General features: G+C 44.2%; 4 protein-coding genes across 4 annotated transcripts; 1 reads left to right on the top strand and 3 right to left on the bottom strand.

The window, feature by feature from the left end:
- The first annotated feature begins 9,649 nt into the window (after positions 1–9,649).
- On the top strand, positions 9,650–85,138 carry LOC108939506 (uncharacterized). Its single transcript, XM_018760898.1, has 7 exons — positions 9,650–9,689; positions 54,321–54,534; positions 55,777–55,877; positions 56,187–56,329; positions 56,902–57,130; positions 58,094–58,314; positions 83,616–85,138. The coding sequence occupies exons 1-7, from the start codon at positions 9,650–9,652 to the stop codon at positions 83,781–83,783; spliced, it is 1,116 nt and encodes a 371-aa protein (XP_018616414.1). The 3' UTR covers positions 83,784–85,138.
- A 23,993-nt stretch (positions 85,139–109,131) lies between these two features.
- On the bottom strand, positions 109,132–115,321 carry bub3 (BUB3 mitotic checkpoint protein). The gene is made up of 8 exons (XM_018761004.2): positions 115,190–115,321; positions 114,387–114,581; positions 113,985–114,054; positions 113,654–113,805; positions 112,173–112,331; positions 111,736–111,913; positions 110,788–111,004; positions 109,132–109,620 (listed from the first exon to the last, which is right to left on the bottom strand). The coding sequence occupies exons 2-8, from the start codon at positions 114,579–114,581 to the stop codon at positions 109,611–109,613; spliced, it is 981 nt and encodes a 326-aa protein (XP_018616520.1). The 5' UTR covers positions 115,190–115,321; the 3' UTR covers positions 109,132–109,610.
- A 1,619-nt stretch (positions 115,322–116,940) lies between these two features.
- LOC114909442 (homeobox protein HMX2-like) lies at positions 116,941–117,460 on the bottom strand. The gene has a single exon (XM_029248921.1). The coding sequence runs from the start codon at positions 117,385–117,387 to the stop codon at positions 116,947–116,949; it is 441 nt and encodes a 146-aa protein (XP_029104754.1). The 5' UTR covers positions 117,388–117,460; the 3' UTR covers positions 116,941–116,946.
- Positions 117,461–125,687: 8,227 nt separating this feature from the next.
- Positions 125,688–127,944, bottom strand: LOC108939507 (homeobox protein HMX3-like). The gene is made up of 2 exons (XM_029248894.1): positions 127,422–127,944; positions 125,688–126,352 (listed from the first exon to the last, which is right to left on the bottom strand). Exons 1-2 carry the CDS (start codon positions 127,708–127,710, stop codon positions 125,715–125,717), a joined length of 927 nt encoding a protein of 308 aa, XP_029104727.1. The 5' UTR covers positions 127,711–127,944; the 3' UTR covers positions 125,688–125,714.
- Positions 127,945–130,869: the final 2,925 nt, after the last annotated feature.

The following is a 130,869-nucleotide window of genomic DNA, read 5'->3' on the forward strand; positions in this document are numbered from 1 at the left end:
ATTAAATTTGCTGCCTCTAGTCCACTTTAGACTCCCTGAGAAATGGATGCTGAATTTCTCCTGAGAACAAATCACAAAAAAAAAGAAAAACTATAAGCATAAATTTGTGCGACATAAGGACTTTATTGTAATTTATGGTGAATGTGTAGTAGTTGGGAGGGTACATGAGTGTATGAGATATTCTTGTCTTGGAAGGAAGCCAATACAAATGGAATCTCCTACTCCCCTTACTTATCAGAAGGTATCACATAGATCAGCTAACATCACAATGCATTATTTATCTGCTCAGACAGCCTGGGGATCCAGGGCAGCCATGCGACTTCAGCACCACACACTGGTACGCAGTACAGTACATGCAAAATACTCTCACATGTGCCTTACTTGAAGTCTGGGTGTATGGATGAGTGACCCAGTGTAAGTAGTGTATCCAGCAGTGTAAGTCAGCTTGGAGAATAAGGTGTGTGGGCTGATAACACTACATAGAGTTCATTGGAAGTCACTGTGGAGAAAAGCATCTGCTAAATAAATAAATGTAAATGTAAGTCGGTACAAAATGTGCAATTTAATATTCAAGCTCATATTTTCTACAGTCGTTGAAACCTCAGTGGCACAGGTCGGTCTAAAAGCAAAATAACTACCCATTAAGCAGTTTTTTTTGTTTTTTGTAATCATTATAGCTGGTCTGTCCTTTAGTAGTATGTGAGGGTTCTCTCAATTGTTGCCACGCAAAATCATAACTGTTGCAATTTCAGAGGTTTAAACAAAAATATCGAAATCCTTGCACCAACACGTGGTTTTCAGGTTTTAACCGAACTCTAGCATAGCAGTGGAGGGTTTAAGAATTCAAACGTTGTTGTGCAAAACGGGTCCTGCCAAAGGCAAACGTTCTGAGAGATGATATCTGAGCCCTTCAATATCAGCCCCATAATCGCACATACTTGTTGGACCCTTTTACAAAACACTGTGCATAAGAGGAATCCTGGTTCATTACGCTGACTGACCAAACTTTGCGATAGACCCTTCATAGGCAAAAGATAAATTACCATTTGCTGGTATATCTACTCACAATAAGCAGGCTGTCAAGTGTCTTCTTTAATTATGCCAGGTTTCAGGTGATATTATGTTCGATATCTAAATCAGTTCAATGCCTTTCAATATCCTTGCACTTATGTTATATTAATGACATACTGGAAATTGACTAGTGATTAGTCTTGTCGTTAGAAGTATTTTCTCATTTGGTTTTCGTATTATGTTTTGCTTTTCTAACATCATATTCCTTCCCAAAAAGGCTGCATAAATGTCCTCCTGTTCGAGGTCCGGCACTGAGGGGATTTGAGAGCGTGCCACGTGAGGCTGTGGTGCGAGGAAGACGGCGTGGGCGGGTGCGTGCGTGGGCCGGTAGAGTGCAATTGACAGTAAACCAACTGCCGCCGCAGACGACGCGTGAAAGCAGCAGCCGTGGGGTTTAGATAGAAATGTGGTTAAAATTTGAAAGCCCTCGGTGGGGCCTTGGGGTTGTGTACCTGCTTGCTGAGCGATTACTGGGGATGTTACTGAAGACAACAACAAATAGGCTCCCTGTATCCATACACGCGCTCTCAAACACTCCTGAATACTAAATAAAAATAATTAAAATTCTGGGTGAGGAGCTCACGGGGTTCTTCAGATATTCTTTGGATACAGAGGCAGCACAGTGGCATGGTGAGTAGCGCTGCTGTCTCACAGCGCCTGGGTGGTGCGAGGGGACGTGGGTTTGATCCCTGCTCACTCTGTGTGGAGCTTGCATGTTCTCCCTCTATCTGTGTGGGTTTCCTCTGGGTGCTCTGGTTTCCTCCCACACTCCAAAGACATGCTGTTCAGGTTCCCCCGTAGTGTGTGAGTGACAGAGAGAGAGAGCGTGTGTGTTCCACTGATGTATGGATGAGTGACCCAGTGTAAGTTGTGTATCTAGCAGTGTAAGTCACCGCGGTGAATAAGGTGTGTGGGCTGATAACACTACATAGAGTTCACTGGAAGTCACTTTGTTTAAAAAAAAAAAACAGTAAGGTCCAAAGGCCAGCTATCATAATTTTGAAAAATAAGTATTGATTGTAAGTGCTGTTGAAAGCATTGACCCGTCCTAATGTGGAAGTATCAGTAGCAGTTTAAAGGTACGCTTTAAAAATCTGGACATATACACCACGTATTTATTTATTTAAGTAGTGAATCATTCTTCAGCAGCACTGAGGTGCTTTTGTCATAAGGCCCTGTAATGGGATAACAATGGACAGAGCATCTTGCAGATGAATTTGTCAGGAAATTTACAGTCAGCCATCGCCTGTGCCGTGCCGGAGAGGGTGAGCTCCGGAGCGAGAGGACAGATGGGTTCGACAGATGCTGTACAGCTCCATCGCACCCCCCCAAGGGTGATTCCTCCCAAGGCTTCTCTGAGTCTGTGAAGGATTCCCAAAGGGACCCCCTTGCGGCTGCTGCTTTTCCACATTATAATGCTGAGCTTGAAGCAGCATTTGCCCTGCAGAGAAACCTCCAGCACGAGCCGTCATGTGAGGGTACGCACAGTTCAGCTCAAACAACCAGGCACAGATGATCTCTCCCTGGGCAGGACCCTTCGGCTGCATGTTCCTCCTGTAAATGTCAGTCAGGCCGGATCAGATCATGGTTTGACTGCTAATGTTTTCGCAGTATGATACGAGCAGCTCTTTGGAGATGATTCTGAAGATGTTGGGGGTGCCGGAGATGATCTGAACGGCTCAGCACCTGGACAAATCGAACACGGCGTAAACGTGGTGTAAACGTGGTGTAAACGCAAAATGTAGCAGAAAGCCGTACCACGGAAACTCGGTGCTGAGTTCAGTTTAACCTTGTAAAGCAAGAAAAGAATAATAATATATAAGATAATGTACATATTCACTACAATGTGTAAGGTGACAGCGAATTGGCTGTTGTGATGTTGGGAGAAAACTCCCTTTGGTATCCAAACCTTATTAAATTATATGAAATTATATGAAATAGAAACTCTTTGTCTACATCAGAATGGCTGATTGAAACTTTGAGGTCAGATGCAGAAGTGTTGGCACAACTTCCAAGAGCAGGAGGAGCCTTGGGATGGCTGTAGCTGGACCTTAAACCCACCAGATCCTAGGGTACATCACAGCAGTCATTTCAAGTCTTTGCATCAGTCTTCCATAATTAAACATTTTGCAACATCGCAACTCGCCTCTTAACAAGACGGAACTCGTCGTGACCATTCTTGTGTCCGGGGAGGAATAAAATGGAATTATGAACCGGCTGTGTTCGATAATGCCAGCATTTAGGGTATACGCTCAACAATCCACTAATGCTCTGGGCAAGAAGGAGGTCTAAAAAAAAAAAAAGCAAAGAACCACTTAGCATCTCTCTTACATTTCTCCTGCAGTTATGAGTGCTTGCTTAATGTGAAGCACCTCCCTAACAAACAATCGTCCATTCCATTTATGTCCTTAAAATGATAAAAATACTGAGCACCCAACTCCGGAAATCACAAGGTAACATTGCCGCTGATGTATAATCACAAGAGTTTTGGGAGCGACCATAAAACCCCCCGTGAAATGTTCTCTCCCGCATACTTTGGATTCATCTAACACTTGTGAGGAAGGTTTCCTGCACTCAAACTAGTTGAGTTGTTGTGCTTGTTGCTTCCTCTTAATGCAGAAACATCTAAACTATTCATGATGATCATAAGAAGTATGGCTGACAGTGCTCCCCAGCTGCTCCACCAGGGACTGCCGCTCCGAAAAGGGGTCGGACCGTGAAGGCAGCACCACGAGCGTCAAAATTGCCGGTCCGGTTTTGGGCTCAATTCAATTCAATTCAATATCATTTTTAGAGCGCTCATTTCACCAGGCGGTGGCACGGTGAGTTTAACTGGGTCCTGCTCTCTGGTGGGTCTAGGGTTTGAGTCCTGCTTGGGATGCCTTGCCATGGACTGGTGTCCCATCCTGGGTGTGTCCCCTCCCCCTCCAGCCTTACGCCCCGTATTGCCAGGTTAGGCTCCGGCTCCCGGTGGGACGAGCGGTTTCAGACAGGGTGTGTGTCTTTTCACCAGAGGGTCACAGAGCTGAACAAGGTTCTTGAAAATGATTACATGTATAACACATAGAAATTACAACAAGGTAAGTCAGCTGGCAACAGTGGAGAGGAAAACAAACAAAAAAAACTTCTAATTACAAACAAAGGTAGAAAAATAAACCTCTGGTGGTCCAAGCACCAGTGCCTTCCCACCCTTCCTGGGCATTTTACTATGGTGAAAGATCCTGCTCCTGGATGCCCCACAGTGGAATCTATTAGGCAGGTTTCAGTTTTTCATTCTATGACTTGCACGCTGAATGTATGTGTTTACTGTAATAAAGTATTCATCTTGTTTATTCAAAAGTAAGAAACGAACGCATCGTGAGATGTGCAGCACGCTAGTATTCATACCACCAGTGTGATGTAAATCGAAATATATAAAGCAGCTTCCCGAACAATTGTAGGTTAGCTAGAAAAATTTACAGTAGAAATTTTCTATCCTTCTTTATTTGCATGTAAAAATCGTCCATGTCCACAGCGACGAACTTCAGTAGGATCCACATGGGCGATCGGTGTGCAGCAATGTCGCGCGGAGAGCACTTTAGGAGGCCTCTTAGTGTACTATGTCGCCGAGGTGATCTCGTGGCTCGGAAGTTACACTTTGAAGATAACGCCTCCTGTCAGGGGATTTCGGCGCTTCGGGACTCGACTGCGCTGGATGGCGTTTCGAGCGGAAGCCCACGGCAGTCCTCCGTTTCTCGCTGTGACAGTTTGGGTTAAAATTATGTGCCAGGTCCTCCCCCACCCCCACCCACCCCAGATGTGCATTTCGCACAACCCTGGTTAGTTCTTAACATGTACAAAACTTATTTTGCAGATATTAGAGAAATTCCCGTTTCCTTAATTTCATCTTTCAGCTGGTTCGTGGCTTTATTGCCGCCCATGATCCCTGTGAGTCGTTTAGAGAGACGGTAAAATTATAGTAGCATGGCGAAGGCAAGGTCATGGCAGCCCTGGGGTGTGACTGTCACATCTGAGGACACCAACTGTATGGACAACAAATCTGAAGCAGCGACTAGTATTCCCTCAATATGGGGTCATAATTATAATCCATATACATTTCCAACAAAGTGCAGTGAGCTCAATAAACAAACAAACGTTTACACATCCAATATCCAAAACGGACAGCACATGGCTTTTGTTTATCTCCAGCATTCTATCCTATTTCTACGGTCGACCTCTCTTGCGCTGCCGTTCCCGCAAATTGAAGCATATCCTTCACGAGATAAAACAATAATTACGAATAAAAGCGGGTGGCAGTAAACGTCAGTTCTCGGGGACAATGACTGGCCAAGCTGCAGATTACGGTTTGCTTCACACCGAAAACACAATTTGGGGAGGACAAAAAAAAAAAAAAAAAAAAAAAGATCCTAAGTAGCGCAACACAGTGTGTTTAAATTTGACATCACAGCTGGGAACCCTAACAAAGTCAAACATTCATTTTGCCGGATAAAAAGTTCACTAATATAATTGGTTTTCCTGCCTACGGGCTTTTGGAAAGCATCTTCTATAATGATGTAGCAATCAGTCAGTCACTTTTCATATTTAGGTACAATCTTGTGGTGACACTTTATCGCATGTGCATCATCTCAGACTGCTGTTCAGTATATATAGTATTCTAGTTTCATGTACCCTCATATCAGTTTTGGACCTTTTCTATTTTGGCTAATATGGATGCGGTCGCACAATGAGTCCTCCTCTCCAGTGGGTCTGGGGTTCGAGTCCCGCTTGGGGTGCCTTGCGATGGATTGGCGTCCCGTCCTGGCTGTGTCCCCTCCCCTTCCAACCTTACGCCCTGTGTTGCCGGGTTAGGCTCTGGCTCCCCGTGACCCCGTATGGGACAAGTCGTTTCAGACAACGTGTGTGTGTGTGTGTGTGTATTTCGGCTAACTGTTTTACACTTTCTGTATTTCCACCTCTATTTCCAGGTTGTCAGTCAAGGCAGCTCATTTAAATGTCCTCCAATCATGCCAAGTTGTCCAGTTCCAACTGATTAATTTCCACTCTCTTTTTATCAACTGGGCCAAAAGACTGTTATTCATAATGTATATCCATTACTTGTCTAATTCTTGGTAATCCTTCCCAGGGCCCGCTTTATACTGCACAGATCAAGCTCCTCGAATGAACTACACAGTAAAAAGAATTAGTTTATTTTATAGATGCAATACATTAACATGACGGACTTGGTTTAATTTGCCGGCGATACATCTGTCATGTGCAAAGGTTTACTCCTCCCCGGTCAAACTGAAGATTTTAGACATTTTCTAAGTGAGAAGAAGTTAACAGAACCTCTCCAGGGAATGAACTTAAACATTACACATTTCTGCAATTTTTAAAGCACAATTACCATGTATTCGTAGAATTTAACAGGGGAAAAAATGAAAAGGAAAAATTAATTAATAAAATGAGCAAAATGTAATTTGACCAGAAGTCCCCAGACTTTTGCATACTATAGTTTACTATATTTGGGTGATGCTTGTCACCTTCGTACAACAGGCCTTCAGATCCCTTACATTGTACTCTGCATATGAAAATAAACCATATGATAGCACAGTGGGTAAATTAGAAATAGTTTTGGCAGTGACTTTTGTCCAGGTGCAAACATAAATAATACTTTGCATTATTCGACACAGCTCCCCATATTTCACTTTGCCTCCTTTCTAATTTTCCTTGGGGAGTTTGTAGCCTCACTTTGTGACCAGGTTTAACTACTGGACTCCATCTGACCCAGACCTATAAAATTCCTTTACCACCTCCGTCCGTCCGTCCGTCCGTCCGTCTGTCCATCCATCCATCCATCCATCCTACCAGCTATTTATTTTCAAAAACCACTTGTCCAGTGCAGGGTTGTGGCGATTTGAATCCTATTCCAGAGTTATAGAGTGCAAATCGGGTTATACCTTCAACAGAACACCAGTCTAACACAGCACCACACACAAACCACTTTCATTCATTCATTCATTCATTCATTCATCCATCCATCCATCCATCCATCCATGTTCCTAAACATAGCCTAACTGCCTCCCTTTTGTCTCTGAATGTATTTCTTTAAACATACACTTGGTACGGCATTGTTATGTCACCACAGCATGTGGCTGCTCAAAATCAGAAGAGCTGCTCTTGCTATTTTTGCGCCCTCGTCTGCGTAGAATTCCAGCTGAAGACATCGCGCATGAGAAACACCAACAACATGACTCACGGCGGTTACGTCCCATCTCTAGCTACTGCATGCTACTGAATCTACATTTGCGGTTTATTTCTGGATGAAGCCGATGCACTGCCAGGGTTCCTTTGTTGCATCCCGGTTTCTCTCCCGGATGCAGAGAGTCATGCTTTTCCTCAAAGTCAGATTTTTCACGGCATCCTCGGCGCGGCAAACTAAAAGAAAAAAGTCACGTATAAGCAGACGTGAGCATCACGCTCTCCAGCTGCGAAGACCTTCAAACAGAGACTGAAAACCTATGATTTTTAAAAAGGTGGATGAGCTCATTCACTCTTTGTTATCTGTTATAGGTATAAACCTTCACGGTACCTGTAGCCAGGAGCGAAGTTTGTCTGCGGCTGGTGATTAATTCAGCCCAGACACGAGTCAGGTAAGAAAGACGGTGAATCAGATGCTGGATTATGACTCATGACCCCTCACAATGGCAGACAAAAACCCATTGACACCCCCTCTGAAGGCACCAGTGAAACAATCTGGGACACAAATTATACTCCTACTTCATATTGTACCGTGGAAAACTGATTACCACAGTATAGTACCGCATTCTGGTGCTACACTGATACACACTTCTACAGTCAAACGTCTGCAATAAGTAGCAGTGCCGTCATCGTGGGTTACCATTTTCGGAGTCACGTGTGGATCTCAGAGGAAGACAGCGTTATGCTTTTTCAGGCCTTGAAATGGGAAAGACCCAAGAAAAATAAGTGTTTAAATGAAAAACTTGTGCCGAATCATTAAAACCACAGCCTGGCGAGGCACTATTTAAAGGATCGATATAATCCCTTTCATTTGCATTTGAAAGCGAACTTGTGCACCTCGGTGCCTTTGAATCAAAAAGCATCCAGCTCCTTTGAAACAAGATTTTTAAATGGGCGCATGTAGTTAATGATTTAGAAGCTTGAGCCCCTTTTTGGAGTTTAATGGCCTTAATTAAAAAAGTCGTCCATCCTGCCGGATCGTGTTCTTCAGTATTTTTTTCTACCAGTCGTTTCTCGGGAGGAAATGGCAATGAAGGGTTGCCCCAAAAATGACGATGGTCATGGCCATGGTGGTGCTGGTGGTGATAAAGATGGTGATGATGATCATTTCCATGCTCATCCATTAAAACGGTCATAATGGGGGGAGACGTGTAGTAGGTGTTCAACGTACATTTGGATGACACAGCGCAACAAAATCTTTCAAAGTTCGATTCTTGCGTTGATTATGATTAAAATTTACTGATTTTGAAAACACCACTAGTTCTAGAGAGTCACAGAATCTTGCTTTCACTATTTTTATGAAATTTTTGAGAATTTTTGCTCACACACTTAAGGAACACTGTAGGAGAGATTTTAAACGCTATTTTTAACAAAAAAGTACATAGATATTCTGCGCTAGAAAAAGACCGAAACATAGCCGCCATCAGAAAATTCTAGAAGGCACCAGAGCATTCTACAAAGTACCAAAACATTCTAGAAAGCATGGGATCCTAAAAGGCACTGGAATATTCAGTGCTTGGATCCCGGTGCCAAAATTAGCAAAAATGTAGAATATTTTTTTTTTAAGAAACTGACATATAGTACGAACTAATGTCAAAAGTATGATTAATCTAACAAAACCGAACCGAGAATGCAAAAAAATTGACAACACACACACACACACACACACACACACACACAGGTCATCAAGCAGATATCTGAAAACTCAGACATGTTAAATAAGTATTCAGAAAAATAATGAACAGATACTATGGTTATCCGGCCTGACCAGTTTTACACTTGAATTATTCATGCAAACTGAACGGCAAACTCACAACACAAACCTTCTCTCATCAACACAAAAATGTTACTGACCAAACCATTCAACAGTTCCAGTAAATACGCTAAATAAGAAAAAAAAATCCTGAAACGTCAAACCTACTTTGAAGGAACAAATTTATTTCTCACAGCCCTTTGGGATTTTAAGATGCATCAATGAATCTGATAATGAAATGAGAATAAAATCTAGTTGGATTCAGTCTAAGTGGCACTAACAACAGTTCTGTCTGTCTCAGGGTGTCTAGAAAACTTTGTTGCTGGTTGTTCGTCACCTTTTCAGCATTATTGCCGTGTTCTGTATCGGAAAGGAGCTGTCGGAGACAACTGCGGAACGAAATGCTCTTTATTGTGGGGAATGCACGAGGAATGTAGTCAGGGAGAGGCGATAGTCTTCGACTGGCAAACGTCGTACACAGGGTGATCCGGAAAGCGTGGTCGAAGGACAGGCAAAAGGTCAGAACACGAGAAGACTGGAACTTGGAGCAAGGAAGGGGAAGGGACAAGGACAAGGACAAGGGTAAGGATGAGGATAAGGATAAGGAAACCGAAGGCTGACTCTCGAGGTGAGTGAGCATTAGGCAAACAAGGTTCCGCGTCCACCGTCGCTCCGCCTCCGTCGAGCCCCACGTGTACCCTGTCGCGCCGGTGGTGTGGGCGTGGTAATTATTGCCTAAAATATGCCCTAAATATATTGTTTCTCAATATATAGAAAACTTTGAAGTGTCTTTTTCAAGTGAAAAGAGCTAAATGTTTTTTTTTTTCTTCATTTCACATACAGGGTAGCAGATAAACAGCAAACATACATACGTTAGATAGTTCTGTAACTGTGCTGTACTATTATTTTACGTACAGTAGTTGTCACCAGAGGGGGGTGCGGTGGCACAGTGGGTTTGGCCGGGTCCTGCTCTCTGGTGGGTTTGGGGTTCGAGTCCTGCTTAGGGTGTCTTGTGATGGACCGGCGTCCCGTCTTGGGTGTGTATGCTGCACCCTGTGTTGCCGGGTTAGGCTCCGGCTCACCGCGACCCCACTTGGGACAAGTGGTTCAGAGTGTGTGTGTGTGTGTGTGTGTGTGTGTGTGTGTGTGTGTGTACTTGTCATCAGCATCTTTATATCTCGCAAAACTTTGCCATAAGTCCTTCAGATGCTCTTCAGTGTCCTTCCCAGTGCCGCATGATTGAAAGCGTGTAACTCCCGGCTGCAAGAAAGCTGTTGTTTCTGCATCTGTCACCAGAGGAACACTGTCTGGTGTTAATCGATTTAAAAGGAATGGAGGATCGTCGCAGGAATAGCTGTCTGAAACATATCACGTTCGACCAATGTTTCACATGATTTCGCAGTGAAACCTCGCCCTGCTAATGTAGATGCAGACACAGCCATGATAATAACCATTACAATAATTAGATGCTGACAGTGACCTTCAGTTCTCGGAATGACAATGAGAACCATATGAGTTTGCATGTGGTGGAATTTTCCGTTGTGGATTTAGCGACCAAGAGCGACCAACAAAAATAAGTTTGGTCAGACTTTACCCAAACTGACACATATATGTGATACAGAAACATATTATACCACGTCACACTCGTTCTTCTTCCTTAACTGGAAGAAATAAGAGTATGGGGAAAGAACGTGAGATTCCTTTGCTACAGCTGTCGCTGTGCTGTAGGTCTGTAATGTCTGGCGATGATACAGAAAGGCTATAACAGTAATATCAGCTAAAGAAACACATATAATACACTTGTCTCACCCCTCTCCTGCTGTCTGACTCACTGGAGAGGGGATGGCTGACGGAGGACCAGGCGGACCCTCCTCCCCCCCTTGCTCGGTTCACCCACCGATGCACAATCGGAGGTCCTGTCTGTTCGCATCAGTCCTGACGTGTGCTGCAAAGCCTTCACCTTGCTTCCCCACCTCACCCCACCCCACCCCAAACAATACCAACCTGCCACCAACCTGCTCTGCGCTCCCAGGAAAACCCGTACCGTAGTACCAAAGCGACGCGGCCTTAAGCTTTATTTTATTTTCAGTCACCTACTGATGCGATGTTACTTCCCAAACACCCTGGTAACACCATCCAAATAGTCCCAGAGGGAGTCCCGCGGTGCATGCAAATGAGGCCCGAGCCTGTTAATTTACCTGCGGCGTGTAAGTGAGGGCGCCGGTCTTTCCTTCATTACGGCAACGCAGCGTGATGATAATAACTTGTAATAAACTGCCGCCGTGACGTTCATTAAAACCCGGGGTGTCCGTGCGCAGCGGGCGATGCCGCTTGTTCGGAGACCCCGCGCGGCCTTTCGCCCGCGTCTTAGTTATTGCTTCGAATCGGCCTCCTGATTATCTGTCGCGGGCCGTGACAGAGCCCCCCCCCCGGCGAAGTCACACAATTACACAGCTGCCGCGAAAAGGCTCCCTGCTAAGTCGCCAGGATCCCCATTAAGTCGCACAGCCAAAATGAGACGCCGCCAATTCCGCCCACGAGCCAGGGCGCCGGACATCTGCTTGCTTACGGCTTGGGCGGAAGCAAAATAAGTCTGGGAATTGAAATTGTTTCTTATTGTGTCGTCGGGGAAAGACTGTCGTACGCCTCAATTATTCCGCGAGTGACATTCTGCCAATGAGCATGCACGCGGTAACGGGAAAATTCAGTTGCCCCTATTTAGACATACTAGTGCACAATAGATAGAAACATATAAAGCTCTTTGCACATTTCTTTACAGTATTTATGCCAACGCTGTGAAAACAATGAAGCTTAACAGCATAGCTAATCTAATGGGATGGGAGCAAGGATGATTCGCCCAAAGTGTTAATTTGCACGGACTATGTCGGTCCTGCATGCGGACGGGGACGTTTAAAGATGTCGGGGGGGAAAAAAAAAAATGTGTTAATTTGTCGAGGGTAACGCCGAGATGCTTTTCTCCCCGGGAAAAATTGAGCAGTTGCATAAATGCGCGGTGGGTGGTGTTTTTATTCAGGAGGTGGACCGTTGACTTGCTTTTGGCTTCAGGAAATTAATACAGTTGTGTGGTTTCCTTGGTCAAGGGATTGAATCTTGGATGCTTCTGAAGACTATTATAGTTTAGTGCAGGACAAAACCCCCCAGGATAAATAATTAACAAGGTTTTTTATTCATCTGATAGTTTGGAGTTTATGAACACTTGTCTGAGTTGTAAAATACTACATTTTTTATATAATGAGACTGCAATAAAGAAGGCATTATAAGCAATGTATTGTAGCATACATCAATACTTGCATTATAAATTTGCAGCTCACTGTTTTACAACGTAAAATTCTATGTACGATCATAAAAAAGCATAATTAAAAGAACATCATACCTTTGAATAATAAAAAAGCAATATTAAAAACATCATTGAGTGTTAAGGTTTACATAAATTTCATTTACTACCACCTGATGCCGTCTCCTAGGCCATTCAGAAATGAACCAACACAGAGAAAGATCGTAATATTTTCAGCATTAAATTACTTCATTTATATTTATTCTTCCAATTGTAATGGTATTAAATGGTATTAAAGTGCAGAAACAGAAAAAAACAGGGGCTTTTGTCTTTTTTAATTTAATCAAGAAGGTTTTTTTCCCCACTTTGTGTGCAGTTTGCATGTTCTCCCTGTGTTTATGTGGGTTTCCTCTGGGTGCTCTGGTTTCCTCCCACAGTCCAAAGACATGCTGTTCTGGTTCCCCCATAGTGTGTGAGTGACAGAGAGAGCGTGTGTGTTCCACTGATTTATGGATGAGTGACTGAGTGTGTAAGTCACAGCGGTGAATAAGGTGCGTGGGCTGATAACACTACATAGAGTTCATTGGAAGTCGCTTTGGAGAAAAGCATCAGCTAAGTAAATAAATATAAATGTAATGTAAAAGGGGGGGTTTTGTCCTAAAGGGTTTGTCTGGACCCCATTAAAGTTAAGCCATATGTGTCGTGCTGTACAAAAGTGCCCTACAAGCCACCCGTGAATAAATTATAATGATAATAATAACAACATGGGCACACATTTTCGAGGTTAATTTTTAAAGGAATGGACCCCAGCTTCGGGAGCAGCGAGACATCCATGCCTTGCCAGTTTTCGTGTCTCCACGGTCCGTAGCAATGGCCACTGCGCGTCCCGGCCACTGCGTACACAAAACTACAATGACTGATCCTCATCCTCCCGGGGGGTCCTTTCCACGCTGATATGCGGATTCCCCTGCCCCGAGGGAGGAGTGGGTCAAAGGCAATGTAAGCAGCTAGCGGCCCACCCAGTAGTGCTTCATTCCATGTCCTACATAGGTCAGATTTAATTACCTAAAGCTCCCGTAAAGATCACGCAGATCCAGGAGGCTCCTGACGCAGCGGGCGTACAGTACGGGCAAGAACACACCTTCGGATAGTGCTGGGAAACACACGGCGAAGTGCAGGCGTCTTCGTGCCACTGCAGCGCCACGGGCTTCTCTGTTTTACCAGTAGGAATAAAAATGCCATCATTTTAATGTGGCCTGACACTGCTGCGTCTGCCTTTTTCGGGCTCATTTCTGCATGCTGGTATTTTCTCTTTTCTCATCACGACGGGTTTCGGATGCTGTTCTTTTTCTGAAATGAAATGCCGTTTGTTGTCGTGTCTTTTTTTTCATTTTTTTAATAATCTTTTCAACTAACAAACATTATTTAGGCACAAATATTATTTACTTATTCATTTATTTAGGTGCAAATATTATTTCATTTATTTATTTGGGTACAAGTATGATTTAGGTACATGAACTCTGTGTTATTTATCCATGACGGAAAGGACCGAAAGCCAGCACGTATAGCTAATAAATTTATTACATCAGTATATGTTTTTAAAATTTTTTTGCGCGATACAGGAAGTTGAGAATCATGTGGCTCTCCTCAGTTTAATGGGCTGAACTATGTTGTCGTTGCTCAGATAACCGTCGGAATGACCACGCACAACGTTAGTCCCCCTCTCCAACGTCACGCACGGGTGCCATCCAGAAAACTCTCCATGAACACACCGCACCGAGGGCCCGTCCGCAGTCAAGGTGGAGCGCGGTGAAATACGTTTCAACACAATTGAGGTTGAAAGAGAGGGTTTAATCACTGCAGGACAATCTAGGAATGGATCACAAAAGAGCTGGCAGGAGGCCGTGGCAGTCATAAGGCAGTCGTATGTATCCGTGGCTGGGGTGACCATTCGGCTGCTTTTATAGACAGTTATTCATAATGACGGCCATTCGCTTACAACCTCTGCATCTTTATCGGTTTCCCTGATATACGGCAGTAGGCTGATGGAGATGAAGGAGAGCATTACCAGATGTTTCTTTGCATCGGGGTTATCTGCCCATGTTACACTTGCTCTCAGTTTTATTGCCCCCGATTTCCGAATGTCCCCTCACTCCTGGCGAGTGAAAATGTGCTTATTTTCCAGCGCTAAAACACCTTACGGCATGAGCCAGGTTTCTCAGAAATGTAATAATAGCTCATTTTAACTGAAAGCCTTTTCTTTGACTTGATTAGATTACATTTAGGTGTATAGATTATGACACTAACACACACACATTGTCTGAACTGCTTGTCCCGTACGGGGTCGCGGGGAGCCGGAGCCGGGGAGGGGACACACCCAGGACGGGACGCCAGGCCATCACAAGGCACCCCAAGCGGGATTCGAACCCCAGACCCACCGGAGAGCAGGACTCGGTCCAACCCACCCGCCACCGCCCCCAATGACGCTAACAATTTGCACTAAAGAGGGTGACTGGTACTAAAATGTGTGTTTATTGCACGGTGAAAGTGACTTGTATTCACCTGCTGAACCAACACACGGTAGTAAAGTGAGTGACAGTAGAACAGGAGTGTGGGCTGCCTAATTCAGCTCCTTTCCAAGGTGTTTACAACTCATGTCTGGTGTTTAGTGGTGTTGGCGATCAATAGCAAGATGACAGACGTCGCACACATTTGCTTTAATTCTAATGCGCCTCCTCTAAAATTTGTTCTAATATTTATATTATCGCATGGTTCACGTTATTGATCATAAAAATGTTTCCACCTGCCTCGTGTTTATGCTCAGTTTTCCGTAACAGCTGAAACAGAAGTGAGAATTTCTGCCTGTAAATGATAAAGTAACAGCTGCCGCAAGCAAAAAAATGGCAAATTCAATCAGTGCTTCATGCTTGATAGTATTAATGAGTCTTTGGATTCTTGCAATTGTTTATCAACAGCCCCCCCACGCAGCCCTCCAAACAGAGACGCAAGATAAAAGAGAGGCAAGTCTGGCCAAAAGGTGCTAAAAATCGACGTATCGGACGGCAGTTGCTTATAATGGACTGCATTTCGTTTGGCGTTTTTGCAAAGTTCTCACATCCCACTCTCTTTGTGCGATCTGTCAACTGGAAATTAAGTCGAGAAATCAAGTTGTTTGTCTAGGCTGCGGAGGTGGATTCTAATTATGCTGTCCCTGGTAGATTGCTCTCCAATTAGTCAATGCCAAGAGGAACCTCTTTTCACCCCCCAGTGGCAGCTACACATTCCGGGGGTTCTGCCCTTCATTTATCTAATTCGTTATCTATTTGTTTACTCGCTAACTGACATGTTAATTTGTTTACTCATTCCCCGAACTGCTTAATTCGAAATGACTTATTTAGGCCATTAAAGGTGCAACAATCACGAACAGCAGCTGTGAATAACAGGCAGACAGAAAATTATTTTTATATCAAAGTATGTACGTGATAATAATTTGAACGTTTGTGCCGTAGGTGAGAACCACGGGACGAGGGATGAGCTGAGAATTAGTCCAGTGGAAATGTTTTTATAATCTTCATAATTAGATCCATAGGCAAGCGCTTCATTTTACATTGAATTCTGAACCATAATAATAAGTGGACACGTTGGCTTAAGAAAGTAATTGCCCGTCTCCCATGACGGCAATTAAATCTCACTCTGTTCACCTCACCTCTGATTCTTGCCAACTACAGCATATAATAAAAGAAGTTTCTTGTTGCCCCCCCTTAATACTGGATGGATTACCATGAATATTTTAGTTCCCAAAAGTGAGAGGGCACATTGTATGTGTTTGCCCAGAATAGAATGAGAAGTAAGGCAGTGTTCAAGGCAATATTCAGTATGGAAGCACCCCCCCCCCCCCGAGTAGGAATAGAACTCAGCATCTATTACCTTCTTTTCATTACATTACATTTATTCATTTAGCTGATGCTTTTCTCCAAGTGACTTAAATGTTAAGTTGCTTACCACGATTGACCATGTGTACAGCTGGGTCGTTTTCACTGGAGCAATTTTAGGGTAAGTACCTTGCTCAAGGGTACTACGGCTGGAGGTGGGATTTAAGCCTGTACCCGTGGCGTCCAAAGGCAGCAGCTCTAACCCTAACGCTGTCAGCAGCCCCCGTGTGACATTGTACCGCTTCAAAAACAGACAAAGGGGGAAATGCTAGTAATCTGTAATTATTGTAGCACAGCTGCTGCAGCTGTATCTCAGACCTTTTACGACGGAGAAGATAGACGAACACACGTACAGTCAGTCCTCATGCTCCTTCCTAGGGACGCGCGGTCCATTACTTGTCCTGTCCTGTTCTGTTTCTTGGTGGCGAATTGAGCGGGGGGGTGCGCGCGTGAGCAGGCCCATGTCCACATCGTGGAGAGGCAGAGGAATACGGAGGACAGATAAAGAGAGTGACAGCACAAGAGTGGCAGCAGTAATAGAATTCTCCTTCTCGCAGAGCCCAGCACCCCCACACCGCCTGCACCGCCAACAAAGAGTGCCATTCATCACTGTCACTTAGCAGATGGTCCTGAGGATGGCCTGATGGGCCCGAGGTTCAAGACCTCTGGTGGCAAACTTTGGAGGATGCGGGGATGGTTGCCATCCATACCGACCTCACATTTCTAAAAGTGGGAGGGCAGGGTGGTGCAGCGGGTAGCACTGCTACCTCACGGCTCCCGGGCTATGGGTTTGAATCCAGCCGAGTCCGTGTTTCTAGCTGCGTTTGGGGTGAACTGCTCCGTGTGTGTGTGTGTGAGAGACAGAGAAAGAGAGACTGCACTGTGATGGACTGTAGCCCCATCCAGGGTGTGCCCTATTTTTCTGAGAGAGGCTCCAGAGCATTGCAATCTCAATTTGGTCAACTGGTAATTAACACACACACACACACACACACACATTTTCGGAACCGCTTGTCCCATATGGGGTCGCGGGGAACCGGAGCCTACCCGGTAACACAGGGCATAAGGCCAGAGGGGGAGGGGACACACTCAGGACGGGACTCCAGTCCGCCACAAGGCACCCCAAGCGGGACTCGAACCCCAGACCCACCGGAGAGCAGGACCCGGTCCAACCCACTGCGCCACCGTGCCCCCCATTGGTAATTAATAATGAATGAATTAGTTTATTAGTTTATAAATATTGTAACTGAGTGATTTTTTTTTTTTTTTTATTTCATGCTTTTATTTTTCAGTCTGAGCAAAATGTTTATTTCCCTAAAACAGGGCCCAACACTGTGGGGGGTGTTACGTACTCAGTGTATATCATTCACTCGGCTTTCACTCGGCATCACTCCCAGGGGCCTTTGGGTTGCGCCGAGGGCAGGGTTCACAGCAGATGGATAATGCTGCCTTTTGTTATTTAATTGCGACAGTGATTTTAATGACAATATATGATGAGTCGATGCACGGAACTGTTATTTTTGTAGCAAATGACTGAAAAGGGTGAATTTAATAGTGAATGACTGAATATTACAACCTCCTGCTAACGTGGGTTTTAACTTTCAACACTCTTCTATGAGTCAGCCTGGGCAGGGATGAGTAAGGGTACAAGTAGGGCATGATGCTTGTTATTTGTTGAGCTCAGATTAAGTGGCCATTTGGTCATGAAGATTTGTTAAGAAAAGATAGAATGTATAGTACAAATATATACTTGTAAAGGAAAGTGGTCCTTCTGGCATTCTTCCATGTTAAAATGCTGTACCGGTGAAGTAAAATTGCAAATGAACGTGTCATCATGAAACTGAGGATTTTTCTGTGGTTCGAATTTAGTGAAACAACAGGAGCTCCTGGTGGAGAAGGATGGTATTGCAGTCTCAGGGCTCTGCGGCCTTTGGTCAGTGTGGTCATTGGTCACTGTGGCCACTGGTCACTGTCATTGTTTTGAGGGTCATAGGTGCAGGAAAGCCTCAGGTGGAAGTCAGCATGGACATGGTGATGGATGGATGGATGGATGGATGGATGGATGAATGGATGGATGGATGGATGGATGGATGGATGGATGGATGAATGAACATGGTGGTGTCATTAGACTCAAGAACGTAGTTGCTGGACGCGTGAAGATCAACAGCGTTTTTGACGATCTATAACGTCACCTGCTCCCTATGTGTTTGTCCAGTCCAGGTTGGTGTGCCTGCATCCATTTATTGCGAATGGGAATGACTTTCCCAGCTCTGCCGTCAGCGCTTCGCACTGGAGCACTGTACTATCGGTGCCTTTTTAATGTACAGTTCTCCTTCGTAAATATGAGCCATACAAATATGAAAAATTAGTTTGCGTAATGCGAACACAACTTTGCAATATTTAAGCCGCATGCAACTTTTTTTTGTGATATTTAATGAATGAATATACTCTAAATGGCATTATGTGGTAAAAACTAAATTTGACCATACAGATTTTCATACGAAAAGTCAAAAATATGACATTTTGCAATTGTTTGTTTATTGCTTTGTTTAAACAACAAATTAACTCAAGAAGCGTGAGTCCATATAATAAGCCAAAAGTATAACTAATCAACCGACAGAATATGGAAAGGAGCACCGAAAACTGAAAACTCCGATAAAGAACTGCACAACGAATCTTTCGCTTTATGCTTGGAATACATTTTATTTGACCACATAATTTAATTTTGAATAGAATAAAGTTAAGATCATTATATGAGCTAGAGTCTATAGTTCAGCATGAAAAAGAGGCATTTTGAATTATTAATATTATTTTAATCATTCAACACCACCGTCCAAGGCAACATACAATGTCAGGTTTATACACTAGGACGCTTATAGTTATTAATCCATTTATACAGAATATCGTGTTTGCTGCAGCAGTACCGGGTGAGTACAGTACCTTGCATAAGGGTATTACCGCTGGAGGAGGGATTCAGCCCCAGGTGATTCAATTTAAAGGCAATGGTTCTAACCACTATGCCACCTGTTGGAGGAAGATAGGAATGACCACAGGCTATAAGGGTTCACCTCGGTTGAAATGCGGGTTGAGGTGTAGGACGAGATCTCAAGACTGGCCTCCACTTAAACTGGTTTCCCGTAAGAGCACCAGCGCATGTGCGCCGACTGAACCACTTCACTTCTGTTGAAATTCATGGCCACGCACTCCGGACCGTGAGAGAGAGAGGGAGAAGTAAGTGCTCTTCATTCTCACCACAGGGCCGTCTGGAGTGGCCCGGCCAGGAATGGGATTAATAATTGTGCCACTTTCCAAATTACACATATTTAGAGAACATATGAAAAATATGTGTTGTAATTGCGGTGGTTACTGTTACCGCCGCCGCTGGCAGCCGTGTGAGAGGAGAGGTTTTAAAGTACAACGCCGCTGAACAAACTTCGGGAGCACGAATAAATTCAAGAAGACCAACTTATTGCTGTAGAATGTTCCAGAATAGCATGGATATCTCAACATGTTACCGACTGCACTTGTCATAACTTCAGAGTGTGTGAAGGATGTACGAACAAACGTAAATTTATGTGATTCATACATGATTATAACATATATAAGAACATTGTAAGGCACCTGGGATATAAGCGTCAGCTAAAAAAGGATAACAGTAAATGGATTAGTGGTGTCAAAATGAATTCAAAGCAGAGGAGGGTACAGAAGTGCTTTGCCACGGTCTTCTTCCAAACGTACCTTCGGACCGTGGGAGGACACTCAGACAAACGCGGAAGGAATGAGCAAACTCCGCTGAGAGGCAGATTCAAACCCATGTCCAAACCCACAGCCCAGGAAGGCACTGATTGGCAATTATTAGGCAATGCTGTGATTTTACAGAGAGTCAACAGGGTGTGCTCTTGGTCTCCCGATCAGCCACACATCGCCTCCGCTCCCCAGTCCGTCAGCAGTCATTTCAATCCCTACTCAATGCATCTTCTACGGTTTATAATTAGTGCATAAATTAGCTGTTGCGTCTCCTGTCCGAGCTCATTTCAGGCTGATACAAATGACTTGACAGCCTGGTGTTAGCAGCTGCGCTTGGTTTAGTTATTACACCTAAGAAATGGATTTTGATTATTATGCAGGGTTGTGAAAAAATATAGAAATATTTGCTCCTTTTTTAATTTTCTCTGTTCTTGCAACTGATTTACATTGAATCTGACGCATTAAATTCGATGCATTAAATTTGATCAGATCTTTTAGTGAGTTGTAATAGTATATGAATGGAATTCAAGAAAGGAAAAAGTGACATCAGTATTGACCTTTTTGTTTCCTTTTTGTGGATGAAAATTAAAGGTGCAATCATAGGTGTATGAAAGGTATAAAAAAGTAATTGCACCTTGACAGTGAATAACTGGCTGTGCCACCTTTAGGTGCATGGTTACAACTAAACACTTCTTGTAGCTGTTGACCAGGGGCTCCCATTGATGCGCAGAAATTGTGTCCCACTCCAAAATGCAGAACTGAGTTAGCACAGCAACATTTGCAGGTATTCTTGCATGATCAGTTCTTTCCTGGTCTCTGCACATCTTGATCAGATTCACGTCCAGACTGACCATGCCCTTTCGTGACTTCGGTTTAGATTTGGTCGGCCATTCTGACGTTAAAGCGGTTGTATGTTTGGGACCGTCGTCTTGCTGCATGACACAGCTATGTTTCAGCTTTAAATCACAGACTGATGGTCTGATATTTTCATTTAGAATCTTCTGATACAAACCATCATGATAACGTTTCAATGACAGCAAAGTGCTCAGGACCTGTGGCAGCAAAACATCCGCAGACCATCACATTGCCGCCACCATCCTTAACAGCCGGCACAAGAATTTTACACTGAAATTTGGTATTTGGTTTTTTTACAGGTGTAACCAGGAAAAACAATCTATGTCATCAAAAGTTCTGCTTTTGATTAATCACTCCACAGAACACAAAGTTTGAAAGACATCCAGGTCCTTTATGGTAAAACTGTAGACAATCTTTCACGTTCTTTTTAGTGAGCAGTGGTTACCACCTCGCCACTCTCTCATGCATATCCCATTTTTGACTCAGTGTCTGTCTTATTGCGGATTCACGAACACTGACTTGAGATGAATTAAGAGAGCTGTGCAGTTCCCTGGATGTTGTTCTAGGCTTCTTTTGAGGTCATTAATAATTTTACGCCTTGTTTGTGGAGAGATTTTGACAGGACGGACACTCCGAGCTAGATTCGCCACTGCTGCAGAGTTCCTGAACTTCAATTCAATTCAATTTATTTTTATACAGCGCTCTTCTCAGCGTATGAGTCAGGCTCTGACTGCGGCTCGATCATAGAAATAGCTCCTTGACCCTGTCCAGACTGAGAGGCTTCAACAACTTTTCTCCGGAGGTCTTCAGAAATTTCCTCTGAATGTGAATCTGTTTTGCCGACTTGACTTCTCCCGGTAAGGGTTTAAGTAGTGGAAAATTATATTGTTAGGGCTGCCCAAAATTAGCTCTGATCGCATTCAAACAAGTGGCTCCAATTACCGTCTTAATTAGGCTGATTAATGTTCGGGGGAATTACTTTTTCGCACATTTCGTCATCTTCGACGCCAAGGAAATGGACATACAAAAAAGCGGTAAAAATAGACAAAAACTAGAAATACTTTCTGGCAGCACTCAGAGGAGTAGTGTGTCAATAGCAGCAAATCAAATTTAACAAATATAATCATATTAGGGATGTTTCTGTATGATTCTCTCACTCTTAGTTTTCAGCTCATCCTTTCCCTCCGCAAAGGTACCACATTATTGCATTCCTTCACATGTTTTAATATTTATTCCCTACCAGGCTGTGAACACCGAGAACATGTTTTAAATAAATGCGTCGATGAAAAATCCGCCACGAAAAAGATGTAACCGAAGGCATTGCTGTGAACTGGCAGCACTTTCAGGAATGAACCGTTGTCTTACTTTACGGTTCGAGCCGTTTAACCGAATCACACACTAGCGGCTCTGATGTCACCAACACCCCGTGACATTTACAGAGCGTGTGTCAAAGACATTAAATTGCTAAGGAATTTTTGGGGGTTAAATGAACAATGGCTCAAATTGTCCCCTGTTATTAAAGGTCTTATATTCCATCCTTTGTTTCTGGAATACTGCCGCTGGCTTGGAAGAGATAGCTGGGTGTATGAAACCCCCTGCCCCTCCTACACCTGCCTCACCTGGGCATATTGGCCAGTAATGCCGCTAAAGAGGATTAGGGATTAACAGGGCGAATGACGGAAGGTTTGCGAATTAAAGGTGGACGGATGGATGCTGTCAGTCGATCCGTTTCTGCTCCTAGGGACCTTCATCCAAATTCAGTTTTCCTAAAAAAAGTGACGATTTTTCACGTTCATCTTTTTTCCACACGTACTGCTGTAGTGATACCATCAAACAAAGTGAACACACGGCGGGAACTCAAACCCCAAGTGTGAAGACACTGATACGGTGTTTTTGGCCTTGAATCGGGGGCCAGCAGGTAGCACAGTGCAGCATAAAGAACTGCAGTCATGCCCTTGAGGGACTGTGGTTCATATCCCCGAGCAGGGTGCTTACCCTGGAATACCACAGTAAATGCTACCCGCATGTATAAAGTGGTAAAATTGATCTGCGTCACATTGGAGAAAAGCATAATCTAAACTAATAACTGTAAACAAGTTAGCGAAATCTCACCTGTTTCTTTTTTGAAAATTCATTACCTATTTCTTGTGATGAAACTCAGAAGAAAAAAAGCAGTGTAAATGTAGGTAGCCTTGGCTGTTTACCATGCAGCCAATGAAGGAACATGTTACTTTACTGTAACTGACCTCTATGACTGACAACATGCATCATCTGGTCACTTCGACGTGTTTATGTGCGCTTATTCTTACGCAGGAATGGATTTGGTTTCCTGTGAGTGCTCTGGTTTCCTTTCACAGTCCAAAGACACGTGTTTCATGTGAACTGGTCACTCCAAGTTACCCACAGTGTGTGAATGTATGTAGGTACCCTGCAATGCACTGGTATCCTACCCAGGGTATACCCTGCCTAGCCTGGTGCCTCATACCTCTGGGATGGACTCTGGAACACCGCAGCCCTGCACTGGACAGGTGGTTATCAATAGCGCTTGAGAGTAAACGAGGAATAGTGTGTGTCCTCTTTAAAAGCAATGGTCAGCACTTTTTATTTATACCCCATAAAATTTGCACCATTTTTTCCCTGTATTTTTTTTTTTTTTTGTAAAAGTGCATCAACTGAAATTTATCTGTTGCTTAAATAAAGCTGCTTGATGTTGCTTCTATTTTTTTAATTAATTCTTAGAATAAAAGTGTCAGGCAGCTCTTGGAGAAGTTTGATCTGGTACCTTTGCTGTATATAAACGGCTTTTGCACCAGATAGTGAATAATGCCCGGTTCTTGCAGTTGAGCATCACCATACATGTGCACTAATTTATGCAGTGAATGTGTTACGGAAGTATACTTTATTGTCTTCCTATCCTACCAAGGTTTCTGTGGATTTTGTGCAAACTTAATTTCCTACTGGGCAGCATGATGGTGCAGCAGGTTATGCCGCTGAATCACATTGCCTGGGCTGTTCAGATCTGGCTTAATCTGTGTAGATTTTGTTCTCCCAGTGTTCATCTGGGTTTCCTCTGGATGCTCTGGTTTCCTTGCACAGTTCAAAGCTTATATGTTTCAGGTGAATTGGTGACACTGTGCTGGCCATAGTGTGTGACTGTGTGTGAATGTGTACATGGCTGGCTACCATGTGACAGACTGGCATCCCGCCCAGGGTGTACCCTGCCTAGCGTGGCACCATCTGCTTCTAGGATTGCATCCAGATCACCATGACACTGACTCAGAGGAGCGGTTACTGAAAGTAAGCAAATGAGTTGGCAGCACAGTGGGACAGCGAGTAGTGCTGCTGTCTCACAGCGCCTGGGTGGTACGAGAGGGCATGAGTTTGATCCCTGCTCAGTCTGTGTGGAGTTTGCATGTTCTCCCTGTATCTGTGTGGGTTTCCTCTGGGTGCTCTGGTTTCCTCCCACACTCCGAAGACATGCTGTTCAGGTTCCCCTATAGTGTGTGAGTGTGTGAGTGACAGAGAGAGAGTGTGTGTGTTCCACTGATGTATGGATGAGTGACTCAGTGTAAGTAGTGTATCTAGCAGTGTAAGTCACCGCGGTGAATAAGGTGTGTGGGCTGATAACACTACTTAGAGTTTGTTGGAAGTTGTTTTGGAGGGAAGCATCATCATACATAAATATATGTAAATGAGTATTAATTTCCTACCATATCAAAACACAATGCAGCCAAACTGTTAAACTAAAACATTGTCTCATCAGAACGCCTATTTTCCAAGTTCAGAGGGGAAGCGTGACAAACTGCATTTATGCAATTCCAAATATTATCACAGTTTCCCCACAAGAAAATCATTTTTAATGTATAGATTCAGATGCAGCACGGTCCTTAACGAGTCACTTCAGCAGTATTGATGTCCAGCACTATCCCTGGGCAAGAGTCGGCTCAGAACGAACCCATACTTATTAAAATGACAGTATTTTTTTTTTTTAAACTAAAAAAGGGGATTATCGTCAAATCTGTTTAAGTCATCAGAAGAGTTCAATATAATGTGGACTTCAAACACACTTAGATAGTTTTCATTCCTGCCGCAGTAATGAACGGGCTTGTTTCTGGCAGCTGAACAAAAGCTCTACAGTTTCTTTACGGACCCTGTGGGAGTGTTGATATGGACCCACCCCCCGCCCCCACCTGCTTCCCCCCCGGGATCCAGGCTCAACAGTCCAAGGAGCCCCATCGCCCCAAATAGAAGAAGTGCAGTCGTTGTTACTGTGTGTCTGTTGCCTTTCAAACCATATTTACCCCACACGTGGTAACCCTGTGTGTTTGACTGAAATTAAATGGCATACAAGACATTTTACCACAAAACAAAATAGGGTTACCTTAACCATCCACGTTGTCATGTTTTACAGGTCTGCATGATGTTCTTGACACGGAAAGTCGGAAGGCAAAGCACGGGCCGTTCGGAGAGGCTTAAGCGCTCGAGCGAAATTGAATTAGAGCCCCTCGTCACTGGAGGGTGACCTTCCGCAGATCCCCGCACGCACGTCGAGGCGACGAGCGTCGCCCTTCTTGGCCGAGCCTGGAACCCAAGAGAGAGCAGCCGCGGGGCCGTCGCCTGCAATCAGAATGTCATCATTTAATTACAACATTCAGAAAATTAACCCCCGTGGGGGTGGAGGGGCTTGTGTGTGTGTGTGTGTGTGTGTGTGTGTGTGTGGGGGGGGGGGGGAGGCTGTCCCATGGGGATGACAGCTCCTGAAACCTGAGCACCACATAGCCGTCTGAAAGGCAGGCAATCTGATTGCACGGGCAGCCTCAATTCATAATTAATATATTTATCAAATTAATTACCAAAAAATGGCCTTTCGGCTGCCGCCTGCTGCAGAACAGTGGCTAAATTCATCGGTCACCGGCTTTACTTGCTGCTCATATCAGCGCTGTCAATTTAATGGGGCCCTGGGCAGACCGCGTGTCCCACAGCTATGACAGACAAATTGCTGCCCTGCGCAAAATGATACAGAAAATTCGGGAGCAGAAAAGAAATATGTCGTTGTTGCACGACAGCCACAAATGAGGCCTTGTTTCAGAAGCTCAGCGTGTACATGAAAGGGAGGTTTTCCGGGGTCCCGTCGATGGAGCAGCTGCTAAAAAAAATTCTCATCATACGCTGGTCGCTGAGACACTTGGATGCTTTTAATCCTGCCTTCGAATATAAAAGCGCTTTAAAATGTTGCCATAGCTCTGGCAAAATTCTTCATCATCGCTGAGAAGGTAACTTGTTGCCCTCACTATACTTTACTAAGTAATCAAACAAATGATTTGCAAGTGCATGAGGACTTTACATTTACATTTATTTATTTATCAGACACTTTTCACCAAAGCAACTTCCAATGAACTCTATGTAGTGTTACCAGCCCACACACCTTATTCACCGTGGTGACTTACACTGCTAGATACACTACTTACACTGGGTCACTCATCCATACATCAGTGGAACACACTCTCTCTGTCACTCACTCACACACTATGGGGGAACCTGAACAGCATTTCTTTGGAGTGTGGGAGGAAACCAGAGCACCCGAAGGAAATACACGCAGACATGAGAGCAACATACAAATTCCACACAGATTTTTTATGCCATCATGGTTAGAGTATGGCCTGGAACTGATCCACAAGCAGGTTTTAGACTTAATTCCTAGAGGAACATGAATAGAAAGGGGTCCTCCAGCCCTCTTTGCAGAACTGGCCCAAATGATGAGAGATCTGTTGAGTCTGTGCTCCGGTTCCACCGGCTGAGAATGCCTGGAAGGTCCAGACTGTGCCAACATGGACATCCTGAGTCCAGAGCATAGAATTAGCTGGCCATCCTGCCCATGTCCTCTTCATCCACCCCCAGAAGCTACCGATCCTCCACGTGACCTTTGACCCCCAAGCAGTTTTTAACATCGTCGATGAAACTGCCAACAGTTGACACTGCCTGCTCTCGATGATGGAGAGCGGACAGAGTTCTGCGATGAATGTTGAACTTTGCACACAGTTTGCCTGCCGGCACTGTGCAGTTATACCACGTGCCGACTGTAATAATGAAAAACTGTGATTTTAGTGTATATGACCCTGCCTGTCTTTGCTCTTAATTCCTTTCCAGGTGTTGACGCTCTCACATGAACCTGTTTGTGTTTAAATGCAGCTGAGTGCTTTGAGCACCGTGTCATTTTAATAGACGTACAGCGCTGCTTGAAAGTGTGTGAAGCCCTTGTGTCCCTTACTTTTACCACGAAATGGTTGTTGAATGAGAATCAGTGTTTCTCATAATAAGTGTGTGATGACCAATTCCATATGTTGCTTTAGAGGAAATCGTGTGTGTAGTAGAAACACACAAGTAGTGCAGATGCAAAAATAAGAGAAGCCCAAGTTACAGTGGTTAAACCAAGTAAAATCAGGAGTGTAATTTGTAACCGATATTTAATTTTGTAAGTTTATTTAATAATTTCCCTTGTGGGATCAATAAAGTATATCTATCTATCTATCTATCTATTTTAACATTAAAACTTTGGATTTTACACGTTTACTATTTCTTACAGGAATAATGACCGTCCCTTAAGGGTTCACGTACTTTTGAGCAGCTCTCTATGCAGCGATGAGGAAACAGGTGGAATAGCGGTAAAGATTCGTGTCGTGAACAGTGTATTCCGGGGTTCTCTTTTCGTGTGAATATTCAGTACTCAATTACAAGCTACTTACCATAATTGACAGCTGGTGAAACAGGCCAACTGGGTGCTCTGCCCCCGGGGCTTTGGGGGTGGGGGGAAGGGGGAAGAAGGGTGGATGGCAGGGTCCTATTTGACAGCCTATTTAAAAACAGGAAGGGGATCTGGATTGTAAAGGTAACACAATAGGGTGCGAGCAGAATCACAGGAAGATCAGTTTCAAGGCCCCATGCCTAGGAGACTTGAGATTAAGGTTACTGCGCTTTTGCTGCGTGCCTTTCGCAATAAAACACCCAAAGCTACATTAACTAGGAACTCTTCTACCACTTTTTCGAGCGTGCCGACCGCCGCGTGCTTTGCGGCAGACGCGCGGTTTCATGTCCGATTCATTTATTCTGCAGTTATCCGTTCAGCGGGCACTTTTCTCCGAAGCGACGTACATCCCATAGAAATAGAAATTAAATAGAATTAATGGAAATAGAATTTATTTCAGGTTGTTAGCATTGTGATTACATTGACTGGCACTGATTACTGTTGCATTTATGAAGTTCGAAATGTGAAGTGTCAGGGTTTCCCAGACGAAGAAAGGTTTTACCAACAAAGGAAATGGTTCGATAAAGGAGCCACACAAAGGAAATTGTTCAATTAAGAAACCAGTGGGGCAAATTAGTGGATTGACAGCAAATAAATAAGCATTTTGTTCCTCCTTCTTCCCAGCTCAGTGAGACCATGCGTACCTTCGCTCTCTTCATTTCCCGTCTTCACACAGCGGTCTCATGGCTGTTAGTTGATCTTAAGGGTCAGTGTTGACCTTTGACTCTTACACTTGACCTTCGACCTCCGCGAGGAAGCCGCCGGCTGTGAAGCCTGCTCGGGCTGCGACCCGCGTTTCCCCATGACTGGTCTCAGGTAGACTCCGGCAGGTGGAAAGGAGATGAGTCACTCTTCATTTGCCATTTTCGCCTCATCCTCAGACAGAAACTGACCTTCATGAGCTATTAGATCTACATGGAAGTTATTCACAGGGAACTGAATTTCCGTTACTTTGATTTTCCTTGCAAGGTTCCAGCACAAAACAGAAGCAAGCGGAGGAAATGTGGAAAGATGAAATTGCAGGGATTTGATCTGGGGTCTTGTATGATACCCATCCATCTACCTATTATCTGTAACTGCTGGCTCAACGCTGGGTTGAAGTGGCCCCAGAGCCCATCCTGGAAGTATGAGGAGTAAGGTAAGGCTACTGGCACCATGGTAAGGGCGCAAAGCCATCGAAAGGCACTCTTATATGATATGTTCATCTATTTTGTCGCGTTGCTGAAATTCAAGGTATGAAGAGTGTCTCATGGCAGGATAGACCCCGTGCCCCCTGACCCCTCACATGTCAGGATCAAAGGTGGGCGTAGACATCTAACGCGGAACGCTCCCTGAGCATTGCACCCGGCTGACTAGGCGTCCCCAAGGTGCTCGTGTGGCTTTTCGTGAGAACCCTCATCGAAATGCACCCCCCGTGCCCTCCCCAAAGGAAACGCGCTGCCCTTGTCCTGTCCTCACACAGAGGGACAAGCGATCCCAACAAGCCCCCTTTCAAGCCCGGGGAAAGAAAGGTGGGCTGGCCCTCGTCTCGCTCCCTGAGCTTCGACAAGACCCCCATTCATGCCCCAACACTCCCCACAGCTGAGCAGTTCCTACCTGGGCAGGAATGATGGACCTTTAATCTAACAGGCCGTGGCAGCACCTGAACTGCTTAACTGGCCTGCTTGTTCGGGGGGGGTAAGATAACAGCGGTGAACAAAAAGTGCAAACCCTATCCATCCTGGGATGAGTGCATTTCCTTTGTGTTGCTCCACCACACAAAGCAACCCAGGCACATACACTCTCTGATATCGCAGCAATTTGTTTCCATTAAACAGGTCAGTGCTGCGCCTTTTTTACCATGTTCTCGACTTTTGCCCCACACCAGCCCGGACCAAGGCGGCAGTCGCAGTCTTGACACTGAAGTTTCCTGGAATGTGGTCTTAGAAGGATGGCTGGGGGGCTGCTGAGAGCGCGAAACAAGGGGGTCTCCCCCAAGGGACGGGGAAAAAATGCATGACACCGTCGTTCTCAGGGCGGTACAAAGAGCCAACCTGAATCTGAGTTCTGTGAGGCTGCACCTGGTGGAAAATTCGTTACCCCCCCCCAACGCAGCGGGTCACACCGGCTTGCTTCTGCCTGGCCGACCATGATCAGGACCCCTCCGATTCACACAGGACCCTGTGGAGTAGAAATATAATGCCAGATCATTATATTTCAAACGTCAAGCCTTCCTGTATACATGTGGGAACAGTGAAAAAGAGGTTACAATTAAATCCATTTCTGCTAGCAAAGGGGCCTTTTATAATATATTCAGGAATTTTACAAATGTGACCTTTCTTCTGACCTACTCTCTAGTCTAACCATTCTAAACTAAGATTTTGTTCAAACCATACAGAAATTATATACTATGAATTATCCAGCAATTACATACCATACACATTAAATGTGGAGTGTGTTACCTGCACATCAAAATCTGTGTAAATATGTCAGCAGAGATCGAATATATAAATTATGATACATGTTATGTGTTATGATGTACATTGAAATATGGTGCGGCAAAAGAAAGCGTAGGACAAAGTGTGAAACGTTCAGTCTTAACAGTCTTGAATCAAGGAATTCATGCCATGTGTCCAAGGTGTCATAGCAGACTGGAGGTGTATCTGACATCCTGACTCTGGTTAAGCGGAGCTCTATTAACCCTCAAACTTCTGACCCCGGTTCCCTCTAGTTAATGTGTCTTTGGTCTTTGTAACGTCTGAACTGAGGAATATAATCACACCACTCCTAGACGAAAAATCAGGAAAAAATCATGTAGATTTTTTTTTCCTTTGGTATAATTCTATTACAGCTCGAGGATTACTTAAATTACTTATGTAATTTATCTTATGGTGGTTTTGAAAATCAAAGCATGGTCATGTATGTTGTGAGGTTTTTGGTTCTTAACCCTCATATAATAACATAAAACAAAAAAAAAAAAACGCTCAAACAGCTTATTACAATGTGTACTCTTTTGAAACACGATTTTGCATGCAGCATTATGTTTGTTATGTGATCGTTTTGCCTCTGCGATGGATAGAAAACGAGTTGATATAAATACACCTTTGCTGCCACGTTATTTGCGCCAGTGGGAGATGCTGAAAGAAAAAATTGAGTCGCGGTGCAATGCAGTTGCTGCATGACGTTCAGGTTGCCTTGCACGCTGGTATAGTATAGTGCGGTTCGGTGAGAGAAATATAAAAATCAGAATCAGGCACTCGTAAAAAGTGTGAACACTGAGTGTGTTTGCACCACTTTGTTCAGCTCACAAACACCTATAATATCGTGGGCTCAAAAACTCAGTTGAAAGCAAGTAAAAGGGATCATTTATAACGGGCAAATCTCCTCTTCAATAAGAAAACCGCAGTTTGAAACACAAACCAGCAATATGTCAAAACAAGAACTATCTTCAAAATACAGCAATATTTAAATTAGATAAAAATATAAAAATACACGAGACTCTAAGACACTGATTTCTTCCCCCGTCGGCATTCAAGCAATAATGAGAATATCGGAAAAATATGCACACTGGGCAAGTGGTTATTGATAACGAATGAATAAATATAACCTTTAGCAATGAGCCTAGAAATATTTTGTGTCATAGCCTAAAAGCAAGATTTTTTTCAGCGTAAAAAGTGTTGCTCTCATCGCTGTAATTCGTATGTCTTTTATTGCTGCGCCTCAATTTATTTAGGCAACATATTTGTCTTTGAAGCATTTTTTTTTTCCAGTAAGAAATAATTAACCCCTGCATGACTGTAATTTGCCTAATAGGGTCATTTCAGGGAAGAAACTGACGCAGCCTTTTCCTAATGAAGCTATTGAATGCACCCAAAGGGTGGCATGATGGGCACATGGGTCTCACCACCATACGGGTAACTGGTGGCATCGTGATTAGAGCTGCTCCCTTTAGACCCAAAGGTTGCTGGTTTGAATCCCCCCTCTGGCTCTAGCCTTCTTAAGGAAGGAACCTGCCCTCAATTGTTCCAGTAAAGCTACCTAGCTGTAGAAATGAATCAGTAATTATAGGTGTATCAACAGTGAAAGGTGTTTTGGAAAAAAGTCTCAATAAATGAGCAGAATCGAATGTTGCTCCGAAGCTGCAGGATTGCAGGTCTCCGGTCCGAACGCGACGAGGCTTTTACGGCTCACTTCTGAGTGACTGGCGTCCCTCCCAGGCCCTGCTCTGGATAACTGAGTACCTCCAATCACAAGTGCTCTGCATAAATTCCTAGTGACACCTGTTAATGCTGCAAGTTTGAAATCCTTGATTTACCATGGGGGGGGGGTGAAGGCAAGAAAGGAAAACGCAAGTGATCATGTGAATTTCTAGACTGAATATGTCCGTGACTGAAAGGATACCACCCCTTGAGTGACAGCTTCTGTTCCCACCGCGTCAAACAGACCCGGCCTCCTTACCCACCCCCTTCCACAGAGCTAATTGTGGCCTGGACATCTCCGGTTCAATTCATTTAGCTAACAAGTGCCGTGGAACATTGGAGGCCAAAAAAAAAAAAAAAAAAAAAAGGTAAAATAGAAGACCCTCCCTTTGTGTTCTTGCTGTGCTACCCCATCTGGGCTATTCAGAGGCGTGAAATCCATGGCAATTATTGGCCATGATGACGGACCATCAGAAACTGATCCCAGAGCTGTAATTACATGATAAATGTCTGCGTAACACATGGCCCTCTATTTTAGCAGCACCCTGGAGACGCTAGATAACGGACGGCAAACAAGGACAGGGGAGAGGCCTTTCCATACAGCTTGGGTTATTGTGCCCACACCAAGAAACTGCACCCCCACCCCCATCCCCACCCCCACTCCAAAATCCCTTAACCACAAACGGGATCAAATCCAATGGCAACTTGCGGTAGCCAGGAATCACGTCTGTCTCTGGACTCAATTCACTACGGAGCTCATTCTTACACAAGACAGATGTGTTTATTTTGAGATCCCTTTCAGAGCCTCCAACTGTTCTCCCCGTTCAAGAAGATCCAGCAAAAACACGCTCGGAAAGACGATACTTGTTGTTTTTCCTATGAAAGGCCTCTCATGACCCAGAGCACAGGGCGTTCATAAGCAAGCTGTCCCACCATGCTCTGGTTTCCTCCCACCGTCCAACAACATAAACCAGTGACTCTAAATTATGACTAGTTCATGAGTGAATCAGTGTATGGGTGTGATCGCCCTGCGGTGGACTTGCGATAACAAATATTGATAATTTCTGAGACGGATGGAGAAAATTAAACTTTCTGCACTTGACGAGCCTTGTGACTTCAACGGTCACACTGGAAATATTTTTTCGTACTAAACCACGCGCACGGTAGCATACTTTTTTGTTTCATGTCATTTTATAGTTTTGTCCCACCCTTTCTGCCACAGTCACAGACGATGAAGGGCAAAGACGCATTTTCGGGACCTTTCAGCGTGCGACACAAGATCTGCAACAGCCGATTCCGCAGCTCGACGGCCAGCTAATCGTTTGTATGATCAACAACTTGTTTTCGCACAGCAATTAAGGGACAGAGCCGTGGGGCTTTATTATGCTAATAAACTCTCTGAATTGAGCATGGCTTAATAAGTCCAATTATCCAAGGCATCTTTTCCACTGGCAGAAATTCGTCAAGGGTTTCGCACCTCAGTGCAGCACAGCCTTCAGCATGTGACTTAAAAACATATTATTTGGAAAGACAATCATTTAAACTCCTTCAAGCAAGTGTGGGGTTGGATTGCGTGGTGTCTTTATAAGGTGCAATTTCTAGAAAGGGAGCACACAGGCATTTTTAATTTTTGATAAGTTAAGTCTGTAGCATGAATTGATTTCGTTTGAAAAGGAATGTCTTGAAAAGTCTTAGTTGCTTTTCAAAAGTGTGACCTGTTTCGAGGGGTTTTATACCACAGCCAGCCTCTGGATGGCAACAGTGACTGATGTTTGACTGCGCTGTGACACCGGTCGGTGTATCTGCACCAGGTGGTCCAGCAGGGTCACACTCGGTCCGTTGAGGTGTGTTGGATTCCGCTTCAATTTTTCAACAATAGCACTATAAGTCACAGCGAGCTGTTTAATCTGTCCATTTTTTCGACATAAACGACAAGGATAAACGCAATCGATGCGCTGCGGTTAATATTTTTAGAAATGTACAAAAGTGGTCTAAAATAAATATTTTCATGGCCTTAAAATGAACTAATTGGACCGATTAAGACATGTATATTGATTAGAGCAAAAACCAGCATACTCAGTAGTCCTGTGTGGGATGTGCTTCATAACAGTTCCATCCCAGCTTTAGATGCCTCTACAGCAGTGGTTCAGACACACACACACACACACACACACACACACACAAGTGAAGCAAACAGCATTGAATGCTGCAGCTGTGATCTGCTGTCTCTTCTAGGTGTTCAGCATTTTTTCACTATAAAAAGGAGTCTCATGGCAAAAAAAAAAAAAAAAAAAAACCAAAAAACGGATGACCTGGGTTGGCATGACATGACCAAAGGTTGTTTGGTCATACCTTGAAAAAAAACCAGTGATGCTTCACCAAATCATTGCGCTTTATAAACTGATAATTCACTCTGTGTGGTGGTTGGCATGCATCACCCTTTAATATACAGTACATAAATTATATTTTTTATTTTGTTGAAATATTTCCAAAATTCTAAAAATTAACTATATTAAGGTGTGTGCGCAGTTCGCGTGTTCTCTCCGTGCGTTTCCTCCATGCGCTTTGGCTTCTTCCCACAGTCCAAAGGCATGTTTTTGCTGAACTGATTTATCTAAATTGCCCTTATTGTACATTTGTAGCTCCCCTGCGATGGAGTGGCATCCCATTCGGGGTGTACCCTGTTTAACCTTACTCCAGACCACCGCAACCCTGACTTGGACAACTGGTTTATGAACTGAGTAGGTATGTTAAAACAATCTTAAACTTATTTGTGATGGATTGCGTTAAACTTTTTTTTACTAATTAATGTAATCGTGACCTACTGAGCAATTTAAGTTTACATACAGTACTACTGCACTGCTCAAGGGTTCTGCACTTTGAGTTGTGACAGCCTTCGTTATGTATATATGTGTGTGTGTATATATATATATATATATATATATATGGTAACAATAAGAAATTAATGTTAAGGAAAAAAGGGTGCAGCATTCCCACATTCCTGTGTACGGTCCATTTCAGCACTTTTACATAGTATGTTACTATCCCACACTTTATTTTACGTGATTATATAAGAAATATATGGAAATACGTAAAATTGCTGTTGTTCGGTGAGTAGCAGGGGAGTGTAGAAACAGGAATGTCCGGAAATAAAACTGATCAGAAGGTGTAAAAACAAAAAGTGAAGCAATTAGCCGCCCCAGTGAAGCTCCCTGTTTTGCTGGTAAATGTCAGGAATTCTCTAATTGATATCGGGGACGGAGCGAATCACTGGATGTTGGCCGTGCGAGAAAGTCTCGTGCGCCTCTTTCCTATGACATCCTTTCATGCCCGGGACAGACGGTTTTCTGCGTCGGCCGCGGTACGTCACTGAGAATGCCATTTATTAGCGCGGCGCGGCCCGGTGGGGAATGCGCATCCGAGGAGGTATTCGCCCCAGGCACAATTCCCTTCAATACGCTTCGCAAGTCCAGGTTTAATTAGGAAGAACAATTTCCAAGCCCAGGCACTAACACAACAGCATTCCTTTCCTCTGCAAAAGCAACACGCTGGAACAACGTCGCCCCAGATTTTTAAAGAACAGTCAAATCCAATTTGATTAAAAAAAAAAAAAAAGCACCTGTTACTGTAATGATGTTTTATGAGCAAAATGTTAGTGGTACATCTAGCATCATCAAAATGTCTTTGTTGCCGCACACAGCGAATTCAATAAATTATTTATAACTTGCCTTTCAACATGTGTTATTTTTACCGTAAGTTACAGCAAGGGCATCTCTGGAGTGAGACTGTATAAGGTACATGAGCTGGATGTGTGCTTTGAGCAAACTAGTATCCTGAGCTTTTCCGATTATATAAGTGAAATACAGCAATAAGGAGAATCCAGCTTGATTCACATGGATCACATGAACACATTATGGTAATAAAAATTAATTTTGTTGGCTACCCATAGGAGGCGCGGTGACACGGTGGTGCAGCGGGTTTGGCCAGGTCCTGCTCTCTGGTGGGTCTAGGGTTCAAGTCCTCCTTGGGGTGCCTTGCGACGGACTGGTTTCCAGTCCTGGGTGTGTCCCCTTCCCTTCCCGCCTTACGTCCTGTGTTGCCGGGTTAGGCTCCGGTTCACTGCGACCCCAGCTTGGGACAAGCAGTTTCAGACAGTGTGTGTGTGTGATTATCCAGACACTGCATGAAATGTTTTATATATAGAAAAAAAAATATATATATATATATACACACACACACACACACACACACACACACACACACACTTTCAAAGCCGCTTGTCCCATATGGGGTCACGGGGAACGGGAGCCTACCCGGCAACACAGGGCGTAAGGCCGGAGGGAGAGGGGACACACCCAGGACAGGACGCCAGTCCGCCACAAGGCACCCCAAGCAGGACTTGAACCCCAGACCCACCAGAGAGCAGGACCCGGTCCAACCCACTGCACCACCGCGCCCCCCTTTGAAATGTTATATATCTTAAAGTTATTTCAGTTATATGCTTGCATAGTGTTAAAGGGTAATAAATAAAATCATTGAATTCCAGAGCTGGATAGTTAAATTTATGCATTAAGTAATTAAATTTGTGGATAAATTGCACTTTTCAAATTAGTTTTTGGCAAGGCTACTTTTTCTCAATTATATGTGCATAGAGAGACAGATACTTTTGCTAATTTACATATCTGTCACTCTCTTATAGGCGCTCTTCAGTTGTTCATATTTAACGTTTGAATGTCCTCTTTTTAAGACTAATCGTCACTTTTACTTCATATAAAAGCAAAACCATCCTCACTGTCTGCTGACTTCTGTGGGTTTCAGGGTTAATATGTTTTCTTTGCACTGAGGCCAGGAAGAGGTTAGTGATCTATGAGTTTGCTCCTGACCAATCACAGTCCATTGCTGAGATTGTCCAGCCCTGAAAGACGACCTACTTCATTCCCAGGCAGAGGGAGCGATGGTGAAACTCTGCGGAAAATGTGAATTTTAATCATTTTAATAATAAAGTCCTGATGTTCTTGCCATTTTCACCTTTTTTTATCTCCACTTTCACTCCATAATAACAAGACACCTCTTACGGCCCTGTTAGAATCAACAACACTCATATATAGAGACAAACTGTAAATAGTGTGGAATCGAGCTGAATTAGTGTGGTTTTATATTCACTATGTCTAGGTAACTTCTATTGGCACCTGTCTACTCAGTAAGTAAAAGCAAGTTTTTTCCCTTCTGTTGCAGAAACCTGAAGAAAATATGCACATTTTTTAAAAAAAAAAAAAAAAAGTTTCTATCTTCAAAAATTTGTAACAGTTTTAGGAGCAAGTATGCTTTCAAAGTATTATTGGTCTGAGGTATTTAATTTTGCTTATGAATGCTACTGGAGAGTTGTAATGAAACATCTGCTTGTACAAATGAGTTTTAGAAAGTTTATGTCCATTAATATATTCATTTATGTCCGTTGATTTAAGATTAATTTTGCACAGGCGAACTACAGGCGTAATTCTTCAGGCAACTTGGATGCTGAGTGAGGTGTTTTGTAAAATGATAGGCAATCAGAAATTTACCTTTGCAAAATCAGTTTTGGGATGCTGTGTGTGTGTGTGTGTGTGTTGCTTTCTGTTGGTTTTTCATATGCCCATAAACCATCATGCTGTGAGCATAAACCATATAGAGAATGACCTGCACACCCCAACCCACCCCCCCCTTTTACTGCGTGGCATCAGTAGATGATTGATGTCATTTTTCTTGATGAATACAAGCCAGGCAGACCTCTGCTGGGATGAAATGACCCATAATTTACCACTAAAAACTGCTTCAGGCCTGGTAATGAAAGCTTTTCATCTGGCCAGCACACACCATGAAACAACTTAGTAAAAGGGTCCTCTGTCTAATTGCTTGCCATTACAAATAACATGCGGCAGAAGGGGGATCAACATTGTTTTCATACATTGTGAAACTGCACCGCTGCCCCCTCGCCAACTCCATAATAATTGAACAATTAAACTTTATCAGCCTAATTACCACTCCAGCACACTCTGCTACACTGTAAATCAGAGTGATGCTACTGTAGCTTGCAAATGAAGTCCATAGGTGCTTATCTGATATGGGGAGGCTCACTATATACGGTTTCATCAGTATGTACATATTTAATAATTATTGTCCAACCCTCCATCAATTAGCTATTGGAAGCGATGACTGATGCCTATAGAAGCGCTTCCAAAATATTTTATTTACCAAAATCACAAACAGAATTTCGTTTCGTCATATACTTTCCAGTGATGGAAAGAGCCTAAGAAATTGCATTTGATTATTTCTGAGTAACCCTAAAAGAAGCCACCACTAGAAAATTGTAATGTTAAATGTTTGTAACCCTTACATAACATTCTGAGGAAATGTCAGCTGACGCCAAGTTAGATTCTTTCACCATCACAAAGGCACTGGGGTGACATTAATCACCTCCCCATCTCACATTGTCAAAGCAGCAGGTGTGTGTGTGTTTCACTTTTTTTCTTCATATATGAAGGATAAAGCTCACTTGGTGCTACAGGGACCTCCCCACAAATAATCAAGGAAAACAGAAGATGAATCATTCTTTCAACACAATGCAAGTGTAAGATAGAGGGGATCTGATTAATAAATACCCTTGTTTTTGTTTATTCAATACATATGCTTCAAGCCTGGCATTTTTTTTTGCAGCTTACTTCGTTTTCAAGTGTACCGTAGATGCTATATTTGAATTGCTGGCAGAAAATATTAAGGCCGATAGGGATGCATCGGTTTTCACATTTAGTTTTTCTGATTTATATTTCATTTTTTATATATAGTATATTTATATATACAGGTAGGTATATTTAATTTTTTACGTTAATGTTTAAAATTGTTCATAAAATTGACTTCTAGCATGACAGCACATACATTTTAAATTATGTGGCACAGACTAAAACACGTTCTACATTAGCAGGCAAGGATTTTTTGTCAATTATATTTAAAATGTTTGACAGCAATGTGATCTGAAGTGACAGTGCCAACATTCAGGAACACACACATTTACATAATTTTGCACGTCAGCTTTTATTTTACAGCCTCTGAACACTAGATGGTACCCCATATCTTTCAGAATTGAGAATAATTGTCATCACTGGCATTATTTTCATATTTATAATTATGCTGAATTAATTACTAGGAGAGGGGGGCAGGTGGTGCAATGGGTTGGACCAGGTCCTGCTCTCCAGTGGGTCTGGGGTTCGAATCCTGCTGGGGGTGCCTTGCAATGGACTGGTGTCCCGTCCTGGGTGTGTCCCCTCCCCCTCCAGCCTTATGCCCTGTGTTGCCGGGTTAGGCTCCAGCTCCGGCTCCCCGCAACCCCGTATGGGACAAGCAGTTCAGACAGTGTGTGTGTGTGTGTGTGTGTAATTACTAGGATTATACATGTAACACAGAAGGGACTTAGAATATTTACTGTATCTCTTACTCATATATTTTTAAATAAACTGAACTCATACTAAATCTTTGTATTTTCAAATGCTCACAGTATGAAGATGCTTAAAGCGGTTTGCATATTAAGGTTTAACGTTAACGCAAACCGTTTACTGCTACGTACTACAATACACGTCCATGTACCACGTAGCTTGACTATTGCTACCGGATTTGCACCTTTAACCGAGAGCCCCTTAAGTTACGTGATCTTTTTCGGATTTCGTTCGACATCCATCATCACAGTGCGATGTAAGAGGAACAAATGATAGCTGATTAAGGTAATTCAGGTCCATAAGCATTAATGCAAGCCTCCCGCTTTGGTTTGGGCAGCAGCTGCTACCGTAATTACAGGAGCCGATTTCCTGTTGATTAAATAAATGCCCCCTTCGGAAACGAGAAGTTAAGCTACTTATACTCTTCAAGAAATAGCCATTTTGTTTGGAATAAATGTACGTTGCTCTTCTCGGGACATATGGTATATTTCTGCCTTATTAAAAATTTAACTTAACTGAGCAAAAATGAGTGCAGTCGGTTACTGCACCCGCTTCGCAGACGTGGCGTAAATGGTGCTATTAAGGCCGACATTAGAAACAAGGCCATAAGAGAGATTGGTTCTGTTTGCGAACAGATCAGCAATTTTATATTTCACCAATTTTATATTTCACTTTGGCAACGCATATAATGTCTGAGAAATGGAATTCATCGCTTTTCTTGCTTCGTTGCCTGGGTTTTATTCATGATGATATATCCACAATTTTTCTCCCAAAGTATAATTAAAGGTAAATGCTTTTCTTCAAATACAGCACTACCCTGCTGCTTCGAATCCATACACGCTAAAGGGTGGTGTGATAATCGGAGCCCTTGGGTGGGATTCTTTGTTGTAAGTACCGCAGAATAGCAGCGTGCATAGAAAGCCAAAAGAGACCCTTTCCAGACAAATCCACAGTATCTAACGGACCATTTCCCTCTCAGGCCACGAACTTTGTAGGCATAGAGGTTTGCAAATTATATCATGCAGGTACTTGATGAAAGTGACATTTGTTAATGGGAAAACCCTGCTGTGTGTGGTCGAACCCAGCTCAAGATGAACCACAGGGTGGCGTTTCTTCTCAGACTCCAGGACGTCCATGGATGTCCTGCGTGACCCTTACCACACTGTTTTGACGACCTCCCACAAGCAGTAATCCTTCCCACTCCTCAGGCGTTATATTCTTCCCCGCTCCCTCCTCCTGAATTCAGAATCAGATGGCGGTTGAATGAGGGGCAGCGTGAATGAGAAAACCCCTACTTTTCGGCTCCCTTTGGCTTAAGTGCCATGTCGAATGAGGACGTTCGGGTCTCTGCAGAGCCGTTAGCTCCTGAACATCATTAAGCCCTGAGAGGGTGGTGCCAGGCCCAGGGCTGCATGGCACCTGCAACTCAAGGGTCCTCTCCTAGCCAGAGCATGAGGAGACGACCCAAGGAGCACAAAAAGCAAATTGCATTCTTGCAGACGTCAAGGTGCCACAGATAGAGGTAAAAGAGAAGGGAACATTAATTTCCAGCACAATACAAGCCTCTAATGGCAGGATAGCAAGTAGACCCATCGCTACCGTAGGCTGTGGATCAGGTCTTCTAGTGATAGAGCAAAGTTCTAGTCCCAAATCCACAGAGGCACAGCCCTTGACTGCCCTGTGTCTGAAATTTAAGAATGATGACACCACCCGCTCTCACGCCACATTTTGCCTCATGGAAATGATGCCCCGCTTATACCTGGAGCAGCTGTGCTCCAGAAGGACACACGGACTGCCGACTTAGTTCAAACACCGAAACCGTTCGCGTTCGTGCCGTCAGGATCATGTGTTCTTCGACACTGCTAAGCCGTGACTTCCAGCAAGTGTTTCCCTTTCGATGAGCGCTTGTACAAGTTCTTGGCGATTACACTGTTCAATTTCAGTTGAAAATGGCAATGTTAGCGGTACTTTCCTTTAAATTCCCGTGAACAAATGTTGCAGGCGAATGCGAATCAGAAATTGAAATTTTACGAGCATCTTAACTCTGGGAGTCATTCTTCATGCTTGGATGCATTTTAATAAATGAATCATTAACCGGTGTCCATTCTGTGACAGATTAGAGCTGCTGACTTCGGACCCAAAGTTTGTAGGTTTGATTCCCACTTCTGGCTGTAGTACTCTTGAGCAAGGTATTTATCCTAAATTGCTCCAGTTGAATTACCCAGCTGTACCAATTGGTCAATAATTGTAAGTTGCTTTGGAAAAAAGTATCAGCTGAATGAATAAATGTAAATATGTATCTCACATTCTAAGATATTATTATCACCATATGACATCCTGCATCCTATCCTAGAAGTATAGGGTATGAAGGAGGCTACACTGGGCAGGAGGGCAGTCAATCACAAGGTAGTCAGCCACACACACATAAACACACAAAGGGTAATTTAGTGCCACCCATTTATATAATATGCATTACATATAAATACTATACGGTATTGTGGGGAAGATCTGTGCAATATTTACCCTGAATTACACCAGCTCCATTCGGTGCTTCATTTTGAATCCTTTAACCATTTTTGCGGTAATGTAGACTAAAGAAAGATAGGAAACACAAACTTGTCCATAATGTCGAGTGCAGGCATTTTTATTAAAGATGTGCATCTGTGGTGCAAAAAAATGTGCCAGAACTGGAAGATATTGTGTTAGGTAATGAATCGGAGGGGTGTAAGTAAACCAAGAGGTCAGGAATGTCACTTTTTCCCTTTATCTTCTGTTCTGTAGGTAGCGCTATTATCACTGGTAATAGGGGGCGCGTCCAGCGATAACAACCCAAGGGGGACTAGTCAATCACGGCTAAGCAGGACTGAAACCCAAATCCAAAAAAAATAGTAAGACACTTGCCGTTTTAGATTAGAGCGGACGTTTTTCCGTCGGAGATGGTACTAAATTAGAAAACGAGTGAGACTTCAATTTCCAGAATATAAATCACAAAGTGTAACACTCCTCCTTACACCTCAAGGCAAATTGCATTATCATAAGTGATATTTTATCTTGAGCCTGGCAAGTGATAACATGATGAGGGGAAGATCACACAAATCCCATTTGTTCTGGTAGCAGGAGATACATCTTTCGCCAAGAACCAGACATTAAATATGAGCATCATTTCCTGTACTAAAGCTTGTTTTACATGAAATTTGATATAATTTCTTGGATTAATAAACACATGACAATATTACCTTTGTTTCCCTTCCAGAAAAACCAATCCCATCCATGATCAAGACAGAGATTGGAGACTTGCGTTCCATCTGACCATCTTTCACAGAAAAATTTCGCGAATGTTGGGATATATTAAGCGTTTGGTCTTGATTTATGTTGAGATTTACTCAGCTGACACCGTGGCAAAGGTACACTGGGGGGATTAACAAGCCACTTGGCTCGAGTGGTGAGCAGACAATGTTTGGGCAAATTAGTTCATACCAGGTGTGCAAAAGAAGGAGTTTAAAGATTTACTCCACTGTGTTAAACTAGCACAGGGCATGCCCTGACTTAGGGGTGGGGGGGCCGTGGTGGCACAGTGGGTTTGACCGGCACCTCGCTGGCCGGAGGGTATGGGGCTTGAGCCTTGCTCAGGGTGCACGGCGGCCCCACATTTCTTCCTGCGTGTGCCTCCCCCGACATACAGAAGACGGCACTGGCAGCCCCCCCGTTCCTCCTTTGCTATGAAAACCATACGGGTGGCCGCTGTGGGTCAGTTTTGACTCGATGGTATCAACAGCAACCTAACAGAGTAATTACTTGTCTCAAGGGTACCACCGCAGGAGGTGGGGTTTGAAGCGTGGTCCTTCAGGGGGCAAAGTGGCAGCGCTAAGCACCAACTACATAATGTCACATATTCTGAATGCCATCTTAAAACCAGCAGGCGATATAGCTTCATGTTAAAAATATTTAATGTTGAAAAGTTTCAGCCTATGGGCGTGCCATGTTATTGTACTTAAGCTGAACTGTTCTTAAATTGAACTGCCACCCAACAGGCGGAATGTGGGCAAAAATGTAAATTGCTTTTGGATACTTGTGAATAAATAAGACTGGCATGACAAATGAATGGATGTTCTCTGCTGAGTGAGAATGGCTTTTTAAACTCACATTAAATTGGAGTTGTCATCTAGGCCACTGCATGTCACTAAGTATAAGAGGAGAAGTTATGATTTGCAATTCAGCTTTTTAAGTGCAATATTTTTCTGCTTGACTTCGGGTCCATGCAGTAAGTAGCTGGCAGTATCATTTTGCTTTCCTTTGTCATCAAAAGAACATGAGCATAAATGAGCTTAGAACAGTATATATGTTTTATAGTAGAGTATGTGTTAGTGTATATTAAGAGTATAAAACATACAGCAACACAATAACTTAGCAGCATTTAAAAAAAAAATTATATTGGAAAAATAGGTAATTTGTAGGGTAATATATGATAAAAATTAAAATATAGTTACAATTAAAATATAATATGTTTAGCTGACACTTTTCTCCAAAGAAACTTACAATTAGTTACCTATTTATACAGCTGGGTAATTTTACAGTAAGTACCTTGCTCAAGGGTGCTACAGCCAGAGGTAGGAATTAAACGTGCGACCTTGGGATCCAAAGGTGGTAACTCTAACCATTACACTACCAGCTGTCCCAAAACTAGATGTAATATTAAAATTATATTATGTAAATAATAAAAAACTATGTATTTTTAATGAAGTAAAAAGTACGTAGACATGTGGTATTGCCTCATGTTTTATACTCTTGAGGAAAAGAAGGTGCTGCTTTGACGTTCAGAAAGAGAAATGAGTACAAATTTACTCATCTTACTAACTACTTATCTAGCAAAACTCGGCAAGTTGGGGATCCTGGGGATAGCGCCACCAGCTGGACCCAAACCCAGTCCTAGTGAAGAGGCCTCCCCTGATCTCAGCTGGTACACGGAGCTTATTAAATATGAATAACCCTCCTTTAGACGCAAACTCTGTGCGAGACCCAGCTAGGGGAGATTGCTACGTGCGATAAAAGTTATTTGGACTGACGATGATCGGATGCATTATTGTGCGGTGATTGGAGACAATATTAAATCCCGCCAAAAGCCTTTGTCCCTTAATTTATGTTACGGTTCAAGAAATACCGCTCCTGCTTAATTTGATTTCTATTTATTTTTCCCCATTGTGGTGGTTTTATTGAGGTTGCGCTTGTTTTATCAAACAAATCTGCACTTGAAATAAAGGTCTGCAAAGCCCCAGTCTCCTCCCAGCTTCCCTTTATTGGCTTTCAGTGAACCGATATGAACTGATTTGGGTATCTGCCTTCTGCATTAAACTCTTTCACTCCATTTTTCTGGAAATGATCTTTATCGCTATATTAAAATACTCCTTGGACCAGTTGAATTTAATGTTCTTTGTGGCTGCTTTAATATAATATCCTGCGTTGTTGATTTGTATGTGTGCATGGGTGTGTATCTGCAAAGGGGGCCAGATAAACTGGTTTGTATTTTCAGCGAAACAATGTTTTGACTGCTCTCACATAAAAAGCAATAAATCCGCACAGTGCTTTTCTGGTTCACGGGAGAGCGCTGAATAGATAAGATTTGCTCCATATCCCCTGTTCTGCAGGAAGTTTGCAGGGATGCGTCGCTTTATGAGCCGAAGTCCCTTTCGATACAAGCGCTTGAAACTCCAAAATGGAAAATCAGGGCGTTTGGCGAGTTTTCAGACCAAGGTTAAAAACTTAAATTCCCACGACCGATACACTCATTACACCGTATAGATATTAACACTTTGGGCCAAATTTGAGTGCAATTACGGAGCCATTTTTACCTTCCGATCCAAAAAAGCACTCATTATACAGGCCTATCAGTTGCCAGGCCTTTCCATCTGTTCCATGCCAGGGGGAGTGGGACGATAATAGCACTCCTAAGAATGGGACGCCACAGGCCACTGAGATGATATGCAGTCATCCAAGCCCACATTAGTATCAATATTAATATGTAAAAAGCAATGGATCTGAAGCTAAATGGATCTGAACATCTGCCTGCCATAGGCCTACCGGGCTCTACGTCAATTCAGATTTTTCACACAGCAACGCAGCCGCCGAGAAGCAATCCCAACGTACATTTCTTGGATATAAAGATGTCAAGACGGCTGTTGCGTAAACGTTTTTTTTTTTTTTTTTTTTAAAGCCCGCACGAGGCCGGGTAACGCAGCAAAGGTATGCGGACAAGCGTGTGGCGAGAAGCAACGGGCGGAAATGACGGAGGCCTGAATGGCTGAAATGTGTGAATATGCAGCATTTATTTCATCCTGACCTTCTAAGCGATGGTTTGCAGTTTCAGGCAGAACGCAGACTTGAGATCCTCACGGGGGGAAATCTGATGATGTTCTTACTACCCGCCAAACTACCTATCGGGCAAATTTCAGGAAGCACTCTTTGCAGATCACCTTTGCGCTTCCCTTCCACCAGATTTGCTGGCAGCGGGAAATCGGCTTTGTGCTCTAAACGGCTTTGTTGAAGTAACGGTTTGGATATTAAGTCATTTTTTTGGATAGGAAGCCAGCTTCACGTTGTGTTCTAGCCGTTGATCGGACATTAACAAAATCTGCTCGCTAAAACCTGCAGCTCTGCGATGCGAAGACAAAAGTTTACCATTTTTTAGAATACTGTACTGCTCGTGTTGGACTGGTAGTGAAGTGGCTAAAGTTGCTGCCTTTGGACCTGAAGGTTGCAGGTTTGAATCCCACCTCTGCCTGTAGTACCCTTGAGCAAGGTCTGTCTCTCTGAACCGCTTGCCCCGTATGGGGCATGGGGAACCGAAGCCTAACCCGGCACACAGGGCGTAAGGGCGGAGGGGGAGGGGACACACCCAGGATGGGATGCCAGTCTGTTGCAAGGCACCCTGAGCAGGACCTGGACCAACCCACTGTGCCACCGCAACCCCCTCCCTGAGCAAGGTACTTACGCTAAATTACTCTGATGGAATTACCCTGCTAGAGAAATAGGCAAATAATTGAAATTTGCTTTGGAGAAAAACATCAGCTAAATTTAATGCATTGCCATGTGTGGGAAGTTGCAGATATTGTCTGGTGATGTGCAGCAGCTTCATAGTTTGGGTTTCCGGTGCATCTCGGTAAACTGTTCTCGGTCTTACTGCTATGGAGGTGAAATACGGTGATAATCCTGTCCTTCCCTGTTTCGTCCCACACAACAGTGATGCACGTCCCACATAATGCTGCTTCTACCCCCTTCTCATAAGCAGAACCAAGAGTGCAGTCTTGAGGAGAGCGCCACATGGGTCTTTTTTCCTGAGCTCCGAGATGATTACCACCCCGTCTCTCTGAGAAATCCCCATGAAGTCGCAGAAAAACACAGTGCTCTCCATCCGCTGCTTTCAAAAAATATGCCTCAAGTGAAGGAAAATATAAATAACTGTCTTTGTAGACCCGAAAGCTCGAAAAAAAAAAAGAAAAAAAAAGAAAACAGCGTCCCTGCAAGAATGGCAAAGTTACTAATATTTCAGTGCTGGTGTGGCTCACTTCCCCAGTAATAACAAATGGCCGGCAAAGTGATGGAAATCTGTCAGAATCGTATTGCATTTTATAATAACATCCCCAAGCAGAAATATGGCCCTGTAAGTAAATAGTGCTTCATCACCCTTGCCATTCCCCTCTAAATAGTGAGATCACTGCACTGCGCACCTATTCCCTCGCTGCTCCAATAAGTGACAGCGTGGGCCTGGGCTCTGACACTGACAAATATTTGCAGAGACAAGGCCACAAATCACGATGGGACGTGTTTAAAACTCAATATTCGCCAAATGTACATCTAGTATATTCTTGTTATAACTCTAATATGATACTCTTTGCCCTCCGCATTCCTTTATTATTAAGGTATTGACAGGAGCTATAATAAAGTTAGGGGCCAAAGACACCGAAAACTGGGGAAAAATAGAAATCTTTGCCAATGATATATTCAGGTGGAACACAAAATTCTTCGTTGGTCTGACAACATTTTGTGGCAAGTAATGCAAACAAATTATATTTTTATTAATTTAATTTCATTTTTGACCATTTAAGGCCTCTGTCTGCCTCTGCTGTCTTTTTGAGCTGTACTTAAGTTTACTTTAATTTTTTCTACACTGCTTCGATAAACTTACGAATTAATCATGGTATTTTCATAGCTTCCAGAATTTTAATTTAACCCCCCGCGTTATGGCGCTTTGCAACAGGTTATGTTTCTGCCTTGTACTCGTAGTTGTATTGAATATTGTCAAGACTGGGCTTTGATTATTGCTGTTTAATTTCACCCTCTGCTTTAAGCCTTATTGGCTACATTTAGTTTAATATGGGCATGATATGGTTGAGTAAGAATGCTTTAGGCACATTGTTAACATAAGGGCAAATCTGTAATGTGGCGCGGACAATTAAGTGCACAATTTTCGTATAAATGCAAAATCCCTCACTGTGAATTATTTAGCTCGGCTGCCGCAGTTCATTTAATAGGGCTCCGACGGCAGCGGTTTCAGTCACAGAAAACTAATTTCATTCCGCGCTTTGATTTAATTAGATTTTATGATGTATGGAGCGCCTGATTCAGTGGTCCTCTGCCCGGCTTCCAGGGTCCCTCCCGTACGCTGGCAGCGGGCTGTCGGCCTCCCATTTTTTACAGCTCTGAAAAATTCACACTTTATTATTGCCCACTCACTCACTCACTCTCTCATATCAGCAGGGAAAGTAATGAGCTTTGGTGTTACGCGAAGTGCCGGTGAGGGTCCAGGTGGGGTTGGGGGAGGATTTAGGGTGAGGGTGAGGGGGGGCATTTCAGGTGCCCTGACTGCTCTGGGCATCAAGCGGCATTAGCAGCCTGATTCATGAGTTAAGTTTCCCGCTTTGCCCGCGGGCATCAGCTATCAGCCTCTCCAGCCGTCGTTTCGTTAGCGAGAGCCTTCAGTTAATGTGCTGTTTTAATGAGGCCGTGGCTGTTGGACTAATATATTTGTCTGTATGAAAGGTCACAACAGGACGCAAAACAGATCGAGGGGCTCGGAGGACGGCGGGGGGGGAGGGGGGGCTACGGCATCGATGGTGCCGTCGGGGGTGACGGGGGTGAGGGGCGGTGAAGGGATGCTGGTTGGCTGCAGGACGCCCGCCAAACAGCCAGCAGTAATGGGCTCCAGAACTGATGGGCTCCCGATTGCGGCGATGTAGGTGCGCCATCCATCACGGGGGGCAACCCAGGGGAACGGAGTCGATCCGGAGGGGCAGTCGCGAAGAGGAGACGTGAGTTTCATTACCCATACAATCACCCGTGTGATTGCAAGACAAGTAATGGAGAGTCGCCTCAGCTGAGCCCCTCGCCATCTAACTGCAGGACAGGCTCAAAATTTAAAGCAGTTTAATGGCCACTGAGCACTGGCAACAGACAGAAGGTGTCTGGGTAGACGGAGCAATCTCTGTCGAGTTTTTTCCAAGCTAATACGGTCATGCATTACCAACAATATTTGTCATTACATAAAGTTTCATCAGTGGGCGGGCCATGTGGCAAACGTTTGGGAAACGTTTTATTGTATTTAATTGTCCGCAAGAGCGTTAAACTGTCATTATTGCATTATGAAATCAAGTCATTCAAACAGATGAGACAGACATCGCGATGCAGAGTGATGATACATTCTAAATTTACACGTTCCTGTCTGAGCTCCAGCTCGGTTTGAAGTTTAGAGTTTTAGGGGGTTTTCTGGGGGTTTCAGAGCCTCTGAAAATCCCCAAATCTTATGCAACATGGAATTTTTCGTATTTTTTCTATTTATTTTGCCATGAAGGCATGCTTGCACTTGCCCTATGAATGTTCATTACTGAAAAAAGACTAGAAAAGGATCGCCGAGGAAGGCGAAATCCTCAAAAAGGATTAGACGAGACGCATCGTAAGTGAAACATAAAGCATCTGAATTCGCCGCAAAGCTGAAAGCAGCTGGATTCGTTGCTCGTAAGAGTCACTTTTCGAGGTCAGAGGGGTTTGTGGTACACAAGCGTGGTGTGCAAAGGTGGTACGAAGCGCGATGCCTTATGAGGGCCACAGTAGGTTGTCCCACATTTTCCGTTGGCTGCTGCCAGCTGCTGATATTATTGAAACGTTCGTGAAAGAAAGCTGTGCGACTTTTTCAAAGTTTGTTTAAATCAGCATGTATGACAAATCAAAATCGATAAACTCGTAATACGATAACGTTCATCTACCCACGAGTTTGTATACGCTGTTAGTTATGTTTGGTTATGTCTAAAATGGGTTCAGCAATTTAAAACTTTATAATAATGTGCAATAAAGGCCAAATTAAATAAATAAAATACTAATGACTTCAAACACTAACTTCTTAAATTTAGCATCATAACTAATTGAACTAATTAATAATAAATTACCGATAAAGTCGCCGTGTTTCAATATTCACATTGTATCAGTTAAATACAAAAAATAGTGATTTTTGGGCCGGCTTTAAACCATTCTTCAATTCACATTCCACCATCCTCCAGAAGATTTTTAAATTATCTTTTTTTTTGCATTATAATTCGGCACAAGAAAATTCATTGTGTGAGACATGATTTATTTCTGCCCAAAAATATTAAACAGTATTACCTTTATAAGACACAATTGTTTTTTTAGCAGGCAGAGAAATAACAAATGTGTTTTTCTCATAATAATGGTTTTTTTGTGTTGATGCACACTGGAATTCGTTCTCCAGTCTGTGTTATATTTACATGTAACATGTATTATTTACCATTCATTTATCACAGTGCAGCATTAGCTTGAGTTCCAATTGTTTTTTCTCACCAGCAAGTCACCATACCAGACTGAGTCTATTAACATGTGTCACATTTATTTAACTACACGTGTTCCTACAGTTCATGTGTCACCAGCAGGGTCCCTCAAAAACTAAGGTGATTCCCTGTGTGCTTGGGGTTTCCCGTTATCCATAAACAACTAGCAAATTTAGCCATTTAAAAGAACTGAACTAAAGTATTGCATCAAAACATTTACATTTATTCATGTAGCAGACGCTTTTCTCCAGAGCAACATGCATCTCATAGAAAATAGAATGAGTTCATTATATTAGCAGAAGCATGTTTCTAAAGCACAGCTCATGTGTTATTTTCCACCACGTGAACTAAAGTAAATCACACGAGTAGCTGCATAAAGGTTTGGCTGTTATTCAACAGTTAAAATCACAAAGTTATTGAGCAAAAACATTTACACGTTGACATGCACTTAAGACATGATAGGAGAAGTGAGTCCGGAAGAGGTGAGTTTTAAGACCCTTCTTAAACGAAGAGAAAGGATCAGCAGCTCTGAGTGAGAGGGGGAGGTCATTCCACCATATTGGAGCCAGAACCGAAAGCCTCCTTTTGATTTTGGACCTTTTGTGAGCTGGACCATCAAGCGGGCAGAGGTGGAAGAGCATAGCATTCTGGTTGGGATGTAGTGGATGATCAGGTCTTGTAGATACTGGGGAGCAGTTGCACTGATGCTTTTGTAGGCCATAACCCACACCCACAGGCTGAACCTGCTTGTCCCAAGCAGGGTTGTGGCCAACCAGAGCCTAACCCAGCAACACGGGGCGTAAGGCTGGAGGGGGAGGGGACACACCCAGGACGGGATGCCAGTCCATCACAAGGCACCCCAAGTGGGACTCGAACCCCACCAGAGAGCAAGACCTGGTCAAACCCACTGTGCCACTACACCCCCTGGACCCTAACCAGAGTCTTCAATTTGATCCGGGCAGCTATAGGAAGCCAATGCGGAGAGACAAGGAACGGAGATACATAGGAATGCCTCAGCAGGTCAAACACAACTCGGGCAGTAGCTTTCTGCATCAGCTGTAGAGTTTTGATCTCAGAAGCCAGAAGACCAGACAGGAGAGCGCTGCAGTAGTCCAAACGGGATGTCACCATGGCCTGGGCCAAGAGCTGTGTAGAGTCTTTTGTTAAAGAGGAACAGATCCTGCAAATGTTATGCAGGATGTATCTGCAGCTCCGACTGGTGGCTTTGACGTGCTGAGAGAAAGACAGACTTGAGTAAATCATCACTCCCAGACTCTTAGCCAAGGAGGCAGGAAAAATGAGTGAGTTGTCCAGTTTCATAGAGATGTTGTAACGTAAGAATGTTAATGTTTTATGTATGTTGTATGTAGGAACCCTAATGTAAGGTATAATAATTACAACACATAGCATAGAAATTAGAGTTCGGTGGTGCAGTACTACAACACAAATAATTTTTGAGAGTGTCATGGTGATAGCGAGGGTTGCAGCAAAGCTTCAGTGTCATTATCAACTATGCGCACAGTGTGGATTTGAGGACTCTGCTTACAAGGGCCTGGAGCCATTATAAAGCAGTCACACATAATGACATATAACCCCCCCTTTCGAAGCAAATGTGCTAGGACATGTAATACAGGCAAAATTATTCTCAGTACTTGACTTAGTAAGTAGTTATTAGCAGATAAATGCAGAGCCATAGTAAAAATGGAAGTATGCATTTCTGGGACGTTTGGTATGTTTAACTTTTACAGAATTACATTTGGGTTTCACACATTCCCGGACAGTTCTTTTTACTGAGAGATTGGACATTAATGCATTCTTAGGATAACTATCTATTTATATACCTAAGTACTTACAATCTATTTTACTTTTACATTCTAAACTATACTAGGCAGCAGGGTGGCACAGCAGGTAGCACTGGCACCTCACAGGGCCTGGGCTGTGTAGCTGAACCTAATTCAAATCTGGTTCTTGGTGTGTGGAGTTTGCATGTTCTCCCCATGTCTGCGTGGGCTTCCTCCGGGTGCTCTGGTTTCCTCCCACAGTCCAAAGGAGAGTGTTTCAGGTGGATTTCTGACTCTAGATTGCTGATAGTGTGTGTGAGGGAATGAGTGAGTGTGTATGATAGCCTGGGATGGACTGGTGTCCCATCCAAGGTGTATCCCACCTCATACTCTGTGTTTCCGGGATTGACTCTGGAAAACCGCAGTCCTGTGCTAGACAAAGTGTTGCTGGAAATGGAAAAAATGTTCAAACCATTCATCCAAGCTCCAGATTTGTGTTTGTAAGCAATGTAAGTTTTTTTCACAGGAGTTAAATCAGACCAGTCTCATCAGGGGTTCCGAGTTAGTTCAGTGGCCCCCTTAGTTAGGGAAGAAAAGTGACATTTGGCCTAAGTCTCTGTTGTTGGTGAGCATCATTTCAAAAATCTGCTTTAATTCTCTCAAATCCTAACTTTATTCTTAATTTCATAGAAGGCTACAGCATGTTCTTCATTTGTGGAATAAAATTTAGTTGAATCCCCTGAAGACCTTAGTTGCCTCTCAGTAGGGATTATGCACGTTTTTCATTTTAACTTCAGTTTTTATAGGAATGGTAACCTGCAAAGAAAAGCCAGTGCAGTCAGGGACTGTGCAAAGTGTTAGCGAGCCGGAGCCTAACCTGGCAACGCAGGGCGTGAGGGAACACACCCAGGACGGGACGCCAGTCCATCACAGGGCACCCCAAGCGGGACTCGAACCTTAGACCCACCAGAGAGCAGGCACAGGCTGAACCCGCCTGCGCTCCCGTGCCCCCCTGTTTCCCCACACACTGATAAATAATTAAGATTAAAAAGAATCAAACCGCTGAAAATATTTTCTCCCTGCAAATTTAGACCATGCTTCCCAAACTTCAATTTTCATCGATTTCATGTTCATTTTTCTTCATAATTTCTGCCATAAAAGTCAACGGTGCAGTTTTTTTCTCGGCATATTAGCACTACTTCTAACCACTAAAAATGGTCTTCATTAGGACGGGACAGAATGAGACTAATCACTTCGAGCTCTGCAGCATGGAAAATATAGATTTAATGAGCAATAACTATCGAATACATTCGTACATGGGGGTAGCTTGATGGTGTTCGCATTGCTAAAACTTGATAATTAACAGATAATGGAGACAAAGTGTTAGCTCCTCTGCCTGGATCCTGATGCCTCGTGCTGAATTACCACTTCACTTTGACCTTAATTAATTTGATATGCAGAGGGAGCGGGAGAGCGAGGGAGAGCGGCGACGAGAGCACATGCCGTTCCTCCTGGAAGCGCGTTTGGCCGGGCCTTGACTGAGCACGCCCGCGATGGGATGCCTCGACAGAAGAGGCCGAGCTCATGCCTGGGGATATTCAACGGATGTCATGGAAAATGCCCCTCATATCCCATCATACCCCTGTATAGGCCACCAACACCAGAGACGCTCACGTTCAGCCAAGAATGGCATAATCTAGCGATTACAATGTTACTTCGCAAGTAACGCGACATTGCAGGAATGTCGCTAATAATCCGATAACCCTTCCCCCACCTTCCTGTTCAGACTGCTTTGTCGGCATTTTAGGTTCGCCACGCCAATGACATAAGGAGCTCACAGACGTGTGTGCATTAATAAATGCACGTCCATCTGTTACAGGAATCCAGCGCAGTAACAGATCTGAACTCGATTACAGGTGCTTTGCACCATTCGGGGCCTTGAAACATCTCCAGTTTCCAAAAGTAACTAATGCAGCGCTACATATTACCTCAGCGCAACTATTTAATTTTGCTGAAGTGCATTTCTAAACTTGCATTGGTACCTGTTTCAAAATGGAACGCTATACTTGTTATATTACGGTGTGTTAAACGTCATTAGAGATTAATTGTCATTTTTGTGAAGATGTATTGAATGAACTGATTTTTAAAACAGCATCGGCACATGTGTGTTATTCTTGCCACGGTTCATTGACAGCTATAACATTATTATTATTATTATTATTATTATTATTATTATTATTCTTTTGTTTTTTAATCGGTTTCCGCCGCTTTCACGAACACACAACGGGTAACGGAAGCCGCAGTGCAGCCGTCGCGGCGCGTTTCGACACCGTCGCGTGACTCCTGGCGTCGTGACGTCACCCTCGCTTCGCAGGGGCGGCGCCAGAGTCTCCACGTGGCCTGTTGTTTACATCGCCCAGAAAAGCTCGGGTGACTCGGGGGAAAAGCGAGATTGTGAAAGCGCTGAGCGCGACCGGGTGGCGCGCGGAGTCCTCGCGACGGCGACGAAGCGGACGGCGGCACGCGTGGCATCGCTGGTCACTCGAACCTGTTTCCATCGCCCTTTTTCCGCTCCATCTGCGGAGGAGGTGAGTGTGTCTGTCTGTGTGTGTGTGTGTGTTTCACCCTTTTGTTCGCCAGAATCATCGTCGTGCGTGTGTGTGTGCGCGTGTGTGCGTGCGCGCGCGTCCCACTGAACGGGTGTTTTCCAGGCGACTCGTCGTGTTCTTCTTGTTTACACAGCTCCCAAGTTCTGGAGAAAATAAAACACATTTTACACACTATAACTGAATCGTGAGCATACTGTAATACTATTTAGCCTTTAAGCATACACACATACACTCAGTACATATATAAAATAATATATATGTTTATATATATTAATTTCTATGTTTAGACGATGAAAGGATATATAAATAATTATATAATGAAAAATTAGTGTTTTAAAATGTCTAGCATTTTCATTTACACAATTTTGCCTTCTTATTTTGGTAGAAAAAAATTTTACGTATGTTGTATTTTTTCATGTATGTTTAAATTATGTTTCAGCCTGTTTGCCTTTTTTAATTTTTTCTTGTTTTTGGGTTCTGTTATGTTTATTCTTTTTCTACTGCCAGCATGTCTGTTTTTGCATGCTGCTTAATCAAGTATGGATACTTCAGCTTGGTGTTTGTTTTGCACTTTTTTATTATTTCAGATTTAATTTCAGAAAATGTTTCAGCTGGGAAGCCGGCTGGTCCACTTTCAGTTTGCTTCTGGTACTGCTCAGTGCAGTGGCAAAAATGGAAGTGTGGACCAGCCATCGGAAGAACCATCATCCCATTCATCAGCTCAACCATCAGCCCCACCATCAGCTCCACCATCAGCCCAATCATCTGTAAAACTCCCATCATGTCAACCTTCACTTGCATCGTCAGTCCAAACTTCAGTCCAACCCTCCAGCAGTCCACCACCCCAATCATCTATCCAACCATCACTTAGTGTTAGCGACTTAATTATGAAACTCAGGTATCAAACATAAATTTTCTGTTGCAGCTCTTGATGAACAGTGCAAAAATTGTACAATTTTATTAGCTGTTAATACCCCATGTGTGAGAACTAACCTTGATGTCATTATGAACATTCAAGACTGTTCATTTTGTAGTTAATTGTTTAAAAAATAACAAAACACTTTTAAGTTACAGACAAATGAATGGCTTATTGGTCTTTAAATGTTTCACTGGAACTTCTTGTTTGTTGATGTGAAATTTCGTCTTGATGTGGATCCAAGAAAAAGCTGATTTGTTTTTTTCTTCTTTTTTTTTCTCCTTTATAATGAATTTCGTTACTAGGACTATTGGTGGACTGAAAAAAGACGACATTTTTTGCAACTTGAGGATTCCCAATCAATTTCAGACTGCAAAGGAGGAAGTCAGCCTGCTGATTGTGACAGGTACTTTCATCCTTCTAAGGACAAATAGCCTCCAAGAGTCACCGTTGATGGTCCACCACATGGAAACAAATGATGTAATGGATGCTGAAGTAAATTTACCAACACACTGGCCATGAAGACACTCCAAAAACTGGTGTTGATGAGACCTGCCTCTGCCAAATTCTCTTTATCTGGTTCTCTTTATGTTTGTGAAGTTCCGTTATTCCTCATAATTTCCCACTGCAGAGCTTTGCTGGTCTTAAATAAGGTCTTAGTGTGTGTTACGGGGCTGCTGGTCTTCTACAGTGAGTATTTTACCGTGTTTTGCAGGTCGTGGAATCTTCTGCATTGATGTCAAGGACTGGAGAGGTGAAGTGTCAGTGCAGAAGCAGAACTGGCAGCTGAAACTGAAACAAGAAGGCCAAAACATCACAAATATCCGCCAGGTTCCCGACCCCATACAAGCCATCACGGTAAAATTGCATTCGGCAGTTCTTCGTAGCACGAGGGTCCTCTGTGATTCGTCGTGTCGAATTTTCACATTTTAAGAGTGTGGAGATCCTGCACAGACCAGTAGTTCCACTAATGTTGCAGTCCCAAGAATAAAAAAATGGACTGAAAACCTCCTTGAACTAAAGGGGTAGAGATGCTCTGGAACAGACTGTGAATAACATAGCTGAAGAAAAGGTGAAGCTGAAGAATTGCAAACTGGGCCTGTGTCAGATCCCCTTATTAAGGAAAAGAAAAGAGAGAAAATCACGTAAAACCGCTGTACTTTGGAGAAGAGCTGTGGCGTCAGCTTCAGGGCGGTTGCGTGCAGCACTCATGAACTTATCGAGTCTGAATGCTCCTTAATTTCAGCAGCCTGTTGTTGAATTTGGTAGGAGAATCAGCATTGGCACGGCCTGTATCCCAAAATATCCCAGTGCCCCCCTTAGTGCAAGGGCCTGGCTTTACTGTGACTCTCTGAGACTCTGGATCTCCAATGGGACTGAAGCACCTAAGGATGCAAAAGCAATGACACCTCCTACTTTGTCTTTTGCAGACCAAGGCCGACCATCTGTGGAATCATGTCAAACGCAGCGGAGCGTCTGTACGGAGGTCCCTCTTCCTGCCCAGAGTGCTCTTCCTTTCCGCAAACTGCCAGCTGGACGGAGAGCTGAGGCAGAGGAGGGAGCTGGTATCTCACGGCAGCTTGGACGCCTTCGTGTGCTCCCTCAAAGAAGGCTACGTGGCCTGGATGTCAGATGCTCTGACTCCTTCCTGGCTCTCTGGTGAGTGCGGTCACTTTGTTGTGACAGTTGATTATTACCGCTTAATGGGCTGACTGTCGGGGGACAGCTGGAAGCGTCGCGGTTGGAGCTGCTACCTTTGGATCCTAAGCTTAGAGGTTCAAATCCCACCACAAACTGTAGTACCCTCGAGCAAGGTACTTACCCTAAATTACTCCAGTAAAAGAACCTAGCAGTGTAACTGTATCCATTATGCAATTTGCTAAATAATGGGTAAACACAGTTGGTCGTGTGATTTACACTGGTTCATACTGTGGTATGTGACAAATTGACTCTACTCTAGAATCACACATCAGCATCCAGTTAGAATCTTTCCTTCTCCTTTTCTCTGAGATGTTCATCTCTGTGGAGAAAAACATCAGCTAAATGAATAAATGTAAATGTCAATAATTGTAACTTAATGTAAGTTGCCTTGGAGAAAAATGTCAGATAAATGCAAAGGTGGAGTCAGAAAGTGACCGGTTCAGCATCCAGGAATCCTACTGCATATCTAGTTTTTGAGCCAGAAAGTGAAGGTTTAAAAATGGATGGTTTTTTTATTTTTAATTTTTCACTCAGGACAGATGTAACTGCAGGTCATGCTAGTTTTTGTTACAGCACGGCTCACGTAACGTAATATCTCAGAATTTTAATTGGCAAAGTTCAACTCATGGGGGGTGCAGTGGCGCAGTGGATTGGACCAAATCCTGCTCTCCAATGGGTCTGGGGTTCGAGTCCCACTTGGGGTGCCTTGTGATGGACTGGCGTCCCGTCCTGGGTGTGTCCCCTCCCTCCAGCCTTGCGCCCTGTGTTGCCGGGTTAGGCTCCGGTTCACCATGACCCTGCTTGGGACAAGCGGTTTTGGACTGTGTGTGTGTGTGTGTGAGGGAGAGTTCAAATCATGTCAACCTACACGCACCATCAAGAAGTTTTTCTCCTGATTTGTATGACTGAATAAAATTACAGGTCACCTCTCATACAGACAGTTGAGGGGTGTGAGGGAGACGCTCCGGAGGACGGGCACCTGGGACTTGGTCCGGCTGTGCGGCGGCGAGCAGCTCAAGGGAGATTACCAGGGCTGCCAGTACATTGCGTTGGACCGCCAAGAGACGGAGGAGCTGGAGTTCTCCGGGGACCGGGCCCTGTGGATGGGCTCGCTTTGGACGCTGCTGGGGCACTCTCCGCAGGTGAGCGGGCCACACAGGTGTGCGCATGAGGAGAAGTACACACACAGGGCAGCTGGGGTTCATAACAAAGCAGCACAGTGATTAGCACTGCTCCCTTTGGATCTGAAGGTCATGGGCTTGAGTCCCTCCAACTGCTGTAGTGTCATGGAGCAAGGTACGTACCCTGAATTGCTCCAGTAAACAATCCTCAGCTGTATAAACAGGTAAAGAACTGTAGGTAACTGAACATTGTAAGTTGCTTTGGAGGAAAGCATCGGCGAAATGAATAAATATGAGAAACCTGATAGGGTGTAAGGGGAGCACGGTGGCGCAGTGGGTTTGGCCGGGTCCTGCTCTCCGTTGGGTCTGGGGTTCGAGTCCCGCTTGGGGTGCCTTGTGACAGACTGGCATCTTGTCGTGGGTGTGTCCCCTCCCCCTCCAACCTTATGCCCTGTGTTGCCGGGTTAGGCTCCGGTTCACTGCGACCCCTGCTTGAGATAAGCGGTTTTAGTCGGTGTGTGTGATACAGTGTGAAGTGATTACACGTGCTCTCGTTTGTGAGTCGATCCGGTTTCTCATGAGACTTTAGCCAGAGTGCTTAAGAAGCGATCTCAAAATATGTTCAGGTGCTGCAGGGAGAAATATACACAAGTACAAGAATGTAACGCCGAGGCCGGGCTGCAACAGCGGTGCGCGGAGGCGGAAATATGAGCCGGAGCTTCGTCGTTCGCTCCGGCCCGTCCCGCATGGTGTCCAATAATCTGAGGATGAAGCCTTGAGTGAATTTGTAACAAAGTCTCGATGATAATAATGTCTATAACAGCGGAATGGGGTAAATCTGCTGTACTAAGTTTACGGGGCGGCGGGGGGCGTCGGGAACCCCTGGCCTGCGCTTCTGCTCCGAAGGCTCCGATCAGCCTCAGTTACACAGCCGCTCCCCAGGGGCGTGACGCCGGTCAGTCCCACGCCATAGGCGAAGCCGGTTCTTCCCATCGAACCCCTGACCGGCGCTAATAAATTACCTGCAAGTCCTGCAGAACAATAAGAGAAAAGTGGGGGCCATCCATTTCAGCGCCATTTACAAGGAATCAATATCAATACTTAATGCAATACCGGTGAAAAATGATACCACGGGCACGGGGAAGCGCAGACGAAAGACCTCGCGGCGCTCCGAGCTCCGCGTATCGGCGTTTGCCCGTGCGTGTCCGTGTGCATTGCGTGCAAACTGAAAACAGCATTCGCGCGACGCGTTGCCCGTTTACCCTTCCGCCTTTGGCTCCGGAACGAGCCGGCGCCGGTATGCAAAGCACATCCGGAAACATTCCGATCTTGCGACTGGTGCGGCGTCGAGAGTGTGACGCATTAATCCGGCGTGTTTTAGGGAGCCGGCGTAGTATCGTTCCGCGGAGCAGCCGACGAGGCGCGGCCCGGCTCCCGCTTTCTCACGCAGGCCGCGCGGGCTGGGAGGTCCGGGTCCGACGGCCCCGGCCAGCAGATGGCACTGCGACCAAGTCTGAGGGAGTCCGGGGATCGGACCGCGGAAGCTCCGGGTCTCTTCCCTCCGGAGTGCAGCGGAGGGCGAGGGTGTCGATGACGCCGGAGCTCGCCGTCGGTCCCCGGCTACGCACGTAGCCCTTTCCCCACCGTGGCCGTCAGATCCGACGCTCCTTCCCGGACGCTCCCGTCGGGTGGCAAACGGGCGCATCTTTTCCCCACCTCTTCATCACATTTCGGGGCCCTGCGAATACGCTTATGATTTTAAAAGCCCTTTTCTGAATAATCTCAAGGTTAATACCACCAATTAGTCCGTAAAGGGTGGAGTGTTTCTGTACTGATGGCCGGGGTGTCAGATTCCGGGGCGTGACTTGCGGAGGGAGGTCTGCGGAGGGGTGATGAGTGTTTATGAGACTGGATAGAGAGCTCCGGATAAAGCCCGGCGATATTGTTACTGACGCGCATAGTCGTGTCGCAAATCCCTCGGGAGCCGTCGCAGGCGCTGTGAGAGAATGTTGGCGGCTATTCGGCGTCGCGCCTTTGAATCCGCTGGCCCAGTTGCATTGTGTTTTCGCAACTGGGAACGGGCGGCAGGGCAAGTTTTACCGGCACGATACCTCGGGCCGAGGCGGAGTCGCCGGCCTCGAAGCTGGCGCGCGTTCCAGCGGCCCTTATTGGGAGAAGCCGTGCGCTGACCTACATAGAGGAAAGGCTCCACGTGACGTTCCCCTTGTCCGGAGCGTCCGTTCGGCTTCGCTTCTGCTTGCTGGCGGCCGGGGATGTTTTTCGAGGTTGAGGTGTTGCGTGAATCGCCGCCCGTACCACCGAGCATCGTTTGCAAAGCAATTTCTTTGGCCTTGGCGATAGAAAACACACCAGTTTAATTCTGCTCTCCATCTCAACGTGGGTGGATTCTGCTTTCCGGACCCTACGTTCTTTAGGATGGTGTTAACCGCCGACAGCAGTAGTTAACTTGGGGTTTGAAAATCCGAATGAAAAAACGTGGAGATCGAAGGTGGTTTGGCTACACGGTTTGCTCTGGGGAAAGAGATTAAATATAAGATGGTTAGAGTCACAGATTTATCCCCCGGCAAGATCCACTGTGGGCATTTCTGTCAACCTGATGCAAACATGAGACGCGTGTCATAAATAGGCTGGAATGAATAATGTTCCCGTGCATCAGTTTTTTTCACGCCCGGGTGAACTGTATGAAAAAGAATATTATTCTTTAATAAGCATGAAGAGATTTCTTTAATTAAGATATAGGGCACATTTCTTCAAACGGCGCAGGGCAGGGTGAGAGTGCATCTTTGAGTTCCTATGCTTTCGGACGTAGCAGACGTAAAACAGATATAATAATATATGATAATAATATATAATAAATTGTCCTGGCCCAAGAGAGAAAAATCTCCGCAGCGGGACACCCAGCGCACAATTCTCACAAAGCTCTCAGTTTCCGAAGAGGAACAAATAAACCCAAGAGAACAGCAGCGTCCATTCATTTATTCATTTGTTATAAGTAACCGCTCGTCCGCTGCAGAGTGGTGTTCGTCCAGAGCCTATCCCGGAAACTCAGGACGCAAGGTAGGGTGCGCCTTGGACTGTATGCTACTCCGTCGCAGTGCGATCGTGCAGACGCACCCAAAAACACGTCTGCTGCCTAATCCGGAGTCCTGACGTACCGCCCTGCGAATAAATATGCTCTGACTAGAAGTTGTTAAAGGCACCTGTTAAAGAGCTGCATCCTGAGGTTTGCTGGTTCGACTCCCAGTCCAGGTACGTATGTATGTGCCGTTGTAACCTTAAGGGAGGTGCTTGATCGCTGTTGTTTCAGCAAGATGTGTGGAGTGTAGTAGAACTAATAGTAACCTGCAGGAATAATACTAATGGTAATCTGGGTGATCATCCTCAGAATATGCGTGAATCTGATGCAATTAATGATTGACTGCATATGACAGCAAAGCCTTGGGATTCATTCATTCTCTCCTTCAAAATGATACAAATTCAGTGTGCGTCAAATATTTTCTCTTTAGACCGATTTGGATTTTTTTCTTCACCGTTTCAAACTGGCCCCTTTTCTTTTTTTTCTTTTTTTTTTTTCCGGTTTGAAAAGGTGGTTAGTCGTCCTTTCAATTCCGCTAATGTTCGACACCGGCTGGGCTGTATTTCCATGGCAACGGCGTACTCGTCACAATTAGGTGTAACGCGCCGAATGACGGCTACTACAAAACGCGGAAGAAGACCCTTACGTACGAAAAGACTGTCTGCCCACTTAGACGAGGGATAAATATCCCGGGAAATGTAGTAGTGGGCTGAAATCTTACGTGCCGAGTTCCAGCCACGGGATGCGAATGTGGAATATGTGATTCGGATGGCGTGCGGTAGCGATCAGAGAGACGCTGAAGTGTCAGAATATTGTTTTCAGACTCGGGCTTTCAGAGCGCTTGCCAGGGCAGGCCCATAAATTGCCAGCCCCCAGCCCCCTCACCTGCCTCCCCTCCCTTGTTCCTCTCCGCCGAATTGATGAGTTTTCAGGTTTTCAGATCACTTCCATTAACATTAGCATGCCAAGCGCTAATTACTCGCTCGGCACTCGTGGGGCGGCCCGGTGCACCGGCGCCGCACGCTTGCAAGGCGCCCGCTAACCGAACGTGGTTAATTACATAAGAAGATAATTACACGTGAACGCGCTGGTATCCAAAGGCAGCTATCCGGCCCGCTCGCTGTTTTAATTGGCCCCTGGCTGGGGTTTCGGTGTGTTTATTTTAGAGGGAGCCTATTAATTGATTTAACTAATGAAGTAAATATGCCGGATATTCTTTCCAGGCAGAGTGGAAGCAGGCCAGCCTGGATACTGTTCATGTGAACCCAGATGTCCCAGTGGCCTTTTTTGTATGATCTCCCAGTCGTTTTGCACAGATGCTAACCACACGCTGAAATTTACGCTGTTTGTTGAACGCATTTGACTCGATGCTCTCTCCTGCCTTCGTTCTGCGGGAGCTAGGAGGGAAAAATCTGTGAAAAAAAGTCGGTCTGGCAAAATTTTCTTCGTAGTCTAGTTGATCACTTTTTAACGCGGGTGCAGGCGGATTGTGGACGTTCTCGCGAGATGCGTGCGTTCATTATGAAGATTGCGAAGAACAGTGGATTGACACGTTTTTGCCCTATAAAAGCAACGTGCACTGTATATAATTGAGTACCGCGCATTTATTTTATACGGTCGGGCCTGAAATCACCCATTGAACAGGGTATCTCCTCCTCAATCCAACCTATACACAATCACTTTCTTATCACCCCCATAAAAATCATAGCGGCCAGATTCATTTATCAATATTTCATGCTCTGTGGCAAATGACCCAGCTTAAATTTGAGTTTAATATAGAGCAGCTGTCAAACCAAAGGATACTTAGTGTGTTTCTGAGTGGCTGAAGTCAAGGGGAAGGGCAGGCAGAGGTCAGAGGTCAGTGGTCCCTTAGGGATGCCCCGTTACACGTAGCCGAACGTGCACGGTGAAAAAGGGTATGGGAGGGCGGTCTTTGGAACAGCAGAACGGTTGGTCCCTGTGGGGCCATGCAGCTGGTGGGGGATGGGGTTAGAGCCCACGAGACCCCCGGCATACAGTCCTCCAGATGCCGTGTGCTCAATAACGGGTCCTGGTGGACAGGAGCCCGGGATACGGTTGAGTCCCATTTTGACCCACAGGGATCCGCTGTGTTAAAACATGATATGTTATTTTCTGGAAAATATTTGTAAATGGAGGCAATATGGCTCGCCATTACGCGCCATCTTTTCCTTGATCTTTCAGAGGGAAACGTGACACCGGTTTCGTGTTTTAAGAGGCCCCAGGTGTGTCTCTTGCGTAACGCGCCTGTCACATTGGACCACACTGATGCCGCGTTCTCCCCATCTCCAGTTATGAAAACCTTAAATCACCCTGTATTTTGAAATTAACCTTTGTCGCGTTGATGTATTAAATATTTAAAAAAAAATGGGCGTGCTGCTCTTTCGTGTAAGTTAAGTTTTAAAATGCAAAATGCGATAGAAATGGTTATGAAATCTCTTCCCAAAGGCAAGAACACAGGTAGAAAACGAGACATGTTCCTGTTCGAGTGGAAATGCAGCTGTTAAATTTCCTGGAAAGGGGAATAAATATTAAACATGTGGTGTTTCTGGGACAAGCACTTTTAGATAATAAATTGATGTTTCGATTAGATGGTCTTCTTGCACAGCCACTCGGGAAACTAATCTGCCACACGAAACCAAATATTACAAAGGCGTGCATGAAAAAACGGGTTCATTGATTCCCCCCCCCCCCCCCCCCCCCCCTTTTCTTTGTAATAGTGCATAAAAGTGAGCCATTATGATCCATGCATTTGCACAGGACACGAGATCAAACGCAAAGTGACAAGAGTGACCCTCCATCTAAAGCAGCATGTACCGTAGTGGTGGCCCTGCTGTTGTACCTTTGAGAGCGGTACATTTCCAGAATTGCTGTAGTGAAATATATTCAGTTATGTGAATGAGGGGAAGGGTCGTCAAAAGTTGCTTTCGTCGAAAGTTTCACTAACAGACTAATACTGTTAACTCTTATTTAGCTGACACGTTTGTCATTTGCAATGTTAAGGTTTGTACGTTGAGCTGATTATCCATTAATGCAACTGGGTGTTTTTACTGGAGTATTTCATGGTAAGTACCTTGGTCAAGGGAACTGCAGCAGGAGCAGAGATTTGAACCCGACTTGTTTCATTGCAACCTGTCAGCTCTGACCATTTACGCAACCTGCTGCCCCGAGATAAAGTTGAAATTTTAAAATTTGTAAAATGACATCTGAGTCGAGCGGCACGGTGGCACAGCGAGTAGCGCTGCTGTCTCACGGCATCTTGGTGGTGTGAAAGGACGTGGGTTCGATCCCCGCTCAGTCTGCGTGGGTTTCCTCCAGATGCTCTGGTTTCCTCCCACACTCCAATGACATGCTGTTCAGGTTCACCCATAGTGTGTGTGTGTTCCACTGATGTATGGATGAGTGACCCAGTGGAAGTAGTGTATCTAGCAGTGTAAAGCTTCCAGTGCTCTGGTTTCCTCCCACACTCCAATGACATGCTGTTCAGGTTCCTCCATAGTGTGTGAGTGACAGAGAGAGAGCGTGTGTGTTCCGCTGATGTATGGATGAATGACCCAGTGTAAGTAGTGTATCTAGCAGCTTAAGTCACCTTGGTGAATAAGGTGTGTGGGCTAGTAACACTACATAGAGTTCATTGGAAGTCGCTTTGGAGAAAAGCATCTTCTAAATAAATAAATGTAAATGAGTCGACTGGAACGTTCTGGAGAATTTTGTATGTGGATCCACAGATTAGACAGCACACACAAAAAAACTGCTGTTTTACTCCATTCAGCCTGACTTTGGTGCCTTGTGTATGGAGACAAGGGCTCCAGCTCCTTAAAGAAAAGCCACTAATAGCCACATCGGTGCTGCTGGCCAGAACACGCCTTTACTGTTTGTTTTGGGAGGACGAGCAACTGTAACATTCTCAGACCTGCACTAAGGGTGAAGTACCGAAAATAAGGAGTGTTGCGGCACTTAATTATGCAGCATGTTTGGCGTGTTCATTTTGCAAATACACGGGACTGAGGCTGTAAGTAGCAGCTGCTCGGGGAGGTTTGAGTGTGCCGGGGAAATCCGATAGCCCCCCCGGGCGCGCTTCAAGCCCGTGAATGAGATGCATCTTTGATTCGTAACTCCTGAACGGACAGAGGGGCGAGGAGGTCGGCTCGCCCCGGGTGGGGCCGGACCTGTCGCTGGGACCTCACGCGAGATGGATTTCCATGTAACGTGTGAGTTGCCGCTGCCTCTGCGCTGTTGTGTTTCCACTTCTGAAGTTGCGTCGGGAGGTCATTTCTCTGAAGGCAATGCAGCTGAGTTCTGTGGTCAGGAGCTCATGACGGCCTACTTTGAGATAGGCAGCCGTGGGTCCGGATACCGACCCTAGCCTCCGCTGCGTCTCAGACTTGCCAGTATTTTGTTCTTGACATTCCCACACAGGTCCCCTGTAATAGTAGAATGCCCAGGACATGTGGTACTGGGATTGCCAGTGATTTATTTTTCTCCCCTTCTTTCCAATGGGAGCCTTTTGTTTTCCTCTCCTCAGGTGCCAGATGCCTTATCCCAATAGTTAGCAATAACTGCTGCTACTCTGTGCTGTATGCTTACCATCTTTTTTGTTGTATTGTGGAGTTTGTTCAGCACTGTCAGTCAGCTTTGTGAGAAGTCTATAAAAAGAAATTGAATTAAAAACAATTTAATTCTCTTTGAAGACCGGTAAATTCAACGGCAGCCTTTGGAAGAAGAAGTTCTGTAACAACTGCTTTGCTTTGTAATTTGCTTCGCCGTTGGCTGGGCTCAGGGAGTTGCAATTAATGTCACCCAACCCCAAAATTGTGAATGAAACACGCTATGGAACCAAATCAGGCTATGATTAATTAATCGTGGGTTTTTATTCTCGGAGCGTTGCATTTGCATTTATTATCAATGGGACGAGAAGTAATCAGCAATGAGGGCTGGCGGGGCGTTCCCAGACATGCATCCCTGAGCCAGACATTGGTCCTGTGCGGCCCGTGTGCGTGTGGTATGTAAGACCGCTTTGCCTGACAACCGCGAGGCCCACCCATGACGGCTCAGTTATATTAAATGCTGGTGAATGAAACTAGGCACCAGAAAATAGCCGTATCAAAGCCGAACTCTCTCAGGTTGGGCCCGGTTTCATCCTAGCTGCCCGACCGTAGGTGACTGTCGTTGAGTTGGTCCGAGTCATGGTTGAGATTCGGGTGGTCGTTGATTCATTTGTTGCAAAGGCTATCCGGCTGTCTCGGATCCTTCTGCCGATTTCATTGACGCTCGACTCTGTTGTCACCTAACAGCGTAGTGGTTTCAGCTGCTACTGTTGGATGCAAATGTTACGGGTTCAGATCCAACCTCCACCTGCACTACCCTTGAGCAAGGTACTCACCCGATCTTCTGAACCGCCTGTCCCATACGGGGTCACGGGGAACCGAAGCCTACCCGGCAACACAGGGCGTAAGGCCAGAGGGGGAGGGGACACACCCAGGACGGGACGCCAGTCCGTCGCAAGGCACCCCAAGTGGGACTCGAACCCCAGACCCACTGGAAAGTAGGACCCAGTCCAACCCACTGCGCCACCGCACCCCCTCCCCTTGAGCAAGGTATTTGCTGTAAAATTACCCAGCTGTATAAATGGATAAATAATTATACGTAGCTTAACAGTAAGTTGCTTTGGAGAAAAGTGTCGGCTACCTGACTAATGTAGTTTTCTTGAGACGCCCAGATACCGTCCCTCCATCTCCATTACTCCCCCTTTGGCATTTTACTTTGATGAGCCTCAAGTGGCTGACAAGAACAGAGTCCGTTATCCAAATCTGGGCGCTGGAGAGTCGGGAGGTCACGCTGCTTCCCCTCTCCGATCTCGGAGGATGCCGGGGTGGGATACGGCAGCTCCAGCAGTGTACCCGTAGGAGGCGCCGTTTCCTACTTCCGTGTCTCGATGAACTATAAAGTACGTGACACTCGTGAACTGGACTCGAGCTGGCTTAAGCCAGTTGGGGAAGAAGAAAAGCCGTCTGGTCGTGAATGTTCAAATAGAAGCGCCGAAGAAGTCTGGTCTGCGGAGAGATGGTTGGGGCTTCCCAGTCGGGCCGTTCGCCGCGTCTGTCTTCCATGACCTTGTCTTTGTCTTTGAGCACCGAGAAGGACAGTGATGAGTCAGGCGGGCCTCCCTCCGGAGCGGCCAGCGCGCCGGTAGACTGTCTGCCTCCAGTCTGCGAACCTGAATCGGCGCTGCGGGTTCGAGTGGCTGGAGAGAGACGGAGGGAGAGAGAGCGGCCCGGCACGCCGGCGCTGGTCCGGTGTCACGTCTGTCTGTCGGCTGACAATTAAATGTGGCACCTCAAGCAGATCAATTTAATTTCACTAGAGGATTTCTTTTCTTCCTTTCGTCCTCCTCCCCCCTTCTGCTCTGACTGAGAGCAGGCCACATCCCCTCGCTCCGGGGAGACGGAGAGGATCGCGGTGTCTTTCCTTCGTCCCCGGATCATTACCGCTCCCGGAGGAAGACTCTGGACACCCGCAAAGACGCTGCACAGAAATTAAACACCGTAATAAAATGGTACTTGAAATATCAACATCCTGGGCCTAATCAGAGCAGCCTAATGGGCCATAATTGCACGTCTTAAATGTGCCGCTCAGGTTCCTTCTGCTGTAACTTGACTACGCATCTCTTTGTGCTGATACAAGGGGAACAGTGCAGTAAAGTAAAATGTGGTTAATTTGCTATAAGATCTATAAGACATATAATACAGAGAGTTACTTGCATCTGGCAGACAAGTTGCAGTTCACCTCAGGGGCAGCAGGTGGCGCGGTAGTTAAAGGTGCTGTTTTGCCATCAAATTACAGCAGATTTGAATCCGGATTCAAATTTGATGTGTAATTCGATGGCAAAACAGCACCTTTCATGTTTCCGAATATGAAATTACCCAGCTGTTTAAATGAGTCCCAAGCAGCTTAGCGCACGAAATTTGTTTGGGTACTTACAACACGTGCGACCTTCCACGACCGTCCCATCAACCTTACTATATTATTTTCGACTCCCGAAATTCTACGACGTCCGCTCCGCCCGCTGTGCGATACCATCGGCCCGTTGCGCTGCCACGAGACACCCGAATTTCTTATCGACTGTGCGTCTGTCAGATTCCATTTAATTTGCTTTTTATTTTGAACAACTAGAAAGTGAAAAAATGAGTGTTCTGGTGGTGCTGAAAAGGAAAGGCAAAAGAAAACAGATTCGGAAATGAAAATTAAAATAATACTGCAGCATGAAAATCTATAATATTTTATTTATATTACTGTTGTTATTCTATTTTAATGCCGTTTTAACATAGGATGCTTAGCTCAGGTGCTCAGCTTGCGGTGCTAACGATGCCAAGGTTGCTGGTTCGAACCCTGCAGGAGCTAATGTGTTACGGGCTGCCTGATTGTGTAGTGGTTAAAGCTGCTGCATTTGGACCCAACGGTTGAGGTTTCAAACTCCCCCTCCTGCTGTAGTACCCTTGAGTAAGGTACTTACCCTAAGCTGCTCCACTGAAATTACCCTGCTGTGTAAAAGGGTAAATAATCGTAGGTACCTTAACTTCATAAGTTGCTTTCAGATAAATGTAACGTGCATAATGTGCGAAATTACTGAAAAAATACAAATTCTAGTTATGCAACATACCAATAATACTTCTTAACTGTTTATGTATTCCGATGCTTTATATAATAATACAGCATAAAGGGATTTACGACATACGATGCGATGGAATCACGACGAGGTCTTTGGATCGAAACCCAGTCGTAATGTGAGGACTACCTGTACTGTAAGTTACGGGAGAAAAGCCCCGGCTATAAATTTGAGTTTTCACAAAACTAAACATTGGCAGGGAACTATCGACAGCTGTCAGCTGCGATCCGTCTACATTAACCTTCACGCACAGGCGTACGATGTGTTCTGGAACCCCCACCACCACCACCACCGGTCTTTTGTCCAAAAGTGTCCCAACTGGGGGAGTCATCAAATGCAAACGCTCCAGTGGACCTTATGCCCAGCCGGAAAGTCTAGTACTTTCAACTATTGAATAATAATAATAATAATAATGATATCTGATTCTGTCCAGATTTCATGCAGCCCCATCTAGTTTGTTTTATTTACTGCCACCACGACTCAGTCTACTACCCTCCTTCAGGGGTGGTTCAAGACTAGAAATGGGCTCGGTGAGCTGTGGCGTGCTTGGAATTGAGAGGAAAAGGGTCCTGGGCAAGTTACATTAACTGCCTTTGCTTTTAATTCATCTAATTGCACACGACGGGGTGGCCTGTGTTGGGGGGGCACCATTTTCTGGCTGCGCGTCGCAGGCTTCGCGGAGATGATGCCTGGGCTTTTATACGTATTTTTTTATGTCCTTTCGTCGGTTCTTTTATTCAGGAGGGAGGAAAAAAAAAAAAAAAAAAAAAAAGGTTAGAGCCATTTGCAGCAGCGAGTGAGGAAAATAATTCTCAGCAAGAACACAATGTACTTGTTTGAATTACCTTTTCCCCCATGTGGAAAACCATTAAAGGGGGTGCTAATCTGATCCGAAATGTAAAAATAAAAAATCCCTCAGCTTCTCTTTATAGTGGTTTACCCCTCGTAACAGTTTTTCATAGGACGGAGCGGTATTATTCCATTAGACGCTGATATTTATTTAGTGGGTTGAAAGCACCGGAGGGGGAAGCTACAATATTTAAACTAATGTGCTTTCACTCTCAATGCAGTCGGCATTTAGCCGTTTAGCAGGCATGCCGAAGAATATGATTTTAATCACGGCCTTAATAACTTGCTAGTTGACTGGATTTAAAAAATAGATAAATAGTGTATAAATAGGGCTGCCCGGCTTATTTTGTCTGTGGTTTTCTTCACTTCTTCCAGGCTTCCTGAGTTAAATAGTCTCCCGGCGTCCGAAAAAGCAATTTCTGCGCGACGCTGGAATACTTGTCATCTCTGCGACTCTCGAGAAAGGGTTACACGTTGTTCGGTGTGCGCGCCGCCCTCGAGAGCAGGCGGATTTGTAGATTTCGAGTCTTTGCGAGCGCGGGATCCGTCGTTACACCTTCGAGAACGTCGTCGCCGCGTCAGAGCGGTACGAATACGCGCGTCGTGTCGCGTTCTGCGTGCGCTCGCGCGCACACTTCAGGGTGGAATGACGGAAAGGCCTCTCGCGTGGAATATGGTCGCAGAAGTTAACGTGAACAGAATGAGACATACATATTAACATAATGTTTTATTGATCATCGTGTTTTTTCCTAATGACATTTTAAGCAAATAGGGGACTGCTAGTTTTTTAGGTCTTCTTTCCATTTAGCCTGTTCATTCCTGGGCCGACAACCTGTCCAGTTTTAAACATCCCTGGGACGGCTGGTAGCGTGGTGGTTAGCGCTACTGCCTTTGGACCCAAAGGTTGCAGGTTTGAGCCTTAGCTCTGGCTGTAGTACCCTTGAGCAAGGTACTTATCTTAAAATTGCTCTAGTAGAATTACCCCATAAATGGGTTAATAATTGTAACCTTAAGATTGTAAGTTGCTTTGGAGAAAAGCCTCAACTAAAATGAATCAATGTGAACAGTTTGGAGTTGCAATAGATGAATATGGTACAGGCAGTAAATCAGTGCTGTCTGAAAATATGTGAACCCTATAGAGATGGTCATTATTCTTCTATAAAATATTTTTATTTACACACCTGACTCTACTTACCTACTTGGTTTAACCAATACAACTTGGGCTTCACTTATTTTTACACCTGTACTAGTTGTGTGTTTCTACTACGCACGATTTCCTCTAAAGCAACATAAGTAATTGCTCATTACACACCTGTTATGTCCCATGAGGAGCAGTGATTCTTATTAAATTACCATTGTGTGGTAAAAATGAAGGGACACAAGGGCCCTCACATACTTTCAAGCAGCACCGTATATTTTGTGTTGGGCAGAAACGAAGAAAAACTCTTTTGATGCATCTGAAGTTTTAAGGGTGTAATAAAATGATGTCTTGATGACATTTGGACTGTTAGTCATCATCTGGCTGCCCTGTTATAGGATTTAAGAGTACCCGCATTTAAAAGTACTTTATAAATATTCTTCCAAATGAGTCACAACTGCTGTCGCCTAGAAACCATCTTCGGCATTAACTCTGAATTCATAGTGATGTTAAAACACAGCGTAATGAAATGCACGTCATCTCATAGTGTTCAAGAGCGTATCACGCAGCTGTGTACAGACCCGCTGCGACTGGCTAATCGTAAGCTCTCCCTCGAACCCGTGGCTCGCCCGTGCACGTCTCCCCGGCCGATGCTCTTTCCGATTGCCCCCCTTTTACGCAGAGAGGGCTGCGGCGTGCAAGAGCGGGGCCGTTCGCTTCATCCGGGCACCCCGGGCCCCTGGACGCCACGGCCGGGCGGCCGATGGAAATAAAAGGGAAATCGATGGGGGATCATTAAAACGGCGGGCGGCGGTGGCGACAGCAAAGCTTAATTACCGTTTCAGAGGCGTTTGCTTTAATTGGAAAGAATAAAGGGAGGGAAGTGGAATGAATGATGGAATTAGCATATCTATCAGTGAGCAGGATCGCCCCCCGGCCTCTCCAGCATCCGCTGGCTCTGGGGAGCACTTTCCACTTTGGGCAGGGTGGGAAGGGGGGGGGGGGGGCGGCAGCGCTCCAAAAGTATTGGGTGGCACAACATTTGGTCAGAATGACTAATGTGCGGCTCTGGGTAATTCGGGTGGCACCTTGGGTGACCCTGGTGAGCCACGTAACACAACTGTATTGAAGACATAATGATCGTGAACTTTTCTTCCGAAGACCTGTGGGTGACGAGGTGCGACGCCTGGTCCGACACCCGCCTTCACGGGGAGAATCGATTTATTAATCGGCCGCGTCTCGGAGACGGACGCTCTAACATGCGCCGGTGTTCCGGCACCGCGGTTTTAAGGGCCTCTGCACTGCTTCTCGAAGGCACGAGTCGAGATTGCAATTACGGCCCGAAAGTTTTCCCGGACGTCTTTGTTCACGGGGGGGCTTCGCTCAGGACCCCGTGAGCAGTGGCACACTGAAAAGGGGGCTGATTTATAATCTGTACCATAACCATCTGTTGTAGTTACATGGAATTACAGATAAACCAGTTAGTAAACACTTTACCCCATTGTCTCTTGTTTTGATAATCACCCATAATAACATCCCGCATCAATATGGTCTTTAAACCCGATTTTGGAGTTAATGGAATAAGAGGCAGGCAGTCCGCGTGTGCACCGGGGTAATGTCATTAGGAATGTTTGTGAAGGACAAATTAAATCAGTGGTAAATTGTGCTCTCAAGTCAGCCAGAAAACCAGCCTCATTCAAGAGACGGGGAGTCATTTTTTAACCTCTCACAGAAAATGCACTTAAACAGATTAAAATAAAGTAGGGCCTGTGTGGATGGATGTAAATGGTAATTGCCGCTGCTCTAATGGCTTCCTGTTAGCCGCGCCGGGCGGCAGGCAGAGCTATTTTAAAGTTAACTAGTGATCGAGGTCATAGCTTTGAGCAAACCGGTGATTTAACTGAATTGTGCATGTCACGGAAAAAAGCGGGTTGGGGGCCGCGGCGGTCCCGCGCGCGAGGCGCGAGGGCATTTCGGCGCCAGCGTCCGTGCCGCGAAACGGCACTTCACGCGCTGAGATGTGTTGGAGTCCGTCGAGGCGAGAGGGCCCACCCCCACCCCGGGACCGATGCTGTGCTTCTGATTGGCCGTGTGCGGACACGGTCACCCTCTAGAAAGTCCTTACTGGACTCGTGGAAGGGTAGTTTCATCAGACGACAGCGGATGCTCAAAACGTGGGGGGCTGTGTGATGGACTGCGACTGTGGGGGGAATAATGCAGGTAAATCTGGAGCATTACCTCGTTTTGCATCACGTGCGCGGTGTATACACTGGTACGGTACTAGTGAGGAGTGCGAGTATCTCTGGGCAATGCCTGTGTGGGACAAGCTGGACAGAAGAGTGAGAGCAAAGCAATACACAGGTGTCCTGCATCTCAGGGACATGCTGCAGGAGAGCTGGGAGGACATAGAGCCCCATTTCCTGACCACACTCACATTTATTCATTAAGCTGATGTGTTTCTCCAAAGCAGCTTGTAATGTTAAGGTCTTTAACCGCTTATGCAGCTGGGTAATTTTACTGGAGCATTTTAGGGTAAGTACCTTGCAGAAAGGTACTGCAGCCAGAGGGGGGGGAATCAAACTTGTGACCTTCGGGTCCAAAGGCAGCAGCTCTAACCGCCACACTCCTAACGCTCCCTCGGTGGGGTTAACGCAAGTTATCCAAATGCCTCAGGGAAATAATCCGTCCTGACACGCGTACTCAAACTTTTGACTTTGCCCTGCTTTCGCTCACAAACACAAGGAAAGGACCCGAAACACTGACCTGTGACTGAACTTACCGCAAGCTGGCTGATCGTAATGAAATTGTCTACTTGTCGTACCACTGGGATATTTCAGTCATAATATAATTCTAGGCTTTAGTGCTCCTTACATTTCCCTCTCGCTCTAGTGTTCCGTATTGCAGCTGACGTTTCTGGAACATCCTTTGTGCTGTTTTCTTCACCCTCCGGTGACGGGCTTCGAACCCGGCCCTGCCCGCCTGCCGCCCAAGGTTGTTTCTGTCAAATGATTTTTTTTTTTCAGAAAAGCCAGCAAGCTATGTGTATGAATATTACATTAGCATTTATGATCTCTCTGACCTGCTATGAAACAGGAGAACAGAAAACAGATTGTTGGACGTATCGTGAAGTAATAATAATAATAATAATAATAATAACATAAATCATGGAAATAAATTTTCCATCAATTTTTAAATCACTCGTTACATCACGTTTATTCATTCTGCTGTTGCCTTTTTCCAAAGCGACTTACAGTGTTAAGTTACTTACAGTTATTTACCCATTTATACAGCTGGGTAGTTTTATCGGAGCAAATGAGGATAAATACCTTGCTCAAGGGTACTGCAGCTGGAGGTGAGACTCAAACCTGCAATATTTTGGGTCCCAAAGAAGCAGCTCTAACCACCATGCTACCAGCTGCCACACATGTTTGATTAACTGAGAGCTGCATGTGGCAATTTTACCATAATGAAATACATTTATTTATTTAACTGCACGGCAGTAGCTAGGGTGGCACAGTGAGTAGTGCTGCTGTCTTACAGCATCTGGGTGGTCCGAGTGGACGTGGGTTCAGCCCTCGCTCGGGCTGTGAGGAGTTTGTATGTTCTCCCCGTGTCTGCAGGGGTTTCCTTTGGGTGCTCTGGTTTCTTCCCACACTCCAAAGACATGCTGTTCAGGTTCCCCTGATGTATGGATGAGTGACCCAGTGTAAGTAGTGTATCTAGCAGTGTAAGTCACTGCGGTGAACAAGGTGTGTGGGCTGATAACACTACGTAGTATCTCTTGAAAGTTGCTTTGGAGAAAAGCATCTGCTAAGTAAATGTAAGCCGGTGCTTTTCTACATCTTATTTACCATGTTAAGCTACTTTCAACGTTTCACCCAGTAATTGCCGCTTCATAAATTTCACTGTCAGTTCCTGGTGAGTACCTTGATCAAGGGTACAGCAACAGGAGGTGGGATTCCAACTTGGCTGTAGCCACTACACCATCTGCAGATGCCCCAAAATCAAAAAGCATCAGCATTAGTGCATATTAAGTGTACCGACATAATATGTTCCTGCGGTACCACGGAGATCGTTAATTTCGGTGGTTTATTTACGTGCTGTCCTCTGTGTGATGATGGATGTGTTGAAAAGGAGGCGCTCCACCCCCCCCCCCCCCCCCACCCCCCAGCCTTGTATCATCGTGAGCTTTCATTCGATCCGTCCCCTGAAACATGGCACCTTTGGCTCTTGGTGAAGGCCACCTTGCACAGGTATCCCCTCATTGTGTGAGTTCACAGGACAGCGGGCTTCACCTATTGAATGGCGAACATGCGGGTGATGACACGTCTCCTCGGGTGCAAAGTGCGCTCCATTAGTCACAGAGCAGCTCTGCTGGGCTGCCAACTTGTCACCTGCGTCACCAGTTAGGGAGATAGAGCCTCGGGGGGGGAGGCTATCTGATGACATCACAGGGCAATATGAAGTCATATTTCACCTCTATGAGAGATTCGTCTCATAATAAAGTGTAAATATGTCACAATAAGTAAAAAATTGAGTCGTAGGTCTTCATTAAAGGTGTTGTTTATGTGCCCAGACTCCCCATTTTCAACTGTTCACTCCGCTGCTATGGAACGTAAAGCGAATAGAGGGATTGACATTGAAGTACAGTTCTAAAGTCACTGCGTTTGACTGTATGTCTCAACTTTATTCTAATTTTTCCACATTTGCATACAACGGCATTTTTTTTAGCCGATCCCCTGTTAATGCCTGATTAATTTGAACGTGGTTTTCGAAGTGAATAAGGTGACAGTTTCACATGATCTCAGCTGGGTGACAGGAAGGACAAAGAGCGGATTTATAGCCTTCGAGTTAAATCATGTAGACGTTAAAGGAAGGAAGCGCAGTGTGAGTATTGATGTCACTAAGGAATTCCACCAAGGTACAGTGACAGTGTCTCTGTCTGGTGGTGATGATAGGGTTCCGTCGCTGTGGGTAGAGGTGGATGCCGTTCAACACCCTGCACAGCCCAGCTGATAGGATCGTGCTGTCGTCACCTCATAAAGAGGCTCAAAGCTATGGACAGGTGCCCCAGAAAGGTTGGCAGCAATAATACTACTACTACTGCTACCAATAATAATAATAATAATAATAATAATAATAATCTGTAACTGCATGCCCGCTGTAGGGTTCTGATGGTCTCTACATGCAAACTCCACAATGACTGAGCTGGATTGAGACCTACACCCAAAAAGCCCAGGCACCGTGAGCCTTTGGTGTGACCTGCTGCACCACCATGCAGACTGATATATACTTCATTACATATTTTATGGGTATTTTAACGGTACGTTAACGCCTGATGTATCAGTAAAAAGAACTGACTGGGGATTTGGGAAACGCAAAGGTTGTAAAGGTCCGAATAAGGGCCGAATTTGGATCTTGCGTGCCTTCTGACAGGTGAGCGCTCCCTCGCTAATCACGGCCTCCGTTCGGATCATCTGAACATGTCAGCTTGGTCGGCGAGTGCAAATTCATTTGCATTTGTTGTCTCTTTGTTAGATTTTTTTTACAACAAGGGTTGAATGAAAACAAAACCATTGAGTATCATATGTATCATAAGATAAGATGATACTTTATTGTCACTGTATGCAATTATAATGCCCCCCATAGCGCTACTGAAGACTGGGTCCAGAATCAGGCGTCTTCAGAACTGCTCTCTATTAGCACTCTTTTTTTTTTAACCATTGTAATGAAAGGTATTTATGGGGGTGCGGTGGGTTCAGTTGATACCCACTGTGTAGCATGCCTGGGGTTCAAGCCCTGCTTGGGGTGCATTGCGACACACTGGCATCCCATCCTGGGTGTGTCCCTGCGCCCTGTGTTTCCGGGATAGGCTCCGGCTCGCGGTGACCCCGCTCGGGACGAGCGGTTGTTGACGATTGAAGGATGTACTAACGGTAATTATGTCTTCGGTTTATGAAAATGCATCTTTCAAAGGGATTTTCGGGAACGCGTTCCTTTTTTAATGCAGGGTGAAGGTTGTGCTGAGAATAATTTCGGATTCGTTAGATGTCCTAATATATTTGCTTCGTGGAGGTCGGCTTAATATGTCCTTATGTGTCACTGCTTTATAGTAACAACGGGCCCGATTGAAACCCGGGTCGCTTCAGTCTAAAAGGCAGCAGACACAGATTCTTGAACAGGATCTGAGTATGAATTGCTTCAGCACGCTTCAAAGTGGGTATGGGAAAATTTTAAATTGTAATGTGCGTTGTTTTGTTGAGATGAAAGTGTCTCCACCGTAAATAAATGAGGCGATGCGATGCGGTCTGCAGTTTCCATAAACAGTTATACTTGGCAGGAATGTGTCATTTTTGCGTAAGGACATTTTTTACATAATGTTTGGAAAGAGCACGTCACCAGCGTCCTCGGCATTAACTGGGAGTCTGCGATCCACCTCCCGTTCTCCACCTGCCCGGAGATCCCCTGGGAGACAAAGCTTGCTTCGAGGGCCAGTTGCATTATGGTGCAGAAGCACGTTCGGCTTTCGCGTCATGTTGGGCTGTGTTTGGCGATGTGGTTTCGTACATAGTACGTGACAGCTGGGGGGTGGTGTCGCGGCCCGGCATCCAGAGCCCGAGCTGTTTTAACACGCGCCGTCCCCCGCGTTCCCCGCCGCACTCCCGCGCGCACCTGGTCGCAGACTCTTCCAGCCCGTCGTCTCTCGTGTAACGACACACCGGGAGAGCCCCGTCCGACACCCGATAGCTCGGTGTCGTGGAAGCCGCCGCGTCCGCGGCCTTGAGATGAGCGGGGATGATTGCGATGAGCGCCCCGCAGGCGGGCGTGATGGAAACCGCACCAGAACTCCCCTGCATTCCTGGCACGGTTTATCACCCAAGTCATGGATCAAACCCATGGCTCGCGTTTGGGTTTCTGCAAGTCCTTGCCCTCGACTCTCATCCTCTCTTGGCGGCTTCGAGGGTGTAGCGGAATGGGAGGACGGAGGAAATTCCCCGTGGGGCTCACGGAGCTGGGGGAAGTTTAGGGAAGTCAACCGATATGTTTTCCTTAAAATATCAAGGTAGATTAGTTGAATAGCAGCCATAAACAAAGGTGCAGTAACCTCGTATAAAACGTATATTGACACGGTGTTCCTTTCCAGAGCCGTTTATCCGCTGAAAATTACTGTATAGCCCTTGCCTGGTTTCCTGGGTAAATGTGTGACTTTCTTGTATTTTTTTTTTTGGGGGGGGGGGGCTTACACTTCCATTTTAAATCACATTATTTTTAGCTTCATTGTGGCTTCGTTACTGTAAAGGGGGACCATGCATGTATTTTGGCACAAAATAAGTTTTTTTTTTTTTTTTTTTTTTTTTTTTTTTTTTACACCAATTTGTATTTAAATGCTTGCTTCTCTATTCTTGTTTACAGACAGACATAAGTAAAAATGAGTCTGAGTATTAAGTAATAAATCAGAATAGTCTGGCTTCATAGCTCTAGGCGTTATGTGTAAATGAATAACATGGTGCTGTAAAAACTGCGTGCGATACTCTCCTTTGTAGATAACATCTGGTGTCTTCACACACACCTGAAACTGAGAATGCGTCGGATAAACATTTTTCTTCAAGAGCAGAGGCTTGCTGCCGGTCCGGGTTATCGGAAGGTCCCGGCGGTATCGCGATCGCATAAGAGGGCAAGCAGGCTTAGACGTGCCGCGCCCAATACCTCGTCCAAGTCCCCACCCGGGAGACGAAGTTACCGGGTTCTCGCTCCATCCTCAGTTTACATGGGGAAAAATACCGCCGGCGAGTCCATGACGGGGGGGGGGGGGGGGAGGATTCACATGGCGCACAGCTCCCCATATCAACTCTGAGAGACGGCATTCCGCCGCATTCGCGCCGACCTGTTGACGAGACGCGAGGGCCTTTCGTGGTAAAGAAAAGAGCGGCTCGGTCCTCCGACGGCCGCTGTCTGACACAGACGCGGCTTTAATAGATGTTCCACACTCTTCCGGCACCGTTCATTCATTATATTGCTATTTGCTATTCAGATGAGCACATAAATACTCCAGTGATGTCTGGTGTTGTGAGCTGCTCTCTAATTGGCTTTTCGGGACCTTTATTTGCTGTAATGCCCAACACTGACATACAGCAATAAAACCTGGCACACGCGCTTTGAAAAACCTTGACTGATTTCTTCCCGCTTGAGTCGTGTGTATTGAAATTACATAAGATTGTGTTGTGTGACAGGGGGCGCGGTGGCGTAGTGATGCAGTGGGTTGGACCGGGTCCCGCTCTCTGGTGGGTCTGCGGTTCGAGTCCTGTTTGGGGTGCCTTGCGATGGACTGGCGTCCCGTCCTGGGTGCGTCCCCTCCCCGCAACCCCAAATGGGACGAGCGGTTTCAGACAGCGTGTGTGTGTGTTGTGTGATTAACACCCTCTAAAATATGAGTAAAGCCAAGCTGCAGCTCCGGTTTTATGATATCCTGTATTTTATCTTACGTTCTCAGAAATTGACCACAGTTTCTCACGTGGCTCTTGGTTGGAAAAATAGATATTTAGTTTGTGTCCTCAGAGATCGCGGGGGTCTTCCGTATTCCCGCTCGCTTTTCATTTCCTCCTTCGCTAACCCGAAGCAGCACGTGCCACCCACCTCCCGATCCGCAGCGACATACGAGTGTAGGAAATAAAACATGTGAGCACCACGGGCTCTTTCGGAATGTACTTTTTTGGAATTCTATTTATTTAGCGATGACAGCGGACCCTCGGGCCAGAACCTTGTTTTCTTTCTCGGAAAGCAGGCTGCTTTTCCTCCTCTCGAAACTAGCACTGCAGAGATGTGGAACAGTAGGAACTGGTTTCCTTGTACCCCGAAGGCCTGTGATTTAATAGTGTGGCGTGGAGTGTGATTTATGTTGGTCACACTGAGCTACCCATACTGTTGTGCCGTTCTTTTTAAGACTTCTTTCACGGCCAGTTCATCAATAAAAGTCCCATTTCAAAATGGTTTTGACGATGCCTTTTGGGTTGTTTCACATTATTACGTTGCAGACAAACTACTGCGGGTTCGCTCATTTCCCAAGTCCTATGGCAGCTAACAATGCAAGTTAAGGGGAAGAAAAAAAATAACCTGGTTTATATATCATTGAGTATCAAATAAAGGCGAAGGAATGCGAAGAGTAAAATCCGTCATTCTGCGGCGTACGCGCTGATGCGTACTGAAAAGCACAGATTTTTAGAGGGTTTTTCTCGGGTATCGACATATGTCTGCCGCCTTGATGAACTCCTCGATAAGACGTCGGAGTGACAGTTGGGATATTGCAGGGATTTTTCAGCTTAATAAAACTGGCGTCGCGCTGAAATTAGCACTCGCGGTGCTCGGTTGTCACATGTTGGGTAATATGTTGGTTTTTTTTTTCCTCAGTGCCATTAAAAATGTTTCATGTGTCAGCTATTGGCGTGTGTGTGCGCTTGCCTGCTCGGAGGCCAAAGCCACAAAGCAGCTCCGAACTGCTCTACCGCTCTTCTTCCCCAAGCCCCCATCCGAAAGAAAATGATGCAGCGAAAAGGCAGCCTGGGAATTTTGCTTGTGTTTCTTGCACATGATTAGGTGAGCAGATAGAACGTGTGGGTGGGAACACTGTGTCCGTACCTCCGCAGCCCCCCCCCCCCCCCCCCGCCCTCACCTCCCGGTTGGGTGCGGTCGTTCCCGTTCCATCGACCTCGGCGCCTCGCCACCCCTTCGACACAAAATTGATCACGTACAATTATGGACAGAGTGAAAGGGAGAGAAAACCCTTACGGAAAAAAGTAGTTTTCCCCACCTCTCATGCTTATCTTGCTTTTGATGTTTTGTTAGGTAATAAAGGTCTCTCGGGAATGCGCAGCGACCCACACAATGGACCAGGCTCGCCACCGCAGGCTCTGCCTGTGGCCGCTGTTAACTAAAAGGCCCTGACAATTTATCGAATGCTGGAGATGAAAGAACAGAACAAATAATTCAAAAATTGACCTCTTCTTAAAATGGAGAAAATAGAACCGCAAAAAGGCACGGTAATACACTTTAATCCCCTCCCCCCGAAGGTAACAAAAAATAAGAAATGCCATTAAATGGCCCTTTGAAATGGATGCAGCCCAATTACTCCGGTGTCCAAATCTCATTAACGAACCTATTGTTGAGCCAAATAACTGGGAAAAGGTGCATCGCAGGACTGGTAAATGTACCATACAGGCTCTCTTAAGAGATGAAAGGACCACCCAGAATTCACGCTAAATCCACAGAACTGTGAGAGTAGGGAAGTGTGACCAGTGGCAGGTGTGTGAAGGAGAAATTGTGATTCCGCCAGCAGCACAAGGCCCCCAATTCTTACTTTTTTTTTTTTCTCTTTTTTTTAATGCCAGCATTCAAGTTGACAGTGAGATTTTAATTTTAATTTTTATTATACGTCCATTCTTCGTTCAGCGGAGTTCATTCATTGCTTGAAATCGCTCTGTTAGGGAGATCGCTGTTGTGAGGAAATGTAATTAACATTATTTCTTATGGGGAAAAAATAATTGGTTCCTGGATGAGAAACTTGTTACCTAAAATTAATTAGAGAACCAAGTTAAATGGTACTGTTACATATGACAATGGCATCACCAACATGTATTTGTAGCTTTGTCTTTTCATTTTATACATTCTGCAAAGCATACTGTGCTGTTAGACATGATGTGTAGCCCTGCAAACAAGTATTTGGTACTAGGAGGTCTTCGGTTGCTCTCGAGATTAAGGTATAGTTTACACTGGTGTAAGGGTACCCATGTTATTAAAGCTGGCCGTACGATTGCGGTGTGCACCTCCATATCCGCACGCGGTTGTGGCGGCATGACTCTAGGAGCGAGGAGGGACAACGTTCCCATCACCGTTTATTTAAACATTTCCCGGCAACTGGGGGGGCACCCAACCCTGGGAAAGACACCAAAGGGTGCCGGATAAACGCCGCTTCCCAGATCTTCCCCATGTCAGTATCCTCCCTCTTATTCCTCACCAGTCGCCATTTCAGCAAATACCATAAATGAAACACAAGTTTCACACAGACTTTGAGTTAGTTCTCAACCATGCTCCCTGATCGAATGCAATCGTCCAAATGATTGCAGCTACCGAGTAAATAGGGAGTTATTTCTATAAGGACTTAAATGACCCAAGTTTTTTTTTTTTTTTTTGCCCCACCTCCTGCTGTAGTACTCTTGATCAAGGCACTTACCCTGAAATAATACATTAAAATTACCCAGCTGTATAAATGGGTAAATAGCTGTAAGTAGCTTAACATCATACATCATTTTGGAGAAAAGCATCAGCTAAGTGAAATAATGACAATTATAATGTTGGTGTAATAGGATGTTGTTCTGCCTGACACTAGGCTTCGTTAAATGAATTTATTGTAAGATCATCATTTTCTTTAATGTCCCTGGCTGTTTGTTTTATTTTTACATCGTTGCTGTTGTGTTGTGTAATTGCTGTGAAACATTAACCGGGGTTGAGAGTTGTGTGGTTGGAATCACCCGTGTAGGGTAGAGTACAGGTTTGTTTGGGTGTACTGCCTCTTTGGTCTTTGGTAGGATCACACAAGGCACATTTATTGAAGTAAAACCACCACACGATATGCAAAAATGCTGTTGTAAAGATTTTAGCCAATTCTATGAAAATTGGGTATATATTTTCACAAGCTGTCACAGCAATTTTTCATTGTGTGGGACCCAACTGTGCAAGGGGTGAGTATTGTTAAACACCACGTACAGTTATTACAGACTAGGGATTTGGAATCGTGTTAAGTACATTCAGATTACAGGATTAGTTTTAATAGGACTATTTTGTTATTGTTTATTATTTTAATAAAGAACACTCAACTTCAAGTGAACAATTTCAAGTGAAGCTATATATAGAGAAAATAACGAGAAAAATTATGTGCACTTCCCTCATTTCATTTCATATTTGTTTCCAGTTTAAATGGGTGAATAGTTATGGACGTGCACGTTTTATGATGTTACGCTGAAGACGTGCAGAATGTAGGAACATCTTGCTGAAGCCTGTATGGGTCTTGCAATGATCAGAGCCTAATTGAACGGCAACGCACCAAGCAGGGTTGAAAGCAACAGCTTGTACGGCGGAGGGGAAAGGTTAAGGCCATGGATTCGTCAGAGGTCTAGACACAGGTCAGGGGTCTCAGTCAGTGTCATGACCTCACTGACCTCTCTGAGTCCACAGTTGGTGCTTCACCTTCACCTAGACACAGGGCCAGGGAGGGCCTCTCAGGGATACTGAGGAAGCCACAGCCACAAGGAGGGTTCAGCATTTCACCATATGGGAGCTTTTTCAGTGGGGTATCATTACCGGTAGGTGTGCAAGGAGTGCTCTGGTCGTTTTGGTTACAAGAAGAATGGTCTTACTGTTGAGTGACTTTCAAAAAAGCCACTTCTGATGTGACGTTGGACTAAGAAAAGTTTCTTTTTTGCAGCTGTGCCTGGAGTGCTGTCCACAGAGGACTTGGTGACTGTTGTTTAGACCTCTCACTGCATCCTTCTATTCCTGTGCAGGTGACGGTTAAGATGTACAAAAGAGGCGGCGGAGGCTGGCTGTGCCGGACCTTGAGCGGCTCAGCCACTATTCCCAGCAGTGCCCAAGTGGTCTTCCGGATCAGCGGTGACGGTGCCGATGCCCGCATCCCTGCCAGCTGTATCCACAGCATCTCCCTCAGCATCTGAACTAGACCACTCTATCTGCCTTGACAATACCCCAAGGAGATGGTAGTTGGACACTTCTAGCTGCACCTGGTAACTGTGTCCTATTCGGGCACTCGCTGGCATCCAACAGATGTATTAGAGCCCGGATCTGTTGTTCCCTCGAACAGGTCTCCAAATCACACGCCACCAAGGTTCATTTTCTTTGTTACTAAATATTTTCACGTTCACACTAATGAAGCGTTGGTCTTGCGGTATTTTTGATGCGATGCTGATGGATGTCTTTTCCTCATCGTCAGCCTCGGCCCACAGGGAATCTACACTTTGCCTCCCGTAAAACATCTTCCTCTACAGTCGTACATATCACAGGTCCTTTTGCGATCGGCATTTACGATTACGATGAGCAATAAATCCAGGCTGACGTTTATAGCGTCAGCCTGCAACACTAAATACTTTGTTATTTAACGAATTTATAGATGAACGTGTATAAAAATAGGCAAAATCCCCAAAGGACCGTACAACTCACTGACTGCTCACAGCTCACCTAGCAATGGGCTCCAATCCTCACTGCCAGTAGTATGTTAATTAAAAATGTTCTCTATAATTAGCATGATTAAATTCCCCTTGTTTGGCACAGCAGTTCCAGTACCTGCCAGCACTTTAAAGCAGTCATTAATTACCGATTAAATCAGCCGACTTGTTTGCTCTGGTACAGCTTGATATTGCGGTATTTAATGTTCTTATTGGAGTGATTAAAATAATTTATGGCCTTTAACATTGGTGTACATGTTTGAAAAAGTAGAATTGGGTGCTGGTTAAATGGTTTTGGGATTTGTTTGCCATTTTCGGGACTTGATAAACGTGTTCCGCAGCAGCGTTTGGGAGACGCTAACTTATTTACGAGTTTGCGTGCGTTTGTGGAGTGGCATGCATTTATGGTATTCGTGTTATATTCTCCGTCTGCACCGCGCGGCAGCCACCGAAGCGGCTGCATTAGCGGCTCGCTGCTCCATTTGCGAGGCCTGAGATGGACTCAAATGAAGTTATTCCCATCTGAACATCAGTGCCTTAAGCTAGGTAGGAGGAGAAAAAAAAGGCCTTTTTTTTAAAATCCCCTGATCTGATCTCCTTGAACAGAATCTCTACCTGAAACCAAATTACATTGCGCTCAAGCTCTTTCTTATGAATGTCTGTTTACAAATTTGCCTCAGAAATGACTGTCGGTGGAGAGGTTTGATGGCAGCATTAGCGGGGACGGTCTACTCCAGAAGCTCTCTGCAAAGTTCTTGGTGAAAACAGCCCAGGGCCTTGGGGCACCTCAACCTTTTGAGCTTCTTCCATGTTTTTTTTTTTTTTTTTGTTCATTTTCCAAACACTTATTCGTGACTAGTAGCTCGGTACTGAAATACGGTGTGCGCTAAGCTACCTCAGTGCGCTAAGAGCTACGTCTAGAGATGAATGCAGAGATACTGCCCTGCCGGTACATGGACTGTGTATTCAATTATTCTGTCCAAATACTCTTTTATAATGTATTATGCAGGTACATATCCAATACTGATAGCTCACTCAGCTATTATACGTACATTATGAATTAACCTGATGATCTAGTGATGAGTAAGCTAAATTTTGGGGTACTGTTGACCTCTTTCAGGTACATAAATGTATGGCTGTTAATCTTTTAGGGTTGGATATTGTGCAGAAAGGGTTTTTGCCTTTGAATGATCTATTAGACAGCGCATTGTGGATGTCGCCGAATGTTCCTCAAACTCAGGACGTCTTAACTGTAAACATGGAGGATGTAGTGCTGTGTACTTGCTGTGATGTGATGTTTCCTGTTGGTTTAGGATGCTCTGGATGGTGCTGAGCAGCAGTGCTGTGCTTGGGATAAAATGCAATGAAAACTGTTAGACTGAGTCATCCTCTAACGTGCTGTCAGCTCAGGATAAATTGTTCCCACATGAAGTCATGCCAGGTTGGTTTTGTTTGCTAAGGTTTTATGAATACAGGAAAAATGAAGATTCTCATTGGAAACGTTGGTGAAGAGAGCAATCTGACAGCCTTTGTCTGGAGTGGAGTCAAGAATTAGGAAAACAAAGTGTTGTAGGAAAACTGAGGATGAAATTCACGTGTGGCTTTAACCTGCTGTCTGGTTCAGGTATTCTGATCTTAGCCTTGGCAAATGTATCACATCTTCTGACAATGTTCATGTTATGAATTTTAACCCTTTTGGTGTTTTTCATGTATGCGTTTTAGGTAAATCACTTTGAGAGACACTGAAGCACCGAGATGAACCGTCACTTTGTCTTGCTCTAGGGTCTTGCCGGTTTTATTTTCTCAATTGCAATTTATATGTAAATGGAGCCATGCGCTATTCTGTTTGTTTACTTGCATGTTTGTATTCAGTGGTGTTTCAATAAAAGACTGATGAAAACAGCCATTAAAATGTGCTTGGGAACTTTTTGTTGATCGTGTCAGAAGTAAGTCCACTTTAAGAGAATGACGGGGACATTCAAGGGGTGGCTTTGCACCACAAATGGTCTTAGCAAAGTAGCGTGGTGGGAGCTAACGCTCTGCCTAGGACAAAAAAATTCAACTTAATTTGATCTCAATTTCATTACGTGGCACTCAGATTTTTGCACCAGCGTGAATAAATTACTATATAATTTTCAACTCCTTACCAACTGAAGAACCTTAGTAGGAAACTGAGCTGAAACCATACCTGAAAACTCACGGGCGTGCGGACCTTATGTCGGTGTTGTCGTAACAGTTCTTTATGTCGGATCATATTTATGATCTCTGCCAGGCCATTTAAAATAATGCAAAACCTCACGGTTTAAACATGGAGAGTCTTTCAAAAAAATCTCCCCGTTTGCACGTCTTCATCCTTCCAAAGTTGTGCTAAAGCGAGTATGATCCTTCAGAGGGGTGAATGTGCAACAGGATAAACGGAGCCCTTGACAGACAGGTTGGGGGCAGGGGCGAGAGGGGAGCACACATAGCAACTAAGTAACAAGTAACTCGATCCATGCTTCATTCAACAGCCATGCCAGCAGATCAATGGGGCTTCTTTGCCAGGTTTACTAGCAAGATGTTGAAAGAAAATTGGTCTCTTCTCCTTTATGATGCACACGTTAGTTCTTAATGCAAATATAGTCCGTTTTGGTCAGCTACAAAAATATGGCCCTACTCATGGCAATGCTGTGACGTTACATTTACTCATTTAACTGAAACGTAGCTTTTCGATTCGAAGATGGCAGCTCTAACCGCTGTGCTACATTCAGATGTTGCATGGCACAATTAACACATCTGATAGCAGTCTCATGCAGCCATTACTGCAAAACCTCTTGCTTATGAATATCATGTTTTCAAGTTTGCTGCATTTGAAGAACATATGAAGCAATCACATCAGTAAAACATATTTCCAGGAGCAATTTTGCTAGTTTCGGCAAAGTCAATAGCGTAGAGGTAAGGCATAATAACTTGTAGCTTGAAGGCTGTTGCTTCAAATCCAGCTCCATTGCTGTGTTGACTATAAATACCATGAAGTATAAAACTGTAGAGGAGTTGTAACTCACTTTGAATATCGGTGTCAGTGGAACCATAACTGTAGGTGTCATGGTGGTTCAGTGGGTAGTAGTGTTACTGTACAGTACCTGGACCGTGTGCTTAGGTACAGGTTTGAGTCTGGATCAGTCTGTGCACAAATTTAAAGTTCACCCTGTATTCGTGTTTCCTCCCACATTCCGAAGACGTGTTTCGCATCCATTGCTGACAAAAAATTGGCTGTTGTTTGTCCAAGCAGACTGGTGGCACAACATGTTTGGCCAGTCCCTGCTGGGTGGTGGGTCTGGGGTTCAAGCCCTGCTTGGGGTTTGTTGGGGTGCCTTGGGGTGACCTGCTATCCTGTCCAGGTTGTGTCCCCTCTCCCTTTGACCTTGTGCCAGCTAGGTGACCTTGCTTGGGACAAGCTGTTGTAGACATTGGTTGGTTGTCTAGACAGTTCATCTCTTTCTAGAGAATAAGCAGTTGCTGAAAAGGGGGGAAAAAAGTTTGTGTGTTCTTCATGTCTGCTGCTTGCCACTCCAAAAGCATTGGAAGTAAGGAAAGTTGGTCTCCACCACACCAATCTTCCTCCAGACAGGTCAGACTAGTGCTCAGCTTTGACTTAGCCATTACTGTCTTTTCAAGCTCTATCTGAAACTGATCATTAAAGGAATAAAGCAAACCCTTGCCCAAGAGGCGAAATGGACGAGGTTGGGTCTGTGACATCTCTAAAATATAGGCTGATAGTCTGTGGGCAGTGGCTTTCAGCAAATGTCAAAATCGCAAGTAAAATAATGCCATCTATTTGTTTTGTGTATCGGGAGCCCTCTTTATTGTTACGCTTCAAAGTCCACTGCTATTAACAGGCCATTAGTGGGCTCTGCAGGCTAAAAACACCATTCAGTTTGCACCGTGTTGTTCATAACTCATAAAAGTGCATCCAGGCTCTTTCCTAAAGAAGAGGACAAAGAAAATGTCTTTTTTGTACCCTGCCATTTGAATGGAATTTTTTGTCAAGGGACTTAAGTACTCGCATTAAACAGTCCCTGGTTTTAATTAGCTTGCCTAAATTGCTGGTTCTTTTGTATTTGTAATGTAAATTGCCTCACTAACTCATTGTCACAACACTTGAATTAGGAAGCTCAATGGTGTTCGCATTGAGGCCGCATGTTCTTGTTCTTCACAAGCAAAGGCACACAATGCTTTTTCCCGCTACCTGAATGTATAAAAGCCTCCAATTCCTGTGTCCCTTTTCGCCTTTTTTTTTTTTTTTTTTTTTTTTTTCTGGCATGGTAATCGTATCTCCATCTCAGGAATAACACACAGCAAAATAACAGGAAAGCTTGGCTCTCTCAGCTCCCGACGTAACGAGTGGGAATGTAATAAGCCACTGAAGTATAATCACACACTCACACATAAAAGCCGTCTATTCACATTGCTGTTTTGTGGTTCATAGGTAAATAAGTGCAGACACTGGCACTTTCTGCTGGCTCACTTTGAGCGGGTCCCCGCCAAGGGTAATGGGTCGTGGAATGAAAGCCTTGATACATCCCCACCCCCAAAACACACACACACACACACACACACACACACACACACACACCGCAATACAGAAGGATGGGCCTTGACCAGGCTGTGACACCAGGTGCCTAACCCTGACCTTTGGAATGGCTTTCAGTAGAAGTCCCCAGAGTGGGGTGTCTAGGGTGCTGACACGACCATGGGGGAGGGATGAGGTCTGCCACGGAAGGGAGAGACCCCGGTCCGAGCACAGGGCTGTGTGTGCCATATGGGAAAGACCAGTGACCACTGGTCACTCTGTCACTCATTGTGGCACAAAGGCCACAGGAGCTGGACAGCGGGCCCAGACAGATGTCACCAGCAGATATCAATATACATGCAATTTTAGTGAACAAATGGAGCAAACAATGCTTGCAACAGGTGTCCCAGACCCAGAACCTGTAATAAGACCAGAGGCAGGACAGGGATCAGAGGAGATACTAAATATGGTTCTGAAAAAGTCAGGGCTCCAAGCCTGGCATTTGATTCCACTAAATAGAGAAAAAAACACAGCAGTCTTCAAAAACCTGGGGATAAAATGGCATAAAGCAAAAAAAAAAAGTAAATAACAGTGAACCACAGAGGAATTGCTATTGTAACTACTTGGGCTGCAGCTGTCTACAGCAACGGAAAAAGACCAACAACCATGGCTTGAAATGATGTTGAATGCTAAATAACCTCATCGCTTTTCTTTCGGTGGAGTTTTATTATTTGAGCTGCTATTACAAAACTTCAGTTTGCTCTGAGAGAGAGAACATGAATATGGTGAAAAGTGTTTGTTTATTATTTGGATATGCTGGAGTCCAGGATCCCACACCATACCGCAGTAAGAATAAAGATATCTGTACTATGGGTGTATTCTTTCTGCTTTAGACTTTCTGTTGAAGTCAGAAGGTTGACGCATGTTAACCATGGCCATGTTTGATGTGTGTGATGTTTTTCTAGAAATTCCAAGCTTATTTTCCCGTGTAGGAGCTTACACACAAATTTTTGTAACTCTGGTAATCTAACCCCCAAAGCAAGCTTGACAGTCGTCGTAAGAAGGATTCAGGGATGTGAGTTTTCGTGAGCTGTAGAGGGTATTTTCCTCCACCGTGAACGCACTAGGGCCTTCAATATATTCTGTACGGTCGTAAAACGTGCCTGAAGTCAACGGAATCGGCAACAGCGCTGTGTCCCATATGCGTTAAACGCAGGTTCAAACACCCCCTGTGCTCCGAACCGACGTTGTAGTTCAGGTACCGGCAGGGGTGATGAGGACATCGGAGAAGGAGTCTATTGTCTTTAATCTCATTAACCTTTTCATTAGTGGTATTACACGTTAAACATCAGTCGTGTTCCTTTATACACTCAAGAGCATTTTTGAAAATCTCAGGTCTGAAGTGGTTAATCACACACATAATGCTTTTCTGAGAATCTTTCAAAAAGTCCCAGATTTAAACAATAATGTTTACCTGTGCATTCGTTCAGACCTTTTCAAGCTTCACTTTTTACCATTTAGCCTGTACTGGATATTGAATTTATTCCAGACAACTCTAAATTATAATGCAGAAATCCCCCAAGATACACCCATTCTAGTATTCTAATTTGACTTTAGGAGGAGCTTCATTTAATACCCTTTCTGTGGCTTAAGTCCGTGTTTATGAGGTCCGAATATCTGGATTTTACAGCGTCTCCCAACAGCTGAGCAGCACAAGACGTTTACATTTATTCATTTACAAGAAGCTTTTGCCAAAAGCCACTAACACTGATTAAGAAGTTTTTGCTGACACCTTTGTCCAAAGTGACGTAGTGTTACACACACATACACACACACAAACTCTGGGAGGAATCAGGGCACCCGATGGAAACACATTTACATTTAAATTTACATTTATTCACTTAGCAGACGCTTTTGTCCAAAGCGACTTACAACGGATACTATGTGGTGTTACCAGCCCACACACCTTATTCACCGCGGTGACTTACACTGCTAGATACACTACTTACAAGGGGTTACTCATCCATGCATCAGTGAAACACACTCACTCCGTGACACTCACACACTAAAACACACACTTTAGTAAGCGTACCGCTACGAAACAACTGCAGGAACACAGGTAGACAGCTGTTGTATACAGTATTAGAGCACAATTAATGAAGAGAAACTGCCTTGTTATGTTTTGTGACAATAACTGATGTTAACTACTGAAGTAATTGCATCAATTTTAATGGGATTTGCTGATATTTTAGCATAAATGTTTGCCAGTTTGGGGTCCTGCTCTCTGGTAGGTCTGGGGTTCGAGTCCTGCTTGGGGTGCCCTGTGATAGACTGGCGTCCCGTCCTGGGTGTTTCCTCTCCCCCCTCCAGCCTTGCACCCTGTGTTACCGGGTTAGGCTCCGGCTTGCCACAACCCCGCTCGGGGTAAGCGGTTTTAGTCAATGTGTGTGTGTTTGCCAGTTTTGGGGCTGAGGACCACATTACCTTCCTTCCTTCAACACAATGTAGATAATAAATACAAGATATATATCAATGCCTGCATGTAAGAACTGCAAATATTATGTAGAATAAACATATGTATTAAATTCACCCTCAGGCCATCGGTTTAATCAGACAGGTAAACGTAACTATGAGCTGTAAGTACTCCTTGACAATGGTATTAATCAAAAATCTAATTCGTCTGAAGGTTAAGAGTAGTCATGAGGAGAGCAGAGTATTATCCAAATCGTTTTCAAAATGAAGTATGTTTTTATAATTTTTTTCTTGGTAATGAAAGCATCATTCTATGAAAATGTTGCAATTTTGTACACATATTTTGTTCTCCTCCTGCTAAAAGATGACAAGCATTCAGTGATAGCCAAGACTGCATCGTAGGTGATTAAAGCTAGGAATTTTAAAGAACAACCCTCCCCCGCTAAAAAATTACCAAGAACTGAGCCGAATAGAAAGGAATTGGACTTGAAGAGGAGATGGATCCGGAACGCACGGACTGAGGGATTCAGGCGACGGTCACCACTCAAGCTTCTATTAAATGCGCTGCGCCTGTTAAATTGGTGAAAAGACAGGAAATCAGTGAAATGAAGCTTCTTCGCCAATTACTGGAGAGAAAGCGTTCGCCTCCAGGTCTCTTTGTGGCCGACAGCGGCGGCCCTCCTCTCTTTTGCGGCGCCTATTGAGCGAGCCGCATTAGCGATCGGTCACGGAGAAGAGGAGCCTCATCGCAAAGCGTGGGCGGGCTGCTTCGGCCATCGCGGTTGGCACCCCCTTTCGCTGCTCACTCTCACCCGTCAGCCCGGGCAACGGCGTGCGACTCCGCCGCCACTGTTTACATCAGACACTTGACTTTCCTCCCCTCCATAATCATGTTTCTCTCTTTCCTTCTCTGTATTGTTGGAAAATCAGAAGGGGACCGATTTGAGCCAACAGCGTTCAACAGCTTGACTTTTGGCTGGTTCGGCCATTTAATCCTGCCATGACCAACACCGGCGACTACCAACCAGACTGGTCTTGGGTTGGTATCACTGCCAAGAGTCACGTAACAACACCTCATTCGGTAGCGGCTTCGGAGAAACGGCCTCCTCTCAACAAGACCACACCTCGACATGTAACGTCAAGGACGGAAGACATCCTCGATCGCACACGGCATGGCGGCGAGTCAACGGCGAGGGTGCTTTCATACTGATGAGATGATGCAGCTGTCAAACCAAGTGTGTCCTGATAGACCAGCAGCTCTGAATACACTGCAGCGACATGCGGCGCACACACCGGAGCAACAGAACACACACAGTAACACGGACGACCGCTCCCAGCTCACGCAGGCCACCCTGTCGCAGAAGTACACCTCCATGAATAATAGAAGAGCATAATGGGAATAAATCCCAGACTGGTCGTCCCAGAGCACCGGGTGAGCTACAGGGGCACGAGCAGGCTCCGCCGTAGAGACGATGGATGCACTCTGTCATGGCTTCCCTCACCACCAGCCTCTCCAGGGCCCTGTAACCACGGAAAGACCCAACCATCTATCCTCTCCCACGGACCGTGCTCCTAAATTACCACAGCAATGCGGGGAACGCGCACCTGCCGAGCGGCTGTGGCTTTCCACCCTGCGCTCGCGCCATTCTTCGGGTTTTTATGCAGGTCTCTATTCATGTGACCCGTGCGGAAAACGGCTTTAACTAAATCAGAGATTTCAGGCGATGGGCTGCACAATAAGATTGTTTCGGCTATAAATAGCTGCTCTACGCGTTCTGCCATATAAAGTGTCATAGAATAGTAAATTTTATTGCACTATATAGAGCAGTGTATCGCGTACAGTAAGTCGTAAAGAATCCGGGTCTGCCGTCAGGAGCAGTTCTTCGTTTTACGGTAATAGATGTTGAAGATGGAGAGCGCAGGTGGAGAACAGGTCCTTCCTGCGCATGCTGTCCTGCTGTTTTTCCATCACCTAGTTTCCGTTCTACAGATCCTTAGTTGCGCGCAGCCATCATGGCAATGCGGCAAAAAAGAGCACAGAGATTTGAGTTTGGATTTTGGGGCTTCTAACAGGAGAGATTCTGCAGGTTTAACACTTCCATAAATCAGACCGCACGAAGGAGCAGCTTTGAATTTCAGCTGCCTCCCCACTGTAGTCAGTTCATGACGGATGTTTGTCTGTCTGGAAGGTGCGATGATGCCTAGAGAGCGGGTATTACCTCACTTTGTCTGCCCTATTCAACGGCCAGTGTTGCAAGAGAAACATTTTCTCACTAGCAGAAACTTTTCTCCAAAGCAGCTTACAATGTTGAGCTGCCTACAATTATATCCTCATTTATACAGCTGGGAAATTTTTGCCGGAGCAAAACTTGCCCAAGGGTGCGACAGCAGGCGCTGGGATCGAAACCTGCAAGCCCAAAAGCAGCAGCTCTGACGCGCCGCCGCCTCCTGGGAGAACAGCTTCGTAAGAAATTGCTCAGCTTTTGGATCCAGTTCGCCAACCAGACCCTACTATCATTAAACATATTACATCATGTTTAGCCATATAGGTCAAATATTTCAACTCTCAGATGATTTGGCAAGAACTACACTGCGGTCAGGGGGGCGCGGTCTCGCTCTATGGTGGGTCTGGGGTTGAAGTCTTTCTTAGGATGCCTTGCGTCGGGCCGGTGTCCCATCCTGTGTGTGTCCCCTCTCCCTCCAGCCTTGCCCCCTGTGTTGCCAGGTTAGGTCCTGTTTTGCAGCGACCCCACTCGGGACAAGAGGTTTGAAACACTGTGGTCATAATAAATATGCGTGTTTCTGCCTGTGGTACATTTTCACGGTGCTGTACTTAGATACTTTCTATAAAACACAAAGCCCATGAAATCTGGGACTCTAACAGCTGACATCATTTGTGACTGGATTTCCATTCAACTGCTGCGTCTGCTGCGTCACCCCCTCCACCCCCATCATGGAGTGAGACCACAGCTGCCATTTGCAGAGGTTCTTTTGCCAGAAGACAGAATCCATCTTTCAAAAAGGTTCATTAGCCCCATGGCCCCACCTTCTGTGGCATAAGGCGGTCAGGTAGCATGGATGTCAGATTATCAGCAGCGAGGCGATCCATAAATATGTTGCAGTGGACCCGTGGCACACTCGTGGCAGGGAGCCCTGCACCAGAAAAAGCCAGCCAGTACATCACTGGGCTGGCCATCATCTGTCTCTAACATGTTAAAAATGAACAGGCTGCAGGCGAGAAATATCAATAATGACGGGTCCTGTGGGTAATAATGAACCGCCTAACCTTTTATGTGGTCCATCGCGATGCGTATGGCCCACAAATGAACGGGCACCGGACAAACATGCTGGACCATTAGTAAAACAAATCCTCGGTGGACCCTGACCTCCAGCTGTGCTGACAATGTCAGAGAGAAAAATAACAGAGAACCTGAGCAATGGCAGTCATCACCAACAATCCCACCTGTTCGGCAGCCCTCTGCTCTTTCTGTCCTCCCTGTGATCTACTGCCTAATCACAGGGATGAAAAACACTGAGCTTTTGGGGAACCGTTAAATGCTCATAGCAAAACTGAAATATTTAGTTCATCGCACAAAATAGTTGTCAACATGTGGTTAAGGATCTGGGAATAGATCAAGAAGGTGGCATCAGAAATGGTTTAAAAGTATCCCTCTCTAGCCAGTTTGCTTTGAGTCTCTTATGTCAGTTCTTATGACTGAAGGCATTTCACAGAATCATATTTTTCATATTGTCACTTATGCTTATGAGTCTAGAGGCCATGAATTATGATTATTATTTGTTGCTTGTGACTGGATTTTTAAAATAACTAACTGAAACTGCAATGAAAAGAAAATATAAAACAGCGGAATTGTGTTACTTGCGTTGCTGACTGCATTTCATGTGTACATACGGTGCACTTAACTAAGATTTGATGAACGAACCCTCGGTCTTCATTGATACTATACAGCAAAATAATGCTTAAATGCTGAATATATTCCAGGGGAAACACTGAAATCATGGATTTTACGTGGTTTTACTCACTGCTACCTGATTCTTCAGAGTTTTCCGCGTTAACTGTCAAACTTCTCACCTTGAAGAAACAAATTATTTAGTGGCTGTTAGACCCATTTTTCGTTTTGTTCAGGACCAAGAATCAATGTGTTTAGCAGCATTAGGGAGTCCGTTGTGAGTGGGGAAAACACCACCCAGCACATGAGTTATGGAGATTGCCACTACCCTCACCCCCACGCAGCAGGTCTGCAGCCACATGCTGATGATGAGTGCTAATGGTAGACTCCATGTCCCAGCAACTCCATCACTGATATCGTGAAGCATTCAGGTCTGTACAGCTTGTTCTTCACTTGGCAATCACAGAAACAAGCTTTCGCTCCCCCTTTTGTGCCTCACAATGAACCACAGAGTAGTTAAAAGCTTTTTGAGCTTCACACATTGATCAAGTTTGCGTCGTGCATTCAACTCAATCCACGACTGATTAACGTGTCCGTGATGCTACACGACCCTCAAAAGAGTTGTCAAACAAGGGCACCATGGGCCGTTGTCAACGAAAAGCCTCTCTCACAGATGAAGAGAACGAAATGCAGCAACAGGCCACCTCTCAACAAGGCCTAAATAAAGAATGAACGTTCCCGAAATGACTAGACATAGCTCAACCTGCATGGGATGTAAATGTGACTGTTAGTGAACTGCAAGGTTTCGAGGCGTCTTGTTCCAAAGCACTCGGCGCATTTTTCGCTGAATTCAAAATCACTTTCGGACATCTAACGTTTCAGGTGACCCATTGTCGTGCAATTAAATAGTACACATTACAAAAGTTTTTTTATTAGTCAGTAGTTGGTGACTTTTGGTGAGAAACTCACACCAACATTACACATAAACTATCATTTGAAAAGTAGAAACAATTTCCAATAATTATGTTCTATACAGTTCATCTGCGCTGCGAGTGCTGATACAATATTTTGAGACCCATTATTTTCTAGGAGCAACTCTAAATATTGCTTATGTTTTTTTATGATAATTACGGTAATTTTCATATTCAGTGGACTGGTGTTCCATCTAGAGTTTATGGATGTGTGGTGTATGCTTTCTGAGATAACTTGGACCACTGCAGCCATGAATTAAACAAGCGAATGCTGACGACTTGATGGATGGATGGATGGATGGATGGATATGATTTTGTAAAAGTAGATGTAACCCAAGGGGGGGATGTGGTGGCATGGTGGGTTCAAGCTCTGCTGGGGTGCCTTACGATGGACTGGCGTGTCCCATCCAGGGTGTGTCACCTCCTCCTTCGGTCTTGCGCCCTGCGCTGCCGGGTAGGCTCCAGCTCGCCGTAACCCTGCTCAGGGCAAGCAGTTGCAGATGTTGGTTGGTTAGATGTAGCCCATTACACATGATCCACACAGATTCAGTCAGTTTTTGTTCCAGTCACTCAGCAGCAAAAAGGGGATCCGGAAGGGGAAATTTTGTCTCACAGAAGATGCTACATTGCTGAAATATAACTTAGATTTTTCACCATCATCATCATCATCATCATCATCATTATTATTATTGTTGTTGTTATTGCATACAATATAATTACGTAAAAAAGCTCATGATCTCCGAGAATTCCAATTTGCTTAAAACTGACATAAACATGCTTTGAAAACATGCGGTTGTAAACAATCAAAAGAATTACCCGGAAAATCTGGACTCTGTAACTAATCTACAAGCTTGCCAAGGCTTCCAAATTACCCATTTTTAGTATCATGTCATCAGCCGTGCATAAACGATAGGCCACAATACTGGAAACGTATTGCCATAAAGTCATCGAAAAGAGAGGCAGTGTCCTGCGGATGGCAGTTTGCACATGCCAAATTTTCACTGAAAGCGCTATTTCCCCCCCCCCCCCGAATCGTTTCATGTTTGGAGTTTAATGGAATAGTGCATTAACGTCCAATGGCGTCCGCCTTGGGAAGATGCACTTTTTAATTAAAACTATTCAGCGTGGAAGCGAGAGCATTGCCATGCTTTTGGCAAAAATGCCTCTTCTGAACCTCTTGATCAGTCCCCGCCTCCTAAGTACATCCCCGTCTCATAAATAGAAGGTGTGCTGACAGAGACTTCAAAGAAAAGGGGACCTGATAATTCAAAAATGGAGAAGTATGGAGTGGTCCTGGTGGAGAGGCTATAAAAGCGGCCCCGCTCTCCACACATCCCCTCTCGGCTGCAAAACAGCCAGTTAGAGTAATAGCCGAGGAAAAAAGCATAATTACATGTAATCATTGGCCGGGAAAGAGCTAGGGATTATTACGGCGTAGCAGATTTTACCGTCCATCGTTGACAAACGTAGTGCTGGGTAACAGTGGGTAAATTATCCCGTAACCTTAAACCTCTTCCAGTCACCGTATCTTTCTTCCTGTCCGTCTGCTTTTGAGAGACCCCAAGTAAAAACTACATTTTCTTTGATTAAGCTTCTCCTCGACTCTTACTGCTTTTTAGTAGGCCTGCGAGCCTGCCTCCCGTGGCCTTTTCCGTGCAATCTTGTGTGCTCATCCTTTCCCCTTGTGATTCTGACAATAGGTGTATCAACACCTGGCGAAGGGGCTTTTCAGGAGGGGATTTCAAGGGGAGAGGAAGAGAAATTCAGATTTTTTTGGGTGGTGTTTTATTTGGCTTAAAAAGAAAAAGTGAATGTAAATATCTGGATTAAATCGTGCATCTCATGCAGTCCTTTCCCCCTTTTTTTTAAACAGTTCAGATGTTTTTAGTCTAAAAATGAACCGCGCGGCACAGCGGGTTTTGATAACAAAAAACATTTTTTTTCTTTCAAATTATTTCAGTGACAGTTTGTGCCACGTTATGTGTTACATTATCGACTTCCTGCAAAAAAAAAAAAAAAAAAAAAAAAATTCCTTTTCAGAAAATAGGCAAAACTACATTCATTAAATATAAGTGATTTAAACTGGGTAGAGAAAATTCAATTTGACCTTCAGCAGAATTACACTATCTGCTACTGTAATTATTTCTCCTGGCCAAATGTTACATTTCTGGTCTTCGGAGGTTAGTTTTTTAGGAAACACGCTTGCCCCATACAAGGGTGTGGTGTAGATACACATTTTATAGTGCCATCATTTTTTGTGATTTACTGAGCTAATGCTTCATGAGGAAGGACTGGTGGCTTTTTCCAAAGGCCTTCGTGTGAGACCGACAATACAGAGAAAGGCTGTAGGTTGTGTTTTTTCCTTCAGGGGATGACGGGGATACCCACATCAGCTGCAGACGTTAGATGGGTTTTGCTTTAAAAATCCTTCTGCCCCTTTTCTTGTGACTCTGATGCAGAAAGTCATCAGACGTGTTGGCACCTCTTCTCAGGAGAGTCTCATCCTTTCCATGGATCCTCATCCATGTTCTCAGCATGTCAGGTCGGCATGTATATTAACTTTGAAGATGTCGGGTTGCCATGACTTTACCATGCTAATTTCAGCCACCATGGAAGCCTTGCGTCGACTGGCTGTCTCGGTGTGTTAACGCCGAAAGCACACTCGATAGGGCTCGTTCCGTCTGAGTTTTCTGCTAGACGCAACCCCGCTTCCCGTTGTTCACCGATAGGGCCTTTGGGCACAGGAGGATCTGACCTTTTGTTCACAATCTCGCAAAAGGAGAAAAAATCCATTTGCGCTCAAAGAACACACACTTTGCTCATGTTCATAGGCACTTTTTTTTACTTGATCTACTGTACGTGGAGTTCTGTCACGTAGATTTAGTTTAGCCCTAGCAGTAGAAACATCATGTTAACTATGGCTGTGAAAAAAAATCATTTTTGGTGCACCACTTGCTCTCTGGCAAACCCAACACACTTCTTTGGAAATTGTCAATGGCGAGTGGGTAACAGATGTTGTGACTCATCAGCATCTCAACAGCTAGGGACTATCACTGTCCACTTTACTCTGCGTGTAAGAGATGACAATAGAGGTGTGTCCATAGCCAGCTATACAAAGACAAAATCACTAATGGAGGAGAGCGATTCAAAAGCCCTCCACAAAGTGCTTTTTTCAGATAATTAATTACGCTCCGCTAAGTAACTTGCCTTCAACAAGATTGTGTGGGAAGAGTGAATTTTGTTTTTTGTCACTAATTTTGTTTTTATGGAATTTTCATTGTGATAATAAAAAGGAGACGAGATTCATTTCCTCTGAGCCTTCATTACAAATGCCTCAGAGGTTTTATTATGGAAATTTAATTGTACAGAGCATAAGGTAGGTCCATAATTTTTTGGGTTAAATTACAAAGCTGCTTTGTGTAAAACATCTCCATTTTGCGGAAGCAGGACTGTGACGAGATCGGCTGTGCGCAGTAGTGAAGATGCAGAGAAGATGAATCTATGTATATTTCCAAAAGAAATTACGTTTGAACATCTCAACCATTCCAGCCATTCCACTGAACAAAATTAACAATTAACAGTTATTAATGATTTTATTAAATGAACAAGAATAGTAGTAACATTATAGTAACATTAAAATCTTACAGACGTGTCTTTGGTTTGCCATTTTATCTATTTAATATAAAAAAAATTAATAAAACAAGATTTTCTGCACCCCAATTTTTCAATGGAATCTACCAGGTAGTTTTTAAAGAACTCCATTTCCCATAATTCCTTTATTGCTACATCATCATGCTGATCATACAGCCATTTTTACTGCAGGAAAGTGGGTCTATTTTAACATAACAACAATAAACATGTTTAGCAGTCATGGCATGAAGATTTGTGACCCTTTTGAAAGACCCCATGATCTCATACCATCTAAAACCACACCATTACAGAACAGTAAATTAGGCCTTTCTGCTAATTCCCAGAGTTAAAACCTGTGTACTTCTGCAAATTTCTGTCATTTCAAAAATATTACTGTATCTCCGATCACAACATCAAGTAAATATCTAGATTTTCGTGTGAAGCTTTTACCAGTTGTGTCCTGAAAAGCCCTTAAACGAAAAACCTCTAATTTGGGCTTTATTTTCAGCCGTATCGACGTGCCTAATAATTGTAGAAGTTTTGCTCTTATTTTGAAAGGCAGTGGTGTAGTCGAACCTACTATTTGCCTGTTTTTATGTACTCACAAGTTTTGGTGAATAAAACACGGACATGGATGTAAAATCAGATATGCAGGACCCCTTTGGTGGAGCAGTTTTCGGACTTGATCAGCCATTGTACCGCTGCAACAAAATAAATCGCCATTTCTCGGCTGTCACAATTCGGCTCACCGAGCTTCTACTGCCGTATTTCACCAAAATTTGGCTAAAAGTTGCTGTTCTGTACGAAACCTTGGTTTGAGACTGACTGTTTTGTTTTGTTTTATTAGTTCTCAGTTTTTGCCCACATTTTATCTGGCAGGTGGCTTTTCTTGTGGCCCCGTGAGCTTGGTACTCTATATGTCATATATTTTCCAAACCCCCAAACTGGTCTGGCAAATGGGCTGGTAAATGGGCCATATTAACCTGCAGTGTTTTCAGTAACCATTGCGAAGCAAACTACTCTGTGCAACATCTAGCAGTCTGCAGCTTGCTGTTTTATCTTGTACAACAATATTTCCACACGGAGCTCCGAGAATTTTAACAAGAAGTTTTTGAGAGTACTGAGCGGAGGAGTGAGGGTATGGATGAAGAAGTGTCATAATTTCCTCATCCTCCGTTGCGCACGCTGTGGCTGAATGATGTTTTCACTCGTGTTGTTCAAAAAGGAATGACCAAGAACAGAGCAGAGTATGTGTTTCTAATGGATATTTGAGTTTGTCATCTTCCCTCCAGCTGTTTTGGGGGCAGGAATCTAAGCCTCAAAGATGCATAGTATTAGCTGTGCTCAGATAACTGTGAATACTAATTGCAGGAAGAACAACCTGTGCCCTTTGGCCCTTGGCCATGAACACATTAAGTAACAAATGCACTTTCACAGCCACGCAGGGTAACACAAAAGAACCACTCCTGAAAGGATAGCAACATCATTTTTTCTTACATGAGATGAACACTGGAAGTTTTGTCATTACACCTGTTTACATAGCAGACACTTTTCTCCAAAGCAACTTCCAATGAACTCTATGTAGTGTTATCAGCCCACACACCTTATTCACCAAGGTAACTTACACTGGGTCACTCATCCATACATCAGTGGAACACACTCTCTCTCTCTGTTACTCACACACTATGGGTGAACCTGAACAGCATCTCTTTGGAGTGTGGGAGGAAACCAGAGCACCTGGGGGAAACCCACACAGACACTGGGAGAACATACAAACACCACACAGACTGAGCAGGGATCAAACCCCCAACCTACCACACCACCCAGGAACTGTGGGACAGCAGCACTACTCGCTGTGCTACCATCGCATTCCCTCTTGTGCACTCTCCCCTCCAACATGTGATGACAATGCATAGAAATTGCCTGTCACCAGCGTCTTGACACAACTAACCCACACAATGCAACAAGTTCAATAGTTTTCTGCTGGAATTTTAATTTTGCTATTATTGTACTTCAGTGAGAACAGAGGTTTATTCAGGGGTTCTCAAGTTACTTGACTGTTGACTCCCATTACGATATTTTATTATACTAGATTATTGGCACAAAGATATTTTGAAATGCAGGGCTAAGTATGTATACCTTCTGTTTTCTTTTTTTTTTTTTTTGCCTTCAGGAGAAACAGTCCGTGTTTAGTCCATAGCAACGGCTATCAAGGTATTCGTTAGACTCATCAAATTTGGCTTTTAACGCCGATCGTAATCTCTCGTTCAGCTTTCTCAAACGAGTAGGCTTTTACCCTCACACCAGACTCGCAATTCTGCTCCCAAGCAGGCATAACAGTCGATCTCCAGAAGGAAGATGGTGTGATTGTAGAAATTTCTGAGCTTGCGAGGAAACGAGAGAAAACTAGAAAGCTACGTAAGGAAGTATCAAAGAAACTTTTCAGACTGATCTTGGGATGGATCTCACAGCTTGGTGTCCTGCTCAAGGGCTAAAGGGTCATCCAAGTACCTCCAGCAGCTCTTAATTAGACCTTAATCTTTCTGTGCACGACCTTTGCGAATGCAGCGAAAACCTTTTGGTCAGTGGTCCGTGCACCTGTAGAAACCCCTCTGGCTGATGCATGGGCTCTTCGGTGCACTGTGCACTTTGCTCTTTGGCCAACACAAATTAATTGTGATGAAAAGATTCCTTTACAAGGGAAGATATCATTGTTTCATGAGGTTCGCTGCCTTCCCAGGGGGCCACCTTTGATCCCTGCCCTTTGACCTGCGGGGTTTGAACCTCGAGCAAATGGCCCTAATTCGATAGCCCGCTTCCTAATTTGTCGGCTGCTCCCTGTTGTGTTTCTGGCCTCGCAGCACCGATTTGACATATGTACGTTTCTCTGTTAGCCCCTCCCCCGCGGCAGTTACCTGGCTCTCGCCACCTCTTTGAGTAACTCAAGAGGATTTCTTTTCACCTGCGCTGGTACTGGAGATTCAGACAAGCGCATTCTTCAGAACGCAAAGCTCAAAGGTGAGAGACAGCAGTTCTGAGGAGAAGAGGGCAAGAGACTACAGTTTATTTATTTGTCAAATGTCTTGTCAGTGGGGATGATGCTGAGAAGCAGCTGATGAAACTGGGCGGGTAAATCCGCAGACTGGGTGAACAAAAGGGCCCAAGTTCACATTGCCTTAATCGCTCCAGTCCAGAAGAAAGAGTTCGGCCTGAATGGACACGCACTGATCCGTGTTTCTCTGAAGAGACTGACAGCAGCAGACATCGATGGCCTGCTCAGAGAAACTGAACTCATCATTTGTACAAGTGCCCCTGCTCAAAGTTAGGGCGTAAGGACTTCCGCTCTACTCGATCTATTTTTTATAGCTTTTACCCTAGCCTTTTCTTCGGTCAATCTGATGACCCCTGAAACGTCCCGTCGATATACACACATCATCTGAAACCGCTTGTGCCATGTGGGTCGCGGGGAGCCAAAACCTGAACTGGTAGCACAAGGTGTAAGGCTGGAGGGGGAGTTGACACACCCAGGATAGGACACCAGTCCCTCGCAAGGCACCCCAAGCAGGACTTGAACCCAAGACCCACCAGAGAGCAGGACCCAATGAAACCCACTGAGCCCCCCCCCGATACATATGTGTTAAAATACATACTTAAATGACACAGCAAGCAGTGCTGGTAACTTACAGCTCCCAGACTGTAGGATCGAACAAGTGTTTATATCTACAGTAACTGTGTGAAGTTTTCATGTTCTCCTCGCGCTCATGTGCTGTTTCCACCCACCGTTCAAAGACATATTTGAGCTGAATAAAGTCCAGTGATGGTCCAAAAGGAAGAGTAATGAAATATATATTTCAAACCCCAATAATGCTTGAAAATTATCTGACACAGAGATCCTGATTGATCCAGGAACTGGACACACTCACTGCGTAAAATACACGATGGTCCTCCTGTCAGATTCGTGCTGCTGACAGCTCTCTCTTGAGTACACATCATTTGGTGCTCACCTCTTACTCTTGAGAAATACTCTCAAGAGGAAGGGATTGACAGCCACTTGGGGCAGATCAAGTGGTGGGAAACCCTCTCAGGTTGTGTCACTGACTGGCTGTGTGTGCTGGGTCAGGGTTGCTGGAATAATGACCCTTTGTGAGCAGTCATTATAAGAGACTTTGGAAGGAATACAGCCAATGACGTAAAGATTCGACAAGGGCCCAAATGGTTACTCATGCATTTTTTTACACGTTGTATGTATTAATACAGATGGTTGTCATGAGATGGATGCAACACATTGCTCCAGTGAGTCAAGGACTACACAAGACTGACAGTTCGATCTTACGCCCGTAAAATATCCAGCTGGGCTCGAATGGGATCGCTTGAAGGACACCGTTGAACGTCTTGTTGTCTCGATCGACTCTGCCTCCATGAAATGACTCGCTGTTGACAGACCTCCCCGGAACCCTTCACTCACATTGCGGCGTAAAGAAGCTGCTCTCCCAGCGAGCTCTGACACTCAAATACGAAAAGCGGAAGAACGACGTAAACAACGAAAGTGAATAAATATTTGTATTTTCATTTACAAACGCACGAATGCACGTAAGCTGGCATTTGCTGCCGATCCTGCTAAGCAGTAGAAGGTTTCCTAAGCCTTGGATCTGCATGGCCTTGAGGTCTTACTGTAAATAAAGAACACAGCGTTGATAAAAAGACCCGTACACATGCTAGCGGCACAGTTCTCTGTGGTCATTAGTCACCGGCGAACCCCCCCCGTGTCCTGCTGTGGGGACCCGCAGTCCTGCCCACATGACCCGGTGTCAATGCCGCCACTGCTTACACTCCCAGAGTCCCCTGACTTATTTACCCAGGTGTGTCCGTGAAACTCGCAGGCCAGCCCGGCCAGGAGACGGATCGCACGGGGTGTGAAATATGGCAGGAGAGTCATGGCCTGGAGCCCCGCCGGCTAATTGCTTTCTAATGTAACAATTCTTTTGAAGAGATGTTGTCTCTCTGGCCAGATTTCTTCGGAAACATCCCTGGGGCCGGGCTAAGGTGGCGTGGGGTGCGATGGCGATCCTGGCCAGGGCTGGAGTAAGAGGGGAGGCTAAGGTTACCACTAGCCAGCAGAATAGGCAGCGTTCTGAGCACCACAGCCCTACCTCCGCAGCTCCCCCACACACACACACACACACACACAGAGTGCTACAGGGCAAACTCTGACACCATCAGCAAGTCCACTCAAGTGCATGAAACACTACACTCAACTAATGGTTACAAATGTGTTTTCAAAGACAGTACTGATTCCTCCACTCACACACACTTAATTACAAACACACACACACACACACACACACACACACACACACACACACACAGAAGCTGGTGAAGAGGAAGTGAAGCAGAATGTATCTTTTGAGATTACTGAAGAGTCTAAAAAAAATTCGCAATTTTTTTTTTTTGTGCATGTAAATTCCGCAGTTTTATCCATGCTGGCTTTAATTGTGCTGTCCCTATTGCTTGGTTATTTACAGTAAAATGTTTCACCAGTTTGAGCTATGTGTTGTTTTCCCTAGATGTCAAGAACTCTGAATGTGCTAAAGTCATCTTACATTTCTCTTCATAGAAAATGTAGCATATATACATGGATATCAAAATAGCCCAAGTGTCAGAATAAAAGGAAATAAAAATCAAATTTAAAGAGTGCCAGACAGGGTCAAATTTAGGAATTTCGGCGATCAACCTGACTGCAGTTTATTGCAACAAATCAGACTTTGTTATTTCTATTCCGATACATGGCAGTGCATTTCAGTCAATGATAAACAAATAAAGCGACTACTTTTCCACTGCGACTAGAAAGGCAAAAGTTATTTTAATGGAAAAAAGGTCTTGCGGTGCAGCCACAGCGGGGGATTTGGTGAGAAAGAAGCTTTAGTCTTGTTTGTCAGAAAGACAAAGCATTTGCAAGTGAACCGTCAGTCATTCTCATCGCTAGACAAACAGCTTGAGGGTGCGTGACTGTCAAACGTCCTTTTACTCCTCGAGATGGTCCTGCTGAGACTCCAGTCCTGAAAGATTAATATTTGCTCACTTCAGACTTAATCTTTGCTGTTTAAGATCACCTTATCAGTAGTTTAGCTCAAATCACCAAAAAAAAAAAAAAATTTATTGTATCTGATACATCTGCCATATTTCCAATACATTGGTGACACTTTAACTGTGAAAATCTAAGCTTCTCTCCTGGTTACACACATACACACACTGGTTCTTTCTACCTTCTCCTTAGATACTGAGCGGAAGTAATTGTGCAGTCTGCCCCAGCCTTAAATGTGAGTTTTACCCCAGAACCAGGAGTAAATGCCCCATTGGTATATGCTCACTCTCTGCAAGTCCTTTCTTCCTGGGTCTCTGTGTGTCTGTGTGTGTGTGTGCTGCTTTTTGTTGTATATAATGTGTCCGTTTTCATTGTCTTACTGTGCGGGTGATCGAACACGTTACGTAATTCAAATATCGGATGGAACGCACTGGACGCTCCCCCCCGAAATTAAATCAGTGTTGACATAAATCGTAAGTGCAGTGACGCTGTGAGTTAAGTCGGTGTCTCAGCTTCTAAGCAGTTTGGTGGGTGTGGAGTTCGAGTCCTACTCAAGGTGTGCAGTTTGCGTGTTTTTCCCTCTCTTCACACCCCCCGGGCGCGTATGGAAGACGGTCCTGTCCAACCACTTGGGTTCCTCCCTTGCCTTGAAAACCTTATGAGCCGGAGGTGACTCCATGGCACGTCCATCATCGCAAATACGAGGAACACCCGCGTTAATGAAAAGATCAACAAAGAAAGGCCCTAATTTTCCCTTTTAAGATTAATAATACGAGGTCAGTATTTCAAAGTTGTTACAAAAATTTGAACGGTTTTCAACATTTGACTGTCGAATCCAAAGTGAGATTCGTGAACGTATTCGGTTTCGCTCGAGATTCCACGCACGACACGTGTGTGACGTTTCGCCGGTACGCCTGTAAAGCTTTGAAAAAAAAACCAATCTGTTTTACAGTCCTGAAAAAGCATACGCTGCCCTCTGTTTTTCTGTTTAATACGGTGTCACTGCTTTCATTCATTCAATCAAGGGGTCAGTAGAACATCCTGGCCAAAAAAAAAAAAACTGCTGCTTCAAAACAGGTGATCGATCCCGGATCTCCTACATTTTCATTGTCTCAACTTTCAGGTGGCAATTCCTGAAGGGTTAAGGTTGGCCACCACTACCGCATGACCCCCGCACATCCTTCGAGTAAAATGAAACCATTTAAGACAAACACCTAATAATAGTTGTTTGTTATGGCCAGAGAAGCAGCAACACCTTGAAGAAACCGCTGGCATCACTTTGGGCATCCTAATAATACGCGGGGTGTAATTCAAAACGTGGAGCATCGATGTGAGGCATACTTGAAAAAAAATCCTACACGGAGAACTTAACGATCTTTTCATACATTTTGACATCAGTATATTACAGTAAACTCTGGCGTTTCGGTTTGATCCCCGGAACCTGACCTGAAGCCATGTGCAGAAACCATCTAAAACTGAGAAAGGCGCGAGAGGTCGGCCGCCCATTGGCCAGGGCTGTTACTTTATCTAGGAGGTTCCTATATGCCAATAATATTGGGGCTAACATTTCTAGAGTGCTATCAATATTTTCTGAAATGTCATGTGATTTCCCCTTTTCTACATGGATTATGTTGAGCAGTCGCATCAGCTTGTGATAATATTAGAAGCCGTACTTTCGCGGCCGAGGGCCCTTTTGAAGGTCACCCGTGCATTCGCGCGTAAACATAAGACCCTTTTTGTGGTTAGGGTAAATGTACCAGACGACCTGCAGATGCGCTCCTCCACCCCTTTTTAATTGTCACGTAACGGTCTCGGGCCGAGCCGAGCTGTCTGCCACGCTCGGGCGCCGAGAAAACGAAACCCTCTCCGCGGCTGCGGTCGCAGCACCGCCGGGCACCGAGAGCGGCGTGAGGCGGCCTTCCCGCTCGGCGTGCGATGCTCCGGCTGTGCCGCGACGCAGAGCATGCGCCCTTGCTGTTGTCGATGCACGAACATACCGGAATGCGTACAAACGCAGGCGCCATACTGAAACGTAAAAATTTTTAACAACCTGGCTGCAGCGCATCCGATGTGCAAATGAGCAGTTTTACCACTATGTCCCCTTTTCATCCACACTGTTGACATTTATTCAATTACATCAAAAGCAATCCTCAACCATACCCATTATATATGTTGTTAGAAGGCAGAATTAAGATGCAAACAGCCCTTGCCATTTAAAAGACACCCAATGCTCATCTGAGAAACTTAATTTTCCAATTTGGTGGAAGTAAAGATGGCAGGAAACAGGGCAAGCTGCCATATTCCACATAACAACCCCCGCCTCCCTGCACCGTTTATGAGTGGTAATTATCCTAAAAAGAATGCCATTTTATATTAAGCTGAAGTCACGTCAGAATGAGAAAGGCAGCCTCATTACAAGTAATCACGAGGGAATTAGAAACATCATTTAACCAAACGAGCAAATAATGTCCAGGATATTGAAGATGCTGCCTGCACTTCTGCAGACCACTGGAAGTCCATTTACAAAAATCGGACCTCTTAAATAGAATAATTGCAATCTTCATCCTCTCGGCATCTTAGTCGAGGGTTATAGACAGCAGGGGGGGGGCAGGTTCCAAATACCCTAAACAACTGTTGCGGAGGGCACTCGGGCATCGGCGAGCGCTGCCTCTTTCATGACAAAAAGCACAGAGGAGTGCGGCAAAATCAAAAGGAATTAATTACCCCTTCACACATCCACACCGGGCTGTCATTAAAGGTCAGTGCATTAGTACATATTTGTAAGATTAGAATTAGCCATTTTGAAATCAATTATCCACTAATGTGCAGATTTTATGTGGTCTTATTTTGCAGTGATTTAATTAGCCCCCCAATGATAGCTAAATGCTAAAATGCAGCATTGTGAAGAAAGCAAATTTCAAAAAAAATCCACCCGGTCGCAGGTCCACAGGCACCTGCTGGTTGTCATTAGAAACACACGACGACCACTTAGCCATTAGAAGTCAAACATCCGTCTGTATTAAAACACAATGAGCTCTTTCACACTTCCACATAACTCCCTCCACTAATTTCATTTATCGTACATAAAATAACCGATCAGTAATGAAGCTGCAGGACTGTGACATGACAGCAAATTTTCCCATATAGGGAAATTTCTTAGAATGATGTAAAGTACACTCAAAGAAGGCAGTCATTTTGTTAAAAATGTTTATTTTATGTTGATAAAACTTGTTTGCTGCACTTTTTGGATCCATACAAACAATGAATCAGTAGTTCTCCATGCAACAAGTTTCTCTATTTACAAGGAAAAACTTAACTGAAAAAACTGCTAGTTTTACATGCCTTTTGCTTTATGTATGGCCATTTAAACAGCAAAGTTTAATCCTGTAGTTGGTTTTTAATACGTTATGTACAACATACGTACGTCAAATTACCTTAAAAATAACTCATTTAAAATGTGAAAATAAAATGGGGCAGAAAAGTGTAGCTTCATCTTCTGAAACATGAAATTTTAACTATATACAGAAGTATTAAAAGAATGAGGAAAAAAGCTCACTTGATGTTTGTAAAAGATAGAATTAAGGAATACAAACTTCACAACAAAGAAAACAATATGATAATTCAAAGACCATCATCCTTCAGGTTCAGCTGGATGACAGAAGAATTCCTAGAACGTTTCGGGAGATTTGAGGATTCGTGAAGTTATTAGGTAGACCTGTGGAGCACAAAACAGCACATTAACATGGATGCACTATCCATCTATCCATTTTAACTCGCATTCAATCTCTACTTTTGCATTTATGTGGTATATCACAGAAAATTTGTTCAAATATAAACTTTACAACCAACTTCCTGAAAACAGTCAATGTGTTTTATGTGGACTAGTTTATGCCAGAGTGGAGAAACATTCATTTTAAAAACAAGCTGCAAGGCTGTACAAGTTACATGTATGAATTTGTATGCATAACTTTCCAACATTCACTTAAAGATATGATCCCGAAGAGCAGCATGACACAGGGTGTTGCAGCAGCTTTAGAAGTATTGTCCAAAGCAGGTTCACAGCTCTGCGTTTCATCACTGTTACCTATGCTCCGCACACCCAGCGCTCTGGGATCAATCGTTTCCTAACAGATGACTTCTGGATTCTGTTAACTGTGTCAGTATTGACTGTTAAGGCCTGTACTGTAGCTTACAAATCTAATTGAAGTGCTTGGTTTCCCGGCAGCGGGAGCCAAACCTGTCCAACTGCATCTGAGAGACTTCTTGTACTGAACTAAGCAAAATTGGGGATATGATTGCAGGAGGAGAAAAAAAAAAAAAGATACCTTTGCATATAGATTACACAGAGCAGGCCAATTGTTTTACACATGATGCATGCAGTTTATTTAAAAAAAAAAAAAAAAAAAGGCAGTACACATAAGGGAAGAGAACATGAACACAATCATGTTTGCATATCACAGTATCTAAGGGCATCAGAAAGAGCAAGGATCTACTCTCCATTCAAAGACCTTATCCTTGAGCAGTGAAACAGTTGGACGAAGTGTGTCTGACAAACGTAGCGAAAGAGCAGGATACAGGTGCTTACAAACTACAAAAGTGCCCCACACTAAAATCAGGACACAAATGCAGTATTTGACATCTCTTGTGGCAGAAAATAATGATACAATACAGTCTTTTTCCTTCTTGTTTATTTCATTTGTCAGACGTCTATCAACTGACGGATATTGCAAGCCTCAGGAGAGCAAGATAAACATCAGCCAAGGACTGCAGCTGCTTGCCGCAGCCATCAATAATGCCATTCATGGAATTATAGAAATTAATTAGCAGACAAATAAGAGGGACAGGGGGTAGGGAGGAAGCAGGCCCAGCAGTGGGGACTTACTTGGGCTTCGTCTCAGCATCCGTGACCTGGCGAATGAAGATGGCGTCTTCAGGGTGGCTGATGTCACCCTGCTCCTGCATGTACGAAGAGGCGATGGCTAGCGTAGAGCCGTCGTTGCTGAAGGCCAGAGAGGCAATGCTGGTGGGGTAGCGATGGAACTGACACAATCGTTTCTTGTTGAAAGGGTCCCAGATGTTCACAAATCCATCTGAGCCTCCTACACAGCGCAATCAAAGAGAGCCAAGGTCAGAGCAAAAAGGTGCAGCTTACAAGAGGTACATATTTTGCATATTTGTGAATAGATCGCTGTTAATTTACAGACCCAGTAGAAATGAAAAGCAACTATGAAACAACTAATCTTTCATTTCTGCATTTATAGACAATTTAGAAGAAAGGCTGAAAATAAAATTGTTCTTACCTCTATTCCGAATATAGACTAAGAGCAGATTACTGAGGAAGCTTTTTTTATACATAGGCCTGTTTGCTACTAAACTAGTATGCACGTGATTCAAGAGCTTTGCAGCCACGATAAAATCAATTTTTAAAAAAAAAATTATTTTCAAAGAATACACCATGAAAAAGTAAACTGCATAAAAACAAAAAATACAAACCTGAAAGGCTCAGTATGCAGCAGACACAAAGCTCCAGTCACTGAGTAGCACAACATAATCTTACTTGTTCAGTATTATCTCAGCTTCAATACTGCTGCAGTATAGTAAAATTATTCCTACTGTTCACTTTTCATTTTAATTAATGATTACCATCAACTCCCATTTGGTAACCACAAAAATAACAACTTGTGATACATTAATGTTTCTGACAAACTTGACTGAATAGATGAAATGAGCAATGTTAACTAAAACCAAGTGAGTTCTGCTCATTTCCACAATATTCTCAAAGGAACTGCAAAACTTAAATGGGCCTATTGCCCTACTGTGCAGGTCTTACCTGTAGCAAAGGTGTTGTGAACACTGTGGAAAGAGATGGCATTGACAGGGTAGACCTGCTCAATGCCGTTCTCCTTCAGCCTGTGGCACTTAAACGCATACTTCTTCTTCTGCACCTCCAAGCTGGGGTCCAGGTACTCTACAGCAACCCGACCTTCGATGGAGCTCAAAACATAGCCCTAAAATCGCCAATAACACACAGGGTCATATTCTATGCCGCTGCTTCCTAGGCATGAAAGAAGGGCCACTCTTCTAAACTATCATCCGAGTCTTTTAAAAACACTGTCTTTGTGGCCTATATTATTCAAGTCATGAGCACAATCCCAGCACTACTATACAACACAGTATTTAGTACATTAACATTTAAATCAAGATCTAACATTCTGTGCAATCCATAGGTAAATTCCAGAACCCTAACAGCAAGAGATCAGGCCTCACCTGCTTGTTAGGGAAGGCCCGAATGCAGCGGGTCTGGTACTTCAGACTGGACTCTCTCCTTTGCTGGACGTATCCCATGTTTCTCAAGTCCCACACAAGGACCCTGCGACCTGCTGTGCCCACAATCAGCCTATCTCCTGCCACAGAAAGTGTGTACACCTATGGGGAGGAAAGCATCATTAAAGCTTATATGGCTGGTTTCATCCCACTTTGAGAACATTATGTAAAAACTCAAACAGATAGTTTCCTGAAAACTTTTCAAGAACTTGAGAAATTCATCAACCACAGCAAGCACTGTCCATGGAGACCACAGCCTTCACAAATTATCCCTTTACACTCTACCAAAGATGCTTACAATTTGTTTCATGAACACAATGCACACCATCAAACGGATCTTCGCAATGCCATTTGATGCATCTTTTTCAATCACCTGAAATAATTTTAGCCATCCTTCTCCGATAATTGCTATTCACATCCAACACTTTTAAATAAAAAAGGACCCTCTCTTCTGCCCATGAAGTAAAAGGAAACCTTTGTAAGCAACGAGAATTTGCATCCTGAACTTCTTATCTGCTCTTCCAAGTCTGAGAAGCACCTGACCTGACAGACCACACAAGATCCCTACAAGCCTAAGTGCAAACATCCATCCTGAAAAGAATTACTAAAAACCAATGACATAATGTACCCTTTGAAACTAATAAACAGTTTAATTCACTTTCCAGTCTGTCAAATTCATCCCCTGTATCTTGCCGGTTCTACAGCTGCCTATAAATCACAGCTGTTATCTAATGCAATCCATTTATCCTGAACACAGGGCTGTTACTGAAATTGGGTCAGGAGTAATCTCAGCAACCACACAGCCTTTTCACAGTGATGTGGTGTGTAATGCAGCCATTAACACCTAAAGCACGGAGGACCCCCCCCCCAATTTTCTCCAGGTGAGGTCCAAAGAAAAGCTTGCTTATGAGACCATTTTATTCTTTGCAGTTATTTACAGAGGCTTTATTTTTTAGCTTCAAAGCTGGTGGGGAAAATGGCAAGAAATAAAGCACTTCTAATTATTCCCACAATTAATTGGTTCAACGTGAACGCCTAAAAACATCAAAAGCAGAAATGTTTTGCTTAAAATGTTAGTCTTAAAGCTGATTTAAAAAAAAAACAAAAAAAACACAACACTTTACTAAACCACTGTTACTGAATCAATTTTCAACAAAATTCACCCTTATCTGACCAAGAACAGATCCTCCCACAAGGCATATTTTATCCAACTTCACAACTTCCCCTCTGTCCCATCGACAGTTTCATACCATCAAAATTTGACTCCGTGTAATTTTACTTACTTTTATACATATTGAACAATGAAAGCAATAACACAAAATCTTTATGTCAATAGTATTACACTTCACCTTATCAGGTCTATTTAGTGTTATGCTGTACTCACTGAAAATTAATCATGTCGTCGTCATCACTCTAAAGCTTACCTTGTCGGGCTGACTGAAGGTTCCAGCGTTGCAGGGTGTTCTTGGGTCCCAAAGCCTCACTGACCTGTCCCAGCTGCCAGTCACCATGACATTAACTTCGGGACAATATTCAACACAACGAATCGTGTCGTCGTGTGAGCCCACAACTGTATCTGTCGAAGCATGAGGAAGTACAAGCTAATTACTTTTCAATCGTATACTGTAACTTCTACAAGTTACATGCAACATACACATGTTAAAATAAATATCATTACAATTATATAACATTCTAAACATACTAAAGTTGGGGGGGCTTTTAACAGACAGGACTGCTAAATAGAGGAGGATGTACCTTGCCCTGTGTTTAAGTCATGCATTTTCAGTTGCATATCCAGTCCTCCACTCCAGGCATGTGTGGGATCCTTCATTACAAAAGAAACATTATTACAACTCAACATTAAACAGGGGAATTGCCATATTATTGGAAGAAACTTAAAAAGCACAGACATCAAGGAAATATTTGTTGTGGTTAAACGCTTAACAGTACAGCTCCCGTGTTAACCAACACATATAACGAAACAAATAGGTCATTTTTAAAGTAGGCAGTTATTTTTATTTTGCATGATTACATGCTCTCAGTAGGGACTTCAGCACTCAAAACTAAACCGAAAATTGACTAAGGGAACTGAGTGCAAAGCCATTATTATGCATCATATAATGTGAGCCTTGTAAGCTCAGCTGTGAAACAACTTACATAAAAGGCACAGTCCAGAACAGGAGCCAGGTGCTGATACTTGGTTCTCAGCGAGTTCCCACTGACATCGAAGAGGCGGACGGTGGAGTCCCAGGAGGACACCAGCAGGAACTGGGCAGTGCTGGGGCTGAACTTCACTGCAGAGATGCTGTCCTCTGGACCCTGGTTCAGCTTGAACTCATTGGACCCAGTCATCTGGGCATAATGAATGATGAAAAGATATAGGAATAAACGAGAGATCCTTCAAATCATTTAAATCCCAGCCAAAGTCTGACCCAAGCACTACCAACACTAGTATTTAATCCATTTGCTAAAATAAACCCCATCTGATCTGAGATCTCTGCCAGGCAGTTACGGAAAAATGCATCTTTTCCTCTAGAATAATAAATCATACAAGAGTTATTCAGTAACCTTGACTGTTAATAAAAAAAACTAGTATGAGGTGTTTAATTAAATATTTTCATTGATAAATAACGAAAAAAGCAACAACGAAGGGTTCACGCGGCTTGGTAGAAGCAAGCATGCATGCTAACACTAGCATCAAGCACACTGGAACTGTAAACAAAACTGACCTGTACCTTTAGCTTAAATTTATTTTGTTATACAGACGAATTAGTTTACTAAAAAAAAGTAAACAGACGGATTGTAATAAAATAGAGCCACATCAACATCCGAGCACGAGATCGTTAGGCCTACCTCCTGCCTGACTGTGCCAACGCGTCAGAAAAAAAAGCCTCACGTTAACCGTTCCCATTGCGCAGAAGCTCGTTAATATTTACAAACCGAGCAAAGCAAATACTCACCGTTGTTACTTGAACCACCCAGAACGACGCTTACAGGGAAATCTGAACAGTTTCACACAATAAAACTCAGCTAATTTCGACGAATGCTAACTGGCGAACAACAATCGGGTTTCCAGCACCTTCCTTACAACGAGCAGTCATTGATTGGCTAGCTAAAATTACAGATATTCCCGCCTTGTCTGTGATTGGTCCGTCTAACTGACTTCCTCTTTCACGAGAGCGTTTCCGTTGCCAGCATGTATATCATGTGACGTTGGACTCTTCTCCCAGTTCCGGTTCTCTAGTCTATGAGTTACAAAAATGTGTCTTTTTTCAGTCGCACGATGATACGGAGTAACATTGAACAGATCAGCTGTGTAACACGTCTGTAAATGATTAAACTTTTATTTTGCCTTTAAATCGCTGTCCACGCATAAGAATGGGTCACGCGCCTGCTTGAATGGCACATGATCAGTACCAAAAACTTAAAATAGTTACTGTTGTCTTTCTTTTTTTTTCAATTTCACAGCATTTAAGGTTCATTTATATAAACATAGTTTGTTGCTTCGATTTAAAACCTTTAATATCGTTTTGCTATGTGACAAACCGCTGCCTTTGCATACCGTGATAATATTTATGGATATAATTAGTATTAATATCAGTACGCGGTTACTGATGGAGTAACTTACTGCAGTCTATTTGCCACCAGTTCTAGACAACGAGCTTTAAACAAACGTTCACCTGAAAATGTTTATAAGTATCATTTTTACATGGTACGTGGGGTGGATTGCTCATTTTTTACATGTATGACCACTTAAAATATAGCAATAAAGGTGCGGTTACACCTGCATGCATTGTTCGAATATCTTGAATTTAAAACCTTTTTATATTCTATTTTTTTTTCCTTTTTGGCCAAACTATAATATTTTTCTATGCCTGTGTCTGTGCGGTTTTAGCAGTTATGTCAGGCCGCAATAATAAGCCAACCGATAAAGGAAAGGAAATGTGCGAAGATAACCAATAAATGCAGATGGTTATAGATACACAGTTGTGTTAACCCATGTGGAATAATCGAAATACAAATGAAGAGGTAGAGATCTTAGATATTTATTGTGATAAACAGTGAAACTCGGAAGTTTACAATAAAGCAACAATTTCTGTTAGAAATAGCGCAACTCTGTATTTATTATTATCTTTCTGGTTCACTCATCCTGTGAAGCTCATGTTGATAGTCATATAAATTTTAGGATGATATTATATGCGTTTTTTTGTTTATAAATAACACAAGAACTGCGAAAATTAAAACTTTCATTGGTAGGCTACATTGAACGAATCGAGTTAGACTCGTGTTTACAATTTTTTTTTTTTCCCCTTTCAAGATACTGCCAAAATAATCCCCTTTTCTCCCAGTTTATCTGTTAACTATCTGTTTATACATAAATTATTTTGGTTGCATGTGCAAATGAAAAACGGAGGAGTAAAGAACTTAAAAAAACCCCTTTAAAAATTCACCACTACTTTCCTACATTATTATCACCCCCCGGCATAACAAGTATTCATTCCCAACACTGAACCACAACAGAAGCTCTAAATAAAAAAGTACAAAATAATTCATATACACATGGTGTATTTAGTAGGCTACAGTCGCATTTACACATCCAGTTTGGTTATAATAAGAAACGTGATATCGCTGTCCTTGTCAAACAGATGTTTATAAATAGGCAGAAACATGTTTTACATGTATCAAATCGTATTACCTATGGGATGGAGCGTTCAGTTCAGTACTCAATCTTGTTATAAAGGTTGTATAGCGGTACAGCTGGCAGGTTGTTGGCCGGGTAGTACAGAGGAGTGGGGAAAGCGATGGACCTGGGCACGGGCACCCTCAGCAGGGAGTTCTCTCTGAAGACCAGGGGCATCCCCACCAGAGTCTGGCCAGATGTGTGTGCCATGTTGGCCGCCTCCAGCTCGGCCGACAGCTGCCGCTTCCACTTGTTCCTGCGGTTCTGGAACCAGGTCTTCACCTGGGTCTCGGTGAGCTGCAGGCTCGAGGCGAGGCACGCGCGCTCCGAGCTGCTCAGGTAGCGCTTCATGTCGAACGTGGACTCGAGCTGGAACACCTGGCTGCGCGAGAACACCGTGCGGCTCTTCTTCTTGGCCGGGTGGCTCTGCTTGTCCTCGGGGTCTCTCCTCCTGCCGCCGTCGGACGCGGGGGACATGTGACTGCACTGTCTCTCTTTCTCCTCTTTATAATCCTCTAGCAAAGCCTGGGTGAAATGCTGCTGCTGCTGCTGCTGCTGTTGCTGCTGCTGCTGCTGCTGCTGCCGCTGCCTCCTCCTCTCAGGTGCATCCGAAGATGATGTGATTTCTTTGGAAGCGCCTGCAGATAAACACACGCAGTTGGTGCACTGCATCAGGAGGGACCTCCGCATCCGAAAAGCACGAAAGGCGCGAAACCTTCTTCATTTATGAGCACAACTTAAAAAAAAAAAAACATTAAAAAGTGTTTTGAAGAGCCAAGCATAAACTTGAGTGTCCGTTTTGTATTATCAGTCACGCTTTTCAAGGTTCCTTATTTTGGTCGAGGCCATATAATCACAGAATGTTAACTTCTGCTGTATGAAGCTGCAGCAGCACCATAATTTGCGCTTGCCTTTATTTATAACGTACTTTGCTGAAGAGATCATTAAGTGTGAACTTTGGCCGAGTGATCAGGACAAGAGCGCTGCTAAACGGTGAAAAATGCGCTGCTGATGCGGTTAAATCCACCAAAGTTTACTTTCAAGTGAGAAAAAAAGTTGAAAACACATTGAGCTCATCAATTTAATGAAGCCTCCACTTTGCAGGTAAAGCAATAATAACAGTAATACTAGTATCACCACTAAAACGGGTCACGGTAGCAGCAGCAGAAACAACAACAACACCAGCAGTAATAATAATAATAATAATAATAATAATAATAATAACAAGAAGAAGAAGAATGCAAGCGATGGAAATTGCTACAGACTCACTCAGGCATGAAAAGTTGAGAGGCTGGTGCTGCTCCGCTCGCTCCCCACAGCAACAGTCCGCGGACTCCTCGGTGCCGCTGCACTCCTCGGAGGACACGGAGCGCGCGCGCCTCCTCTGCCGCGCGCCGCCACCGCCGCCGCCGCCGCCGCATCCGCCAGGCTCCGCGCGCGCGCCCTCGGCCGCGCTGCCCAGGATGGAGCGGATGGTGAAGCTGGAGACCGGCACCGGAGAGCACCTGCTCCCATTGTCTTCGCCGTTGTTCATTCTGGACTCATAACATTGAGACGGTGGGTGTGTGTGTGTGTGTGTGGGGCTCTGGGATCGGGACCGTTTATGCGCGCGCCGGAACTCGTGCTCCGCGCGCCGTCCGCATGGAGAACTGGTTTCTGGGGGGAACGGGGCTTGCGAGGGTTTCGCTCCCTTTTTTTCCCGGTGCACACACTTGCCGGAGTGTATTCGGACCCCCCCTGTGGCGTGGCTTCATTTTGCATGTGGCTGAGCTCCTCGCGGGCCAATCACAGACCCAGTCGTGTGTGTCCCGCACATTTCAAACTGCACCACCAGCCTTCCCGCACATCCTGCACACACAACACACGACAAAACACCCCGAGTGTCACTTCGCAGGACCTGCGTCCGCAGTAGTTTATTTCCACGAGCCCCAAAAAAAAAAAAAGAGGCGTAATGACAGCAGGTGTCACCGTCCAACAACAGGCCGCTAAGCGCCTTTGGAAGAAACGACCGAAAGCTTCCTGTAAATGTCGGTAGAAAAGCACGCACACGTCATTTACCATCCTATAAATGTATTTTATTCTGCCTTGCTAGCAAACGTTCATTTTTTATGAGTCTTGCCTGGGGATTTATTAAACAGTAGATTTTTTTTTTACTCCAGCTGTAAGTTGTTCATTCATCATGATCATGTTTTATGAAGGATAATTATTTGCGTGCAAATCATGAATTAAAAAAAAGTTTACAGTTTTACTGTAAGCAGGTGAATACAGTGTGCTGCATATGTTTGTTTTTCTACAAATATATGCATATTATATATATAAATCGTTGGTCTTTTTCTTCCATGCGCGTATTTTGATGCGCTACCTCTTTCACTCATAACTCAGGCCCTCAGTAAATGTCAGTAAATGTTGATGAAATGATTGATTCCTATTTTAAAATGTGATCAAATGTTGTAAGAAGCTCAGCGCGCGATGCTCCAGTTTACACGTTAAAAAAAAAGACGGTGACAGCTGGTGGTTCGAAACAGGAGAGAAGAATAAGAACAGAAAAGGATCTGAAACCTCAACACAGCAGCATTTACATTAATTCTAATATTGAAAAAGGAACAAAACAGTATGATTCACGGAATGGTTGCTGCAGCACGACGTTAGAAAACACGTATCGTGTCCTAGTAGTATCTTCACATAACAGACGATATGAGCGGTATTACCATGCAATATAGTGGCGATACATTAAATATTCAGAGGAGTTAATTATAATTTTCCACCGTTAAAAGAATCGCTGTCAATTGGCATATGGATTCCATGATCTTGTACAGTACTAACAATTTGGAATGTTCAATAAAGAAATATAAACATTCATAATATTAAAAATGTTAACATAATCACCATTAAGATATATATTCAAAAATGATATCGACATTAATTTCCATTTATTCATTTCTCAGACGCTTTTCTCCAAAGCGACGCACATCTCTGCTCCTTCCAGCCACAGCTATTCCACATTAATAATTGCAGGAAATAAAAGTTTTTCTGACAACCATCCGCTTTCTGTTTTTCTTGCTGGCATTTTATGCGAAACGAAAGCATGTTATATAAGTGAAAGGTAAAAACTGACTGTACTTATGAATGTGAAATATTGTGTTTCCTGCGCCTCCGCGGTGTTGAATTAAATATTTATCTGCTAATTAATTTGATAATCTGCTGTGGCTCACGTGCAGGCTGGCTCTTAATTGATCCGCTAATTGATCAGTGTTGGGGGGTCTACACCCTCCGGGGGTGTGGGTGGGGGGGGGCTGGGGGCAGGTGCGGCTCAGGGCGCGTTGTTCTACTACATTGACCTTATTATGGCTCTCCTCCGAGCGTCGGACACATAACAAATGGTGAGCTTTAATCATCATGTCAAGTCTTTAATCCGGAATGGTCCGGACTGAAGGTGGGATGACGACCTTCACCTTCTCCCGGGAGCATCGTCCCACAAACGTACCGCAAACCTCACCGCTTTCATTTACACCACACACCAGGCCTAATGAAACAGTAATCGCTATTAAATATCATCAAGAACACGATTAAAATTAAAAACGTTTCCGGCATTAAAAAAAAAAAAGAAAAAATGTTTTTACATGGTATTGGCCTGGAAAATGAAAAGGAGGCCAATATAGACCAAAGAAGTTATACGTATATATATTTACTCACGGTTTTTCTCCAAAGTGAGCTACACTGTTCGGCTATTTACAGATTTATACATCTGCGTAATTTTACTGGAACATTTTTTTTTTTTTTTCCCCCAGGGTACGTTGCTCAGAGGTACCACAACTGGAGGTTAGACTCGAACCTGCAACCTTGGGGTCCAAAGGCTACAAGGACGCTATCAACTACCACACGTGTTTTTCAAAGGTGCATGTCATCTGTGAACGAGGTCTGTCTCACTTTAGCAATGTATTGGTTTTACTATGAATTTACTACATTGTGTGTCTGTGTGAGAGAGAGAGAGAGAGAGAGAGAGCGAGAGAGAGAGAGAGAGAGAAAGAGAGAAAACAGTTCTCTCCCGGAAAGACAGATGAAGTCATAAAGAGCTTTGATCTGGAAATCAAGTTTCGATAAATATTAAACATTGGCCCTTTACGTCCGAGTATGATGATGTATGGGGCGTCAAAACTTAAAAATAAGGAAATTACCAGAGAAAATGATCCCAATAAATTCTCTAAGTATGAACGTTGATTATGTTTCGATTTTCATTCAAGGGATTTGAGTTTTGCTCCTTCCCCTGCTCCAAATGACACCCAGCTCGCGGAGAAAGGGGTGGAAGGAAGAGAGAAGCGAGAGGAGGGAGAGGAGAAAGCGGGAGCGAAAAAAGAAGGGAGAGAGGGAAGGCGGGGGGGTGAAAGACAGAAGAAGAGAGGGGGTGGGAAATAGAGAGCGAGAAAGAGGGGAAGAGAGGAAAGAGGGGGCAGAGCTACAGTGTGTGTGTTGGGGGGGTTGATGGGTAGCGCGAGAAACAAGGAGAGAGGGGTAGAGAGGTGTGTTGGGGGAGGGGTTGCTCTTCGTTTTTTAACCCCGGAAGCTCACAATTTACAGTTTATGTAATCTGCGGTTGTAAATGAATTGGGTAATTTATTGGGACGAGAGAGAGTCGTGACGTATGAACGGCGCCGGCCAATCAGAGAACTGCTATCCATCACGTTCCAATTAACAAGCGCAGCGCGGCCCTTTAATGGCTTTCCAATCTACTGCCCTTATAGACTCATCAATTCCTCCGGGGCAGATGAGGAAAATCGAGCGCCCTTTGCCGTGCCCGTGTCATTCCTCTCCGCAACTATATGTCAAATTAAAAACACAATTAAAATTTAAACTGTTCCAATAAGAGAATGCCCCGCAACCTATGTTTCACTTAATGGGATCCTGATGAAAATCTGACGCTTGAGCTTCATCATGGCAGCAATTGGGGAACTTTTCCTTCCGAAATCAGCGCGTGTAATTTCGGTTCGACCAACTTGTACCCCTGGAATGAGTCATTCTTGTTTTATGGAGAGCGCACACAAAATAGTTATTATTATTATTATTATTATTATTATTATTATTGTAGTAGTAGTAGTTAGAGCTTCTTCCTTTGGACCCCAAAGGTCGCACATTTGAGTCTGAGAACCTCCAGTTGTAGTACCCCTGTGCAGGATACTTACTCTAAAATTGCTCCAGTCAAAGTGACTCAGCTGTATAAATGGGTAAATACTTGAAAGTACTTTAACATTGTAAGTTGCTTTGGAGAAAAGCGTCAGATAAATTAAGTAATGTGCTGTAATGTAATGTAATTTCGGTAAGATCGTGTGTATGTGTGTGTGTGTGTGTGTGTTCTCCCATTTTTGCTTTAGTTTCATACATACCTGAGACTTGGAGCACTCGAGCCCTTAACTTGGTTCTTGAACTAAGTTGAGAAGTTGAGCACTTTGTTTTTTTTCCAAGATGTTTTAAATGGCAATAATAATTTTATACCTCAGGAAAAGATTAACTGCAAAAGCAACTGATTTACATCAGTTCTTACTGTATATAAGTGCAGAACTGTGTGTTTAGTACTTGTCTTTGCCAAAACAGCTAAAGAAAAATGACCTAAAATAGGAACGACTGGTACTGCGCTGGGGGGACTGAGGTAAGGCCATGTATGAAAGACATTTCGAGTAGGGGCCAAGGCAATGGAGGAGTTAAATCTAAATTATTTATCATGTTACCCCACTCCACGTACATAGAATTCACCCGATATTTTACGATGGGTTCCGTTTGTAACCAAACACTTGTCCTTTCAGCGCAGAGACTCATGATTCCGCTTGATTTACCGAAATTTTCCTACTCTTCCCAAAAAGGAACGATAAAAAGCACTGCATGTAAAGAAGAAGACTAAAAATACTAAAAGGGTACAAGTATGCTACGGTCATATATGTAGAAAAACACACCCATCCATACATACACACTTAACGTGCGTAAAAATGATGGGAACAAATGAAGGTCATCGGCGCCACCGGAACTCGCACGTGGACCTTCATGTGAAACAATGTTTCTCCGTCGTTTTCAGATCGATTGCGACGGATCCATAATGTTGTACCAATCTATTAATGCTTTTTAATGGGGCTGGCTGGAGCGTGCCTCTTATAATAAGTCAAAACAATAAATTATTATCAGCGCAATACTTGAATAAGTTCTCTGTGAGTCAGTGGAACTTCTGTGTCCCTATCTCAAAGCGTGTATTTATTATTATTATTATTATTATTATTATTATTATTGTTGTTGTTGTTGTTGTTGTTGTTGTTTAAATCCATCGATTTGTATCGAGTGCAGTGAAATTATGATCCATTTCATCATTTTTGGAAGTGCGTCAGACTATATTCATAAACCACATCATTATAGGAACAACTTTAAAGTGAGAACTTAACATAAAACCTGTATTTTATCTTGCACTATATGATTAATTTTGAAAGAATGCACATATAGCTTACTTAAATATCTAAACACGGGTTCTAGGAGCAACAACGCTGTCAGGCAACGTGTACCACATTATTTTACATTCACAAGTGTGATGGCCAACTCATAAAAACTCAAATAACTGTAAAAAAAATCAAGGGAAGCCAATAGCTGAACAAAGTGTCAGTTTTTAAAATGCAAAGTTTTGCGTTTTTGCGCCCAAAACGTGCCTTTCATTAACGTCGAGTTTTAAATCACACATCCTTCATTCTATGACTTTTTTTGCAAAAACATATCCCACTAAATTGCTAATGAAGACATCAGGAAGTACGAAAACATCATTATTCATTGTCAGTTTCTGAACCCATCTAATAGTATAATAGTTAAGCCTTCCGTTAATATTTGCAATCTAAAGGGAAATTACTGAAAAACTCTTGCTTTTGTTTACTTCACCATATTTATCTATGTTATTGATTAGTTCCTCTTTCTTGGAATAGTGGAGGGACAGTGGTCTAATTTAATCTGCTTGAATAAATCCAGCAAGAGGCTGAAGTTTTCCCAAAATGAATGGCTCCAATTAAGCACAATAAGACTTTCGAAGCTGGAACTGAAATAAGAACCAAATACAGAAACTTGTGTGAAGTTTGTTTCACAGGTCATGACTGCTCGCCTTTTAAATTCACTATAAACTCTGAAGATCATTAAGAACTAAATATGAAAAAAATGTACACGGAAAAAATTTTGATCATGTGCAAAGCACACTGATTTCACAAAGGAAACCACATACACGTGACGTAAAGTCACTCTGCTTACCATGATTTCTGCTTTCAAACCCCTTAATGTATTTTTAAGGTAATAAGAGAAAACGTAAAATTTTAAATTCATTTTTTAAATTTTAAATTCAGTTACTGAAATAATCCTATATTTTTTACAGTGAAAATTTGACTGATATAAAAAAAATAGGAAAAAGTTAAATGGCAACCTTTGGACACGTCTAAGATTATTATTTAAAAACTATTTCACAAACTTTAATACTTATTCATTTTCCGGTGGGCACTGAACTGCTTTATCGGGTAAAGCTATAATTGTATCATATGAGAACGTCCGTAAAGGCCCACAGTTCAGGGATACTTTCTAAAATATTCACAGTGAGATTTTTGCACTGATTTGTTTTAAAACCACATTTTATAGTGTTCGTTTGGACAAGACTGACGGTGAAGGAAACAGGTGGACATTTCAGATGAATTTAGATGTATTTTTAGTTAATGTTGTAAAGACCGATATATCCATTGTCCCTAATTTGCTACATTAACTATTAATAATCGTAGGCGATTTAATGAATGGTTTCATTTATTTCACAACTTCATCAATACACTATCAAAAAAACCCCTGGAGATCACCAGTGAGACCAGTTAAAACTTTTCTCCCATTGCCCTTTATATATAATATATTTATATTCATATATACATAAACATATGAATAGCCTAATATGATAAAACCACAAATAAAATACAAGATCAGTTCCTGATTGAATTCAAGTAAAATGAAACAAACGCTTCAGTACATTAAAGAAAAATATTTACACTTAATACAGTCTGGAAGAAAAAAAAAAGAGAGAAAAAAATACGCGATTGTCTCCTATTTATAGTGTTCTGCGCTTGAATTGTAAATAATTGCGTTTGCTTTGAGTGATTATGTCCCGTTTGCACGTTTCTGAGGAGCCATACGAGTCTCCACCCATCGCTGAGCACGAACCCCACGCAGCAAATATTGCACAAACATCAGTGACACTGACAGGACCCCCCACTAACCCCCCATGTAGTGACAAACACCAAGTGATCCATACATATTCTGTGTTCTTTGAGCAAAGGCGCGTTTACTTCTTCTTTTATGACTCGTAGAAACGGAAACCATAAATAAGTCCCACGGCAATAAATATTTTCCTGAACATGAACATCAAGTCGAAGAGGTGAGTATCTCTATTCCCCCCTTTCATCTCATTTACGTTGTCACCTTAAAAACCAGTTTTAAAACCAAACAGGGCCGCAAGTGATGGTAACATCATAACACTAGCGCTAATAATAATAATAATAATAATAATAATAATAAGAATAATAATAATAATAGCATTTGAAATAACGGTGTATATTTTTGTCTGGAATAGGAATCCTGTTGTGTTTTCGCACTTGAAATAAATAGAGACAATGAATGTATGTCAGCGCGATCCCCCTGGAAACGTCAGCCATATCATATGTTGCGGTTTTTTTTTTTTTGTTTGTTTTTTTGATTTTTTTTTTTTTTTACAAAAATAATATTCTGGATATCTGGCTGTATAAATGATTTCAAAAAGACAGTTCTCACACGGGTCTCAGCAGGGGCACCGAGGTCACTATGGGGTGCGAGTAGTACACCGGGTGGGGGAAGGTGAGCAGCGACTGGCTCGCGGGCGCGCTCCCGGCGGGGCTGCCCGGCTCCGAGGCCGCGCCCTCGTGGTACAGGATGGGCACGCGCACCACGCGCTGCGCCGCCGCGTGGCTCAGGTTGGCCGCCTCGAGCTCGGCGGCCAGCTGCCGCTTCCACTTGTTCCTGCGGTTCTGGAACCAGATCTTCACCTGGGTCTCGGTGAGGTGCAGCGAGGCGGCCAGTCCCGCGCGCTCCGAGCTGCTCAGGTAGCGCTTCATGTCGAACGTGGACTCGAGCTGGAACACCTGGCTGCGCGAGAACACCGTGCGCGTCTTCTTCTTCCTGCACGGCTTGTTCTTGTCGGCGGCGCCCTCGTCCCTGCCCTTCCAGTCGTCGCCGCCTCCGCCGCCCTCCTCCTCCTTCTTGGGCTCCTCCGAGTCACTCTCCTCCAGAACGATCTCGTCGTCGGCGCTCTTGTTCTCCTCGTCCTCTTTGGAGTCCGGCTCCGACTTGAGCCCCAGGTCCGGCGAGTCGCGGTCCGTGGCGGAGGCCGGAGAGTCTCCCGACTCCCTGGCGCTCGCCCTCTCCGCAGCTGCCGGAGGCCAGCAGAGAGACAGAGAGAGAGAGAGAGAGAGAGAGAGAGAGAGAGAGAGAGAGAGAGAGAGAGAGAGAAACGGGGTCATCGCTCGGACCGACCTGCAGCTCGGCTCGCGCCCCCAAAACGCGCACAAAACTTATTTGCGCCTTCGCCCGGCGCGTGTGTCGCGCTTATTTACTATTCGCTCCGTCGCCTTTCCCTCAGAAAGCCTGGAAGTGAGTTCCGCGCCACTGCGTTATTTTCCCGGCAGCATATTCAACAAATGGAGAGCATTTCCGTGCGCACAGATTGAAAACACGAAAATGTGCCTTTTTTCATGCTTTTTATTCATTATTGCTGCCGGTATTCGTGCCGTGAGAGCGCGCGCGCGGCTTTTGCCGCCCGCCCTTCGGTTTCTTCAGATGTGACGAAACAACGCTGTCCTGGCTGGACTAAAATGTCTTTTGCCACGGGCTACATTCGATTCTAATGCTGGACACTACACTGATTGATTGTGATGTTAATAATAGTAATTATGAAACAGGCCATTCCTCTCTTCGGTACCACAGTCGTGGGAATCATCATGTATACATCAAAATATTATTTTCCATACTGGTGATTTCCTTCTTTATTCTGATTAGGCATTCGAGCAATTATTAGTTATTCCGATTCAACGACTCAACCTTTCTAGATTAGAATTTCTTTATTCTGACACAAAAGAAGAAAACAGTTTATCATCCTATAAATAATTTACCTATCAGTTATTCCTTAGAGACAAATACCATTTCCAATATAGTTGACCACTACTTCTTTGTGAAAACAACAAAAAAAAAAACCTTATTGTAATTACGACATTTTAACACCGTTTGTAGTTTTTTTTTTAATAGCATATAGTGTTTGTATCCTGAGGAGCGCAACTGTGTGTAGATGCCGCCCATGGAAATAAGGTCTTTTCCAGTAGGTGGGTATTATTACTTCAATCTCATTTTCCCCGCATACGCGTTTCCTACCGCACCCCAGAAGCCCAGCAAAAGTGTGTGTGTGTGTGTGTGTCGGGGGGGGGGGAGCAGAAGCGGGAGCCCACCTTCAGCTCGGTGCAGGTGGCCCGTGGAGCCCAGGCTGTAGGGGTACCACCACGCCGACGCTCTCTCCAGGTAGTGCGCGGGCAGCGCGAACCGCTGCGTGGGGATCTCGAAACGCGGGAAGCTCAGCTCCCCCACCTTGGCGATGGAAAATCCGGCGTCCAAGGCAGCCTTGGAGGCAGCGAGCAGGGGTTTGGGTCTGCTGGACCTGGAGTCGCAGTTGAGCAGGTTCTTGATGGAGAAGGGCGACTCTTTGGCGGGGGCGCACGTCTCTTGCGCAGTTTCTGGCATCCTGCTCGGTTTGCGCAGATCTCAGACCGCAAAGCGGGCGTAACGCGGGGCGGCAAACCCAGAGGCGACGGACACGAGATCCCCTTGCTTGTCACCCCGTAGCCTCGCCTTCCCTCTCGGAGGTGGCTGCTGTTATTTATGAAGGCACGTGGAACCCCGCGAGGGAAGCGCGAGAAGGTGACATGGGTCCGTATCCAGGTCCCTAAGGCTAAGGTGTTCCGAGGCGCTCCTCAGCTCGAGTGGGTTCGGTGCCAGTCCGGTCCCGGATGCAAACGACGGGGTGACAAGTCAGTGCGAGCCGCGAGTCGAACGCGGATCGCGCGCCGCGGCTCGTGCGCGCGAACAATGGCACGCGGCGCTGCGGAGCGCAGGAGGGACCGAGGAGGGAGAAGAGGCTGCGAACCAAGTGCGCCCTTCCTTCACTGCGAGCGCTCGCCTGTTATTGGCCTTATATAGTCCAATTAGTCTGCAAATAAGGAGGGGGCTGTTATTGCAACAAAGGGTGAGGGGTCCATCTAAGTGGAGCAGCCAAATGACCAGCGTCATGTGCGTTCCATAATGGTCTTTCCATTTACCACTGTAACATGTTTCACTCAGCGTGCTTCACTTCTGCATGATTGTTTGTTTGTTTGTTTGTTTGTTTGTACCCATAACATTGTGTATAACCAGCACAAAGGGCCTGTCATTCATACATCTTAAACAACTGCTACAGAGCAGTCCCTGTCCTCTTAAAATGTCATTTTCGCATGATATTCGGACATAAATTAGCAATGAAGCGAAATGAGTAAAACTGGCAGCGTGTGAAAGAAAGAGACTGTTTCTGCGCGCACGATCTGTGCTCCTTGCAGTTGCTGCACAAGTGCAAATGTGCTCATGCACGTACTTTATAAATCTGTGCGCATGGATCCCCCCCAGAAAATGCAGGTTAATAATGAAAAAATACTCATGGCAATTGTGCTCGCATTGGCCTTGAATGAAATAAAGCCACAGGTCATTGAAACAGTTTCAAGTCTCACGACCTGGTTTCACGTGTGTTGCCAACATTTGAGTTCACGATACCTTCATTGTTCTCTTACAGAGGCTAAACACACACAAACACACTCCTAATGGTGCCATCATTTAAATGGTCCCACTGAAAATATTCATACTGAAAGAAAGCAGTCGTGATTATTGTCATCATCACTACTATCATCATCGTTGCATGATTTCAACATTTATAGTGAGTGTACACTTCTTTTTTCCACAGTGTCTTTGGATTTTTGAGCAGTAAATAGGACAGTTTTTTCTTTAATACATTTCTAAACCTTGATCTGTATCGTGTCTCATTTGGTAGACACGAAAAAGGCATTTGGCTTGAGAGGAAACTTGAAATATCCGTCTCTGGGGATAAATGCACCCGAAAAGGTGAACAGTAAATTAGTCTTTATTTTTATTCCAACTGCTTATATGTAATTGTAATGTTACTTAACTGACTTTTCAATGGCAGCAGTGTCTTTGAACTTTGATTTGAGCTCCTTATCCTTGACAGACACATGGCAAGATAAAGTGAACTCTATGTCCGGATGAGGGATCTACCTTAAGTAATGAATAATGAGTCAAGCTCACTGCGCAGGTGTTACATCCATTCTTCAGTTCTTTAGAAAACAGCCAAAGGTCACACGTTAAGACCTTTATCAACGAGACAGGTAAATAGACTACTCCAGTGCCTGCTGCTTTCCTCCGGCATAATCTGCTCAAGTATTTTGGTGTATTCCAGTGTTTTCCCATGATTTACTACCAAATATAATGTAAGAAAATAAGAATAAAGACATAATATACATACATAGTCATATATATACAAACAGTCACAAGACATAATATACATAAGACATATAAACAGACACAATGCATAATATACTTCCGTTGGAGTCACTTTGGAGAAAAGCGTCTGCTAAATAAATGAATGTAAATACATAGTAAATATATGATTCCCTCAGACTGAAATAGGCCATAGTTCAGTGGCGTATGATTTCTAAAAAAAAAAAAGTCTAAAATTTATTCTCATTCTTAGTCTAGGCAAGTACCAGCAGTAATAGTATTACGTTGTACAGTATATTAGCGTATTAAAACTATTTTGTGCGGAATTTCTCTGTGATCGTGTTTGGTTCTACACGTATCCATCGAAAAGCCACGAAGGGTGGTAATCGGAATTTTTTACTACCAGATTTCACCAGGTGTAATATTTTAGCAAAAGAACAATGATTTAAACTAATATTTTGGTATGTACTGAAATGAAATTGAAAATGGTGTGCTAACAAGGTAAAGTATGACACAGGCAAAAATCAGCTCTAAGTCAGTTAGCTATGCACCAGGGCTCTTCGGTGGTCAGAATGAGTCTAGTCCTTGTGTTATTCTTATGTGTTCAGATGTAATATTTAAAGCAGGTAGTTATGTTTCTGATAAGGCATGAATCTCAGTATCAGCAGGGTCCCAATTCAATAAAATTTAACTGCGCTACAAATTAAGCCTTGTGCCATAGTCCTTAAATCAAGGTCTTAGCTCATTTAAGACCACTGAATATTATGTTAAAAATGAAGAAAATCCAAGGTTTATTTGCATATGAAGGCCTTAACAAATGTCTTTTTACCCATATGTGTAAAATACAAAGTAATAAGGAACTATGGCTTATGAAACAAAATATATTGACAAATATTCTCAGTTCAGTGCATTAATGAATATCATTTGAAAAGCGCTAGTAACTCACCAACTTAAAAGATTAAAGGTATAATACGTAAGTATAACATAATGCTATTATATGCAATATACCGATGATGTATGCAATAAAATAATTTTACATTCAAAATTTGTATTTTTTTTTCTTAGTTTAACATCAAGGCTTTACTACTGAATGTGTTTAATTTGTTTAACTACACGTTGAAAATATTTCCAAAAGTGTAAAGTAGTAATCACACAGAAATAAATTTTAGCTGATTAAAAAAAGTATGTATTCTAGAAAGGTTTTTTTTAGGGAGAAAATAAATTTTAATAGTGTTATAAGAAGGACTTGAGCACAGATAAAATTAAGTAGAATAGCTTCATCTGCTGGTTACTCTGGGAAAACCAGTCCAGCGCAATTGCTCTGCTTGGGCTGAAACAGTCCATTCTGCCCAGGGCCAAAGA

This window comes from Scleropages formosus, chromosome 24 (genome assembly GCF_900964775.1).
Source record: "Scleropages formosus chromosome 24, fSclFor1.1, whole genome shotgun sequence".
In the NCBI taxonomy this organism is placed as follows: domain Eukaryota; kingdom Metazoa; phylum Chordata; class Actinopteri; order Osteoglossiformes; family Osteoglossidae; genus Scleropages; species Scleropages formosus.

Bases quoted from the DNA above. Each gene is read 5' to 3' on its own strand.
- LOC108939506 (XM_018760898.1), top strand. From the start codon at position 9,650: ATGAGGATAAGGATAAGGAAACCGAAGGCTGACTCTCGAG. The intron at 55,878-56,186 runs GTACTTTCATCC...CGTGTTTTGCAG, and splicing joins CAGCCTGCTGATTGTGACAG to GTCGTGGAATCTTCTGCATT. The intron at 56,330-56,901 runs GTAAAATTGCAT...TGTCTTTTGCAG, and splicing joins ACCCCATACAAGCCATCACG to ACCAAGGCCGACCATCTGTG.
- bub3 (XM_018761004.2), bottom strand. From the start codon at position 114,581: ATGACTGGGTCCAATGAGTTCAAGCTGAACCAGGGTCCAGAGGACAGC. The intron at 113,806-113,984 runs GTACATCCTCCT...ATGCTTCGACAG, and splicing joins TGACTTAAACACAGGGCAAG to ATACAGTTGTGGGCTCACAC. The intron at 111,914-112,172 runs GTGAGGCCTGAT...TGGCGATTTTAG, and splicing joins GGGCCTTCCCTAACAAGCAG to GGCTATGTTTTGAGCTCCAT.
- LOC114909442 (XM_029248921.1), bottom strand. From the start codon at position 117,387: ATGTCCCCCGCGTCCGACGGCGGCAGGAGGAGAGACCCCGAGGACAAG.
- LOC108939507 (XM_029248894.1), bottom strand. From the start codon at position 127,710: ATGCCAGAAACTGCGCAAGAGACGTGCGCCCCCGCCAAAGAGTCGCCC. The intron at 126,353-127,421 runs GTGGGCTCCCGC...GGCCTCCGGCAG, and splicing joins CCACCTGCACCGAGCTGAAG to CTGCGGAGAGGGCGAGCGCC.